At 53.2% G+C, this 134,226-nt stretch overlaps 9 protein-coding genes and 1 long non-coding RNA gene across 81 annotated transcripts; 3 read left to right on the top strand and 7 right to left on the bottom strand.

Annotated features, from left to right (window-relative positions):
* Positions 1–15,554: 15,554 nt before the first annotated feature.
* Positions 15,555–21,810, bottom strand: LAT (linker for activation of T cells). 12 transcript variants are annotated; one of them, XM_067706295.1, is made up of 11 exons: positions 20,967–21,810; positions 20,763–20,790; positions 20,603–20,637; positions 20,250–20,334; positions 20,052–20,116; positions 19,782–19,959; positions 19,616–19,710; positions 17,925–17,987; positions 17,645–17,723; positions 17,489–17,563; positions 15,555–17,336 (listed from the first exon to the last, which is right to left on the bottom strand). In XM_067706295.1, the coding sequence occupies exons 1-10, from the start codon at positions 21,067–21,069 to the stop codon at positions 17,533–17,535; spliced, it is 762 nt and encodes a 253-aa protein (XP_067562396.1). In that variant the 5' UTR covers positions 21,070–21,810; the 3' UTR covers positions 15,555–17,336; positions 17,489–17,532. The 12 variants fall into 12 exon arrangements, 7 of the variants coding, with proteins under 7 accessions (XP_067562396.1, XP_067562397.1, XP_067562393.1 ...); XM_067706296.1 differs by having other exon boundaries at positions 15,555–16,206; XM_067706292.1 differs by having other exon boundaries at positions 17,661–17,723.
* A 138-nt stretch (positions 21,811–21,948) lies between these two features.
* Positions 21,949–29,868, bottom strand: SPNS1 (SPNS lysolipid transporter 1, lysophospholipid). Of its 7 annotated transcripts, none has more exons than XM_067706286.1 (13): positions 29,525–29,868; positions 29,234–29,442; positions 29,070–29,135; positions 27,156–27,292; positions 25,841–25,992; positions 25,678–25,744; positions 24,747–24,892; positions 24,285–24,440; positions 23,808–23,997; positions 23,382–23,447; positions 23,025–23,123; positions 22,560–22,731; positions 21,949–22,286 (listed from the first exon to the last, which is right to left on the bottom strand). In XM_067706286.1, exons 2-13 carry the CDS (start codon positions 29,382–29,384, stop codon positions 22,192–22,194), a joined length of 1,497 nt encoding a protein of 498 aa, XP_067562387.1. In that variant the 5' UTR covers positions 29,385–29,442; positions 29,525–29,868; the 3' UTR covers positions 21,949–22,191. The 7 variants fall into 7 exon arrangements, with proteins under 7 accessions (XP_067562387.1, XP_067562388.1, XP_067562389.1 ...); XM_067706287.1 differs by having other exon boundaries at positions 29,234–29,438; XM_067706288.1 differs by having other exon boundaries at positions 29,234–29,438; positions 29,674–29,868.
* Positions 29,869–35,839: 5,971 nt separating this feature from the next.
* On the bottom strand, positions 35,840–46,588 carry NFATC2IP (nuclear factor of activated T cells 2 interacting protein). The gene is made up of 8 exons (XM_067706283.1): positions 46,164–46,588; positions 44,801–44,873; positions 42,376–42,490; positions 41,591–41,671; positions 41,314–41,500; positions 39,928–40,072; positions 39,693–39,802; positions 35,840–38,092 (listed from the first exon to the last, which is right to left on the bottom strand). Exons 1-8 carry the CDS (start codon positions 46,548–46,550, stop codon positions 37,934–37,936), a joined length of 1,257 nt encoding a protein of 418 aa, XP_067562384.1. The 5' UTR covers positions 46,551–46,588; the 3' UTR covers positions 35,840–37,933.
* A 2,797-nt stretch (positions 46,589–49,385) lies between these two features.
* On the bottom strand, positions 49,386–69,039 carry CD19 (CD19 molecule). Of its 8 annotated transcripts, XM_067706281.1 has the most exons (17): positions 68,816–69,039; positions 59,708–60,944; positions 59,171–59,458; positions 58,645–58,848; positions 58,242–58,535; positions 57,103–57,210; positions 56,784–56,832; positions 56,372–56,460; positions 55,871–55,984; positions 55,644–55,748; positions 55,493–55,561; positions 55,329–55,385; positions 55,173–55,229; positions 54,502–54,594; positions 54,297–54,399; positions 53,335–53,450; positions 49,386–49,702 (listed from the first exon to the last, which is right to left on the bottom strand). In XM_067706281.1, the coding sequence occupies exons 2-15, from the start codon at positions 59,931–59,933 to the stop codon at positions 54,311–54,313; spliced, it is 1,842 nt and encodes a 613-aa protein (XP_067562382.1). In that variant the 5' UTR covers positions 59,934–60,944; positions 68,816–69,039; the 3' UTR covers positions 49,386–49,702; positions 53,335–53,450; positions 54,297–54,310. The 8 variants fall into 8 exon arrangements, with proteins under 8 accessions (XP_067562382.1, XP_067562379.1, XP_067562376.1 ...); XM_067706278.1 differs by lacking the exon at positions 59,708–60,944 and having other exon boundaries at positions 53,335–53,444; positions 55,329–55,388; positions 58,645–59,458; positions 68,816–69,038; XM_067706275.1 differs by lacking the exon at positions 59,708–60,944 and having other exon boundaries at positions 53,091–53,450; positions 55,329–55,388; positions 58,645–59,458; positions 68,816–69,037.
* Positions 64,562–76,513, top strand: RABEP2 (rabaptin, RAB GTPase binding effector protein 2). Of its 7 annotated transcripts, none has more exons than XM_067706269.1 (14): positions 64,570–65,004; positions 65,508–65,717; positions 67,767–67,924; positions 70,428–70,538; positions 70,839–71,186; positions 72,119–72,214; positions 72,299–72,397; positions 73,462–73,746; positions 74,564–74,741; positions 74,892–74,903; positions 74,996–75,051; positions 75,148–75,201; positions 75,324–75,410; positions 75,852–76,513. In XM_067706269.1, exons 1-14 carry the CDS (start codon positions 64,944–64,946, stop codon positions 75,951–75,953), a joined length of 1,857 nt encoding a protein of 618 aa, XP_067562370.1. In that variant the 5' UTR covers positions 64,570–64,943; the 3' UTR covers positions 75,954–76,513. The 7 variants fall into 7 exon arrangements, 6 of the variants coding, with proteins under 6 accessions (XP_067562374.1, XP_067562370.1, XP_067562371.1 ...); XM_067706268.1 differs by having other exon boundaries at positions 64,578–65,004; positions 75,294–75,410; XM_067706271.1 differs by having other exon boundaries at positions 64,587–65,004; positions 73,591–73,746; positions 75,294–75,410.
* Positions 76,468–92,860, bottom strand: ATP2A1 (ATPase sarcoplasmic/endoplasmic reticulum Ca2+ transporting 1). Of its 2 annotated transcripts, XM_067706257.1 has the most exons (23): positions 92,549–92,860; positions 92,222–92,239; positions 91,803–91,885; positions 90,306–90,410; positions 89,476–89,614; positions 87,445–87,525; positions 86,475–86,560; positions 86,026–86,323; positions 85,666–85,832; positions 82,757–82,845; positions 82,385–82,487; positions 82,005–82,136; positions 80,593–80,715; positions 80,249–80,467; positions 79,258–79,593; positions 78,840–79,060; positions 78,541–78,743; positions 78,263–78,348; positions 78,031–78,164; positions 77,800–77,917; positions 77,519–77,636; positions 77,188–77,232; positions 76,468–76,760 (listed from the first exon to the last, which is right to left on the bottom strand). In XM_067706257.1, exons 1-22 carry the CDS (start codon positions 92,664–92,666, stop codon positions 77,228–77,230), a joined length of 2,982 nt encoding a protein of 993 aa, XP_067562358.1. In that variant the 5' UTR covers positions 92,667–92,860; the 3' UTR covers positions 76,468–76,760; positions 77,188–77,227. The 2 variants fall into 2 exon arrangements, with proteins under 2 accessions (XP_067562358.1, XP_067562357.1); XM_067706256.1 differs by lacking the exon at positions 77,188–77,232.
* LOC137206990 (uncharacterized) lies at positions 90,913–96,988 on the top strand. 4 transcript variants are annotated; one of them, XR_010934898.1, is made up of 3 exons: positions 90,913–91,118; positions 91,684–92,321; positions 96,637–96,988. It is a non-coding gene; the product is annotated as an uncharacterized lncRNA (long non-coding RNA). The 4 variants fall into 4 exon arrangements; XR_010934897.1 differs by lacking the exon at positions 90,913–91,118 and adding an exon at positions 91,451–91,516; XR_010934896.1 differs by lacking the exon at positions 90,913–91,118 and having other exon boundaries at positions 91,476–92,321; positions 96,726–96,988.
* On the bottom strand, positions 96,966–105,528 carry SH2B1 (SH2B adaptor protein 1). 7 transcript variants are annotated; one of them, XM_067706263.1, is made up of 10 exons: positions 105,395–105,528; positions 105,203–105,287; positions 102,030–103,057; positions 101,673–101,774; positions 101,354–101,445; positions 101,066–101,241; positions 99,216–99,419; positions 98,794–99,005; positions 98,490–98,661; positions 96,966–97,747 (listed from the first exon to the last, which is right to left on the bottom strand). In XM_067706263.1, the coding sequence occupies exons 3-10, from the start codon at positions 102,966–102,968 to the stop codon at positions 97,371–97,373; spliced, it is 2,274 nt and encodes a 757-aa protein (XP_067562364.1). In that variant the 5' UTR covers positions 102,969–103,057; positions 105,203–105,287; positions 105,395–105,528; the 3' UTR covers positions 96,966–97,370. The 7 variants fall into 7 exon arrangements, with proteins under 7 accessions (XP_067562364.1, XP_067562363.1, XP_067562365.1 ...); XM_067706262.1 differs by lacking the exons at positions 105,203–105,287; positions 105,395–105,528 and adding an exon at positions 105,018–105,112; XM_067706264.1 differs by lacking the exons at positions 105,203–105,287; positions 105,395–105,528 and adding an exon at positions 103,404–103,543.
* Positions 105,529–115,192: 9,664 nt separating this feature from the next.
* Positions 115,193–118,631, top strand: TUFM (Tu translation elongation factor, mitochondrial). The gene is made up of 10 exons (XM_067706282.1): positions 115,193–115,349; positions 115,452–115,646; positions 116,119–116,285; positions 116,502–116,606; positions 116,698–116,862; positions 117,010–117,142; positions 117,226–117,330; positions 117,430–117,581; positions 117,671–117,790; positions 118,269–118,631. The coding sequence occupies exons 1-10, from the start codon at positions 115,307–115,309 to the stop codon at positions 118,440–118,442; spliced, it is 1,359 nt and encodes a 452-aa protein (XP_067562383.1). The 5' UTR covers positions 115,193–115,306; the 3' UTR covers positions 118,443–118,631.
* A 2,683-nt stretch (positions 118,632–121,314) lies between these two features.
* On the bottom strand, positions 121,315–132,534 carry ATXN2L (ataxin 2 like). 32 transcript variants are annotated; one of them, XM_067706240.1, is made up of 24 exons: positions 132,082–132,532; positions 130,548–130,584; positions 130,274–130,330; positions 130,116–130,187; positions 129,566–129,716; positions 129,041–129,165; positions 128,100–128,191; positions 127,452–127,652; positions 126,668–126,843; positions 126,388–126,498; positions 125,638–125,832; positions 125,478–125,549; positions 125,157–125,227; positions 124,687–124,982; positions 124,539–124,608; positions 124,011–124,157; positions 123,814–123,886; positions 123,533–123,720; positions 123,052–123,181; positions 122,840–122,961; positions 122,462–122,674; positions 122,092–122,335; positions 121,783–121,819; positions 121,401–121,541 (listed from the first exon to the last, which is right to left on the bottom strand). In XM_067706240.1, the coding sequence occupies exons 1-23, from the start codon at positions 132,375–132,377 to the stop codon at positions 121,788–121,790; spliced, it is 3,171 nt and encodes a 1,056-aa protein (XP_067562341.1). In that variant the 5' UTR covers positions 132,378–132,532; the 3' UTR covers positions 121,401–121,541; positions 121,783–121,787. The 32 variants fall into 32 exon arrangements, 19 of the variants coding, with proteins under 19 accessions (XP_067562352.1, XP_067562339.1, XP_067562346.1 ...); XM_067706247.1 differs by having other exon boundaries at positions 122,146–122,335; XM_067706241.1 differs by having other exon boundaries at positions 121,530–121,670.
* Positions 132,535–134,226: the final 1,692 nt, after the last annotated feature.

The following is a 134,226-nucleotide window of genomic DNA, read 5'->3' as shown; positions in this document are numbered from 1 at the left end:
TTGTTTGTGTCTGTCTCTCCCACTGGACTGAGTGCGCTACAAGAGAAGAAATCCCAGAGCCCAGCACGGAGCCCACCCTGAAGGACATCTCAACACATATCTGATTTATTGGATGAACGACCACAGTCCAGCTCCCTGGCGGTGGGCTGGGGCCCAGCACTGGCTGAACAGGAGGGCAGGGCTCACCCTGCGGGGGGCGGGGGACTGCCTCTTCCTGGTTGCGTGACCTCGTGCAAGTCACTTAAATTAACCTTTCTGCAACTCAGTGCCTCCAGGCCAAGTGGGGATAACAGTCGTCCTACCTCTAAGGACTCTTAGGAGGATTAACCGAATGACTATTTATAAAGCACTTAAGGAGAGCTGGCCACGGCCACGCTGTATGAGGGCTGTTGGAATAAAATAAGCAGCTGCACCCCCTTCAAGTGTCCACATTTGGCCGGCTCCACCCCCTGCCCCAGCCACCTCAAGGTCTAGGTCACAGGGAGCACTTCCCTGGCCACCTCGTCCTTCATGCCACTCCCTGGTTGTCCCATCGCCCTCAAGGCCCCGCTCCCAGCTGAGCCTCTGTCCAGATCCGGGGCTGGGTGTCCCTCTCCATGCCAGGCACTCCGTGCAGGAGAAAACCACAGAATCCAGAAGCAGAGGAGAACAGTATAAACTTGTTTTCCGAACCTAATTTTCTTGACTCTGAGCCCCCGAACCCCATTAGCTCTGATGATATAATTGAGAGGAGTTCAGGGTTCAGGGTTCAGGTCCACGCTGGTGATTTTTAGTCACGGTGAAGACTCTGAGTCCCAGCCGTTTTACGACAGTGGTCACGAGATTCTTCCCCCATCACCTGCCTCTAGGCTGGGCCGTGGACCCCAGGCCACAGGGCCACCGAGGGGCGGCTAGGAGCCCGATGACACGGGGGGAGAGGACAGGTCGGACTGCGCCGGGGCCGGCTGGTGCTTCTGCCCCGCCCCCTCCCATCTGCCCTGGGGCGAGGATGAGTGGGAGCGTTGTGGTTTCCCCTGCAGCTTCAAGGCTGTCTTCTCCGTGTTCACTGTTGCTGAGGCTTCTGAAGTCTCTGCTCGACGCCCGGTTGGCAGCAGCCCTCAGCTACAAGGTCGCATCACCCCTAGGCATAGGCCTGGGATACCCCTGCCCCTTCCCCCAGAAACGCCCTCCCCTCCCCTCTCTGCCCCATCCGTTTCACACCCACGGGCAGGCTTGTCGGATAAAATACAGGACACCCAGTTAAATTCGAAGTTCAGAAAACCAACAAGTAATGTTTTAGTGTAAGTCTGGCCCAAATGTTATATTTTTATTTGCCAAACCTGGCAGGGCAGCTAGTGGGGCTGGATTTGTAGGGACCTGGCCCAGCAAACCCAGCCAAGGAAGGCGTTGTTGGTCTCCCTGTCTCTCAAAGACCCCACACTCCTTGAGGGACTCTTTCTGTGGTTCCTTCCCTTCCCTCCGCCCTCTTCCCACCCCATCCTTGCCCCTGGATGCCCTGAGGGGAGGGAGGGAAGAAAAACTCCACCGGCTCCTCAGCATCTCAAACTCCCCCTCCGCAGCCCCTTTCCGGATGGGGTACGTTTGCCCTCTTGCTGGCAGGAGAAACCCTGTTCTCCCACTTGGCCTCCCCTCCCTGGTCCCCTCTGTGGCACACCTGGCACAGGCTTTTGAACTGGCAGTTTGGCTCTTTGTCTCCATTTCCAGCTGCCTTTGGGGGAGGTGGTAGAAAACAACACGTTGTTTGATGTCTCACATTAACAGGCCGCCACAGATCAGCCCCTCCATGCCATCCCGCTCTGCACACGTCCTCCCCTTAGAGTCTCCCTACAACCTGCCATTTGATAGATGAGGACACTGAGGCTCAGAGAGGTCAGGGCCTCGCCCCAGGTCACACAGCTGGTGAGTGGTGGGCTGGGAGTCTCTTTCAAGGACTTGGGGCTGCCCGGAGAAAACTCCCGTCTCTGCGGAGACTGGGTTCCCCGCAGAGACTAGCAGGCCCTGCAGGGAGGGGCTGAGCTGCTGAGGAGGCTCCAGGCCCCTCAGCCCACGAGGTTTGTTCACACAGGAGCTGGTGCTGCAGCCGCCTGGGTGAAGCCTCATCCCACCCCCCGCAGCTGGGCCGCGTGTGACATTTCCTCTCTGAGGATCAGCCACAGCCTCGGGGCTGGGGGAGAGGGAGGAAGAGGGGGCCCCATCCACCCATGGGAACTCAGAGAAATCTGTCTGCTTGAGGCGGCTAGGCCCCTGCGTGTGGGGCTCAGGAGCGGGCAGGGCCCCTTCTAGAACGAGTGCCGCCACTCAGCAAGGTCCCGGGAAAGTCATTTCGTGGCTCCAAGTCTCAGCTTCCTCATCCCCAATAGGATTAAACATGGCCTTAAATAATAAAAATAGGGACTTCCCTGGCGGTCCAGTGGTTAAGACTCTGAGCTTCCAATGCAGGGGGCTCGGGTTCGATCCCTGGTCAGGGAACTAAGGTCCTACATGCCCACGGCACAGCCCCCCACCAAAAAAAAAAAGGTTCACACTTAGTATTATATGCCCTAGACTGCTCTAGGCACTTTACATAATATATTAAGTTATTTAATCCTCCCAACCAACCCATGAGGTCAGTCGTATTATTATCCCGACCTTGTAGATGAAGAAACTGAGGCAGAGGGAATTCCCTGGCGGTCCAGTGATTAGGACTCCACACTCTCACTGCCGAGGGCCCAGGTTCAATCCTTGGTCAGGGAGCTCAGATCCTGCAAGCCGTGCAGCTCGGCACCCCCCAAAAAAAGAAACAAACTGCGGCAGAGAGATGAAGTCGCTCGTTCAAGGTCACGGAGGTCACAGTAATTCTGAGGGCTCAAGGCTCTTATGTGTAAACCACATGGCACAGAAGTGCTCAAAAACCCTCCACATCAGGAATCAACAACTGAAATGGCCCAGGAAGAGACAGATGTTATCAAATGGACCAAAAATCCAGAACCAGTCCCGGGGAATTTAGTTCAAGATATGGCAGCATTTCAGAGTATATGATTATATACATAATCCATAGGCAGAAAACACGGACTGTTTCATAAATGGCATTGGGACACGGTTTAGCCAACCTAGAAAAAAAATAATGACTGCTCCATAGATCATACCTTACACCAGCACAAATTACACTAAAGATTTAAGTGGAAACAATAAAACAGCAACAATGCTAAAATAAAGTCAGGAAAATGTTTTTATCTCAGTGTGGGAAAGGCCTAACTACGACAACAGAACCTAGAAGTCATAAAATAGGAGATTGATACACTCAACTGTGTAAAAATATGAAACTGCTCACAGCAAAGCCTAGGATAAATGATGATAAACGTGAGAAACAACAGGGGACACAGGTGGGTCCACTTTGTGAAGATTCCTCAAGCTACACGCTTCTGATCTAATAGTTTGCCGTGTATGTTGTACTTCAGAAAGTTTTTGTTTTTAAAGAGAAGTGACAAACTGGGAAAATATGTTTGCTCCTCATGTCATAGATGAAGAGTTCCTTTTCCTAATATATAAAATGTTCCTAGAAATAATAAGAAAAAGACTACTCAGAAAAATGGTGATGGACACAGACAGGTCACAGAAAAGAGAATACAGATGACCCTTAAACACATGAAAAGATGCTCATCTTTTCTTATAATAAGAGAAATGCAAATTAAAACTACAGTTAGATGTCAATTTTTAACTGACAATCTGGCAAGAGATTAAAGAGTTATATAGCACTGAGTTGGCAAGGATGTGGGGAGACAGGCACTGTGGGATATTGCTTGTGGGAGTGTCAATTGCCCTCCTCCGCCGAAGGGGAATTTGGCAATATCTATCAAAATCACACTTGCTCGTTCATTTCGATCAAATGACTCGACTTCTAGGGATTCGTTATACAGAGATACTCCCACGTATAAAATCGTTACCGCAACTCGATGTGTGCAAAGTAAATTATTGGAAACAATCTAAATGTCTGTCACTAAAGAACTAGGTAAGGTACATCCATATAATGTCAAACTACAAATCTGCAAAAAAAAAAAAAAAAAAAGAACGAGCAAAGTTTTGGGATATGCACAGAATAATCTTCAATACATTGTTACATGAAAAAAACAACATACAAAGATCATGTAGAATTATACCGTTTACGTAAAAAAGGAGGGGTGGAGGATATGCACATTCATGTATTTGCTTATATGTGTGAGAAAAATCTCTGGGTAACATAACACCCACCGTGCCTTGGGTCAGGAACTTAGTGGCAGGGGATGAGGTAAGAGGTGAAATTTTCCACTGTATACCCTTTAGTACCTTTGGGATTTTGAAGCACAGGAATGCAATACCTATTTTAAAAAACATATTACATTTTCATTTTAAAACTTTGAAAATAAAATAGAACAGGGCAAGACCTACACAGCTCTGGCCAGTGGTTGCCACGTGGTAATGCAGAGCCAGCCTTGCCAGACATGTCACATCTTCAGGAGAAGCTGGAACTGAATTTCATATGGAAATTACCTGTGTTCTTCATGTTGGCAACAGTGGGGAACCCATAGTGGCCCTCTCGTTACTTGGTTCTTCCTTAGTTACAGAACTCTGATTTGAAGATATGATCACGTTAAAAAAATGCATTTCCTGGCCTCCCCTGAAGTTAGGATTGGCTAGTGAAATAGAAGCTGTGGTCTCCCTGAGTGGAGATGCATAAAATCTGGAATGGGGGCTTGGAGTTGGTGGGAGAGGCACCCAGTTTGCCCCTCCCAGCTCTACTTTTTCCTGCTGGAACACAGATGTGAGCACTGGCAGCCATCTTGTGACTCTGAGGATGGAGGTAAGAGTTGAAGATGGTGACTAGGAAATGTAGAAGGAAGCTGGGTCCTCGGTGATGCTGTGGAGCTGGCACACCTCCCTGGACCAGGGGCTGCTTGCCTCACAGGACATATTCACATGGTGGACATGGCAGATTTATATGTGCATGTGACCATTTTCTGGAATACAATAATGGAATGTCTTATTTGAACAAAATCAGCATATCACAACAATTTTCCAACAGGGGGAAATAAAGTCTGTGGAGAAAAGGGTATCTTTCTCTAATTTGCACAAAGAATTAGACTATTATTTGCCTGATCTATTATAGTCAGGTCTCAGTCAAATCTAACTAATACAGCAACTAATTTTTAAAAATTAAATAGAAAAAAATCCATCCTAAAATTCATGTGGAATCTCAAGGGACCCTGAATAGCCAAAATAATCTTTTCTTTTTAAATATAAATTTATTTATTTTTATTTTATTTAGTTTTGGCTGCATTGGGTCTTCATTGCTGCATTCAGGCTTTCTCTAGTTGCAGCGAGCGGGGGCTACTCTCCATTGCAGTGTGTGGGTTTCTCATTGCAATAGCTTCTCTTGTTGCAGAGCATGGGCTCTAGGCATGTGGGCTTCAGTAGTTGTGGCACACAGGCTTAGTTGCTCCAAGGCATGTGGGATCTTCCCGGACCAGGGATCGAACCCATGTCCCCTGCATTGGCAGGAGGATTCTTAACCACGGCGCCACCAGGGAAGTCCCCCAAAACAATCTTGATAAAGAAGAACAAATTTTAGAAGACTCATACTTTCTGATTTCAAAACTTACTACAAAGCTACAGTCATCAAAACAGTGTGATACTGACATAAAGACAGACAGACAGATAGACCAATGGAATAAAATAGAGAGTCCACAAAGAAGCCCTCACTTATATGGTCAAATGATTTCCAACAAGGGTGCTAAGACCATTCAATGAAGAATGGATAGTCTTTTCAACAAATGGTGTTGGTAAAACTGAATATCCACTTGCAAAAGAATGAAGTTGGACCCTTACCTAACACCATATACAAAAATTAATTCAAAATAGATTAAACACCTAACACTATAAAACTCCCAGAAAAAAAAAACATAAGGGGAAAAGCTTCGTGACATTGGATTTGGCAATGATTTCTTGAATATCACACCCAAAAGCACAGCAACAAAAGCAAAAATAGATAAAAGGGACTACATCAAACTTAAAAGTTTCTGTGCCTCAAAGGACACAATCAGCAGAGTGAAAAGACAACCTACAGAATGGGAGAAAATATTTGCAAATCATATATCTGATAAGGAGTTAATATCTAGAATATATAAAGAATCCTACAACTCAACAACAAAAAACCAAACAACTGAATTAAGAAATGGACAAAAGACTTGGATAGACATTTCAACAGAGGAAGGGATAAACAAAATGTTATGTATACATAGAATGGAATATTATTCAGCCTTAAAAATGAAGGAAATCGTGTCACATGCTACAACATGGATGAACCTTGAGGACATGAGGCTGAGTAAAATAAGCCTGTCACAGAAGGACAAATACTGTACGACTCCACTTGTATGAGGTAGCTAAAGTCAAACGCATAGAAACAAAAAGTAGACTGGTGGCTGCCAGGGGCTGGGGGAAAGGGAATGGGGAGTTGTTTCAGTTTTGTAAGGTGAAAATGTTCAGGAGATCTGTTGTACAACAAGGTGAATATACTTAATACTACTCAACTGTACACTTAGAAATGGTTAAGATGGTGAACTTTCTGTTACATGTTTTTTTTTTTTAACCACAATTAAAAAAAAATTAAACACTGCAGTGGGCCACCAGATTGCAACCCTTCTCTTAGACAGTGCTTCCCTCAGACTGGATGTGTGACCACGTGTTAGGACTGCAAGGGCCACGGGGAACTTTTCACTTCGGGGCTCACATGCTTGTCGTCAGCTCTCTTTTAATTCATTCATTCAACAATACTTACCGAGCACTTACTCTGTGCCAAGATCAATGCCAGGCCCTGGAGGGAGAGAGATGAAGGGGGAACTAGCTCACGATCTAGAGGAGAGACAAACGATAAACACCAAATGCATAAAAATCAGTGTTATGATGACCGGTGACCGGATTCAGGGTGACTGGGAGCGGGACAAGATTACTTGAGGAGCTGAATGACAAAAGGAGAGGGCCATGTGAGGACATGGGAGAAGGGCTCCAAGCAGATGGAAAGGCAAGTGCAAAGACCCATGGGCAGAAATGAGCCTGGCCTGTTTGGGGAGGACGGGGCAGGAAGGTCAGCATGACTGGCTCAGAGAGCAAGGGGGAGGTAAATGGTTGAAATTCTGCCAGCAGGCCCACATACATGAAACAGATAAAAAGCAACCTTTTATCAGCATAAACATTTTTTTTCAATCAGCATAAACTTGATTTGTGAGTTCAGATATACCATTATCTTTCATGGTAAAAATAAATTATAACAATTATTTTGTCCAAGAGAAAGGCTGGGTCAACAGACGCCCCTCAAAATCTCCTATTTGCCTCAACACATCCACTGTCTGCCAAATCTCTGAATTAGTTCCTTGGGGTAATTTAAAAACCACTGATCTGCTTGGGCCCCATCACCCCCACTCAGCAGATGAGTGGACTGAGGCCCAGAGCAGAGAAGGAGCTCCAAGTAAGGCCAGGGCAGAGCAGGAGTTAGGCCTGGCGATGAGGGATGCCTGGCTGCCCGGTCAGGGGTGGGGAGGCCTGGGAGAGGGGGCAGTCCACAGCCCGTGACCCTTACTCACATGGGAGGAGCCATGAGCGACGGGACACTGGAGGGCCCTGGCCCTGCTTCCCGTATAGGGAGAACCCTCTCCCCAACACCCAGGTAGCCTGGGCGTGGGTGTGGGGCCTAGGAGGGACAGTTGAGGGTCAAGCCAGTGGCCTGATGGCAGGGCTGGGAATGTCTGAGCACGGCCACCTGTGCTCAGACCTTCTCCTCACTTCCTGCTGGTTTTCCAAACCCGCCTCAGCCCTCTCCTGTGATCCTCTGGGCCTGGCTCCCCCTCTGGTGAATCTCTTTGAAGCAAACAGTCTCAGCTGGTTTCTGTTGCTTGCTACCAGGAGCTCTGCAGGATCTGGAGGGTCTCCCAGGCTGCAGTGCCTCCGCCACCACCCATCCAGACCCTCCGATGGCTGCTAGGGTCTCACCTCTGTTACTGACTGGCCACGAGGTCTGGGAGAAGTAATGGCGGGCTCGGCCAGGCTGGGAGGGACATTGGCAGAGCAAGTAAAGGGCTCTCAGTTACCGACCGGCTCTGGGTTTCCTAACATTCAATTCTGAATCCACATTCAGGACTTTTACCATATCCATAACTGCCTGTACTCAATCTTATTATTTTTCTTTAAAATGACTTCCTTTAAAAACTCAAATTCAGGGACTTCCCTGGTGGTCCAGTGGTTAGGACACGGGCTTTCACGGCAGGGGTCCCAGGTTCAATCCCTCATCAGGGAACTAAGATCCCACAAGCCATGCGGTGAGACCAAAACAAAAACAAACAAAACAAAACAAAAAACCTCAAATTCATTTAATAGGCAACTACATGCCACATTCCTAAATGGAAATCCTGTATTTCTTTCCTTAAATAAAAGGAAACCCTAAAAAACAAATCCAGCAAAATCAAAATGGTTAAATTCCATCCACTGCCTGCTCAGGGCACTGAGCTTGAGGCTTCCTCTCTGTGCACAAAGGGAGATTAGCAAGTGTCGAAGGACAGTTAATAGCACCCAAAGAGCCTTTCTCCATAACCATAATCAGAATTGAGAAGAAAATTACTTTCTCTCCCCAAGATTTAAGGTGAGTTAATGCTGCCACTGTTTAAAACCGGCACGTATACAATGTACCCAGACATTGGCAATGATCAGACTAATTCAGCCAGAGTCCTGTCACGTCGAGGGTTCCAGCTGTGTGACCTTGGGCAGGTCACTCAACTTCTCTGTGCCTCGGTTTCCCCATCTCTAAAATAGAATAAATAACAGAACCCACTTCCTCAGGGTATTGTGAGGATTAAAGCAATGAATAGCAGACAGGAGTGCCAAACATCTGTTAAATAAATAAGCCCACCGTGGTACAGGTGGAAGCCCTGAGGTGCAGGGAGGGGGAGGGATGGGCTCAGAGCACCTGGAAGCCTCCCTTCCCTCAGCCCCTTAACAACCCCAGCCAGCCTCGCCCTTGGGCACCCCGCCCTGCCCCCTCCCTGCTGCTCCTCACTCGCCCCATCTTCCTGGGCTCCCGCTCCGGCTGGGCTACTTGATTTAATTCTCACAGGAACCTCGAGATGGAGGCGGGCTCATCAGGCCCAGTCCACGGAGGGTCGGCCTGAGCCCCAAAGGGGTGACATAATTCCTGTCTGTCTCTGCGTGCACCAGGGCTGGGAGGAAGACGCAGCGGATTCTGGGCTCCCCCCACATCCAACCCAGGCACCCCCCCACCAATTATCTTTAGGCGGCAGCAGCTGAGCCTCCTGGTATCTCTCTGATCCCCCAAATTTCCGGTTCCCCAAAGACAACTCAGGATGTGGGGAGGGTGGGGCAGGGAGAGGAGGAGGGAGACAGAGAACGAGAGAGAGATCACAGAGAGACAGAGGGCCACAGAGACAGAGAGAGACAGGGCAGAGAGACAGATGAGAGATACGGCTTCCAAGACAGAGACTGTGAAACAGATTGAGGCCCACAGAGAGGGAGAAAAAGAGTCAGGAAGGGAACGGGTGATCCAGAGACACACAGAGACGAGGGGCGAGGGAAGGGAGAGGCCAAGAGAATATGGTGGAGGCAAAAGTGAAAGTGGCGAGTGGGATGGGGAGAGAGGGGGCCCGGAGTCGGAGCTTGGTGTGCGGGGTGCCGCAGGGTACCCGGAAACAGAAAGACAAGTGGCGAGCCTGAGAGCCAGGTGGGAGAGGGAGAGAGAGCTCAGAGGCCCAGCCGAGGCATACAAGGAGGCAGACGGGGACGGGGACCCCGAGCGTGGAGGCAGGAGGGGCCCCAGGTCCCCATCTTTCTCGGAGCTCAGGGGGCTCCCAGCCCCCACAGGGCCACAGATGCTCCAAGCGTCCACCCCTCAGGCTCACGTAGCCCGTGTGTCCCCAAGAAGAGGGACTTGGCTCAGGTCCAGCTGCCCACAGCCCAGAGCCTGCAGCCCCTTTGAAGTCCGGCGGGGGAGTGAGCCCTGAATGGCCTTGGCCACCCGCCCCACTGGGGGACAGAGGTGGACAGAGAGGCCTGAGGGGGGACTTGGTGGGTACAGATAGAGGGATGCACTTGGGAACAGGGGTTGCTTAGACCACTTGGGGAGGGGAAGCCAGTACCCTGCTTGGTCTGGCCACCTGCCCTCTCTGAGCCTCAGTTTCCTCATTTGTAAAAGGGTGATAATGAGAAGAACTTACTCAGGGTCACGGTAGCGACCAAACACATGTGAACCGTGTGACATCTCGCATGGCCTATGTCACTGCCTGAAAGTGGGCCTCGTTGAAGGTCGAAGACCCACGGCATCCTGTCCAGATGAGTCAGGGCCCTTTCATTTGCAAACGACAGAAACCCATGGAGCAGAGCCAAGTGAAGGGTGTTAATTAACTCATGTAACTGAGCAGTTCATGGGTGGTGCCAGTTTCAGGAATGTATGGATCCAGGACCTCAACCCATGTTCTCAGGAACCATTTTCCCCTACCTGGCGCTGCTCACCTCTGTGCTATCTTCCCCCTCACAGGTGCCCTTCACATGGTGGCCCCTGGCAGCTCCAGGCCCATGTGTCCTCCCTGTTGAGGGGTCCCAGCAGAGAGAGAGAGCCTTATTCCCAAAAGTTTTAGCAAAAATGCCTATGCAAAAAAAAAAAAAAAATGCCTGTGCAAAGCAGAATTGGCTCTCTGTGGAATTTCTCCTTGGGTCTGCTTCCTTGTTTTCTCCTTTTGCACCAACTTTTAACATAGTCTCCCTCCCTTCACTCCAAAGTAGACTGCATTTCCATAAACAACTCTGGCATTTGCTGTGTGACTTTAAGCAAATCACTTAACCTCCCTGAGCCTGTTCGCGTCTCTAAAAAAGGGGCTCCTTATACCTTGTAGACCAGAGTGTTGTGAGACTCCGTGAAATCATGAGTGCGGCACACAATAAATGTGGAATAAATGCATCCCAACAGCCATCCTCCCTTCTACCAGCAATAGCCCCTAATTTTCTCTGGGTGTCTTCCATTTCCGGTGCCTTCCCCATTTCCACTCCCTCAGAGTGGAGCATATGACCCAGGCCTAAGTCAGTCAGCACATGGCATTCTCCTGGCCAGTGATTGGTTAGGGGAGTCTTGGGACCCAAGCTAAGACAATTAGAGTAAGTTTAGGGCTTTTGCTGGCGGTGCTGGGACATTTTGCTCCCCCCACCCCCCAGGATAGGAACTGGAAGGACATGGTTGCTGCAGCTGCCAGAACCATCACCTGACCACAAGGAAGAGGCTGTGAAAATGGAATCAGTGGAGAAATTAGAAGTTGGTAGTGATACTTAAGCCTCCAGCCATACCTGAGTCCCAACTACTTTCTCAGCAACAAGGGATCCCATTCTTATACTTCCAGGGGCAGCTTTTGGGGCTAGGGACCTCACAATGAGAAGGTTTTAAAACTTAAGTTCAACATCCTCAAAGGTTCCCAAAGTCCAGAAATCTAGTGGCAGAGCTGGGACTGAAACTTAAGCCTCCTCACCTGTATCCCAGTGCTCTTGCCACCAAACTCAGTCCCCTCTCTAGAATTATTGCTCATCAGCTCCAAGACTAATAATACCAAGTAAATAAAGCAAAAGTAAGGAAAACCCAGAAAGATTTCCCTGGGCAGGTGGGTGTTGAGGAGGAAAGTGGGACACTGGGAGGGGATTAGGTAGGAGGGCAGACCCATGTGTCCAGGACAGATGGGTTACCAGCCATAAAGTGTGCACCCAGGTATCTCTGAGGAGCAGTTAGAAGAGGTGGAGGGTGAGGAAAAAGGTGAGTTTCACACATTGGTCACCAGGGGCTCATCACCAGCCTGGGTTGGCCTGATTGTGGTTGGGATTTGGTGGAAACGATAGGCGCCGTGGTTATCCACTAGGAATTTTTTGTGGCAAGTAGAAGAAAGCCTGGCTCGAATGGACCTCACCAATTGGCCTGCTGAGATTGACTCATCAGGGAGTAATGTCTTCAGGCATGTTGGATCATGGGATCTGGGTGCTTATACAGCTATCAGGACTCAGTTTTCCGATTTCCATTTCTGTTGACTCTGCTTTCCTCTCTGGAGCCTTCATTCTCAGGCAGCCTCCCTCTAAGTGGAAGTCTGCAAAAGCTCCAGGCCTACGTCTTATGGGCTTGACACCACAGTGGACAAAGAGCTTCTCTTTCCTATTAGTTCCACTGAAAGTCTCAGGAATGTGTCTCATTGGCCTAAATTGGGTCATGTGCCCCTCTATCAACCAATGACTGTAGCCAGGGGGATGGGATATAATGATTGGTCAATCCTGGGTCACATGCACATCTAAGACTTCCTAAGTCCCACCTGAGCCACATAGACATTTCAAATCCAGGTGCCGTCACTGGAAGAAGAAGGCATGGATACTGGCAAGGAAAAACAAAAGAAGTCCTCTATAGATGTTAGAAGGTGGCCGGCAAAATGCTAATAACATTTTTTAAAGTTCTAAAGTCAGGGCTTCCCTGGTGGCACAGTGGTTGGGAGTCCGCCTGCCAGTGCAGGGGACATGGGTTCGAGCCCTGGTCTTGGAAGATCCCACATGCCAGGGAGCGGCTAGGTCCGTGCGCCACAACTACTGAGCCCATGAGCCACAACTACTGAGGCCCGTGCGCCTGGAGCCCGTGCTCCGCAACGGGAGAAGTCACCGCGATGAGAAGCCCGCGCACCGCAACAAAGACCCAATGCAGCCAAAAATAAATAAATTAATAAATTTATTTTTTTTAAAAAAAGTTCTAAAGTCAAATACATTTGGGGAATACTAGATTAGGCAAAGAGAAACAAAGGTTTCTCACGGGATCCCTCAGAGCCATGAACTCAGCAAAGTGCACTTGACTCTGTCCGGAGGATTTAAAGAATGCACTTTTCCCAAACTCTCCTGAAAGCAGAAGGCTTCCTTGAGAAGCTTCTCTCGGGACTCATGCGTCACACAGTGCATTCTGGAAAACAATGGCACTGAATACCACAAACGGCCCGAGCTCTTGCAACAGGCACTGTCGATGTCTTGTCCGTGGCCCTCCTCACCATTTCAGGGCTCACTGGCCCACGCATCTGCCGGCACCTGCCTTCCTCTGCTCCAGGCTTGCTGGGGCCACTGGTGCCCACTGTGCCCACATGAGTGGCAGGCCAGAAGTTCTGGAGAATTAACAGCCCCCCTTTCCCTGGAGCCACCCTCAGTTGGTGAGTAATGGGCGAGGTTGTACAAATACCCCAGCTCCCTCCCCAGGATGGCTCATACCCACCCACTCCACAAGGCCCCCAGACTGCCCTGGCAGGGCTGTGCCCCAGTTGCCCACATGGGTAACTGGCTCTATAATGCATCCTTTGTTGGCTGCCTTCTCTTTCCTGTCGCACTCCCCTGTCAGTGTTTTTGGGACCACCTCCCAGATAAACTATTTGCACTGGGACCCTTATCTCAAGGACCGCTTCTGAGAGACCCCAAATCAATAGAGCTGTTACCTTCTGATGGCCTTTACAAGCACCCAATTTTCTCCCCAGCAATTCCAGTAAACATTGTCTCTCACTTATCACTAAATCCACCTTTCCTCCAGCAACGGACTTCAAGAAAAAATCCGTTTCCGCTCCCCAGCTGCAGGGATTCTGCCCACTGACCGCCCCGCTATGCTAAGAACCCCAGCCCAGCCCCGTAGACCTCGTTGCCTTGACTATCTGTCCCTCCTGGCTCATCCGCTGGTGGAAGCAAAGCCACATTCTCTTGCTGATCCAAGAAACACCAGTGGGAAGCTGCTTCGTGCCTCAGGGCACACCCCGCCCCAATCCACCAAGGCAAGGACCCAGAGTCACCTTGGACTTCCCCAAGCCTCGCGGCCCACGGCCAACCCATCACCACGTCCTTGGCTTCTGCCTCCAACATCCCTTTCTACCACCTCGCTCCACGGCCACCGCCACGTCTTCAGCTAGCCCACCACGTCTCCTGTGGACCTCTCTGGGAGCCGCCTCACGGATCCCACCTCAGGGCCCTTGCCTACGTTGCTCCTAAAGCCTGGAGCGCCATGTGCAACTCACCTACTGGGCGCAGACGGACCGGCCCCTCTCAGCCTCCTGTTTACTGCCTCCTAAAGCTGCCCTACTTTTCTGCCTCCATCCACTGCCCCCTTAGGTCTTGGCCTCTCTTCTTATTACAAAATCATTCAGATTTGCAAACACTTGAGAGACACGTAACATACACCTCTGTATCCAACCCTGCTTAATACGAACAAGACATTACACATATCATGGAGGCCCTTCCTGAACTCCTTCCCAGGTATCCTCCCCCTCTGGCCCATGGTAGCCACCCTCCAGAGTTTGATATTCCTCATTCCTTTGCCTATCTTTTTTTTTCTTTTCTTTTTCTTTTTTTTTGGCCGCGACTCACGGCTTGTGGGATCTTAGCTCCCTGACCAGGGATGGAACACATGGCCCATGGCAGTGAAAGCACAGAGTCGCAACCACTGGACTGACTGGGAATTCCGTCCTTTGCCTATCTTACTATCCTTGCATATATGTGTATCCCTGGACAACATGTACAGGTTTTTCATGTATTTAGGTTTATATAAATAAAACACTTGCTTTCCTTTTCTCACTCCACCTTCTGCTGGTGATATTTATCGGAGGTGACGTGTTGCTCCAGTCCACTGATCTTTCTCTGCTGGTGGGTCTCCACGGTGTCACTGGACTGCAGGCCCTCCGTCCACTCTCCCAGTGACGGTGTCGGCTGTGTCCCGCTGTCAGCCATTACAGTTTGCCCTGAGCCCCCTGGACCTACCCCTTAGCCCACGTGCTGCTTTGTCCAGGTTTACACCCAGGGATATGCTAGGCAAAGGGACACACCATCTTCAGCTTGGCTGATGTCGCTAGGTTATTCTCAGGGTGGTGGCACCAACATGACCTTGTTGGTAAACTGTTTCTGTCCCTCAGCCCAGGCATAAAGGTGCCTCTGCCCTTTTCTATTTCCTCCCAATAAAATGACTTGGACTTCCCTGGTGGTCCAGTGGTTAGGACTCCGCGCTTCCACTGCAGGGGGCGTGGGTTCGATCCCTGGTTGGGGAACTAAGATCCCACATGCCACACATCGGCCAAAAAAAACCAAAAAAAAAGACCATGCCACCTGTTGATGTCCAGCTTGTCCAAACACTTCCCCAGACCTCCCTCCCCCACTTCTCCAACAGGCCTCTCACAACCTCCCCGCCTAGCGCAGCGGCACCTAATACAACACCCAGAGCAAGGGTGCTGGCGGCAATGACTCTGGAGGCCAACAGGCCCAGATCTCAGCCCAGATTTGCCACTGCAAATCACTTTTCCTCTCTGAGCCTGTGTTTCCTCACCTGCAAAATGGGGATACGCACAGTAACTGACAACAGGGGCGTGACAATGATGAAATAAGCACGGAAATGTGGCAGGCACTATATAGAGGAGCTGTTGCTATTACCTTTGGAAGCCAGAGGACACCAATAACTTTGCATCCCGCTCAGGACTACTCTAGTTGTATGTGACAGAAACCCCAAATCAAGCTGGTTGAAGAAAACTGGTCATTTATTGGCCCAAGTAACCAGAGTCTGAGGGGATGTCTCGCTTCAGGTGTGACTAGATCCAGGCATTCTGACACCACCAGGAAGCCAGCCCTGCCCACCTCCAGGCCTTCTCTCTTCCATACTGGCTTCATTCTTGGGATGCTCTCCAGGTGGGGGCTCCAGGACCACGTTCTCCCAGCTTCACAACTGCCATGAACAAAAAGCTTCTCCTGGGCTTCCCTGGTGGCACAGTGGTTGAGAGTCCGCCTGCCGATGCAGGGGACACGGGTTCGTGCCCCAGTCCGGGAAGATCCCACATGCTGCGGAGCGGCTGGGTCCGTTAGCCATGGCCGCTGAGCCTGCGCGTCCGGAGCCTGTGCTCCGCAACGGGAGAGGCCACAACAGTGAGAGGCCCGCGTACCGCAAAAAAAAAAAAAAAAAAGCTTCTTCCTGACACTTCCTGCTCATGTCCAGCGCTGGGCCTCACTCTGGCCAGGTTGTCACACGCCCGCACGGGGGCCAGTCCCAACGACCAGGGTATCCACCAGACCCTCGTACTCAGGGGGGGGGTCTTGGAGCAGCAGCAGTAGAACCACTTGGGAGCTCGTTAGGAATGCAGAGTCTCAGGCTACATCCCAGATGGACTGAATCAGAATCTGCATTTTCGCAAAACCCCCAGGTAAGTCATCTCTAAGTCAAGTCTGAAGAGGACTGTGCTGCCCGTTAACTTTTTCAGTTGCTTAGACAATTTTTAAAGTTCTGTTTTATTAAGAACCACAAAAAGTAAGAATTAAGAAAGCCATTTGAGAGACTTCCCTGGTGGCACTGTGGTTAAAAATCTGCCTGCCAATGCAGGGGACACAAGTTCAAGCCCTGGTCTGGGAGGATCCCACATGCCACGGAGCAACCGGGCCTATGCGCCACAACTACTGAGCCTGCGCTCTAGAGCCGATGCTCCGCAATGAGAAGCCACCGCAATGAGTAACCCCTGCTCTCTGCAACTAGAGAAAGCCCGTGCGCAGCAACAAAGACTCAATGCAGCCAAAAACTAATTAATTTTTTTTAAAAAAGCAAGCCCTTTGAGGTCATCAAGTCCACCCCCTTGTTTTAAAGATGGAGAAACCAGGGGCCGGTGGGGAAGGGTATTGCTCTAGACGCCCACCCAGCGCTTCCCCACGCCCTGTTCTCCCATCACCTCGGCCATCGTCTGCCACTTCCAAGGACTAACTCATGAGGAGATGCACCTGAGCCCCAGGAGTGCCAGCTGGGCTCAGAACTGCCTCACTCAGAAGGTGACGTGTCCCAGGCTTCGTTCAGTCACTCACACATACCTGGTCAGGACCCTCGGGAGCACAGAGGGTCTGCAAGGATGGAGACCCACAAACACACACATACACACACACACACACACACACACACGTGCGCGCACACACACGCGCACACACACACACACACTCAGGACCTCAGACACAGCCCACCCTCACCCTGACTCCGACCCACTGGGCCCCCCAAAGCTAAGAGCACTACAGACCACAGCAGCCTTTATTCTGTTACAGAGCAGGGCTGGGGCCAGGGTGGCTTGTTCTCAGGCTGCATCAGAAGGTGCAGGGTACTGGGGCCACACGGACGGGACCCCGAAGTGACAATAAGTTAGGGGGAAAGTTCTCAGGCTGTCGTCAGGCTGGAGGCGGGGCGGGATGCCGAGTGGGGGCCCACAGAGCCGCTGCCGGCTGCTCAGCTCAGCACTCCCAGGCAAGGCTGGCTCCAGACCCCACGCGGCCTCCCACTGAAACACAGCGGGCCAGGGACAGAGGGAGGGGCACAGGGTCAGGAGGTCGGGGGCGGCCACAGGGGCCCCAGACTCAGAGAGGAGAGGGCGGGGAGGGCCCGCAGGCCCGGGGCAGGGCCGGGCAGGGCCGGGCCGGGCGGGCCTCTCACCGGGCCTTCAGTGGATCTGCAGATTCTCGTAATCTGGAGCTTCCTCACCCTCCACCTCCTGGGAACTCCGGCCGGCTGCGAGGGAAGGGAGGTTGGTCTTCAGCTGACAGGCCATCCCGCTCTCCTCCAAGGCAGCTCCCCCAGCGTCTGCCCTACCTCCCCCGACACACACCAGGCTCGGTCCTCGCCACGGGCGGCAGCTCCTGGGACACGTTCACGTACTCCCGGCTCCCATCTGTGGGGACAGGTCAGAAGGAGGGACGGCCATACCGAAAGGGGGGCAGGCCACACTGAGGGTGAGAGAGGAGGCGGACACCCAGGCAGAGGGTGAGGAAGCCAGAGAGGGGGCGGTGGGCACCCTCAAGGCCGGAATGAGAGTGAGGATGGGGTGGGGGGGTGCGAGAGTGAGGAGGGAAGGCAGACCCCAGCCACTCACCCAGAGACGCATCCGCGCTCTCCTCACTCTCAGGGACATTCACGTAATCTTCCCCCGACTCCACTGCAGGAAAAGCATTGGCGCCCACGCACTGTTACCCAGACCCCCCGAGGCAGACACCCAGAGGCTCCCAACCGCAGCCCCCAAAGACTTTCGACATAACCAGCCTGAGACTCCTACACGCAGACCCCCAGAGACCATCCCCACTGTCAGCCCCAGAGGGAGGCAGGGAGGGCGGTCCGGACCTGCCACGCGGGTGGCGATGGAGAGAAGTAGGACGACTTGACCAGAATTGATTAGGGGAAACGGAATTGTGGGAGGAGAGACAGCAGACCCCAGCGTGTCCCCCAGGCCAGGGAGCAGGGACGGGGAGCGGCTCGGGGTGGTGGGGCTGGGCGACACGTGTGCGGAAGGAAACAACACGCGGGGCTGGGCCGAGTCAGAGGCGCCATCAGCCCCGCTGGCCCCTCCTCCTCAGCCAGGCCTGCCCTGACCCCCCTCTCCTGTCCTTGTCCCTTCCTAGCGCCTAGCGCCATTGACGACATCTTATTCTTTCATGTGTTGACTTATTTCTCCCTGAGGATGTGGACAAGGCAGGCTTCGGAGTCAGACTGCCCAGGTTCAAGTCCAGCTCCAGCATTAACTAACTGTGCAACCTCAGGCAAGCTACCTAACCGCTCTGGGCCTCAGTTTTCTCATCTGTAAAATAGGGTGAGGAACGGTACCCACCACACAGGGGTGTTGTGAAAACGGTGAATTAAAATAAGGCCTGTCATACCGTCAGTGCCGCCAAGTTTCTGTTAAATAAACAAATCTTTGTACAGATGGGACAAGTGTGGGGCAGGAGGGGAAGGGACAGGCTCAAAAGCCCCTGGGAATTGTGACGTTTAATATTAATAAGTTAATACACATAAAACTCTTAGTAGGGCATGTAGTAGGCCTTCAATAATGTCAGTTGTTTTAATCACAACTCTGCCTCATTAGATGTGACTATATCAGGGGCACCCAGTAAATATGATGGATGACTGAATGAGTGAATGAATGAATGAAAATAAGCACTTGGACAGATGGTCTGGGGCTCAAGAGAGAGGCCGTGAGTTGAGAATCAGGATGGCACATGAAGCCAGGGTGTGGAAGTCAAGACCCAGAGCAAGTGTAGAGAGGAAGGAGAGGAATGGAACACTGAAGATCACAAGACACTTAGAAAAGCCTCCAACAGGCAGGACGGAACCAAAACGAAGAGAGAAAAGCAGCCCAAAGGAAACAGAAACAACACAGAAAGCAGACGAAAACTTCCCAAAGAAACCCCCAAAAAGACGACCTATAACCTACTTCTCCTTAGAGATTTACGAGATGATACTGCCTTTGTGAGACAAGATAGGAGGCTATGAAAAAGGAACATTCAGAGATGAAGAAAGGGCTTTTGGACAAGAAAGACAAAAGCATAGACTCAAAAGAAGAATAAAGTCAAGGAAATCTTGCAGACAATAAAAGCAAAAGACAAGGAGGGAAGAGAAGAGAAAAGGTAAGGAAATCAGACGATCGGAGCCGGAAGTGCCCCTATCTAAAGGACAGAAGTGCTAGAAAGAGAGAAGAGAGAAAATGGAGGGGGAGCAAACATCCAGGAGGAGAGGGAAGAGCCGAGGGGCCGCAGCACAGAGGGGCGGGGAGTGGTCAGAAGGCCGACTCACTGGAGAAGGCGCTATCTCGGAGGCCAGGGTTGCTGGATGCAGGAGCTGGTGGGACGGCGGCGCCAGTGGCCGGGACGTTGTCAGGAAGCACGACCCTGAGGGGAGCCAAGGAGCGGGTGAGCAAGGAGCCCCGGCCTCAGCTCCCACCTCCCGCCTGGCCACTCACAAGTAGCCCTCGGGATAGTCTTCCTCATCTTCATCTTCGTCCGCATCCTCACAGACTGCCTCTGGGGTGGGTAACGACACAGGGTCAGCGGAGCCCAGGACAGGCCCCAGCCTCCTCCCAACCAGGGCCGCCGGGGCCCCTGACGCACCCTCGTTCTCATAGCTGGCCACACTGTTGGCTGCAGAGAGAGCAGGAGAGGGAGACTGAGCTAGCTCGGAGGGGCCTGTCCTCTGCCTGGCCCCAGCCCCACGGGCCCGGCTCCACACTTACCACCATCTGAGTCCTGCTGGGAAGACGGCATGCGGGGGGAGCCTCCGGGGGCCTGTGGGGATCTCCTGGGAATCAAAGGTCAGAGGGCAGGCTGGGGTGGGGCTCTGGGGCAAGAGGGATTGCAACAGGGAAAGAGGCCCCCAATCCAAGCAGGTGAGGGGGTAAAAAGGGGGATTTGGAGGGGAAGCGGCCACTTACGGGATGCGGAGCAGGTCTGGCTGGCTCTGGAGCAGGTAGGTCACAGGCGGGTAGGAAGTGGCTGGTGGCCAGGAGGCGGCTGTGGCTGAGAAGACAGGACCAAGCTGAAGGAATGACTCCAAAGCTCACGCCCCTACCCTGGACGAGGCCTCAAAGGGCAGACTAACCCACGACACCCCTGTGCCCTGGACAGGCCTGGTGGGGGGGGGCACCCATCTCCCTCCCCACCCCCAGCTCAGGTCAAGGCCATGTGGGCAGCCACAGGGGGAAACTGAACAAAGGCACACACTCTCCCACCCACGCCAGGAGATGCTCCCCCTGCGTCCAAGGAAGGTGACCCTCCATGTACTCACGAGGCGGTTTGATCACGATGCTACTTGGGGTCAAACTAGCAGGAGAGACACAGTTTGGGTAAACAGCTGGGAGAGGCCCCAGACCCCATCTCAGTCCCCTGGGGCCCAGCCCTGCACGGGGTATTGAGGGAGACACCCAGGGTGGACGGGGCAGACTCACCCATCGGAGGCAGCAGTGTCATATGAGCCTGGGGAAGAGAGGGCCCGTGAGGCAGGAAAAGGGGGTGACGAGGGCAGAGGGTGATGGAGTATGGGGCTCTCAGCGACTCGAAAGAGTTAAAGAGGGACAAAGGAGTTGGGGCGTGGGGTGAGGATCCCTGTCGGTGTGTCTGAGTACCTGGACACCCCACCAGTACCCACTCACCTGGCAGCTCTCGGCAACGCACACACAATGCCATCAGCAGCACAGCCAAGAGAGGCAGCAGCAGGAGGCCCAGCACAAAGAGGACCAGGCTGCCTGCCTCCATCTGCAGGGGAGAGCGTGGACCGGGCCTAGCTGCTCGCCGCACACCCCTTGGGGACAGAGCAGCAGCGGGGCAAGGGCCAGGCCACAAAGGGTACAGGGGCTGAGCGGGCACGAGGCTGGGAGCCTGGTGGGGGGCAGCTGCGCCCTCCTCGGGGGCTCCCTGGGTCTCCTCCCCTCAGCGGGCGTCAGCGCAGGCTCTGGAAGACCCTTGAACCCAGGGCGGTCAGGCCCTGACCTGGAGTCTGGCGCCAGCCACCCCTACACAGACCCTGTGCCCCAGCCCTACCTGCCCCTGGACTCTGCGCCTGCCTCTCCTCAGTGCCTGCCTGCCTGTGGCAGGAAGCTGTGGTGAGCGCCGGGTGAGGGCAGGAAATCATCAGGGCTCAGCTGGCTGCACCCTCCCCCTTCCCACCCCCACCCAGCCAGTGGGGAGGGGGAGGAGGCGGCCTCAGGAGCCGGCCTGGGCCCTCAGGGTCTGCTGGTCCCCGGGACAAGGGGCAACTCAGACCAGTGGGAGGAGGAAAAGATACTTGCAGGCCAGCCAGCTGCTGTGCCCTCCACAGCGCGGCTCAAGGAGGCGGCAGGGAGGGAGGCCCTGACACCAGGAATTCTGAGGGGCCCAGGGCGTGCCCACCACACCTCACCCTGGCCGGCCTGCCAAGAAGGGCGGGCTCTCGGGGAGACATGGGCGTAAGCGACTCCTGGTCACACCGAGCCAGCTCACTCCGCCCCCTCATTCACTGGCCCAGAAGGGCAGGGATTTGCCCAAGGGCCCGCAGGAGTGACCCAACAGCCCCTGGGAACCTGGGACTAGAGAGGGGGCGTCCCCTGCAATCCAGGGGTCACTAGCACCCAGAGAGACTCCAGCAGGCACTTGGGGTCTGGCTACAAACTTTATTCAGTTACAAATAGCACCGAGCCCCTGGGGCTGCTCCAGTGGCAGGGGATCCCCCTCCCGGACCCCCAGAATCCCCTCTTGGCCACCTGTGTAGTGTGTAGGAGCTGGAACATGGCCCAAGGCCCCTCCTAGAAAATGGGCCAGCCGAGGATTTGGGCCCGGGCACCTCCTGGGGTGGGCCCAGGGCCAGCTGTGGTAGATGTGCAGGTAGCAAGCGGCGACCCCTCAGATGAGCACACTGGACACGGGGACCCGGGTGGAGCGTCCTCTCTGGGGCACCACAATGCGGTCATCAGCCGGCCCGGCCTCACGCAACAGACCTGTCAGGGAGGGATCAGAGCCAGGGCTGGATGGACAGACAGACACAGGGCCAGGGAGGGGACAAACAGGCACTAGCAAATGGATGGGGCAGCAGAGCCACACAGTGGGGCATCAGCTCGTGGGACAGGGAGACCTGAGGCCGAGGGAGGGGAGGGCTGTGGACTGAGGGCTGCCAGGGACATGGGGCTGGGTGGGCGGATGGATGGACAAGCAGGCAGCATCATGAAGTTAGGCAAGGAGCTGTGGACGGACAGCGGGGAGGCCTGACCGACCCTGCACGTGCAGCTGGGCCCGCCGGCGGTCGCCCTCAATGAAGATGGCAGCGCCCAGGAAGGCCGCGCCGCCCAGCGCCCCCATGAAGGCACAGAGCATGAGCGAGAACTGCAGGGCCCGGAACTCAGACAAGAAGGAGGGGGGCCAGCCCTGGCGGAGGCGGTCGGAGATCTGCAGGTAGACAAGGAAAGAAAAGTCAGGAGAATGGAGAGGAAGCCCCTGAACTCCAGGAGAATGAAGAAGACTTAGGCCTGGACCTTACCGGTAGAAATCTGACAAGACAAAATCGTGCCCACCCAGCTGAGCCTCCGAGGTGAAGGGTGCCTGGCACAGGGGACTCGGATGCCTCACTAGGGTGAGACCCTCTAATCTGGCCTGTGCTCAGGCCACTGGCCGCCAGCCGGTACTGGGAATGTGGGGTCCCCCGAGCCCCATCCCAGGCCCAGCCAAGGGACCGTGCTCACCAAGCCAATCAGGTAAGGGCTCCCAGCGTCACCCAACAGGTGGGACAGCACGATCTGAAAGGCTTCAGCAGTGGAGCGGCGTGTGGGGATCACCACGTACTGGGAGGAAAGAGGGGCAGGAGACAGGGCCAAGGCTCAGCCTAGGCTAAGGTCAGGTGAACCCCAGCTCAGAGGTGTGGCTGGGGTGAAGGGCAGGGCAGGCCCGGGCTACAGGCCCACCTGGGGTTGGACTCTGAAGTCAGTCCAGGGCTGGGTTTTGAAGAAGGGGTGAAGGTCACAGTTCAAGGCAAGTGAGGTCCCCTGCCCCAACTCCCTGCTCCCATCAGCCTCTGGGGTAACCCTGGGCCACCTACTCACCAGCAGAATGTCAGCCACAATGGCCCAGTTCATGGACAGCAGTGTCTCTCCAATAAAAATGAAAATCTGGGGGATGGGAGGTAGGCGGTGAAGGAGGGGGAACAGGGGTGGGGCGTTGGTCTCATCACAAGAAGAGCAAACACATGGAGGGTTCACTAGGTACCAGGCCCATCTATTAACTCATTTAACCCTCACAACACCCCTAGGAGACAGTTGCTACTTTTATTCCCACTTTACAGAAGATGAAACTGAGCACAGAGAGGTTAAGTCACTTGCCCAATGTCACACAGCTAAGAATGGCCAGAGCTGAGATTCAAACCCAGGCATTCCCACTCCAGAGTTGGCTCTGACCCTAGTCCTGCCCCAGTGCACCATTCCTCCAACCTGGACCCAGAACACCCCCTTAGACACCTGCTGGCTACTCACATAGGTGGCCACGATGCTACCACGGGCACAGGCGAGGGACAGGAAGAGGAAGGGTGAAGAGCCCAGGAGGCCAGCAGCACAAACCAGCGGGTCAGCCCGGGGGTTGGAGCGGCGGAGTCGGCGGCTGATCTCCACGCCCAGGCCCACACCCAGGACCCCGGTGAGGCAGGTGATGAGCCCAAAGATGAGGCTGGGGGGGAAGGGGAGGGGCAAGGGGGCTAGCCTCACCCCCATGGCCCAGAGAGAACGATCGTCCATCCCGGCCACCCTCACAACCCAGGTCTATCCAGGCACAGCACCCCATGGTTCACAAGAGGAAGGCACCTATTCCCAGACTAGGAAACTGAGACTCTGGGAGAGGAAGTAGCTTGTGGAGTCAGGATTCACACTCTCCTTGCCTGAGTCTGAATCACAGACTCTCTCCACTTCATCCCCTGCCACCTGCAGGGCTACCCAGACCAGACCCCATCTGGGTACCTGTCAGAGGAAGAGCAGGAGTCTCCAGGAAGGCAGGGGGGGGTCTCCCCCAAGACCACACGGGAACGCAGCAAGAAAGCAGGAGCCCAAAGAGCCAGGGAGCCCGTGACAAAGGCCACAGCAGTGAAACCAAGGGAAGACAGGATGAAACTAGGACTGCAGACAATTAGGAGGGAGGAAGTTAGACTCCACTGAGGTATCGGTGTCAGAGACCTCTCTTCTCCCTCCCTGGCTTATTTTAATAGTCAGGGCACTGAGTCTGGAGGCTGTACTGGCCTCCAGGATCTGGGCCTGTAATTCAAGCAGTTGCCATAAGGGGGCAGTGGCGACAGAATTCCTGGCCTTAGGGTAGGGCCAGCTGACAGAAAGCAGAACAAAGACCACACCCATGTAAATCTCAAACTAGACCTCAGGGCCTCCCTGGGGGCCTCAGATGTTGGGTTAGGATGGAACTGAACTCACTTTCTTGCCAGAGCCCTCAGATCTTCCCACCACGAGGTGGGGTTCAGGGGTGGTGAGTGTGAGTGGCGCTCCACAGCTCCCCTTGGTGGCTCCCGTACTACCAGGAACAGCAGCACAACAGCCAGCACTCCTAGACCTGGTGTCACCTGGGGAAAGAGTGGGCTTCAAGAAAGGCACAGACGGGGAGACACTCAACCCTGGGGGCTGAGAGAAAGTGAGGGTGTATAAAAGCAACTCAGGCCCCAAGACCTCAAACACCCAGTGAGTGCCTGCTCAAGGAAGCTGAACCTGTGGTTGAGGGGAGGGGGTGACTGCCACTAGGAAGTGTTTCTGTTTCTGCAAGCCTAACTGCTCCCTCTTTAGCAACAGCACCCTAATTTTCTTTTGGGAAACGACTCCCCCATTTCTCAACCCATGTGGTTCAAATAGGGTGGGGCTTGTAACCCAGACTTTGCCAAGAGTAATGTTAAACCTCCCAGGCCTCAGTGATTGAGTCAGTGCCAGCATGTGACCCGCGTTCATCTAATCAGACACCGCCCAGGACTACTGCTCAAGGATCCAGGGCGCTGAAGTTTCTAAACGGGAAGATAAACACGTGGAGCTTTCACTTGCTTGAGAAGGAAGATAACAGAGGAGAGTAGAGCTGAGAAAAGGATGATCAAATTCCTGTGACACTGCGGGAGTCCTGCATCCAGCTTTACCTGAAGCTCACCCTGGGACTTTCCATTATGAGAGCCAATACAGTCCCATTTGGGGGTTTACAGTCGTACAATGGGCTTCTATCACCTGCAATCACGAGTTTTACCTAGCACGTGGCCTCGCAGTGAGGGCAGCTAGGCTGCCTGTAGGCTTGGCAGAGTGAGCACTGCCTTCAAAAGGGGGAGTCAGTGAGTGCACTGCTAACTTTTCCCCAGGCCGTGACACGACTCACCCGCAGAGCCCAGTGCCAGTCCCCGGCCACATCCTTCACTTTGGAGCCTGCAATGTAACCCAGACCACTGTGGGAAGGGGGTGGGGGAGGAGAAGAGACGGCTGGTCAGTCCCGTTCCAGGCAAGGCCCTTCTGCCTCCCCACCAGGCCCGAGGTCCACTCACCTGCCCACAGGGATGGCAAAGTAGAACACGCTGAGCATCCGACTCCGCTGGTCTGCCACGAAGAGGTCAGCGATGAGGGTGGGCGCGATGGTGGAGTAACTGGCCTCCCCGACCCCCACCAGGCCCCGGGTCAGGAGGAGCAGCCAGAATCGCTGGGGAACGAGATATGGGGCAGGTGGCACCCCGCCCTGCAGCCAGCCTCCCAGCCTCCCTCACCAGCCAGCTCTGGAGAGGTGGCAGGGATGGCAGGAGAGGCCTGGGTTTTAGAACCAAACCAAACTGAGCTTGAATCGTGGCTCCACTACTTACTAGCTGTGACTCTGAGAAAACAACTTAACCTCTCTGAGCCTCAGTTTCCTTATCTGCAAAAGGGGGATAATAACAACTTGTTCCCATACCTATTGTGAGAACTGGACAACAAAAGGTCTGTTCATTACCTTGCACCCAGTAGGTACGAAATAAATCTTTATTTCTATCTTGTTCAAACCACCCAAGACACCCCAACAGTGAATAGTGATCTTAGGCGGGGGGTTATTTGTCTACCAGGGACACCAAAGCTAATAGCAAGGCACAATCACCCAAGGAGAGTGTGTAGTGTCCAGGGCTGAGGAGACAGAGTCCCAGGTCAGAAAGTGAGAACAGACAGAGGTGATTTCAAAGGAGCAAAGAAGCAACAGCCAGGAAGGCAGGACGGAAACCAGAAGAGGGGGTCACAGAAGTTAGAAGAGAGTTTTCGGAAGGAAGAAGTAGGTCAACAGAGCCAGAGCCTCCCAGGAGATCCAGCGAGAACAGGACTAGGAAGTAGGAGCTACAGCTAGCAACTGACAGGGCACTGCTGGCTTTGGCAACGGAGGGACGGGGGCAGGTTAGCCAGCAGTGCTCAAGCGGGGAGTGGGAGGAGAGGAAGTGCAGGCAAAATGAGAGCCTCGCCCCAGCTGCTCCTTCACCCAGACTGGAGCTCCCCTCTGTGGAAGTCTGACTAGGAAGAGGAAGACGGACAGAGGGCAGTCCTGGTAAGGTCTTTCCTGTGATAGAGAAATGTGTGTGTTTAGGTGTGCAGTGGAAGGAGGAGATGATGGACAGAAGAAGGTTCTGGAAGAAAAGGGGAGAGGATGGGGTGGGCAGATAACTCAGGCAAACAGGGAACAGAAGACAGCATGGACCAAGGGAACGGCCCAGTCTGCAATGACAAGTTCCCCGGGCCCAGTCTGCAATGACTCCAAAGAGCAGCAGCAAAGACTGATGGGGGAGTCAGGGTTGGGGGGAGGAGAGGGCGGGGGGGAGGGCAGAAGCAGGAGCCAGTGTGGGACCTCACCTCTCTGGGGATGAAGGACGACCCCAGTGTCACCAGGGACCAGAAGGCAATGCCCCCGCACATGAGGTACTTCCGATTGTACCTGTCACCCAGGTAGCCAAACACAGGTGCCAACACCATGTAACTGGAGATGAACACTGGGGGGAAGCAGAGAGTCACAGCCCAGCCCCAGTACCCCTAGCCCACCCCCAAACCAGCTCAGGGAGGGCGAAGGGGGGCAGGAATAACTCCCAACCCTGAAACTATCAGAGCTTCCTGCAAGCGGGAGTGGGGGGAGGTAGTAGTTGTCCAGCTCCACCTCCAATGCTCTTCAAATCTTCCATCGTAGAATGGATGGCCCAGCTGACTCATGCCTTCCTCCTACCCTGGTCTGCAACGCACTTATCTGATCTAGCCTCTCCCTACCCCTCCAACTTCATGCTTATCCACTTTCCCTCTCTGTACCCCAATGGCCCAACTGCCAAGTTCAATACCACCTTAAGGCTTTGGGCACCTGCTGTCCTCTCTGGAATTGTCTCTCCTCTCCCCTGAACTCCACAACCTTGGCTCCTTCACCCTCAGCTCAGAAACCTTCCCAACCACCACATATCCAGTCTCTCTCTATCACAGCTACTCTGTCTTCTTTTACATAACAGTTATTTCTATAGAAAATTATCTCATTATTAGTTTAGGTTTTCAGGGACTGTTGCCCCCCTCATGCACAGCAAAATGTTGGCTCCAGGAAGACAGGACTGTATTGGCCATGACTGTGTCTCCATCACTTAACACACTGCCGAGCACAAAACAGGTGCTCAACAAACATGTGTTGAATGAAAACGTGAACAGGTTGCCGAGAAAGACCTGGGGTTTTTTTTGTTCTTTTCTTTTTGCTGAGCCACGGGGCATGTGGGATCTCAGTTACAGGACCAGGGATTGAACCCCCGCCCCCTGCATTGGGCGCACAGAGTCTTAATCACTGGACTGCCAGGGAAGGCCCAGACCTATTTCTTCTCTAACTCAACAACTCTTTAGAGATTTGCAGACCTGGACCTATGATCCCATTCTCATTCCATTAAACTTTGGCTTAAATAACTCCAGTTCCTTGGTGGCCTGGAGTGGAGCAAAGAACACTGCAAGACCTGGTTTCAAACTCCTCTTCTGCCTCGAACTTGTTGTGTGACCCTAGGCAAGTCTTAACTCCTCTCCAAGCCTCACTTTCTTTATAAAATGTAGATGATACTACCTACTTTCTTTATAAAACAAGAATAATAACTCCTTGGCTGATAAAGGATTAGAAGACAATGGGGGTAAAACGTCTTGCGAAATTCTTTGGATGTTATCAGTACTTCCTCCAGGGCCTGGCACATGGTAGGTGCTCAGAAATGAAGGAAGGAGGGAAGGAGGGAAGGAAGGACAATAGGACTTGGCCTTGGCTTTGCCTTTCCCATAAATCCCAAAGTTCTGAACAAGTAAAACTCACCTCCTCCCCTTCTAGACACCCTCTTCTTCCATTATTTACTGGGCGCCTACCATTTTCCAATACTGTACTATGCACGTCACAGACATTATCTCATTTAATCCTCACATCAGCCCTATGAGGTGAGCCGGGGTTATTACTAGCTCCAGCTCACAGACAAGGAAAGTGAGGCTTAGAGAGGTTGAGGGCCTTGCCTACCATCACATTAAGTGAAAAGCTGGTATATAAACCCAGGTCTGTCTTAACTGTTATACAAAACCGACTCCCTCTTTAAATCTCTTTAAATGTGGTGTCCTAATCGAACAGGACAGCCTCAGGGCAGAGCCATGGCCATCTCCTCCCCTAGCTCAGACACCAGACCTCCCAAAAATAAGGCCCCAGGCACGCCAGCGTGTGGTCCCAACTGGGGTAGAACAGAAAGAAGAGGTGCGGTGTGCCCAGGAGGGGCCTCCACTCACCCGTCTGGATAAGGCCAGAGCTACTGTCTCCGATGTCGAAAAACTGCTCAATGTCCGGAAGGACGCCTGGGAAGGAGAAGACTCAGGATGGGCTGGCCGAGGCAGCCCCACCTTCGGGACCCCGCTCCCATCCCCCTTTCTAACTTGCTCCCAGAAGTCAGTACCAGCCACGGTGAAGCGGTCCATGTAGTTCAGGAGGTTGATGTAGCACAGCACGGCCACTATGAGAGCCGAACGGCCCGAAGACAAGCCCGTGATGCGCTGCAGTCCCTCCCGGTCTGGGACTTCGGGATCCTCGGACTTCGGGTTCCCCATGGACCCAGGCAACCCCGGGGTGCCGGGCGCAGGCCCGTCGTCCGTGTCATCCGCCTGGCTGAGGAAGGGCGCGGTGTCGGACCCGGACATGGTCCCGGGGGCCGCGCCCGCCCGCGCTACGGTCCCACCGACGATCCCACCTGCGAGGGGAGGAGGCTGGAGAAAGGAGGATGGAGGGAACCCAGGCGAGGGAAGTGCGCTCGGACACCGAGAGGAGCTTGCCCCGAAGCACAGATCACGGGGGATGGAACCCGGGCTCTATCATGCGTCCCCGCCCCGGCAGACACACCGCGCGGAGGGACGAGTGGAACTCCGGTGAGATCAGAGACAGGAACGGGTTGAGGAGAGTCCGATCCCCCGCCCCCTCCCGGTTGAGGTCACCCCTCACCCCGGGTAGGAGCCCACCGCATTCGCGGTTGGTCAGCCCCAGCGCCGCACCACCGCCACCGCCATGTTGTCTAAGAGCCGGTCATGTGACACTGGAGCAGGGGCGGGGGCGGTGGACGCCACTGCGGGCCGGCCCCTGACGCGACTACGGAGGCCGCGCGCGCCCCTGCGGTTTGGCCGACGTTCCCGCGTCACGTGACTGTGGCCGGTCGCCACGGTCCTCGGCTGCGTTCCCGCCGTGACAGCCGACCTAAAGGTGTCTGGGTGAGCTGTTACAGTCCCTCCCACTCTGAATCTCGGCTTCCTTATCTGCGACGCTGCTTGGCAGACTTCTTACTGAACGAGATCAAACGAGATAATGGAACCTTAAAAGATTCTGGAAATACAGTAGTACTGTAAATATCTCTAAACGTGCCAACAAACAGTTGTGTTTTTAAAAATTTCTTTATATGTATTTTTTGGCTGTGTTGGGTCTTGGTTGCTGCGCGCAGGCTTTCTCTAGTTGCAGCGAGCGGGGGCCCCTGTTCATTGCGGTGCGCGAGCTTCTCATTGCAGTGGCTTCTCTTGTTCAGGAGCACTGGCTCAGTAGTTGTGGCTCGCAGGCTCTAGAACGCAGGCTCAGTAGTTGTGGCGCACGGGCTTAGTTGCTCCATGACATGTGGGATCCTCCCAGACCAGGGATCAAACCCGTGTGCCCTGCATTGGCAGGCAGATTCTTAACCACTGCGCCATCAGGGAAGTCCCAACAGACAGTTCTTACTCTCTTCCCCACGGTGTCCGGTTGGGGCTTCATACGTGCTCAGTAAGTGTTGGATGAATGAATGAATGGTGAACAGTGGCCCCCGTCCCTACCCTTCGGATTCCCCAATCCAGCTGAGCTTTCCCTGCAGACGTTTAAGAAAGTGTCCCCAGACCCCACCGGCCGCGTCTGGAGCCAGTTTTTCCTCACCTCCAACTTGCGCCCTCTGATGGTCTCACTTGGAACAGCCAGGGGCTAAGGAGACTCCTAGCCATGGACGGGGCTCGACCACAGAGCCCTGGCACCAAAACAGCTTTGTTCCTGAGTGCCTCGCCGCCCCAATCGCCAAGCTACAGCTAATAAACATACACTCTAAGTAAAGTTAGTGTAGTTCTATGCAAAGGCAGCTTCAAGACCCCTCTTCCAACCAGACCTCTTAAGTCCCCCTGCCGAAATTCTAGAGTCTCATGTTCTTGGGACCCCTGCAAGAGGCCTTATCAGAAACTCTTGAGTCACTGTCCTGCTTGGCGTTGCCCCAGGAGTACTTCACGTTTCAGAACCTTAAGCCTGGTCTCCCTTTAGGGTCTAAAGGAAAGAGATGGAGAGGAATTTCAGATTGTAGTCACTGAATTTCCTCAGTACTATTGAGCAGCTACTATATGCCTGACATTGTGCTGGGTGTCAGGCAACTGCAGATTTACCTACCCTCATAGAGCTTAGCTGAAGGAGCTTTTGCATGCAAAAGGTGCACCTGTGAAATGAAAAGGCAAGCCACTGATTGGAAGGAAGCATTTGCAAAGCATGTATCTGACAAAGGACTTCTATCCAGATGTATAAAGAACTCTTAAAACTCAGTAAGACAAAAACACAATTTTTTAAGTGGGCAAAAGATTTGAACAGACATCTCACAAAAAAAGATATACGCATAGCACAGGGAGATCAGCTCGGTGCTTTGCGACCACCTAGAGGGGGGATGAGGAAGGTGGGAGGAAGATGCAAGAGGGAGGGGATATGGGGATATACGTATGCATATAGCTGATTCAGTTTGTTATACAGCAGAAACTAACACGACACTGTAAAGGAATTATACTCCAATAAAGATGTTAAAAAAAAGATATATGAATGGCCAACAAGTATATGACACCATTGGTCATTATGGAAGATAGAATTAAAAACACATTAAGATACAACTATACTAGAATAGCTTAAAAAAATAAACGCACTGGGACTTCCCTGGCAGTCCGGTGGTTAAGACCCTGCACTTCCACTGCAGCGGGCATGTGTTCGATCCCTGGGTGGGAAATAAGATCCTGCATGCCGCAAGGCGTGGCCTAAATAAAGAAATAAATACCCTGATAAAGTACCGGAAATGATATGAATGTTTGTGGGAATGCAAAGAGTACAGCTACTTTGAGAAACAATTAGGCAGTTTCTTTAAAAATTAAACATACAGGGCTTCCCTGGTGGCACAATGATTAAGAATCCGCCTGCCAATGCAGGGAACATGAGTTTGAGCCCTGGTCCGGGAAGATCCCACATGCTGCGGAGCAACTAAGCCCGTGCACCAAAACTACTGAGCCTGCGTGCCACAACTACTGAAGCCTGTGTGCCTAGAGCCCATGCTCCACAACAAGAGAAGCCACTGCAATGAGAAGCCTGTGCACAGCAACGAAGAGTAGCCCCCGCTCGCCACAACTAGAGAAAGCCCGCACGCAGCAACGAAGACCCAACGCAGCCAAAAATAAATAAATTTAATAAATTAAAAAAAAAATTAAACATACACTTCCCATATGACCCAGCAACTCCACTACTAGGTATCTATCAACAAAAAATGAAAACATATCCAAACAAAAGCCTGTATGTGAATGTCCATAGAAGCATTATTCATCATAGCCAAAAAATTTGAAAAAAACCCATGTATCCATCGACAGGTGAATAGTATATTCATACAGTGGAACACTGCTCAATGATACATACAGTATGGGTAAATCTCATAAACACTATGCTAAGTGAGAGACCCCAGACACAAAAGACTGCATACTGTATTATTCCATTCATATAAAATACAGAAAAGGCAAAACTAATGTGACAGAAAGCAGATTAGTGGTTGCCTGGGGCCAGGGGGAGGAGGAGGTACAAAGAGGCACCAGGAAACGTCTGCAGGACTGTGGACATTTACTAAAACTCATTGAACTGTAGACTTAAAATGAGTGACTGCTGAGGCATGTAAATTAAATTCCATTAAGCTAAAAAAAAATTAAAAATCTGTAGTCCAAACACAGTACCTCTGGATATTAATGAAAATAAAACTTTCTGGTTATAAAGACAAATATTTTGATGCTAATTGGTTTTGGCAAATGGGAAAAATATTTGGTCCTTCCCCAAGTATAGGTGACAGACATTTATTTATTTATTTATTTATTTATTTATTTATTTATTTATGGCCACGCCTGCATGTCATGCAGGATCTTAGTTCCCCCACCAGGGATCGAACCTGTGCCCCCTGCAGTGAAAGTGCTGAGTCCTAACCACTGGACCACCAGGGAATTCCCCCAGGTGGCTTTTTTTTTTTTTTTTGAGTCAGGTCTTAGTTGTGGTCCACGGGATCTTTATTGAGGCATGCAGGATCTTTTCGTTATGGCACGCAGTCTGGGTTTCTCTCTAGTTGTGGCGCTCGGGCTTCTCTCTAGTTGTGGCGTGCGGGTTTTCTCTCTTTCACCCATGCGCGTGGGTTCCAGGGCACATGGGCTCTGTAGTTTGTGGCATGTGGGCTCTCCCCGTTGAGGCACGCAAGCTCAATAGTTGTGGTGCGAGGACCTAGTTGCGCCACGGCATATGGGATCTTAGTTCCCTGACCAGGGATCGTACCAGCGTTCCCCTGCATTGAAAGGTGGATTCTTTACCACTGGACCATCAGGGAAGTCCCCCCCACCCCACCCCCTGCCCAAGGTGCCTTTTAATTTTATGGATCTCTCGATTAAAATTCCTTTAAGTTCAGATAAATAAATATGTCTGTACAGTTCTCTTGGTTTCAACTGGAGCCCAACTTTTGCTCTATTAGCTTTGGAAATTGTGGTTTGTGAAATATAAGTACATGTGGAATTTCTTGGAAAAAAAAGTTCATCCATGACAAGTGCCACAAAAAAGTCTGGCATATGGGTATTATAAGGACCTGATAGCAGGGGCATTTGACCTGGTCAGGGAGGTCTGAGAGCCTCTCTGAAGAAATGGTCCCTGAGCTCTGCAAACAAAAGAAAAGCAAAGAGCATTTTGCTCAACATCCAAGTCTACAAAGATTAACCTGCTGCAGCAGCTGACCAACAGCGCACTCGGTGCTTCAGATGCAGAGATTAAGCAGATAACGGGATGAAGCACTCTGCTCCAGACGGAGGAAATTAAGGAGAACAGGATGCTTGTGCTCTGGATAAACAGGCTTTTAGGTAGCTAATATGCATTTCAGGAAGAATTCTAACGAACCCAGCTTCTTGGATCTTCCCATACATAGAAAAGCACTATAATCATTAACTTGAGAAAAACGCTCTTTGTGACCGGCAGTAATCTTTTACCAAAATGTATATCGATTGCTTGTACTCCCTGACCAAAATATTTACATGTAAACTGGTCTCACCCCCTACCTCTTTGGAGCAGTTTTTCAGAGCTATCTGAGAGGCTGTCTCCCAGGCTATAGTCCCCAGTAAGTCCCTGAATAAAACCTCAGATGTGGGGGAGGGGCGGTCATTGACTTTCCAGGAGGGAAAGAAGAGCAGTCCAAGCAGCAGAAAGCATGTGCAAAGGTCCTGCCACAGAAGGCAGCCTAATGAACACCAGGGTCTGAAAGCAGTGCAGTGTGGAGAGCAGTGAGAGAGGGAGGCTGGCTGGGGAGCGGGCGGGGAGCGGGCAGGGAGCAGTCTTCAACAGGCCCACCTGGTTTTCCATCTGGCTCTGCATTCCGTGGCCGTGTGGTCTGGGACAGGTTAATTCATCTTAGCTTGTTTCTCTTCTGTAAAATGGGAATAATAACACCTGCCTCCCAGGATTGCTCTGAGGATGAATGAGAGTAGGAAAAGTGCCAAGCTGTGGCACCAGATCAGGGCTCCTTAAAGTTTTTATTTTTTTTTTTTTTGCGGTACGCGGGCTTCTCACTGTTGTGGCCTCTCCCGTTGCGGAGCACAGGCTCCGGACGCGCAGGCTCAGCGGCCATGGCTCACGGGCCCAGCCGCTCCGCGGCATGTGGGATCTTCCCGGACCGGGGCACGAACCCGTGTCCCCTGTATCGGCAGGCGGACTCTCAACCACTGCGCCACCAGGGAAGCCCTCCTTAAAGTTTTGAATGTTTCTAATCAGGGGAGTTTTAGAAAGATTCCCTGACGAGTGATCAATCTCTTTGATCAAAAGGATGAATAATCACTCTCATCATCGAAGAAATGCAAATCCTTTTACAATGAGTAGTCTTTCCGTATCTTCCCCAGATTAAGCACTGGGGAAGAAAAGAGGAAACTGGAACCTTCTAGCACTTGCTAATGGATTTATAAAGAGGTCCAGTTAATTGTACTCAAGAGAAAATGGGTAGGTGCACATCCAATGATCTGTGATTCCATTCCTGGATATAAACCTGAGAAAAATCCCACTCGGGGTCACCACAATATTGCCTGTGATAGCAACATACTGGGGGGCTAGAACGGGGTTTGGTTACAAGTGACAGAAATCCTCCAATAGCAGTGATTTTTTTTTTTTTTTTTTTTTTGGCCACACGGCTTGCAGGATCTTAGTCCTTGGCTAGGTTTTGAACCCGGGCCCCAGCAGTAAAAGTGCCAAGTCCTAACCACTGGACCACCAGGGAATTACCACCCGATAGCAGTGATTTAAACAAGACAGGAAGTTCCCCTTCTCGCCAAAGCCCAGAGGTCAGTAGTGCAGGGATGGTAAGACGCTGCATGGAAGCTCAGACCCAGGCGCCTTCTCTCCTTGTCCTGCCCTGCATGGCTTCCTTCCCCAAGGTCACCTTGTGTCAGTAGGGATGCTCCACTTCCAGTGAGCAGCAGGAAGAAAGCCAAAGAGAGGGGCACACACTGCCCGCTTAGGGACGTGTCCTGGAAGTCGCACACCTTCGTCTGAATTGGCATTTGGCCACACTTGGCTACAGTGGAGGCTGGCAAGCACTGTCTTCATTCTGAATTCTCTGTGCTTTCCTAAAAACCAGGGGTTCTGTTACCCTGGGAGGAGGAAGAATAGGTGTGAGCGGACAACAAATGGTCTGAGCCACAGGGGTCATGGGGAGGGCGTGGTCACGGGAAGGACAGAGAGACAGAAATCCTCAAATATACACAAGTTGAATGTATTCCCGTTTATTCTGTTGAGATTGAACATATTTTAATTTTAATGTGTTCAGACTTATTAATGGACATAAAATATCTGAAAAAAAATGAGTTATACCATATCACGGATTATTTAAATGTTAAAAAATTTTCTTTCTATATTTCCCACATTGTAAGTTCAAAGGAATACCACATTCCAACAAAAAACTCTTTAAAGAGAGTGATATGTTTTTGCCAAAATTATACCACCTATCAGTGGAAAATTCATGGCTTTATTAGTAGACGGTGCTGAGAAAACTGGCTCATTATATGGTGAAACTAAAACTTGGATCTCATAGACAAAGGTGAATTTCAAATAGTTTAAAAGTAGTATTCAACATTTCAGCAGCCAGTACAGCCTGGCATTAACCAATGAGAACAAATATTTGACCATGCAAAGCAGATGCCAGTACATACCAGTGTGTACTGGCTGGACTTCAGCCCGATATTAGTGGCCTAAATGTGAAAGAAAAGCTAATAAACTAACAGAGGAAAAATGTAAAATATCTTAACTACTTTTAAATAAGAAATCAAAAAGCAACAAAATAGTTAATTCATCTACATTAAAATTAAGAATTTCTGTTCAGTGAAGGACACCCCTCAATATACAAACACAAGTGCCGTTTTGAGAGTTTTTTGCAACTGCCCAGGAATATACGAAGAACTTTTGAGAGTAAACAAACAAAAAAAAGATAGGAAGCCCCCATGAGAAAATGAGCAATTCACACAAAGGGAAACCAGAAAAGCTGACAGGTATATAAAGAAATTCCCCAAATTACTGGTGATCAGATGAATGTACATTAAAATACAGCACCACTTTACACCCAGCAGACCAGCAAAAATTAGAAAGTTGGGCAGTAGCAAGTGCTGGTGAGGATGAGGAGAAATAGGAAGCTTTAAGTGGGAGAGTCAATGACCATTCTGAAAACAAATAGAGAAATTAACCTGTCCGACCCATATTCCCGTCCTGGGTACCTCTGCCAGAGAACTTTTCACAAAATATGGAAGGGGACACATAAAAAGATGTTCATGCTGAGGAGTTGGAGGCACCCAGGTGTCCACCACTTAGCAAACGTGTAAACAAAATGCAGTTGACACCCACCATGGAATACCTCAGAGCAGTTCAAAGAAATAAAGCTGATGTAGCATAAGCAACACAGGTTGAGTGAAAAAAGCTACAAGATCTACAGCATGATACTACATGTGGAAAAAGTCTATGCACACGTACAACATGGCATTTTTCGAGGATACATTCACATTCAAAAACATGTAATCAACACATTAAAATGGACGCTTACGGGAGAGGATGGAGTGAAGGGGAAAAGCCATAAAACCAGAGAAGCCTTGCGTGGACTGGAATCCTGAGATCCAAAACCAAAAGGCTCAAGGTGCTCAATTATGCCTTAAATAATGTGTGTGCATCAGGAAGGTGGCTTGAAAGGGTCCTGGGGTGAGGAAGACACCCAAGCCTGAGAATTTACTATATTCTTCAAAAGAATAACCCATCGTCTGCCTCTGCTGAAGCTAATACATGTGTGAGCTCGATCCTCTAGTTTCCTGCAGGCTGAGGAGCCACACCCCTGTATGTGCTTCAAGCAAACTTCACCCCCACCCCCCAATGACACTGAGGCCACTGCTGGTCCTGGACGTGGCATAAATGCCAGGCCTGGAATCCCATACCAGGGATTTCATGTTGATTTCAACTCACTCTTTCAATAGGAGCAGTCTCATAACGAGACATTTCGATAAAGGAAAGGGTGATGGTGGAGGAAAGGGTGAGGGTAAGGGATACCTTCTCCATGTCCCAGGGGACTGCAAAACTCAGCACACCCTGTGGATGGAGCCACAGTCCTCCCAGGGCAGCAAGGACCACCACACAACTAATCAGGTAGCTAACGGCTGGAAACCAGGGTCGACGGGGCGGGGCGGGGGTGGTCCAAGCTCACCCCTTGATTTTGCTTCCGCTTGAGGATACGTTCTACCTCAATTTCAGCGAGCCCTTATGGGGCCAAAAGGGGGCAGCCGCTCTCCCCAAGTCCAAGCTGGGCCTTTAAACAGGGAGTGGGGTTTCAGCTCCAGACCTCGATGAGGTCCCCGGATTCCATGCCCAGATCAGCCGGCAGCTCCTTGCCTGAAAGCTTTGTCCCATCGAAGAAGAAGGAGAGCTTGCGGCCCGAGAGTCCCATGGCCTCCTCGTAGCGGGACATGAGGGTCTTGAGAGGAGAATCCTGGATGGAGAGGAAAAACTGGATGTAAGAATTTGAAAAGAGGGGCTGAGGAGAACTTGTAGGGACAGACAGAGGACTTGCGACAGGGAGGACAAGGGGCAAGTCAAGTCAGAGCCCACGGAGGGAAAGGCAACTGGCTGAAGAGGCCAGCGGCAAGCTGGTTCCTCTCTAGGGAGCTGGGCCACAGAGCCCAGGACTGGGATGTCGGCTGTGGGTCAGGCAGGTTCTCCAAAGCCGGTCTCCTCACCTACGATGGAGGCATGAATCACAAGGAGGAAGCCAGCCGGGCTCTGGCTTCTGACCCAAGCTGGGGGCCAGGCGCTCCCACTGAAATGGATGTATAACCCTAGCCAAGTGCTATGGGTTGATTGTGTCCCCCAAAAAAGATACCTTGTGGTCTTAACCCCTGGTAAATGTGCATGTGACCTCATTTGGAAGATGTTATCAAGATAAGATGAGGTCATACTCGATTACAGTGGGCACTAAGGCAACAGGACTGGTGTGCTTATAAGAGAAAACAGACACACAGAGAGACACACAGGGAGAACGTCATGTGAGGAAAGAGGCAGAGACTGGAGTGATGCAGCTGTGAGCCAAGGACTGCCAGCCACCACCAGAAGCTAGGAGGAAGCAAGGAAGGATTCTACCTAGAGTCTCTGAAGGAGCATGACCCTGCTGACAACTTTTCTTTTTTTATAGTTGATTTACAATATTTTATTAGTTACAGGTTTACAACATCATGATTCAATATTTTTATAGATTATACTCTATTTAAAATTATTATAAAATAATGGCTATATTCCCCTCTTCTGTCCAATATATCTTTTTTTTTAACATCTCTATTGGAGTATAATTTCTTTACAATGGTGTGTTAGTTTCTACTTTATAACAAAGTGAATCAGCTATACATAAACATATATCCCCATATCTCCTCCTTCTTGCATCTCCCTCCCACTCTCCCTATCCCACCCCTCTAGGTGGACACAAAGCACCGAGCTGATCTCCCCGTGCTATGCAGCTGCTTCCCACTAGCTATCTATTTTATATTTGGTAGTGTATATATGTCATTGCCACTCTCTCACTTCGTCCCACCTGCTGACAACTTGATTTCGAACCTGTAGCCTCCAGAACTGTGAAAGAATACATTTCTATTGTTTTAAGCCACCCAGTTTGTTGTATTTTGTTATAGCAGCTCTCAGAAACTAATATGGCCAAGTTACTCCACCTCTATAGAGGTTGGCTTCCGTATTTGTTAGATGAGGGTAACAACAGTGCTTTCCCATATAAGATTGTTGTGAAATTCAATAATATCCTGAATGTGAAGTAAATATCCTTAGCACAGGGACTGTCACTTCTTTTGTAATTACGATGGGTTTTATTGGTTACTGTCCAAGGGTGATTTTGACTTCAACCAGGAGTTAGGAGACCAGAGCCAGGCTCCCAGCAGAAGGGGGAGGGAAATTGAACACTGGGCTTTTTCCACTATCTAGGATGGGTGGGGACCCAAGACCACAGAGGGCAGTGACTCCATCCTCCACCCACTGACACGAGACCACAGAGCACGGGGCAAGGGGCACAGAGAGCCAACTCCCCCACTCACTCGAGGCAGCGAGACTTCCAGCAGCTGGTGCTTCTCCTTCCCCTGCACCCGCAGCTGGAGCAGGTGGGACTTCTCTGTGACATCCGGAGAACTTGCTAGCACCACGCAGTCTGTGGGGGGCAGGATCGGGAAGCCAGGCCTAAGCGGGGGTTGGAAGCAGGGTCCCCTCTGGGCCTCTTCCCATATCCCCTCCCTGTGGCAAAAGCCTCCTCAAGCCTCCCTGCCTTCCTCTCACCAATGATGTCAGCCACTCCAAGCTTTAGGGTCCTGGGGGTGGCGGTAGGGGACAGCTCTGTCTCTCCGAAGAGCAAGAGGATCCTGCTTGGGGACACCCCAAGATGGCCGGCCATGTGGTCCACCACGCTCTGGAGGGGCTCCGACTGGGAGGGGGACAAGAAGTGAAGGAGGCCTTCCTGCCTTGATGTGCTTCCCCCCACCCACCCCCAGTTTCTGGCCTTAACTACTTGCTGAATTCCTCATCTGTGAGTTCCACCATATTTACCTGGCAAGGCATAAAATAAAATCATGTTAACAAGGGGTTCAGGCAAGTGACACAAAGACACGAAGCAGCCATGAGTTAGGAGAGAAAAGGGAGTGGTGGGGATTGCGGCCAACCAGAACCAGATACGCCCCATCTAAACAGGCCAGCTGTTCCGCAGTTCCAGCTGATTGGTACCATGTAGGAATATGGGCCAGGTACTGTATCTTCCTATTTAAGAGAAACCAGAAATCTGGACCCTGGTACAAAATCACCCATTGCAAAGGTTGGCGATGAACTCATATGTTCATGTGAGTCATACATGGGACTTCCCTGGGGGTCCAGTGGTTAAGACTCCACGCTTCCACTGCAGGGGGTGCGGGATCGATCCCTGGTTGGGGAAGTTCTGCATGCCGTGAAGTGCAGCCAAAAAAATAAATAAATAAAAGCACCGTACAGCACAAAAGAAGAAGAAGCATGGGACTTCCCTAATGGTCCAGTGGCTAAGATTCTGCGTTCCCAATGCAGGGGGTTCGATCCCTGGTCAGGGAACTAAGATCTCGCATGCCACACAGCAGGGGCAAAAAAAAAAAAGAAGAAGAAGAAGAAGAAGCACAGTTGATAAGGCCATGGGCTGCCAGTTCACAAGCCCTAGCTTAGTTGCTTGCCTGATGCATGGTTACTGCTGGATAAATGGTCACTTCTGTTATCATTCTTGTTTTGGAATTGGAGTCATCCCTACAAAAAGAGTAGCCTTCATCAGGAAGCTAGCGGGGATCGGAATGACCAAGTGACATCTGGGTGTCCAAGGCAGTAAGAGCAAGCACAAGAGGGAAGCACAGGGTCCGAGGGAAGGAAAGAGGGAGGGATGCACCCTGGGGAGGGGCTACCAAGCAAAGCTGCTTAGGATGTTTTAGTGGAGCCTTGAAAACGGGTGGGAAGTTTGCCAGAAAGAGAGGGGAGAGGGAGGAAAAAAATCTCCCAAGGGGAAGAGTGAGCACAAAGGCGCACAGGGCTGAACAAGCGCTGGGCAGCTCCAGACAGCAGGATGGGCAAAGGAAGCCACGGTCCCTCTGCCCAGACACCACAGTCTCTCCACAGACAGTTCCTGGGACCCTTCTCCCAGGCTCTTCAGGCACTTACCATTCTGACGGGCAATCTGATCAGGTCAGCCCGGCACTGGATTTTGAGCGGCAAGAGCCGAGGGTTCTCTGGGAGAGTGGGCCCCTCCAGTAGGACCACCTCATCCTCTTGGCTCAGGTGGTCCTGGCCCTGGGGCTGCTTGGGACTCAGGCAGGAACGGAGATCTTGGAGGCGCTTGTTCACCTCTCTGGGGTGCAGAAGGAACTGTGGGTCAGTCAGGGTGGGCCCCTCCACCCTGCCCCTCTCCACCCCGCCCAGAGCCCCCTGCCCCTGGCACCTTAACTTCTGGAGTGCCCGAGCATGCTTCCTGCTGTTGGTCCGGGGCAGACGTGGAGGCAAAGGTGAGGTGTCCTGAACCCTGTAGAGATAAAAGAGGGACAGGATGGAGAAAGAGGTGAGACCCCAGCCCCACACCTCTCCTCATGGGACCCCTGGGGACCAGAGGGGTACCTGCAGAATCAAGAGAGAGCATCTTCCGGTGACATCCATCTTATGGGAAGACAGGGGGAGGTAAGGACAGGGAAAACCTGAGTCATAATTTTTATATTTATATGACCCAAATATGAGGGAGGAGAATGCCTAACTTTTAAGATAAGTTACTTCCCAGGTAAATGTCTGATAACATCCAAATGACACCAAGCACTTACTATCGGCCAAGGGTTAACTCTTAATTTACCCCAAAATTCTGACCCAGGTACCACTATTATCCCCATTTTACAGAAGAGAAAATTGAAGCACAGAGAGGCTGGCTAAGAGACAGCTGCCGGATTTGAACCACAGGGCAGTGTGCAGAGCCACACCCTTCACCCCTGCATCACTACTTTCTTAGACACAAAGCTGAAATCTCCACTTCCTGGCGGGTCCTGAGGGCCCGCTGTCATCCTCTGATGCGGCTCACCTCTTCTTTCCCCCAAGAAGAGCTTCATTCCTCACCTGAGCCTCAAGACTCCTTCCGTCCTTCTCCTTACCCTTTGAGGAGCCAGCCAAGGTTCTGCCTGCCTCAGCCTAGCCCCCCCAACTCCCTTTCTGCTCCAGCGGCCCCAGGACCCTCGCCTCACTCACAGTAACATCTCTTTCTTCTCTTCTCCGTCCCTACTCCTCAGCTTCTTCTTCCAGGGAGAATTGGGACGTGGGGAATCCTCAGCGTGGAGACTGCTGGAATCTGCCATGTCTGCCTCTGGGAACAGAGCAGGAGGAAGTGGAAAGGGTTAGCCAAGAGAGGGCAGCGGGAGGCCAAGGAGAGACAAGTCAGAGGCTTCAGAAGGTTCTGAGAAAGGAGGAGACTAAGGGAGCCCCAGACACACACAATCACTGGGGAAGGGCTCAAGGGGTGTGAGTCAAAAGGGAAAAGCCTACCTCAGAGAGAAGAATGAACTGGAGCCTGACAGATTAGAGCAAGAGAGTGTCAGAACTTCGTGCTAAGGCATGAGACAGTGGTGAGTGTGGACAGTCGGAAAGTGGCTCACCCCAACTGAAGCATGCTCTTCTCACTTTTGATCACATGCACCCCACAAATGAAGAACACTGAGCACACAACCCGGAAGACAGGTATTTACTTAATACACATATACTACGTACTATACAGGGACATACTATTATATATGTTATGAAACATACACTAAAACAAATGTCAAAGGATGGGGTTTTTTCCTGATATTTCTCTTATTTTCTTCCCATACTCAGTTTGGTGGGCACAGAGAGACTGTGACTCAGGTGGAGGAGGGGGTGTGGGGCAGGGAGGGAATGAGGTAAAGAGGTAAGTATAGGCCTTCTGAGCCTACGTTTCTCAAATTTCATCCGTGTGTCATTGCCATATTTTGCCATATCTCTGTATTATTTAATATCTTTCTTTCTTTCTTAAGTTAATTTATTTATTTTCAGCTGCGTTGGGTCTTCGTTGCTGCGTGTGGGCTTTCTCTAGTTGCGGCGAGTGGGGGTACTCTTCGTTGCGTGCGCGGGCTTCTCATTGTGGTGGCTTCTCTTGCTGTGGAGCTCAGGCTCTAGGCGCGCAGGCTTCAGTAGCTGTGGCATGTGGGCTCAGCAGTTGTGGCTCGCAGCCTCTAGACTGCAGGCTCAGTAGCTGCGGCGCACGGGCTTAGTTGCTCCGCGGCATGTGGGATCTTCCTGGACCAGGGCTCAAACCCGTGTCCCCTGCATTGGCAGGCGGATTCTTAACTACTGTGCCACCAGGGAAGTCCTAATATCTTTCTTTAAATCACTCATTTTAACTTGAATATCTTATAAAAGGAAATCAGGTATAATATTCTAAACTACAGAAGCTCTTTTCCATTTGCTTGCCACACGATCATCATTAACCATAAGATAATTACTGTGAATACAAAACAGTGATAATGAATCCTAGATCAGTGGTTCTCAGAGGCAATTTTGCCTCCTGGGGGACATGTGGCAATGTCTGTAGACAATTTTGGTTGTCACAATGAGGGGAGGAAGGGGTTGGGGTATGATACTGGGATCTGGTGGGTAGAGGTCAGGATGTTGCTAAACATCCCACAGGGCACAGGACAGCCCCAAACAAAGAATGATCCAGTCCAAATGTCAGTAGCACCGAGGTTGTGAAATCCTGTCCTAGTAGCTGCCAGAGGCCTGAGATTCTGCGTTTCTGACAAACGCCTGGAAGATACCCAACATTCCTGGGTCCACATTTTGAGTGGCAAGGACAGAGGTGCCTTTGTACTTCTCTGTTCCAGGTACCATATATGCAAACCATATATGTAGCCCAAGAGGGGGCTTTCTATATATTCTCTTTAATTAAGTCTCACCAGAATCCTTTGACATAGGTCCATTTTTTATCCCCATTTTGCTGATGAGGAAATTGAAGCATTGAGAGATTAACTCGCCCAAGGTCACACAGCTACTAAGGGGTAGAACTGGCATTCAAACCAGGCCTGCTGGTTCCCAAATCAGCTCTTAATCACCCTGCCATACTCCCTCATGGTGCAAAAGTCTTAGTCCAAGGTCTGCATTTGCCCACTGGATCGCTTCCCTATTAGACTTGATTCCTACTCACTGCCCTTGAGTGGTTTGCAAAAATCACATCACTGAGGGAGAATAAAGGCTGGGCAGCCCTGAAAAGATTCAAATAACACCCTGCTGGCTCCAGAGTGTTCCCAAGACACTTGTTGAAGACGTAACAAGATGTTACAGATTCTTAACACTTCCCCCTCCCCTGTTCCCAGGATTACAGAATCAGAATCTCTGGGGCTGGCACCTGGAAATCTGTATATTAGCTCACTCTTATGCCTATTAGAGTTGGCAGAAGGGTGTTTTGACAGCATTTTCTGTGCCTTCTGGTTAACAATCCAGCTCCTTTCAGGATTGGAGCTTTTTCTGGCTAGGATGCAGGAGTCACCTCTCCCATGTCCTTCCCCTGAGCCTCAGGAAACAACTAACTGCAGGGATGTAAACTCCAGAAAGTCTCCTCAAAGAGGCCAGCTCTGGGCACCTCTCCCTAGAAGCCCTCCCTTACCTTCCTCAGTCTCTGGGGGGCAGAATTTCAGGAGGGACTTGTGGTCTGGGATGAGGTGGAGGCTGCTTTTCACCTGCAAAGAAAAAGTAGATCAGTCCCAAATCCTCCCTCCACTTAAAGAGAAAACTGGGGTCGATTCTTCCCTCACACCCAGGCCTCCTCCAGCTCCCAAGTCCTCCCTAAGGATGTAGACATTACAGCCCTCCCACAGGGACTCTGGAGCTCAGCTTCCCCAGGATCCAAAATTGGAGTACCCTACCGTACAGTATCACTTATATGTGGAATCTAAAATATGACACAAACGAACATATCTACAAAGCAGAAACAGACTCACAGACATAGAGAACACACTTGTGGTTGCCAAGGGGAAGGGGGGAGGGATGGACTGGGAGTTTGGGGTTAGTAGATGCAAACCATTACATATAGAATGGATGGACAAGGTCCTACTGGATAGCACAGGGAACTATATTCAATGTCCTGGGATAAGCCATAATGGAAAAGAATATAAAAAAGAATGTGTAGGGCTTCCCTGGTGGCGCAGTGGTTGAGAGTCCGCCTGCCAATGCAGGGGACACGGGTTCATGCCTCAGTCCGGGAAGATCCCACGTGCCGCGGAGCGGCTGGGCCCGTGAGCCATGGCCGCTGGGCCTGCGCGTCCGGAGCCTGTGCTCCGCAACGGGAGAGGTCGCGGCAGTGAGAGGCCCGCGCACCGCAAAAAAAAAAAAAAAAAAAAAAAAGAATGTGTATACATACATGTATAACTGAATCACTTTGCTATACAGCAGAAATTAACACAACATTGTAAATCAACTACACTTCAATTTAAAAAGATAAGTACTCTGACTCCGACACCCCTTTCCCTAATGCACTGTAAGGATGCAAGGTTAGTTCCCCTTTTTTACGAAGCTGCTAGCCATCCTGCTATCTTAGAATCCTTGGGAATCTCAGCCCCCTAGCTCACCCTACCACGTGGGGACTCCAGCCTCCTGGAGCCCCCAGTTCTCTCTGAACTTCCATGGACCCCAGTCCCCATCTTCCTGGATCTTTAGCAGTGGGCCCCAACCTTAAAACCCAGTATGCCCCAAATCCCAGCCCTAGGAGCCTCAACTCTTCTCTGAACCATCAGGGATCCCAAACCCTTAGGCTCTCTATACCCCCGACACTCCAGCTCCTGGGAATCCCAAACTCCCAGCACACTCCAAACCCCTTCACCTCCCCAATTTACAGAAACCCCAGGAACCCTGCCCCCAAGGCTCCTAGCCCCTGCTTCCGTTTAGTCTCCCAAGACCAATCCTAGAACCCTACCCTCAACATTTCTAAACCCAGCCCTTCCGCGCTAGCCCTCTCGGGGACCCGCGTGCACCTTCTCGGAGTACACTGGAACCGCCGGTGCCTCCTCGGGATCCAGCAGCAACTGCCGCCGCCGCCTGACCAAGACCCGAGGGGTTTCAGCCGGCCGTGCGTCCGCCCCTTCGCTGTCACTGTCGCTGTCGTCCCGGGGCGCGGCCGGCACGGGGGGTTCCGGGAGCGGGACCTCGGCCGGGTCCGCAGTGCCCCGCGCCGTTGCGACCTCCAAGACATCCTCATCGCTGTCGCTGACCAAGTCCACAAGCACCGAGTCCAGGGTGCGCCGGGCTGGCGATCGTTGAGCGCCAGGACGCCGGCCACGGCCGCCCCGGGATCTCCGAGCCCCTCGGCCGACACCGCCGCCTCTGGGCCGCCGGCCCTTTTTCCTCACCGGCTCCGCCATGGCACACACCCGGCTGCCACAGTCGCCCGCCTCTAGCCAACTCGCCTGGCCCCCTCCAGCGGCTTCCGCCCTTCATTGGGTGAACTGCCTGCTAGTCAGCACCTCTCCCCGCCCACACCCTCTGGATCCACCTCTCCGCCTTTTCACTGGTCGCTGCACCCGCCCATCACACATTCACCACTGAAACCAAGGCGCCAAAGATTCCAATCAGCCTCGGCGCAATCGGCGTAGGTTTCGACTCGTCCCGGCTCACCCATTGGCCTGACCATCCTTCTACAAAGCCCCGCCCACTGAAGAGAGTCTTTTTGCTGGTTGGTGGAGGAGCGGGGCATCCTGGGAATTGTAGTCTGCAAGCCCTCAGGCTAGAGTGGAAGGAGTCCGGCTGGGAATTGCTTTTAGAAACTGCAGACCTCACGGGTGTCCCGTTTATTCTTTCCCCCAACCGCTTGGTGGGCTGAGTAATTCCGCTCGACGCCGACCCCTCGCACACGACCCCTCCTCACGTACAGAATCCGCACAATACGACCCTGGACCAACACTTCAATACCGCGCAACTCTTCGCATAACCTTCGACAGCATACATACCTTCCCTCACACTGGAGGTCCCGACAGACACTTTTCACGGGCAAAGTCAACCCAACATACACTCTTGCAACACCCTCCCACAACGTACACCTAAGCACAACCCGCCTCACAAACACCTGGAAGGGCAAATACAAGTGAAAAGTAAGAGGCTTAATTCTCCCTGTTGAAAATAAGGGACGTGACTTCTCCCCCTTCTCCCTTTTCTTTCAGAATTTCTTTCTTGGAACTTTTCAAAATGTATGTAAATCTTTGTAATGGCTAACTAAGCCTCTTGCCAGTCTCATAACTCAGAACTCCAGGACCTGGGAGACATTTTCTTTTTAATTTAAGTTTAGTTGATTTACAATGTTGTGTTTCTGGTGTACAGCAAAGTGATTCAGTTTTCCATATATTTTCTTTCTCAGATTCTTTTCCATTATAGTTTATTACAAGATATTGAATATAGTTCCCTGTGCTATGCAATAGGACCTTGTTGTTTATCTATTTTATATTTAGTAGTTTGTATCTGCTAATCCCAAACTCCTAATTTATTCCACCCCCCACCCCACTCCCTTTCCCCTTTGGTAACCATAAGTTTGTTTTCTATGTCTGTGAGTCTGTTCCTCTTTTGTAAATAAGTTCTGGAGCCATCTTTTTGAAATGCAAGCATCAGGGGAAATAGCTCCCAATCTCCCCATCTCCCAGCTCCAGCGGGAGAATAACAGCCTAACTTCATGGAGGCTCTGCTGCAATATACAAAACCACCTCCCATCAAAAATACTGTAAACAACTACACTCCAATAAAAATTTTTCAAAAAAGAAAAGAAACGAAACTAGATAAATCAGACTCTAGAAAAAAAAAAAGATGTCATAAGTTTGTCTTGCTCTTGGATAAAAGCCAATCACCATGATAAAGTTAGGATGATCTACGTGTGCCTAAAGGTAGTGTCAAGTCTTCTTACTTGAGGCCTAGTCATTGTTTATCTTGAAAACAAGACATGGGTTTTGAAAACTTATCTTGAAAACAGGATAATGGGTGGTACCTGCTTGGCTATATAAAATGGTGAGATTTCTTTCTGCTTTTGCAATCCATCTCTCAGAGGATTGCCTGTAACGTGCCTGGCATTCTGTTTAATGCTTATTCAATAATAAAACTGTTTTCTCAAACGTATGGACACCAAGGGGGCAAAGTGGCGGTGGAGGGTGGTGGTGGGGTGGGGTGGCGGTGGGATGAAGTGGGAGATTGGGATTGACACATATACATTAATATGTATAAAATAGATAACGAATAAGAACGTGCGGTATAAAAGATAAATTAAATAAAATTCAAATATTCAAAAAAATAATAATAAAACTGTTTTCTGTCTCTACTACCTCTGTGTAGAAGTTTTCTGGGTGGGAAGAAGGTTTTGTTTTTTTCATTTCATTTCCCCAACACACCCACCAACGACATTGCATACCTCAGAGGCTACATATCCTCCACACATCTACTGTATCCACAACTCCTGTACAACATGCACCCCAACGCAGCACAGATGTAACCGATCAGGACCCCATGGGGCCTTCCTGGGACAGGCCCTCCCCCCCATATCTTCTGCTTTAGCTCCTCTCTGAAGTATTGATACCTAGATAACAATATTTGATGCACACTTCCTAAGTTGTTTTACAGATGTGAAAACCCCCCACCAGGACTTGGGGCAGTGGTTAAGAATCTGCCTGCCAATGCAGGGGACACAGGTTCGAGCCCTGGTCTGGGAAGATCCCACATGCCGTGGAGCAACTAAGCCCGTGTGCCACAACTACTGAGCCTGCGCTCTAGAGCCTGCGAACCACAACTACTGAGCCCACGCGCCTAGAGCCCTGCTCCGCAACAGGAGAAGCCACAGCAATGAGAAGCCCACGCACCTCAACAAAGAGTAGCCCCTGCTCAGCCCCCGCTTGCTGCAACTAAAGAAAGCCCGTGTGCGGCAACGAAGACCCAACGCAGCCATAAATAAATAAATAAAATTTTAAAACTATGCTTTGCCAAAACCATTTGGGGAGCTCCAGGCTTTTTAGGGCAGGAGCCACCTGTCTCCTTGCAGGGCCCTGAATAAACTTTTCTCTGCTCCAAACCTCGATGTTTTGGTTTGTTTGGCCTCACTGTGCATTGGGCACACGAACTTGCACGCTAACACAGACACACCCCTCCTACACTTCACACCTCCCATATTGCCTCCAACTGCATGACCCTCGTTGGCCTTAGAAATAAAAGTCAGTTATTCTACCAGCAAGAATGTGTTTATTCAGGAATAGCAGAGGAATTGCAATTTGGGACAAGGAAGCTTTGGCGAAAGCCATAGGCAAGTCCAACAAAGAAGGTTATTTTATAGAGAAAAGGGAGGACATTGGGAGGGGTCGTTTTGAAGGAAAGTCCATTGGAGAAACGTGAAAGTTCAGGGTGATGATGGTTTCTCATTGCCTGAGTTGCTCGGGTAGTGGATTTCTTCTAGGAGATTTAATGTACATCTTTTCCTGTTGGGACCTGTAATTGATAATTCTTTCCTGTCCATGATTCTTCTGTTGGGGTCTTTAACTGACAGTTCTTCCTGTAATTGATGACAAGTGGTACAGCATGAAAGCTCCCCCTTCAGACTCCATTTTAGTGAGGTTTCCTTTTATTAATTTTCACTCCCCTGACACCTCACACTATACACGCCACACTATACTTCACACATAACATCCACACAGCATACACTCAATACCACCTGTCTCTCACACACTTAACGTTCACATAACTTGTACTTCACACATCCATCCAGTACAGCATCTTTTTTTTTTTTACAAATTAATTAATTTATTTATCTATTTTTGGCTGTGTTGGGTCTTCATTGCTGCGCGCGGGCTTTCTCTAGTTGTGACGCGTGGGGGCTACTCTTCGTTGCAGTGCGCGGGCTTCTCCTTGCGGTGGCTTCTCTTGTTGCGGAGCATGGGCTCTAGGCGTGCGGGCTTCAGTAGTTGTGGCTCATGGGCTCTAGAGCGCAGGCTCAGTACTTGCAGTGCACAGGCTTAGTTGCTCTGCGGCATGTAGAATCTTCCCGGACCAGGGCTCAAAGCCGTGTTCCCTACATTGGCAGGCAGATTCTTAACCACTGCGCCACCAGGGAAGTCCCAGTACAGCATCTTTTTTTTTTTTTTTTTTTTTTGGCTGCGTTGGGTCTTTGTTGCTGCACGCGGGATTTCTCTAGTTGCGACGCGTGGGGGCTACTCTTCGTTGCAGTGCGCGGGCTTCTCATTGTGGTGGCTTCTCTTGTTGCGGAGCACAGGCTCTAGGCGCTCAGGCTTCAGTAGTTGTGGCACGCGGGCTCAGTAGTTGTGGCACACAGGCTTAGTTGCTCGCGGCATGTGGGATCTTCCCAGACCAGGGCTCAAACCCGTGTCCCCTGCATTGGCAGGCGGGTTCTTCACCACTGCGCCACCAGGGAAGTTCCCCCAGTACAGCATCTTGATGACCACCCACATCCCATCCCATCCCCCTCCTCTGCTACACTGATATCCCCCAAACACACACCCCAACTCAGCCCACACTTCAAGTGCTCCATGTAGACTCAGCCAAGGTCAAGACTGAAAGCACACAATCCCAGCAGGTGAGGCTGTTCCCCAAGGAACAAAGACTCTGGACCTGGCAGAGTGGACTCCAAGGACCTCCTAGCCCTGGGAACTCTTCATCCACTCTTTATAGTAAGGCTGGAAGCATAGAGATTACACCAAAAGCCCTTCTGCAGCCTCGGTCCCTACCTGGGAGGCCCCTGCAAACTAGGGGTGACCCTGAGGGCCTGAAACCTCTCTCAAGCCTCCTTCTCCCTAAATCTTGTTCAGGAACTCTAAGTGATCCAGTCCCTGCCAAAGAAACAGGTCATGGGGTGGGAATCTGTGAAGCTTTGGAGTGTGGCTTTCTTCTGAGCAGGTCCCTGCACTGGAGGAGTTCCTAATCCAAATATTCTGTGTGCCCTCTGGCTCCTGGGACACAGTAGGCCCTTAATAAATGCCAAATAATAATAATAGCTAATGTTCGAGTGCCTACTATGCTACTGTCATGTGCTTTACATCTCATTTAAGATTCACTAAGGTAGCTATCATTATTATCCCTGTTCTACAGACCAGGAAACTGCAGCACAGAGAGTTTGAGTCACACAGCCAGAAAGGGTTGGAGCTGGGATTCAAACTCATGTAGTCTAATTCCAGAGCACTGGGCTGGAGTTAGCACACCTCTGTTCCTCATCTTCTCCCAAGACTTCACTGGGTAGCAGAGCTCACAGGAGTAGCTCCAGCCTCTGGCCCCTGAATCTCAGGACTTGGCACAGTCCTTCATTCACTCCTCCTTCCCCACTCATTTCCTGAGCTCCTGATCTTTGCCATCCCCTGGCTGGGTACCAGGGGCACAGAGAAGACCCAGACATGGATTCACCCTTGAGAAGGTAGGATGTTTTCACCAGGAGTGTCATGTTCAAATGATTCAGGCACAGGCAGGAGACCTACATGAATGAAGCAGACTGGGTGAAAGGCAATAGGGAATGGTGGGGACTTTGGCAATATGGAAAGCTTACATTAGCTGAAGGGTAAGGTCAGGTCAGGGTGTGAATCCTGAGCTAGATCTGGGATATTTATTATTATTTTTTTAATTTTGTTTCTGCCACATGGACTGTGTCCAAGAGGGAAGGCCAAGGAAATGCTGAAGTTTCATTTCCCATCCCCTGCATTCCAAACGTACACTATGCAAATATAACAAGAGGCATTGCTTTCCTTCTTTTCTTTTTCTTAATAGATACCTGAGCTCAAAAGCAGGACAGAATCTCCCTGGTTCTAGAAATAACGAAGGAAATCAAAGCTACAACATTGAGAGGGCAGCGCATGGGAATGCTGGGATCCCTGGGATTGGAGTTTTAATGTCCCCATGGGGACAGAGGTTAAGGCTGCGGCCCCAGGAAGAGCAGAGATGGAATCCAGAAATCTGGCTGCTGAAACTAAGCCCCATGTGCAAAGCTGGGAGCTGAGAAAGGCCTGTCTCTCCTGGGCACAGAAGACAGAGGGGAAAACAATCCATCCACAGGCCTTGGGATGCAGTTTGGAAAAAGTCACGGCAGGAAATCAGAATCCCCAGAGTCACCAGAGTATGGGCTTCGAGTCAGACCAAACCCCTAGGGCAAAAGCCTGCTCTAAATAAAATGGTCAGAAACCTGTGCAGCCTGTAAGACTGTGGCAGAAGCCAAAGCAAGCTGGCCCCAGAAGATGTGAGTGAGGCAAAGGACTCCTGCAGGAGAAACACGAAGAACGCTTCCATGGTGACACACCGTGGGAGGCTTCACCCCATTGCACAGATGGCGATAATCGCCTCCTCCCTAATGCTACTTTATGCCTGGGAACACTGAGGGCCATTGAGCTTGAGTAAGGTGCCTAAAGTGAGCTAGCAGCTGAAGTATTTAATTTCTCTGTGCCGCAGTCTTCTCAGCTCTAAGGTGACAATAATTTTAGCGTACCTTCCCCATGGAATTGTCATGAAGATAAAATGGGCTGCTACTTGTAAAGCATTTATTAGAACAATGCCTGGCACATCATGATGGCGTTAATACAGTTAAAGTAAGTTTTAAAGGTTCCGAGATAAAGAAGGAATAGAGTCTCAAAAACGAACACAGGACATTATGAAGAAAGAACAGGTACATTAAGAAAAGGAATTCTAGGGCTTCCCTGGTGGCGCAGTGGTTGAGAGTCCGCCTGCCGATGCAGGGGACACGGCTTCATGTCCCGGTCCAGGAGGATCCCACGTGCCGCGGAGTGGCTGGGCCCGTGAGCCACGGCCGCTGGGCCTGCGCGTCCGGAGCCTGTGCTCCGCAACGGGAGAAGCCACAACAGTGAGAGGCCCGCGTACCGCAAAAAAAAAAAAAAAAAGGGATTCTAGAAATAAAAATATAGGTACTGAAAAAGTCTAGACCATCTTACAGAGAGCGTTGAAACTTCTGGAGGAGAGGGACTAGGTTTCAGATGCCAGTCCTGGGTTTCAGAAGAGCACTGGAGCTGGGGAGACCAGGCAGAAGACACCAAGACTATCAATGACTGAGTCCACCTTTGCCTGAGACAGGCAGGAATTTGGGAGTGGTAGAGCTTGCTACATAATGGTTTCAGGGCCTGGAGACTTTTAGCTCTGAAGTCTTTGTGTTTGTGGTTTATATCATAGGCAGTTTACCAGGCAGTAGGCACCATGGCTAGAACAGCAGCCAGATTTCTGGATTCAGCTCTGTGAAGTGCTACTCGCATGACTTGGCCTCTCTAACCCTCAGTTTTCCATCTACACAACTGCACCTAGGAAGAGAGAGTGTCAAGAATGATATAGGGTCTGGAATTAGATGGCCAGAGTTCAAGTCCTGACCCCAACATTTATTAACTAGGTAAGTCTTGGGCATGTAATTTAGGGTCTCTGCCTCAGTCTCCTCATCTATGAAACAGGGTTGTTTGTGAAGATAAAATGAGCTAATATATATAAACATACACACACTTAAAATATACATAAAATACTTTGATACAATCCTGGCACATAACAGATGATTAATGCCTTCATTGATGTTAGAACATAGTAGATGCTCAATAAATGGCAGTGATGACTGCCAATTCCTGGATTGCTTCGTCTTCACTGGGCGCCACAAATACAACTGCTGAATGAACAATGACCGAATGACTGGCTGGCGGGAATGGCAGGCAAGTGAGGGAGATGAGTGCAGGTCAATCCCCAGGTGGGAAAAGGCCCTGTGGTTCCGGAGATGCAGTTCTCCCTCCTCCGCTGGATTCAAGAAGGGATGGGAATACACGCATCCTCACCTTCCCTTCCCCTCCCACACAAGGGCACTATGTCACAGGATTGGAAGAGCTCACTGAGTTTATTTGGGGAGTGCAAAGGGGGCCGAAGTTTCGCTTGTGTACACTGTGTGTGTACACAGATACACGCGTCCTGAGTAACACTGCTCCAGAGGCTGGCGCCATCTGCTGGGGGCCCCAGATTTCAGAGTCAGGTGTGGATCTCAGGGGCCTGAGGAGGCCCATGCTACGCAGAAGAAATGGTAATGGGGAGCAGTCCAGGAGCCAGCACCCCACTTCCATCCCTATTCATCTCCCTCCTTCTTTCCCATCCTTGGAGGGCAGTTCCCAGCTCACCTGAAGGGAATCACCTAGTTGCTCCAGGTGCCCATGTGGCCCCCTCCTCCCCATGCTGGTTCTGGTCCATCGGGATTATCCATATTCTCATAAGAGTCTGCATCTGGTCAGGACCAGGAAGGAGTAAGATATAAGTGGAGCTGAAAGTCAGCTGGGAGGGAGGAAGCCTCAGAGGACAATGGGAGACAGCAGGAGAAGCACCCACCTTCTTCATGACTGGGACCAGGCTGGGCTTGAACAAAGCGGAGCTGGGGGACTGCATACAGGATCCCTCTCATATCCTCATAGGACTGGGACCCTGCTTGGCCAGGGGATGGAGAGTTGGAAGCCTGGGAGCCATGCTGGGGGCTTGGGGAAGGGAAGTGCAGCCTAAGATACTGAGGGAGTCTTAGGGGCAGAGGAAAGTGGAAGGCTTGAACAATATTGTACTAAGAAGGAGTGACAGGGTTAGCATCAGATTCCAGGCCCTTGTTTGTTGTAGGGTTTGATCACGTGTGGTTAGATTATGGTAGTGGTCAGAGAAAAAGTGAAGAACGGAATTGGAAGGAGTCAAAGTCAGAGTTGTGAGGAGGTTGTAGAGAGAGCTCGGGTCAAAGGTGAGGCCTGCATTGTGGCTGAGGTGAGCTGGAGGTCAAAGTCCAGGCTGGAACTGGATTGGGGTTGGGGCTGACGTTGATGATGAGGGACGGGGTGAATACTGGGCGTCAGGATGGACATTGGGGTCAGTGTTGAGGTTAGAGTTAAGAGTCAAATCTAAGGTCAGGATTGGGCTTGGGTTTGGGGTCAGAACCAAGGTCAAGGTCGGGCCTGACATTAGAGCTGAGGCCACATCAACCCAATCTGGACAAAGACAGGCAGGTCCCAAGCACTTCTCACCAAGGGAGGTTGCCTCCCTGCTGGGGTCCCAGGCTGACCCATGGGGGCTCAGGAAGTCTGGAGAAGGAAGAGGGAAGTCACTCCCGGCCTTCGCGTCACACACACCACCACCACCACCCATCCACCCCGCAGGAATGTGACCATCCTCACACACACCTGTTGTCCTGGCAACTGGCTGGGCCAGTTCTTCATCCTCATTCTCGTAAGATTCAGCTGCTGCCAAAAAAAGAGAACTCCAGGGACCACTCCGGCCCTGTAGGGGATCCACAGCCCTGTGGGTTCTCCCAAGTCTGTGAGGCCCCACGAGTACGCCAGATTACCGTTGGAGAAGGAGTCTTCATCCTCAGGACCCAGGACCCCTTCCTCAGGGTTCTCATAGCCGCTGCCATCTGGTGGAGAAGGAGGGGGATCCAGGGAGGGCTCACAGCCCTCCCCAGCTGAGAAGGTGAGGATGAGGGAGGGCAGTCTTACCCTGGGAGAGCTGGTCCTGCCCAAGGTTGGAGTCGTTCTCGTAGAACTCGGAGCCCTCCTCACTGTCCGGCTCCTCATAGGCCTCCCCTTCCTCTTCTTCTGGGCCTGGGGTTTGGGGATGGGGGTGGGAACCGGGTCACGGGCCCCCTCCTCCAGGCCCCAGTCCACTATTCCTGCCACAGACCGCTCCAACACCTCCCACGTGAGTAACCATCCCCCTCAATCACCGGTCCCTGGTGGGCTCCGGGACTCCGAGGCTCTGGCCTCCTGGACGTCGCTGCGCGGATTTCCGTAGGGCGGCACGGTGGCTCCCAGGCCCGCAGCCCACCGCAGGGCGCGTCCTGGCGGGTGAGAGGAGACGGGGGCGGTCAGGGCTACGGGCAGAGGATGCTTCAGGGCCTGCTGGAGGACTCCGGGTCTAGGTACCCAGCCTTGAGCCAGCAGGGCGGGATCTAAATCTAGAGGCGTGGCCTGAAGTCTCGGGCGAGGTTCTGGGGTCAGAACCGGACTTCAGGTGCCGAGTCTGGGGACGGGGATACGAGTTCTGGGGGCGGGCCTTGGTCCTGGGGGCGGGGCTCAAGTCTGGGCGGGACTCCGCACCTCGGGGCGGGCTCTTTTCTGAAGGCGGAGCTCCGAGCTCGGGAAGGCTAGGAGCTCAGGGGTCTAGAAGGATGAGGAAAGTGGGTGGGGCTCTAGCTCTGGGTCAGGGACCTGGCGGTGCCTCCTACCCGTGCCCGAGTGGGGAGTGGAGAGGGAGAGCATGTTCCCGTACTGGTTCTGGGCCCCGTTTCCCGGGGGAGGCGTCACTTTGAAGAACCTGGCGGAGGAAGGGGAATTGCACTGTGAGGCCAGGTCTGGAGGGGACTGGAGGGGACACTCAAGATTCAGGCTAGACCCTCAGAGGTTAAAATGTGGTCACTTGTTATGAGCACCTCTGTTCTGCCACAGCCTACAGAGGGGTCTGCGCTCACTCGAAGGGGGACTTCACAGAGGAGGTAGCTTTGGTGCTGGGCTTTGAAGGTTGGGCAGTATTTCAACCATAGAGATGGAGAAAAAACACCCCGAGCAGAGGAAACAGCAAGTGCAAAGCATAAGGTGAAAGTGCAGGAGTGGGAGCCTGGAGAGCACTGGCATCATTACCTTCTAGTGGGATCTGTCATTTGCTTTCTTTTCCTCCTCAGGATCAGGGCTGGGGGGAGTTAAGGGGAATGATCAGAGGAGGGACTCAAGAGTGAAGATTTGGGGGATGCTGGGGAAGTCACTTGGAGGAGATGGGATTTCAAATTCCAAAGAGCTCGGGTAGTTTGGGGGAGGGGGTAGAAAAGGAGTGGGGGCAGGATTCTGAGGTCTGTGGGGGAGGTGTGGGATGAGAAACAGATGGTTGTCAGACTGGCCAGTGTGGCCTCTCCTGAGGAGGGAGGGGTAAGTTTGGGAAGACCAGCTGGGGGACATGACTCACCTCTTCGAAGATGAAGAAAGCCCACCAGGGAAGCCAGGCAGAAGATCAGATAAACTAAAGTCACAACAGGGACTATCCAGCCACCAGTCTCCAGTAGCCAATGCCATACTGCTAGGGGGAAGGAGCTATGAGATGAAGACCCCGGGCTGGCATCTTGCTGTCCAGCCTCAATACCTCAAAGGGCCCTAAGTCTGGGGGGCCGGGGCAAGACACAGATCCTCAACGTCCCAAGCTACAGGGAGGGCTCTCCTCCCTCCCTCTGAGGACCCGGAGCCTGGCACGGAGCCTGGAGTGGCATCTGTTAAGCAAACCATGAACAAACTATGACTATAGTCAGACACAATGTTAGGATTAAGGGGAGCATAATTATCAGCTTCCTGCTGCAGTTAAGGACAGCCATGGTCAACGTAAAGGGCAAAGTCAAGTTCACAAGGTTAGAGGTGAGATGCGGCAATGTGCTGCCGAGGTCGAGTTTGGAGGGAAAGTTCAGGATGAGTTTGAGAACTGTGGTTGCAGTAGCATGGTAGGATTGAAAGAAGGGAGACAGAATGGGCAGAACATTACGGCCAATTTGGTGGACAGGGGAGGAAAAGGAAGGATGCCCAGGTTGCTGGCTTGGGCACACGGGCAGGTGGTAGTGTCCTTCACTTCTAGGGCCACCTAGAAGACTGTGCTTGAGGAAGATATCGAGTTTGATTTTGTACATGTTGCAATGTCCATGGACATCAAATGGCAATGCCACGAGTTGGCTGGCTGTGGGGTGTATGGAGCTGAGTCACCAAGGCATGGTGGCCTAAGGAGCCATGGGAGTAAAGGAGGTCAAACAAGAAGAGTGTGTAATCAAGGGCGAGAAAGTGTAGACAGGGATAAGAAGAGGGCTCAAGGCTCCAACAGTGAGGAATGAGGGAGGAAGGAAGCCTCTCCCAAAGTTGATGGGAAGAAACAACCAGTGGCAAAAGACCCAGAAAAGTAGTGTCTTGGAAGCAAGGGAGGAAAAAGTTGGGGTCAGTGTTCAGTGTAGAGGTTGGGGCTCGGGATGAGGCTGCTACTAGCCCTCAGGTTGGGGAACCAAGGTTGCCGGGCTTCCGGTTCTTCCCAGTAGCCCCACTCAGATGCCCCACAATTGGGAGAAACTCTACCTGACTGGGCAGTGACCTTCAGCTGCATCTGGGTGGTCACGTTGCCATGGTTACAGTGATAGATGCCAGCATCTTGAGCTGTGGTCTCGGGCAGCAACAGAACAGCCTTTCCCCCGAGGGTGCCCATGACCCACATCTCTCTGAGTTGGGCATCCTCACTCAGGTTTAGGCTCAGCAATTTGATCCTAGGCTTCTTGGGACGCACATGGATCCAGGAGATGGGGCCTCTGGCCAGTGAGGTACGGGATGCCCCACAGGACAGCGAGAGTGTGGAGCCAGGGGCCACCGTGAGGTCTGGGGCAAGGAGAGCCAAGGCTAGGGAAGTGTAGTCCTTGGGGTCTCCTCCCCTGCACACCATCCAGTTCCCATCCCACCACTTCCTGGCATCTCCCCAGCACCTTACCATGGTTGTTGCTCTGGTTCAAAGTGCCGTTAGGTGGGGCACAGGCAGAGTCTGTGTGTAAGATCTTAGGGTTGTTCTTGGCCCACACATAGACCTGGGACCTTGTGGGGTGACCAGAAGAGGGCCTGGGGCCCTTTGAGGACCTGTTCCGCAGGCCACAGCTTGGGTCATTTAGGTCTGAAGCATTCCACCGGAACAGTTCTCCTGGGAAGATACCCAGAACCAGATACAGAGACATCTAGGAGAGGCAGAGAGATACGGAGACCCAGAAAGGCAGAGGCAAAGACCCAGAGAGAGACAGAGAAACAGCGACTCAGAGAAAAGAGTGAAAGACAAATACAGAGCGCACAGTGCTGACGTCACGAAGCCACAGCAGTTTTTAGAAGCCACCTAAAACTGGCTCCCAGCTTGTCCCTCGGACCCTCCAGCCCCTCCCTCCAGATCCATTTCAGCTGCTGGACCTCCTCCATCTACGGTGGGCCTCCCTCTTCTCATCCAGCCCTCCCTGCCCCAGCCCGGACCTCACCGCTGCCCTTCACGCTGACCGTCCAGCCAGGCTGCCAGGCTTGCTCAGAAAAGGGGCCTCGCTGGCACAGGTAGAAGCCCCCCATCTGGTCGGAGACATTGAAGATGAACAGCAAGGTTCCCTGGGGCTCCTTCAGGGTGCCCAGGGGCCCCACATGGATGCCCAGGCCTGGTAACCCTAGGCTCAGCTCTAAGAAGGGTGTTGATTGGGAGCCCCGAAACCAGGCCAGTTGCTCAGGGGGACCATCTGAGAGACCGTCAAGGCATGGCAGCACAGCATTGCCTCCCTCTGTGGAGAGAGAGAAGGATGGGGGTGGGGAGTGAGGAGCCCCTAGCCCCCTTCACTCCTCACACTGGGTTATAAAGCCAACGACCCCACCAGCTGGGAGTGGAAGAGTCCTCAGAGTCCTTGCAGTCGTCCCCTGAATTTTACAAGTAACAAAATGGAGGCTCAGAGAGGGTAAGTGACTTGGCCAAGGGCACCCAACCGGAACCCAGGTTTCCAGCCCTTCCATCCACCTCTGCCCTCCGGACATACCTTTAGCCTCCAGTAGGTGTGTTTCCTGGGGCCTGACTCCCATGGGGGTAAGGAACAGGTGGAGGAAGAAGAGGAGGAGAGGAGGTGGCATGGTGGCCAGACTCCCCGGGGCACCCAGCTTCGCCGCGCGGGGGATGCTGGGGCAGGCGGGGACCTGGTGGGCACTGAACCATGGGCGTCTGTGGGGGAGGACAGGCAGTCCCCCCGGAGAGGAAGGGGTGGTCATGCCTCAGGCCCTTTCTCCATGCACCCCTCCAGAGCCACAAAACTCGCCTCCTCCCTGCTACCGTGTTTTATTTTCATCACAGCACTTACCACCATGTGAGGTGATCTTATTTGCGTGTCTCCTTTCTTGGTGGATTTCTGTTTCCCCACTAGAAAGCCCCTTGTGGCAGAGACTTTGTCCTGTTCACAACTGTACACGCAGTGCCCCGGAACAGTGCTTGGCACGTTATTGTGTAGGCACCCAAGGAATATTTATTGAATGAGTGGGTCCAGGCTCCCTCCTTCTCCCCCTCCTCCCTCCTTCAACCTCAGGCTCTTAGTTCATTTCCCTTCACACACACACCCCCTTCATTCATTCAACCAACGTCTCTTGGGCCTTTCTCCACCTCCGTACAAGCAGCCCATCACACATACGGTGGGATCTGGCAGACCTGAGTGTGAATCCTCCACCTCCGCCACTTGGCTAAATGTCTTCATCTTTCTAAGCCTTAGTTTCTTTCTCTGTAAACTGGGGATAATAACCGTAGTCTCAAAATATTGTTTGTGCTTTCAGGTCCCTGGGGCCAGGATGACACCTCCACACTGTGGCAGTGTATGGCCTGTTCTTAATTGCTGCTAATTCGATGATGACCCCTGTCCCCGTTTCCCCAAAGCATCAGCTGGGCCAGAGTGACGTGTTACAGATGAGTGAAAGAGGAGTCCCTGCTTCCCTCAGAGATAAAGGGAGCCGAGCTGCAGTGCTGCATTGGGCTTCTCGGCCTCCAAGATCTCCTCCCACTTCCAGAATCCAGACATAACTTTGCATGTTCCCCTTCCCGGGAGAAAACCAACTGTCAGAAAGGGAGACACATTGCCCCCTCGCCCTTCTTCCCCTGAGATGGATCCTGGCTTTTCCTCATCCTGCTCTACAGTGCCCGGTAGACAAGTGCTATGTTGAATACAGACCTTGTTAAGACTTGTCCTGTAGCTTGGTATTACAGATGTGCTATTCGTGCAGTAAGGTGAAGGCTGTCTGCCCAGAGAAATTCATAATTTATATAAGAAAATAAATTTCATAAATTAAAAAATGTATATATATTGTTTGTGGAGATTAAACAGGATGATATACATACGGCACTTGTAGCTTAGCACAGCACATAGCAAGCACTCTCAGTTCGTGAGAGACAGTGTCCATTAATAGCTAAGGATTCAAGCCATTCTGCTACTGGGGCTCCTTTGCAGCGGTGCTGAGGAATGACTGACGCTTAATGCCCCTTTGTCTCCCAGTTCTTCCCCAGGAAGCCCCTGCTTCAGTTATGGAAGGAACCCATTTAGAAGTGGGAAAATTGAGCCCCCCCCACACACACAAAGGCAGGGTGTTGCCTGAGATCACACATTGGGCTGGTGGTACAACTGGGCACCAGAACCCAGGCGTCCTGACTCTTAAATCTGTTCTTCTGACACACACCCCTCCATGTCTCTCTCTCTCTCTCTCTCTCTCTCCCCCCCCCACCCCACCCCACCCCACCCCGTCCATGTGAATCTCTGTGTCTGTCACTGCTGTAGTCACCGAGGGAAAAGGGCCAGGGACCCAGGAGACCTGCTTTCTCAGTTGCTGGTTCCCAGGCCTGTCTCACTGGGCTGTGGCTTCCTGTTTGCCTTAGGCAAACCCCAGGGGACCCTCCAGCTGGCAGGGCCCCCACCTCCCTTTGGGGGGGTTGGGGTGGCTGGGGAGGGGGGAAGAACATGGAGCCAGTGAGGGGGCAGGACCCCATCTGCCTTTCCTTCAACAGAATCTCTCTCATCCCTTCACTAGCTTCCCAGCTGCCTCACACGTAGTCTTCTTGCTAGAGCATGCCAGCTCCCTGCTTAGAAGGTTCCAGAGACTGTTATCTGCCTAAAATAAATATTCCAAAGGCCTGAGGGAGGCTGCCCGTGACTACATTTCCTACCTCAACTCTCCGCCACTCTGCCCCTGACTCAGGGCCTTTGCACTTGCTGCCCTTCTTCCTGGATCTACTCTCTGCTCTTCACTCCACTGGCTCCTTTCCATTGCTCAACTCTCAGTTCAAACATTCCTTCCTCAGAGAGGCCTTTCCTGACACCCCAGGTACTTTGAAATTAACCTCACACGCCTGTTTTATTTCCTTCCCAGCATTTGCCCCAGTCCCAAAGTTCGATTGTTTATTTTTTAGTCTTCTCATTAGCCACCTGCCCTAGATTATTCATTGTGCTACAACAGGGCTCTTTACTGCCTGGTTCACTGGCATCCAGTAGGTGCTCAATAAGTGTTTGTTGTATAAAGGAAGGAAGTTAGTTATGGTTTCCGAAGGGGAAATGAACGGGGGGGGGGGGAATAAATTAGGAGTATGCGATTAACAGATACAAATTACTATACATAAAATAGATAAGCAACAAGGATTTAGTGTATAACACAGGAAACTATCTTCAATATCTTGTAATAACCTATAATGGAAAAAAATCTGAAAAAAATATATATATACACAACCGAATCACTCTGCTGTACCCTGAAACTAACATAATATTGTAAATCAACTAAAATAAATAAATAAATAAAAAGGGGAAGGAAGTTAGGAAGAGTGACAGGAAACTTTTTCTCTTTCCCCCATGTACTCAGTCACCAAAGCTAGTTCATTTTCTATCCTCAATATTTCTAGAGTCAATTTTCTCCTATTTTGGACTCTTCTCAACCAGAACCATTTCAACAGCTTCTTTTGTGGGCTCTCTGTCCTCTACTTCCTTTACTTCCCACCCACATTCCTCACATTCCTCACAGAGAGTGTTTCCTTGGAATTAGCCCTGTGCTTCCCCTGCTCAACAGCCTTCAATGACTCCCAGGGTCTCGGGTTAAAATCCAAGCCTGATAGTTGACCGGAACCTTATTTACAGGCATCATTTCATGCCCTTCCCAAGAAACCCTGCCACATATACAGGGAGTCTGGACTCTATTCTGAGGGCAAGAAGCTCTTGGGGATTTATAATCTAGGAGTTGACCTGGTCAGATTTGCATTTTCTAAAACTACCCAGGCTGCAGTGGGGTGGGGGAGGGGAGGGGGTTGGAGGGAGGCCAGAGAGATCAGTAAGGAAAGTGTTCATTCACTCATTCACCAAATATTTATTTATTACTGTTTATTTACCCGGCACTGTGCTAGGTGCTGGGAAAATAACAGGGTACAAGAAAGACAATGTTCCTAATCTCATGGAGCTCTGATTCAAGTCTTGGGGGCCACAGAAGGCTAAAGGGGGTAATAAACATGTTAACCAGTAAACAATTGGTTAACCAATTGTTAATAAATAATAAATAAGTTAACCAATAAACAATTTCAGGTGGTGAGAAGTCTCTAACGCGATCTAATGGTGGACAGGTGATAGAAGTGGCTACTTTAGATAGGGTGGTCAGGGAAGGCATCACTGAGAAGGTGACTTCGGAGCCAAGACCTGGGGTGGGGAAAAGCTTGATGTGTTCAGGTAAGGTCATGTTTAGTTTTCAGCGGCCATGGCTCACGGGCCCAGCCGCTCTGCGGCATGTGCGATCCTCCCGGACCGGGGCACGAACCCGCGTCCCCTGCATCGGCAGACGGACTCCCAACCACTGCACCACCAGGGAAGCCCGGTCATGTTTAGTTTCGTAAGAAATTGTCGTACCCTTTTCCACAGTAGCTATACCGTTTTACATTCCCATCCGGAATATATGAGAAACTCAGTTTCTCCATCTATTCACCAGCATTTGGTATTATCACTCTTTAAATTTTAGCTGTCCTGGTAGGTGTGCAAGTAGGAAATCTGCACTTCCCTAATGGCTAATGATGTTGAATATCTTCTTTCATGCACATATTTGCCATCTGCGACATCAATGAAATGTCTATTCCTGTCCTTCGCCCATTTTTAAATGAGACATGACCTGTTTTACAAAGATCACTCTTAATTGCTTTGAGAATTAACTAAAGGGGCCAAATGGCAACACAGGGGGAGCCTCTGGCTGCGTGGAAGTTCAGGAAAGAGATGATGGGGACTGGGGCTGGGTGGGGCTAGTGATGGTGGGACTGGGGCTAGGTGTCAGAGCTGAAGATGAAGAAAAAGGGACCCGTTCTGGAATATTCAGTCTTTTGGAGGTAGAGCTTACAGGACTTGCAGGAGGACACGAAGAACCAAGGACTTGCAGGCTCCTGGAATGTACTTTCCAGAGGGAGAAACGGGTTTGGGAGAAAGGCAATCAAGGCTCTAGACTGAAGTTTGAGTTACCTGTCACCGTCCAAGGGGAGAAATCAGGTCGGCTGTTGGAGGGGAGAGGTCACAGATAATGAGAGCTTGACCTAGGGCAGCGGCCAACAGAGGAAAGGAGGGATTTGAGAGGCACTGGGAGGTGGAGGGAGGATTAGCAGGAAGCGGTGACCGGCTGAATATCAAAGTGGGGATGGGGACTTGGAAGTTTCTGACTTCTACGACTGATTACGCGGGGACCCAGGCGCCCAGAAAAGTGAAGTCGACCCATTAGCCCTGCCCCGAGGACGCTCCACGAAAGCGGAGGTGCAAGGAGGCCAGACCACAATTCGCTGTAACGTGAGCCTAGCTCAGGCGGAAGGGCGGCCAGGAACCGATCAAAGGGGTCAGCTCCGAGGCTTGGGAGAGACCGCGAGAGCTTCGCCCTCCGTAGGCTGAGGCAGTGGGCGTCCCGGAGGACGTGTAATTTGAGCAAAGCTTCCAAGGTCACGCGGAGACGCCCAAAGGCCTTTGACGAAAGAACTACTTCGTGGTTTGAACGGCAGGCGTCCTTCTCGAGCATCGCTGCCCAACAAAGAAGGCGGGGAGGGGCGGGACCTGGGGCCGCGGCCGGGAGTCCACTCGGAAGTCTTCGGCCGAGTCTCGGCCACCCCTCCCCAACTCCGGCCTCAGCCTCGAGCCCAGGGCCGATCCGGAAACAGCCGAGCGGATCCGGAAACAGCCGAGAGGACCCGGAAGCGGTGAGCGCGGTCACCAGGGAGTGCGGGAACCCGCCGTTTGAGCGGAGGCGATGGCGGCACCTGCGCCGGCGGCCGCGGGCGAGGATGCCCGGCGGCGGCAGCCGGAGGCCGGTATGTGAGGATGCGTCCGTGCACGCGAGGGGCGGCGAGGCCGGAGGCGGGGCCGAGCTTGGCGTCGGTGGGTGGGGGGTGGTGCGGGGAGCCTGGAGAAAGGGGCGGGACCACGCCGCCGGTGTGTGTGGGGGGGAGACGGAGGGGGCGTGGTCTAGCGATTCAAGGGAGAGGGCCAGTGGCAGGTTAGAGGTGGGGCCCAGTGTGGGAGGGGAGGAGCCAGGTGGACAAGGGGCGAGCCACTAAAAGGGAGGGGTCGTGTCAGAGAAAAGAGGGGATTGGGTGAACCGAGGGAGGAAGAGGCGGGGCTCTAGGCAACACTAGGCAGAGCTAGGTGAGGAGGAGTCGGGGAAGGCGAGGGGCCAGGTGAGGGGGGCGGGGCTAGGTAAAGGTGCAGGGACCTTGGCTGCTGTACTAAGTTGCAGAAGTTGAGGATTTGATGCCCTGGGAATATTGGGAATCCGAGAGTGATGAGAAAAGAGGCTGATCCCTGTCCTTCACAGCGCTGGACCCCCAGACTCCGGAGGGGACAAAAGTTGAGGCCGAGTCAGGGGAGCTCGACCGGCTTCGGGCTGAGCTGGCAGGCGCCCTGGCAGAAATGGAAACCATGAAGGCTGTGGCCGAGGTGAGCGAGAGCACGAAGGCCGAGGCTGTGGCTGCAGTGCAGCGGCAATGCCAAGAGGAGGTGGCCTCGCTGCAGGCCATCCTGAAAGGTGAGGCAGGCACTCCTCCCAGACTCCCTCAGCCCCATAAGGGGGAGTACATGACAAGAAAGGGGTCAGCGGGCATAACCTACACCTATGGGGTAGGTTAGCAGGGCTGCCTAGCGCAGGGCAGACCCAGGGGCTCAGAGGGAGACGCGCCCTTTTCTAATTTGCATAGCGGCGTTGCCTGCGCTAGCAGCAGCTCTGTCAGTTCCAGCTAAGTTTAGCTCGGAGCTGCTACCTGTTCCCTGGCCCCATGTCGTGTCATTTCTTGTCCCTCACTGATGACTGATCAACCCTGAAAGTGAGCAGCTTCTCAGTTCCCTGAGAACTCGTTTGAGCCTCTGGCCTTCAGACTCGGCCCTGGGCCTAGTCTCTGTAAGTCTCATCATCTGGTTTCCCTTCTTCCCCAAACACCCCTGCATCTGCGCACAACCTCCCCGCAACCCCGCCCCACATGCACCGACTTCTTCCCCTCTCATCCTCTGTACTTGGGACGCATCAGCTCCCCTTATCCCAGATCCCCCAGCTTCTTTTCCTCCATTCCCCTTCTCCTGTAGTCCAAGGCCAGAGTCTCTGCAATAGCTCCCAGTTGCATCCCACCCCTTTGCTTCCACGGCCACTGCTGTAGCAAAGCTCTCGTCAACTTCCCCGGACTGTTGTCCCAGCCTTCTTACAAGTCTCCCTCTATAATCTGGCCTTGACATTGACTTCCAGAGTAAACTTCCTACAGTTCCCGTCCCACCATGTCATTTCCCTTTCTAACAGCTGCTCCTGGCTCCAGACTTCTCTGGGGCCATGGTTCCCCACATTTCAGGCATCCATGTACCATCTGTGCAACATGGTTGTCCTTGTATGACTTACCCTGTCATCTACTTAATATTGTTCTTTAAATAGATCCACTTTTTAAAAACCTATATACATTTATTTTAAAGGGAACTTCCTGTCCCTGTAAGAAACTGTGTCCTAAATAATAATAATAGTAATAATAATTACAATAACTAACATTTATTGAGTGCCAGGCACTGAGCTAAATGCTTTATGAGTATTTAATCTTCATAATAATCTCTATGAGTAAGGAACTATTATCCATCTCCATTTTACAGAGGAAGCTCTGAGGCCCAGAGAGGTTAGATAACTTGCCTAAGGTCATACAGATAGAAAGGAGATTTGAACCCAGGCAGTCTGGCAACAGAACCCTTACTTCTAATGTTAGTATGTGTTAAAATAAATAACTATGCAAATGAAAAATGACCATGTTCCGCCCAGCATCCGCTTACCTCCCACTGACATGTAGGATAAATCCCAAACTCCTTGGCATGGCATTCAAGGCCTTAGGAGCCATTCACGGCCACCCTCTTCACCCTTCCCAGCATCTCCTCCTACATCTTCACTCCAGTTTTTCCAATGTGTCCACCATGCCCCAGCCACACCATCCACCTTCCCACCTGTGAGCCTTTGCTCCTGTTACTTAATGTGTCCTTTCCATCCTTTACCACTTGCTGGTGTCTCTCCTGGCCTGGCAGGTAGAGTGAGGGGCTCTTTCCTCTGGGATCCGCAAGCCCAGGAGTGGTCCTTTCATGAGCTCTCCTCACACTGCTTTGTAACTATTTCCACGGCTGTCTTCCTCACTGGACTGTGGGCTCCTGGTGTCAGGGTTTGTGTTTGATTAATTTCTCTATTTCCAGAGCCCAGCTCAGAGTCTGGTCCAGAGTGAATATTTAAGACTCTTACTAGATTTTGATTGTTATCGGTATGTATTAATAGCAACAGATAGCCTATCTTTAGCATTTATTATGTACCAGGAAGAGGGCTGAACCCCTTCCAGATATCACGTCATTTGATCCTGTAACAAGCCAGTGGGATAATCATTGGCCGAGGACATTATACAGAGAGGCGAACTGATTGCCCAGGACCATCCCACCACAAAGTCCACTGTCATCACTGCTATGGTAAATTGCCTTGCAGAGAGCGGCAGTGATGGAGCGCCCCCCGCTCGCCCCGAGGTATGGCTAGTGCACTGACCCTCCCTCTCCTCTGCCCTTCCTGTCTCGCCAGACTCCATCAGCAGCTATGAAGCCCAGATCACGTCTCTGAAGCAGGAGCGGCAGCAGCAGCAGCAGGACTGTGAGGAGAAGGAGCGGGAGCTGGGGCGCCTGAAGCAGCTGCTGTCCAGGGCTCACCCCCTGGACTCCTTGGAGAAGCAGATGGAAAAGGTTGGGGTTGGGATAGCCTACCCGCCCCCTCCTCAGGGATTTGGAAATATGTTGAAGCAGCCAAAGGTGACCGTGGGGCAGAGGGATTATCTGTGTCCCACTGCCACATCACTGGGAGCAGGGCACCCAGTAATAATTCTAGGTATAACATACACGAGCCCTGTACTCAGCACGGTCCTGGCTTGCCACTTACTAGTGGGATGGCCAGGTGTGTTTACCCCTCAAATTAAGAAAAGTCATGTAGGGAATTCCCTGGCGGTCCAGTGGTTGGGACTTGTGCTTTCACTGCAGGGGCCCGGGTTCGATCCCTGGTCGGGGAACTAAAATCCCGCAAGCCACGTGGCGCAGCCAAAAAAAAGAAAAAAGTCATGTCGTGTAGAGGGGAGGGAGCTAGCATTTAAGGATACCTCTCATGCACTCGGCATTGCAATACCTGCTTGACGGATTCAAGTCTCCCCAGTCTTTCCCCTAAAAGAGGGACCCATTAGATCCATTTAACAGATGAGTAAGGTGAGGCTCAGAGAAGTTTAGTAATTCTCCCCAGGTTATGCACATAAAAAGGAGCAGATCTGGGATTTTAAAATCTAGGCAGTCTGGTTCTAAAGCTTTGCTCTTAATCTCTGTGGTATATTGCCTCCATTATTCTTGTCATGAACAATTGTAGGAAGCACATATTACCAAACTCTTCATCTTTCAGAGCAAATTCACATCTTCCCTCATTTGATTCACACAGCTGCCCTGTGAGGTAGGTACTTACCTCACTTTATACGTGAGGAAACTGCGACTCAGGCAGATGGAGTAAGTTGCCTGGTTAGAAGGACACAGATCAAAATAGGAGCCCAAGAAAGGAAGGTTCCAACCCACAGTTTGCCAGCAGAGGCTGCTACTTACTTGCATTCAGAGTGTTCCTCCGGGAGCGGTTACACAGGGTGGTGAAGGAGAGGACTCCGGTGAATTAAGGCTACCTGGTACGGCGCAAGGAGCCACAGGGCCAGAGTCGGGAAGTTCCAGTCCTGGCCTTGCATCCATCTACGGCGTGGGCATCTGCAGAGCATGCAGGCTTACCCTACCTGTTGCCACTGTGCACACAAGAGATTTGGAGGGTTAGACTGAACTTGTCTGAGACGGGTTTTTGAGTGATTCACGAGGTAGAAATGGCATGACTTGGAAGAGGATGGATGACTGGCAGATTTCTGCCTTGGATAGCTGGGTGGATAGCAGTGTCATTCTCGCCAATCTAGCGCTTATGGGAGGAGAAACGGCATCATGAGTTGGTTCAGATTTGGCTGTACTTGGACAGAGGAGCCTGTGCAACATCCAAGTGGAGGTGTCCAGAGGCTGTTGGCTGTGCAAGTTCGACAGGATCCCAAACCTGAAAAGACTGAAAAGAAGTGGCCAGAAATATGCCAGTAATGGGAATATGGGAAGACATATTGATTAGGACAAAGTTTGAAAGCCCAAATAACAGTGGCTTAAATAAGATAGAAATCTGTTTTTCTTAGAACCAGAGGTAGACATTCCAGGACTTATGTGGCAGCTCAACAAGTCAATAGGAACCCAGGCTTCTCCTATGTTGCTCTTTTGCCATAGGTAGCTTACTGCCTCATGGTCCAAGATGACTGCTTGAGCACCAGCCATCACATCCACATTTTAGCCAGCAAGAAGGAGGAGGAGTAAAGAAAAGCATACCCTCTCCCTTTGAGGAGTTGTCCTGGAAGTTGCACCTGACACATATGCCTACATCTCATAGCTGGAACTTAATCATATGGCCATGCTTAGTTATAGGGAAGCTGAGAAATGTAGATGGTATTCTAGAATTTAGGTCATGAGCCCAACTAAAAATGTGACGTTCTATGATAAAACGGGATACATGATGTTGGGAAAGAAATGTATGTCACTCTACAAGTGGGCAACAGGAAGGTAGTTGTGACTTTGGCTCTGTACCATGTGACCTGGGGCAAGTCATGTAAGCTCTCAGAGCCTCTGTGTTCCTCTCTCTAAAATGGGGGTGGGGATTTCCCTGGTGGCGCAGTGGTTAAGAATCCGCCTGCCAATGCAGGGGACACGGGTTTGAGCCCCGGTCCAGGAGGATCCCACATGCTGCAGAGCATTGAAGCCCGTGCTCCACAACTACTGAGTCTGCGCCCTAGAGCCCGCGAGCCACAATTACTGAGCCCACGTGCCGCAACTGCTGAAGCCTGCGCGCCTAGAGCCCGTGCTCCACAGCAAGAGAAGCCACTGCAATAAGAAGCCTGTGCACCACAACAAAGAGTAGCCCCCGCTCGCCGCAACAAGAGAAAGCCTGCGCGCAGCAACGAAGACCCAACACAGCCAAAAATAAATAAATAAAATATTTAAAAAGTAAATAAATAAAGTGGGGGTGGACGGTGCCTGCTTGGGAGAATTAGAAGAGCTGATGTGCTTGGAGGGAAAGCTCTGAACAGTCCTGAGGGTCCTGCAGTCGGGAGAGGGGGACAGTCACTGCCCAACCCCCCTTCCTCAGGCCCACGAGGACTCGGAGAAGCTGCGGGAGATCGTGTTGCCCATGGAGCAGGAGATTGAGGAGCTGAAGGCGAAATTGCTGAGGGCAGAGGAGCTGATCCAAGAGATCCAGGTGGGGCTTCCCTGGTGGTGCAGTGGTTGAGAGTCCGCCTGCCGATGCAGGGGACACGGGTTCGTGCCCCGGTCCAGGAGGATCCCACATGCCGCGGAGCGGCTGGGCCCGTGAGCCGTGGCCGCTGAGCCTGTGCTCGGCAATGGGAGAGGCCACAACAATGAGAGGCCCACATACCGCAAAAAAAAAAAAAAAAAAAAAAATGAGATCCAGGTGAGGGGTTGGCCAGGGGGCGCTGAGAGAAGAAGCGGCGCCGTAGGATCCTGGCCCCCCAGCCTCTTCCCTGCCCCCTCTCCCTAGAGACGTCCCCGGCATCCCCCTTCCCTGCACGGCTCCGCGGAGTTCCTCCTGTCCCGGGACCCATCTCCACCACTGGAGCCTCTTGAGGAGCTGAGTGGAGACGGGGGTGCGGCGGCCGAGGCCTTCGCCCACAACTGTGATGACAGCGCCTCCATCTCCTCCTTCTCCCTTGGCGGTGGAGCCAGCGGCAGTGCCTCCCTGCCCCGCACCCGCCATGGCCTGAGCCCCGAGCAGGAGGAGACAGCCTCTCTGGTGTCCACGGGCACCCTGGTCCCTGAGGGCATCTACCTGCCCCCTCCTGGTTACCAGCTCGTCCCAGACAACCAGTGGGAGCAGCTGCAGGTGGAGGTGAGTGGAGTGGGTGGAGTGGGCAGCCGATGTGCACGCATCCGTTTCTTGCTTCAGGTACTTACTGAGCACCTACTATGTCCAGGCCCTGAGCTAGAGCTGGGGATCCTGCAGTGAAGAAGAAACTTCCCACCCTCTTGGAGCTTCCTCTAGTGAGGGAGCCAGGCCCAAACATGCACATGGGCACATGAGGAAGACAGTGTCACTGGGTGAGACACCCAGAACAAGACTTAATAGGGTAATGGGGTAGAGACTGGCAATGCAGGAGACCATCCTGGCTGGAAAGTGAGGTGCTTTTTGAAGATTGGGGACCTAAGGAACTGCAGTTTCCAAGGCCCAGAGGACGGACAGACCACGGTGTGTCTGAGGAGCAGGAAGGCCACAGAGGAGGGGAAGAGAGATGAGGTCAGAAAGGCAGGCAGGGGTCACAGGAGGTCGGCCTTGGCCTTGGGGCCAGCCATGGAGTTTGCATCTTAGAGGAGAAGCTGCAGGAAGCCTCTGTGGTGTGTCAGGCAGGGAGAAGCCTTCTCTGCTCCAGGCCTTTATCAGGTCACTGGGGCCTCTGGGTGGGAATGGACTGCAGTTGGGGGAGGGGGCAACAGGAGAAGCAGGGTAGTGACCGGTTGGGAGGGCGATGCTTGACATAGTTTAGAGAAAGGTGGTGACTGGGACCAGGAGATGGCAGCAGAGGTGGAGAGAAATGGGTGGATTTGGAATCCACTTTGGAGGCCACCGGGCAGGGACTGCTGGTGGGTTGGACCTGGGGAGTGGAGGACTTAGAAGAGTCAGCATCCGTTCCTGGGCCTTTGCCTTGAACGACTGGGTGAAAGATGGCACTGCCCACCGAGGTGCAGGGAGCAAGGCGTGAGAGGTCTGGCGAGGAGGGAAGGCCTCCCCTTGGCAGCTGGGGCTGAGGCCGGCGTCTGTGGCAGGGGCGGCAGCTGCAGAAGGACCTGGAGAGCATCAGCCGGGAGCGGGATGAGCTGCAAGAGGGCCTGAGACGGAGTAACGAGGACTGCGCTAAGCAGGTGGGTTCAGCCTCTGCTCCGCAGAGCCTCCGCTCCCTGCCTCCTCCTGGCCTGGCCTCACCCTTGCCCTCCTTCCACCCACAGATGCAGGTGCTCCTGGCCCAGGTCCAGAACTCAGAGCAGCTGCTGCGGACCTTGCAGGGGACCGTGAGCCAGGCCCAGGAGCGGGTTCAGCTGCAGATGGTGAGGGCTGGGGGCCGGGACGGGAGGGAGAGGAGTGGGACGGGAATTGGTTGAGGGAGCCACGTGGAAGGTTGAGGCACCTGTCCTTCCTCGCCCCCTGCCCCCCCCCCCCACCAGCCGCTCTGGCTTTGCCCTGGAGTTGGTGCCAGGAGGGTAAAAGGGTTTCAAGGGCACCTGGTACTGATTCAGAAGAACCCACCACGCCCTCACTGTGATCTTGAGCTAATCCCACAAGCCCAGAGCCTCAGCCTTGAAGCCTTGAAATTGAGATAATGGGTCCTAGCTTACAGAGTTGTGAGAATGAAAAGCAGGGATTGCAAAATCAGATACTTCCTGAGACCAGAGAGGCAGATGATTGAACGTGTGAGGCAGGAAGGAGTAGCAGGGCAAACCAAGAGACCCTGTAAAGGGAGCTAGTGCCCCTTGACTTGCTGCCCATGGTGCGTGGGAGTGCAGGCTTGATGCTGCCTGGTTTTCTCATTTGTTGGGAGAAGCCAGAGATCCGGATGTTTGTGTGTAGTCTCCCAGTTTTTAATGTTGTACTTGTTGAAGGTTTTTTTGTTTGTTTGTTTGTTTTGTGATACACGGGCCTCTCACTGTTGTGGCCTCTCCTGTTCTCCCGTTACGGAGCACAGGCTCCGGACGTGCAGGCTCAGCGGCCATGGCTCACGGGCCCAGCCACTCTGCGGCATGTGGGATCCTCCCGGACCAAGGCACGAACTCGCGTTCCCTGCATCGGCAGGCGGACTCTCAACCCCTGCGCCACCAGGGAAGCCCCTTGTTTAAGGTTTAAAAACACCCATATGGACCAAATAAAACACCCGATGTGGCCTGTGGCTGCCACTGTGTGACCTCCAAGTCATTGAGGACGGTGTAGAAAGAGCTTGAGGGAGTTCCCTGGCGGTCCATTGGTTAAGACTCCACGCTTCCACTGCAGGGGGCCCAGGTTCGATCCCTGGTCAGGGAACTAAGATCTCGTGAGCCACGTGGTGTGGCCAGGAAAAAAAAAAAAAAGAGCTTGGGAGCCAAAGACGCTTACTAAAGGGTGTTTCTTTCTTTCTCAGCCTAGAAGGAGGGCGTGGGCTTCCTGGCTCTCATTCCTGACCACTGGGAGGAGTGTTCAGGCTTTGGCCTCACGGGAGACTGGAGACCCCCTGTCCCCTCATCGCCTCGTCCTAACTGTCCATCCCCAGGCAGAGCTGGCTACCTCGCACAAGTGCCTGAGCCACGAGGTAAAGCGACTGACTGAGGAAAACCAAGGGCTCCGGGCTGAGCAGCCGCCGTCTTCAGTCCCCCGGGGCCTGGAGCAGGATGAGGGCCAGGAGGAGTCGCTGCCCGGCTCGCTGCTGGTAAGGCGGGGGACAGGCCCTTCCTCTCCACGCACAGCAAAGCATTGGCCTGGGGCCACGGGAGTCGGGGACGCACCCAGGCTGCTGTGTATTAGCTGCGTCACCACGGCCAACTCACTCAGCTTTTCTAAGGCTCAGTTTCCTCCTCTGCCAAATGGGACCACACCCCCCTCCCAGCATCAGCACAGAGAGAAAACGAGTTAACAGAATGCTTGATGCAAAGGAAGCAGTAATTTGGCTTGTTATTTTTAAGTGACATGAGATCCACAAAATTGAATTCATCATCATCTTTGGTTCATAACAAGCTGTCATCATTGATCTGTGTGTGGCCTCTGCTGATTGAATTTATTAAAAATATGAACGTCAGCCGGAACCCTTGCCCACCTTGAGAACTGTAACTGACATCGCCTTACGTGCGCCCCGCCCCGTGGTCCTTGGCTCTGTTCCTGCCGTCCTGAGCTTTATCATTCCCTTGCCCTTCTCTGGGATCCTTTTTATTACATATACACGTCTGCCTAGACCGTGGAGTGCTAATTTTAGTTGTTTTTAGTTATAAAAACTCAGAATCTTGCTCTGGGTAGTCTCCTGGAGCTTTCACTCAGCACCGCTCCTGAGGTCCTCCACCCCGGGTTGTGCTGTGGGAAAACATTCACTGCCGTCCCAGGGTATTTGTCCACTCTCCCCGTGATGGGTGTTCGGGTTGTTTCCTCTGTTATGTTTTCTTCCTTCTTTCCTTCCTTTCCCCTCCCCACAATCCCCTTCTAGCCGCTGGCCCCCGGCCGGCCCCGCACCCAGCCCGTGACTTGCATCCTTCCAGGAGCTGCGGCAGCTGGTGCGCCGCACTCAGCAGGAGGCGCGGGCCCACCAGCAGGCCCAGGAGCACGAGGCCGAGCGGCTGCGGATTGAGATCGTGACCCTGCGGGAGGCGCTGGAGGAAGAGACGGCGGCGAGGGCCAGCCTGGAGGGGCAGCTGAGGGGGCAGCGGGAGGAGACAGGTGAGGGAGGAGGCAGCGAGCCACCCCACCCTCGCTCCCCAGGAGGCTGAGTCCCCACCCCCTCGGGGACTGCCTGGGCACCAGGAGGGGAGAGAGGATGCAGTGCGAGAATGATGAGCTTTGACCTCTCTTTCTTTCCTTCCCGCACAGAGGTGTTAGAGGGTGAGTATGGGCTGGAACCTGTGCTGGGCCGGGCGGGGCGGGGAAGGAGAGAGGTTGTGGGCCTGACGCCTTGGCCCTGCCTGACTTCCCAGCCTCCCTGTGCAGCCTGAGGATGGAGATGGAGCGGGTCCAGCAGGAGCAGAGCAAGGTGAGGCAGGACCCGGGCCAGGCCGGGATGGCGGAGGAGGGTGGCAGCGTGGAGAGGACCCTCACCAGCCCCTGCTGCCCTTTATGTCTCCCTTAGGCCAGGCAGCAGGAAGTCCTGAGGCAGCCACTGGGCTCGGGCCGCACAGAAGAGGTGAGGATCGGGGGCGATATTGAAGGGGTTACCCTGTCCAGACATCCTGTTTCTTCAGCCCAGGGCCCTAGCTCTGCGTCCTGTGCCCCTAGGCCCAGCTCACAGACCTCCTCTCGGAACAGAGGGCAAAGATGCTGCGGCTGCAGGCTGAGCTGGAGACCAGTGAGCAAGTGCAGAGGGATTTCGTACGACTGTCCCAGGCCTTGCAGGTACGGCGTGCCCCCTCCCCACCAGACTGGCATGACTCCAGGTGACTTGTCCTCCGTCTTGCAAGGATAGTCTCCCAGTTAGAAGAGTCCTCTCCCTCCCTCTGGGGCTGGCATGGTCCTTTCCTCTGAGCTAGTGCTCAAAAAACGTTGAAGATCTTGTGCTTCCATCTTTGTCGGTGGTGCGAAGCCTGTGGCCCAGGGCCTGGCACGCCGACGTGCCCCGTGCTCATCACGTCACTTCCACCTGCCCCTGCCAACCCTTCCTCAGGCTGCTCTCTTAGGATCCATTTCTTCCCTTGAACCATTTTCACTGGGGGTTGGGAGAGGTGAGGTACACGGGTACACTGGTCCCGTGCTCTTGCCCCTCAGGGGGCTGGCCGATGGGGTGGAGGCTGCATTTTCCCACCAAGGGCCCTCTGCCTCCCTCGCCGGCCCCCACAGGTGCGCCTGGAACGGATCCGCCAGGCAGAGAGTCTGGAGCAGGTGCGCAGCATCATGGACGAGGCGCCCCTCAGGGACGTCGGGGACATCAAGGACACCTGAGGGGCCAGCACCACCCACCCTGGGGGGAGACCGTCTTTCTCCACTCCTGAACCGTGAGGCCGAGGCTTTGGGGGGGTCTCAGGATGGAGTCTTCACCCTCTCCAAGCCTGGGGTTGAGGTGACGGGGCCACCGCTGCCCTGTCCCTCCAGCGCCTCCTCCCAGGGGCGGCTGGGTCTTCTGCTTCCAAAGATGACACCTGGGTGAGGGTCCCAACCCCCTCTGGAAACCAGAGGGGCAGGCTCAGCCCTGTGGCTTTCTGGCTGCCATGCTGCCTCCTGGGCTCCAAGCCTCCTGCCCCCGCCCCCACCCAGCCTAACAGCCATGCCTGTTACCTCCGTCCCCTTCCCCAGGCACAGCCGAGCTGTGAGTGGTGGCCGGGAGCCCTGGGTTGTGTCCCCGGGTCCCTCCACACACGCGCCCTGGGACAGGTGGCTGCTTCCTGGACTGCATGACACTAAGATGCTTGTCCCCAGGGGCCCGAACCAGGCCCCAAGGTGTGCACAGAGACAAGGCCAGATTTTTCTGTCATTTATTTTCAATAAATAAGCAGCTCAGCTCAGTCGGTCGCCTTGTCCCTGCAAGCCCCACGGGGTCGGGGAGGGGAGGTTTTACAAGGGCAAAAGGGGGGGGGCGGTTGCTGAGGGGGGAGGAGACGTGAAGGGGACATTATGTTTATAAACAAGAATGTCGGGCTGGGGGGCACGTGGTGGCGGCCTGTGCCACAGCTCTGGCTGAAGACGTGTCACTATCAGGGTGGGGAAGGGAGGGCAAAAGGACTGGTTACTTCCTTCTTTCATCTTCTGGATCTGGAAGAAAAAGGGGGAGGATGAGACTGGTGGCAGGGCGGCACAGGAGAGGAGAAGTCCCTCTCAGCTCCCTACCTGTCCCAGTCCCCCAGCACACTCACCTGGAGGCCCCCCGCCACCCCCCCACTCACCTGTGTCCCCAGCCCCCACTCCCCCCAGCCACTGCAGCCCCAGCGGCACACGGCTCAGCGGCCAGCCAGCGCGACGCAGCGCAGCCCAGCAGACAGTGGTGCCCGGGGCCGGGCAGTGCCACCCCCGCAGAGTAGAGGCAGCAGCCCAGCCCCACTTGGAAGCACGGCAGTGGCGGCGGCGGCGGTGGCTCCAGGTGGAGCTGTGAGGGCACGTGACCCCGGCGCCGCCTGAGGGGGAGAGGGGGTGGGCAGAGGGGGCACAGCAGCTAGGGCACGGGCAAGAAGGGGGTTGATACCTGTGACACGGCTCAGAGAGATGGAGGAGGGGGAAACGAGTTATCCTATGGCCAGAGAGGACAGAGAGACAGCCGTTATCGAGGGAGGGAGGTGGGCGCAGGGGACCAAGAGGGCTGAGGAGGCTTTGGGGCGCCAAGGAGACGGGCTCGGAGGAGCGGGCAAAGGCGGGGCAGGGGCTGGGTGCGCCCCTCGGCGGAGGACACGGGGCCTGCTGGGGCTCTGGGAACTCACCCACCTGACAAGGAAGCGGGGCAGGCGCCTTCACGGCCTGGAGGGAGGGGCTGTGTCAGGGGCCAGGGGCTGACAGGGCTGGGGGCGGCGCGCTCTTACCCTCCAGGTAGTTCCGAGCAATGAACTTGAGGAGTTCATCTAGCCCGATGACTGGTAACGAGATCTTGAAGACCATGAGCCAGTGGGGCAGGTCCAGGGCCTGCAGCTTGAAGATCATCTGGGAGGAGGCGGGAAGGGCAGTGAGAAGGAGCCCAGGAGCTGCCACTGCGCCAGCCTGACCCCGCCCTCCTCCCTCTGGCAGGGGTTGTGGTCGCGGACCCCTGCAGAGGCCCCCTGTGGGTGGGGGGGGGCAGGCAGCCCCTGGCCAGAAGAAGGCTCACCGGCAGAGGGTCCACGTAGAGGATGAGGAAATGGAGGGACATGGAGAGGCAGATGGAGCCCACCAGCCAGATGTTCACCCAGGGCGGCATCCGCAGGAGGGACTGGTTCTCAGACAGGCTGCAAGGGGGCGGCCGGGCGGAGCCAGGGGTGGAGGCACAAGGGGAGAGAAGCGGTAAGCAGGGGGAGGGTGGCCTCCAGAGGGCCGCAGAGGGAGGGAGCGCGGACCCCACCTGTTGAGAGCATTGCACATCTCGATGGTAACCAGCACGGACAAGGCCATGGTCATGGGCTCGGGGGCCTCGAAGACCTCGCAATCCACACCCTCAAAGTCAGGGTTGTGCTCCGCACACTTCATGTAGTGAGTCTGCAGGAGGAGAGGGGAGAAGCCGGGGTTCCGAAAAAGCCTCCACGGCACCCTCCTGCTCCCCTCGCCTCCTCCCGCCTCCCTCCGTGCTGCCCTACCAGCTGGCTGTAGGTGATGTGAGGCCCGTCCTCAGCGTATAGGAACCACCAGGCTGCTGCTCCCACCGTGGCTGCACCCACATAGCCTGTGGTGGAGAGAAGATGGGAGTTGGGGGCCCAGGGCTGGGGAGACGGGAGGAGCTGAGAGGGCCTCCTGGCCATGAACAGCAGCTGGAGGAAGAGGGCCCGCCGCAGTGGCTGCTGTGGGGAAGCTGGTGTCCCAGAGAGGGGATCAGCCCTGAGGGTCGGGAAGGGGTGTGGAGTCTCATCCTGCTCACCCCCAATTGCCATGTAGCGGAAGAAGAGCCAGCCACTGATGAGGGGCTCCTTGGGGCTCCGGGGGGGCCGGTCCATGATGTCCAGGTCGGGGGGGTTGAAGCCCAGGGCTGTGGCCGGGAGCCCGTCTGTCACCAGGTTCACCCACAGCAGCTGCACGGGGATCAGGGCCTCAGGCAGCCCCAGGGCAGCTGTCAGGAAGATGCTGCCAGAAGGAGGAGGTCACACGTCTGTCTTGCCTCCCAGGCCTGTGGTCACCCCCCACCAGCCCCGAGCTCCTCCTAGATGCCCTTCTGCTCACCAGACCACCTCTCCCACATTGGAGGAGATGAGGTAGCGGATGAACTGCTTCATGTTGTTGTAGATGGCGCGGCCCTCCTCCACGGCAGCCACGATGGTGGAGAAGTTGTCGTCGGCCAGTACCATCTCGGAGGCCGACTTGGCCACGGCGGTGCCGGATCCCATGGCAATGCCGATCTCCGCCTTCTTCAGGGCAGGGGCGTCGTTGACGCCATCACCTGTCTGTGGGGAGGGAGAGAAGGTGGGCACCAGCCCCTTCCTCGTACCCTCCTTGAGACTCTTCCATCGGGGCCCGAATCCCTCCCCTCCGTGCATCTCGCCAGGGCCCCTGCTCAGCCCCGTCCTCCCTCGGTCCCCAGCTCCCCAGGACGGTCATGTCAATAGACACCAAGCAGACCGCCCCACGCCAGTCGTCTCACCATCGCTGTGATCTCGTCGTAGGACTGCAGATACTCCACGATCTTCGACTTGTGCGAGGGCTCCACGCGGGCAAAGCAGCAGGCGCGTTTGCAGGCCTCCCGCTGCGTGGTCAGGGGCAGGTCATCAAACTCCCGGCCAGTGTAGGCTCGGTCAGCCACATCCTCGTTCTCCCCGAAGATGCCAATTCGTCGGCAGATGGCAATGGCTGTGCCCTTGTTGTCCCCAGTGATCATGATCACTCGGATGCCAGCATCACGGCACAGGAGGATAGAGTCTGTGACCTCCTTGCGGGGTGGGTCCAGCATGCCCACCACGCCAACGAATGTCAGGTCCGTCTGGGGAGACAGAGAAGAGAGCGACAGGGTCAAGGAGGAAGCCTGGGGGGAGCTGAGGGGAGAGCTGTCCCTGGGCCTGGTGTTTAAACCTCAGTGGGGCCTCAAAGCTCAGGGGTGGGAAATGTTCACATGTGTGTCTGCAGGCCTGGCGGTGCCAGGCCCATTGTAGGTGGCAGAGCGTGTCTTTCATAGAAAGAACTTGAACTGGAAGTGAGGCAGGTGGTTTCTGCTTTCAGCAGGGCTGCTCACTTGATCTACAACTTGGAGCAAATCTGTGTTACCTGCCAGGCCACGCTGTTCCCTCTGTAAGATGGAGTGGGCTTTGGTGCTGTTCAGAGAGCAGGTCCACTACGAGATAAAGCGCTAGTGCCAGAATGGAGGCTGATGCACGTCCTTAGAAAACCTCACTGTGGAAACACATCAGCTAAACCCGAGTGGACCTGGCTGGCTTCTGTTCTGGAGCAAGCACCTCACCTCATCTCAGATGGGTCCACGGACCACATGCCAAGTAGCCCTGGGCTGGATTATTCCTAAGGTTCTCTCAAACTCTAACGTCCTGTGATTCTAGGCCCCGTGACGAAGTAGGAAATGACAAGGGTGGCGGAAGGGGTGAGGCAGGTGACTCTGGGACAACGGGATGCTTCCGTCTGCTCACCTCGTACTCCATGAACCTGGAAGAGTCATCCAGGACCATCTCCTCTCGCTTTGGGGGGGTGTCCCGGGTGGCCAGGGCCAGGCAGCGCAGGGTGTCCCGGCCAGTGCCCCACTCCTTGATTACCGACAGAATCGTCTCCTTCACCGGCCCTGTCATGGGCACCCGAGTGGTGCCGACTCGCACGTAGTTACAGCGATCGATGACCCCCTCTGGGGCACCCTAGGAGAACAGAACAGTATTCAGAGACCACTGTTCCTTCCAGTGCACGGTGAGCGGGGCAGGGAGAAGAGAGGAGGGTTCAGGACTGGGAAGAAGCGGGGCTGAGGCGCACTCGGATTCCTGACCTTGACAAACATTTTGTTGCCCACAGCAGCCCGGGATTTTGCTGGAGAGCAATAGACAGACATGGACTTTCTGTCCCGGGAGAACTCCAGGGTGAATTCCTTCTTCATTAGCTGGCGGATCACCTGAGAGAGAGGAGACAGGGAGGGAGAGGCCAGATATGAGACCAGTGGAGAAAGAGTGATGATGCTATGCTAGAAGGGAAGAGTCCCAGACCCTTTAAAACATAGTCGAAAAGGATCTGGAGGTCAGAGCAGACCCCAAGCTGAGTCTGAGATAAAGCTAAGTCTGCTGCCTACAGCAGAAATGGAGAGAATTCCAAGGCTAGTGCTGCCACTGTCTTCCTATGTTCAGGTTAAAGCACAATAGAAACAGGATGGCGTAGTGTGGCACTGCCCGATAGAACCTTCCGTGATGATGGGAATGTTTAATAATCTGGATGGTTCAATACAGTGCAATCGAACAACGGCTACTGAGCCTGGGGAATGTGATGAGTGCAGCTGAAGAACTGAGTTTCTACTTTTATGTAATCATTTAAATGTAGACAACCACCTGTGTGAGTCTACAGACGTACGTTGCTAGACAATGGAGAGCTGGTACCTGGCACGTAGTACTAAGCACTCCCTAAAAGTGAATGTGCCAAATGCATTCTAGATGTTTCTCCACAAAACAAAAATAAAAACGATAAATAAAATTAAAAATAATTTGATGTTTTTATTATCATTTGTAAATTTTTAAAATGAATCCTGTATTGATAAATACTTAGGTTGTTTGCATTATTTTTGTCATATTAAATAAAGCAGCCATGAGCATCTTGCCTATATAAAAAAAAAGGAATGAGTGGTGGGGGGAATATAATATAATACCCCAGAGGAATTCAATAGAGACATTCAGTAAATATTAATAGCAAGAACTTGGAGTGACAGTCACAGAATTGGGCTTGTTCACCTGGACACGGGGAAGCAGAGGCATATGAGGCAGTCATATTTCCCAAATCCTAAATCAGGCATTGTGATCTGATAAAAACAAGTGTGTTTCTAGAGACAATGGGAAATAGTTGAAATTGGGGCTGTCCCAGGATGGGTCACTTGTGGTTTCTGTGTCCAGCTCTGTCCCTTTCAACTAGGGACACGACAGGAAAAGTGATCTTAAATTCTTCCAGGGATGCTGCAACCGGGCACCAGGAAGAGCAGTGTAAGTGCAGGTGCAGTAGGTCCTACCCCAAGTCAGCCTTGCCAAGGAAAGCTGCGGAGAGGCTCTCTGCCTGTGCCGGCTGGGTCCCAGCATGGGGCACAAGGCCCTGACCAGCCTGACCTGGGTGGGGGTGGGGGGCCCTGTCTCCTGAGGTTCCTTAGGTCCTGGCCTGTACAGTATGGGCTGGAGAAGGACCGTGGGAGGGAGTGCCTAGACTCACCAAGTTGCAGGCGTTGGCCCTCTCCACCTTTGAGAGGTTTCTCAGTTCAGTGTTGAATACATTCATCTTCTCCACCAGGGTGGTGAGTGCAGTCTCGGTGGCCTCGCCCACCTTCTCATAAGCACCTTTGGCCTGAGAGGGCAGAGGAGGAAGAGGAAGTAGGTGCCCTGGGCTCCCAGCCCCGTGCTCCCATCTATCATGCCCACCTTCCACCTAGAACAGGAAGGGAGCAAGCCACTCCCTTCCCCTTACACCCAGGAGAGGGCTTGGTACAAGGGACCCCCTTCCCCCGAGCCCTTCCTTGCAGCCTGTCGAGGAGGCCTGGACTCTGAGGCAGCTGGAGGGGGAAGGAGGGGCGGCTTCAGGAGTGGAGAGGTTACCTCATTGAAGTCCAAGGAGGAGTCATTGCAGAGGGCACAAATGGTGGCTAGCTCTACCAGCCCATCATACTGCCCTGTCCGGACTGGCTTATCATTCTTCAAGCTGGCGGCCGGGTGGGGAGGAAGGAAGGGAAAGAGACAGGTAGAGAAGATAGGGAATGAGATGCAGAGAGAGCACAGGGAATGCAGCAAGGAGATGGCAACCAACTTGGAGATCAGGTGGGAGAGAGAATAAGGTTGGGGAAGGAACAAGAGAGAAACAGGAAGACAAAACTAGAGGGAGGCCCCAGGGAGAGAGGATATGTGTGTGTGTGTGTGTGTGTGGTGGGGAGGGGCACGAGGAACTGGGAAGACGACTTTGGGGGAACTTACATCTCTCCTTCTGGAGCGTAAGTGGAGCCAGTGATAGAGAACTTGTTCAGAAGGCAGATGTCCCCGTCCACCTTTTCGATGATGAACATCTGCAGAGGACAAGGGCATGCACACAGATGTTTAACTCTCCCCATCCCCGAAGGCAGTCTGCACTGAGGGGGCCCGTGCCCCAAGTGTCCCTCTACCCGGCCATCTGCTAGGACTTACCCAACTTCCCACCATCATCCCCTGATTCGTCCTTCCCTTTTCCTCCCTTTTCCTCCCCTCTCACACCACTCCCTTGCAAATCATTCTCTAAGTTCTGTGTTCATGGCCTTAAAACAAAAGGCCATGCTGGAGGTTCTTCCAGATCAATTAGTAAAATAAGACGTGCATCACAAGGTGTGGTGGCCACCAGTCTACCTGTCAGTACATGGCCCATCTACAGCTCCAGCCTCTTGTGGCCAGATCTTCCAGTTTTGCAGGAAGAATTAGAAATTCAGGTTATTTTCCTATGATATCCCTTGACTTTTCAAATGTGGGCAATTAATTCATTTTTATGAAACATGACAGAAGACCAGTGGTCTGGCTTTGAAGCCTGTGCTTTGGAGGGATGGAGATCACACAGAGCAGAGGGGAGCAGCCCACTCTGAGCCAGAGCACGCGTGGAAGGGATGGGGCTTAAGATGTGCTCCAGGATAAAATGGTTCTGTGGCCAGGTAAGTTTGGCAAACTCGTTTAAACTGAGCGAAATCCACCCTCTCTATGGTCAGCCTTCTCCGAGGCTTTCAAATGCCAACAGGCATGTGGTACAGCCTTTCTCGGCCTGGTCTGACCACACAACCCTTGATCCTTAGGACACCAATTTCTGTTTCACAAACATGCTATTCCAGAAAACTCTGTTTAGGTCAGGGGTTCTTTGCCTGGGGTCCATGGATGACACCCCGGACCAAGGGTGTCTGTGAACTTTGATGGCGAAACAAAAATTACATCTTTTATTTTCTCTCTGACATTTAGCATTTCCATCCAATTATGAATGGGGGCAATGGACCACATTAATATTAGCAAAACCTGTGACTTGGCCACCAATATAATCACAAATACTCTCTTGTCACATTGTATTGTTGCAGGGCTCTCAAAACAGCATTTACGCTCATCACTGCTTCAGCGTTATGGCAATTGTGAGACCCACTGCTGGACTTGCTACTTAATACATTAATAAAGAAGCATACGTTTTACCAAATCACAAATCTGTGTTTTTTTTTTAACATCTTTATTGGAGTATAATTGCTTTACAATGTTGTGTTAGTTTCTGCTGTATAACAAAGTGAATCAGCTATACGTACAAATCTGTTTTTAAAATACTTTGACTACTGTATTTCAATCATTGGCTTCCTCTGTAATCCAATGTATTTTTTTTTAATAGAGACACTCTATTTATTTATTTTTTAAATGCGTAGTTTTTTAAAATTTATTTATTTTATTATCTATTTTTATTTTTTTTGGTTGCGTTGGGTCTTCATTGCTGCGCTCGGGCTTCTCTCTAGTTGCGGAGAGCGGGGTCTACTCTTCATTGTGGTGCGTGGGCTTCTCATTGCAGTGGCTTCTCTTGTTGAGGAGCACGGGCTCTGGGGCGTGGGCTTCAGTAGTTGCGGCACGTGTGCTCAGTAGTTGTGGTTCGTGGGCTGTAGAGTGCAGACTCAGTAGTTGTGGCGCACTGGCTTAGCTGCTCAGCGGCATGTGGGATCTTCCCGGACCAGGGCTTGAACCCATGTCCCCTGCATTGGCAGGCGGATTCTTAACCACTGCGCCACCAGGGAAGCCCAGTCCAAAGTATTTTATTTAATTTATGTTTTTGGCCGCGCTGTGTGGCTAGCAGGATCTTAGTTCCCTGACCAGGGATCGAACCCGGGCTCACTGCAGTGAAAGCACCAAGTCCTAACCACTGGACCACCAGGGAATTCCCAATCCGATGTATTTTAGAAACAGAATCCTGTGCGTTTTATTTTATACATTGAAAATATTAAATGTAGAGATCCAGACTGCCAAAGAGTCCAAGGCGGGACTTCCCTGGTGGCGCAGTGGTTAAGAATCTGCCTGCCAATGCAGGGGACATGGATTACCGCCCTGGCCTGGGAAGATCCCACATACCGCAGAGCAACTAAGCCCATGTGCCACAACTACTGAGCCTGCGCTCTAGAGCCCACGAGCCACAACTACTGAGCCTGCGTGCCACAACTACTGAAGCCCGTGAGCCGAGAGCCCGTGCTCCGCAACAAGAGAAGCCACTGCAACAAGAAGCCCACGCACCGCAAGGAAGAGTAGCCCCTGCTCTCCGCAACTAGAGAAAGCCCACGCACAGCAATGAAGACCCAATGCAACCAAAAATAAATAAACAAATAAATAAATTTATATATATATAAAAAAGAGTCCAAGGCACGGAAAAGATCAAGGGCCCTGGTTCAGGAAATGCTGTTCAAGATTCGTGTGGCTGGGCTCCCCGGGCCCTGTCATGGATGACCACTCTGGAGGGTAGCCTGGTGCACAGGCAGGCACTCTAGGGCCAGACAGACTTGGGTTTGAAACTCAATTCTGCTCCTTATTAACTGTGCACTGAATCTCCTAGAGCCTCAGTTCCCTCTTTGGGAAAACTGGGTAAACAAGACCTTCCCCTGAAGGGCTGCTCTGGGGGATTAGAGATAACACAGGGCAGCACCTAGCACACGGACGGAGGCTGCAGGGAGCTGCCTGCCTGGGCCAGGGGGGCTTCTCTGCTCCCTCTCCTAGCTGGCAGGATGGCACTCTCTGTGCCATCTAAGCATTTCTTTCTCAGGCCAAAATGAAAAGCTACCCATGATGAAGGGGTAACCACAACTTTGGAGGGCTCGTTTCACCTCCCATCTAAGTGGGAGTTGCCACCCTTCCCTGACCTTGCAGACAGACATCTGGTTCGTGGTGAGGGTGCCTGTCTTGTCGGAACAGATGACAGAGGTGCAGCCCAGCGTCTCCACGGAGGGCAAGCTCCTCACAATTGCGTTCTTCTTTGCCATCCGGCGGGTGCCCAGGGCCAGGCAGGTGGTGATGACTGCAGGAAGGCCTGTGGCGAGGAAGGAGAGGGGGTGAGGGAACGACACTGGGGGAGGGAGGGAGAGGCCTAGTGGGGCAGGCTGAAGAGCAGCTCCCAAAGGTATCGGTCCCGATCCCTGGAACGCGTAACTGTTACGTTATTTGGGTAAAGGATCTCTGCAGATGAGATCAGCGAATGGGAGGAAAGAGAGAGGGGGCCCTACCTTCTGGGATTGCAGCCACAGCGAGGGCCACGGCAATCTTAAAGTAGTAGATGGCACCACGGATCCAGGAGCCCCCGTGGATGGGATCGTTGAAGTGGCCAATATTGATGAGCCACACGGCCACGCAGATGAGGGAGATGACCTTGGAGAGCTGCTCCCCAAACTCATCCAGCTTCTGCTGCAGAGGGGTCTTGTCCTGCTCCGTCGCGGCCATTTGGTCACGGATCTTCCCAATCTCAGTGTTCACACCGGTAGAGGCCACGATGCCTATGGCCTTACCGGCTGCAATGTTGGTGCCCTTGGAGGGGGAAGAAGAGGCAGGGAGTCAGGTGACGCCCCTCGTGCCGCATCCCCCCAGCTGTGGGTCTCATCTCTTCCCACACCGCCATGTCTCTCCCAGACCAGGGCCCCCGGCTTGAGCGCACGACAGCTGGCCCTGGAAGCCTCACCGAGAAGAGCATGTTCTTCTTATCCTGGTTGACAGCTCGGGGGTCGGGAACAGGTTCTGTGTGCTTGATGACAGAGACAGACTCGCCTGTGGAGAAGGGGCAGAGGGGTTTTCAGATGACATCATGTCGTTCTCCCATACTTCCCCCCCCTAACTCTCTGCTTGGCGGGACAGGGCCTGGTAAGGACCAAGCAACAATCCTGGAGGAAGTCTGGACTCTGGAGGAAGGCCCTGGAGGCAGATGGGAAACCCACTGCACTTAGAGTGAAAAGACCTTGATCCCAGTCCCAGCCTGACCACTCACAAGCAGCATGGCTTTGGATCACTTAGCCTTGGTTTGCTCTTCTGTAAAATGGGGACAAGGATGTGTACACTTCAGAGCAAGGTCTTGGTGAAAGTCAAACAAGCTGACGTATGTGGAAGTGCGCAGTCAACTGGAGAGCACGTTCCTGGGAGGGAGAGGCCCCCACCCTTGGGACCTTGCCTCCTTCACCTGATGGCAGGAGCTCAGGCAATCACCCTGGGCCAGCCCACCCTGCCTCCTTGGACCATGGAGCATGCGCACTGGCTCTTCACCCTCTCTCTCCCAGGACAAAAGGAGAAGCAGCTGAGGTTTTAAGTGTATCTGAATCCTGCATCCTATCCCAGAATCTCTGCTTCCTCAGTTGGGGGCTTCTGAGGAGGCAGGATAGTTCTCTGGGTGAGCGTGTCCGTATGTCCGTGTGGAAGGGATGGGTTGATGGCCATCTGGAAATGGGGACAAACATCCCGCCATTTCCCATGACCCCTTGTGTTCCAGGCTTAGGCAGTGGGCAAAGCTGAGCAGGGTTGATGTCGCTGCCACTACGGGGCCAGGAGGGGGCCCTACTGCTGAGGGTCCCCTTTCATCCCTGTCTGTCCACTCAGCTCTTCCCTCATCAAATCCTCATCACCCTCCCCTTTGATGCATCCCCTGACCCTGGCCAGCAGACCTGTCAGGATGGACTGGTCGACCCGGAGGGTGGTGGACTTGATGGTGAGGATTCGGATATCTGCAGGGACTTTGTCCCCCACTGTGGAGAGATGAGAGGAGAGTGAAGTCAGCTGAGATGGGAGTTTTCTTTCTTCCTAAGAAAAACCCAGTCTTTGATGATCTCACCTCATCCTTCAGGTCTCAGGGAGGTCACCCGGGTTGTGCTCCTGTCACCCAAGCAAGCATCCCCCTCCAACACTCACTCCAATTGTCCCCCCTGCTGAATGTTTTTCTCCCTACCAGGCTGTGAGCCTGGCGAGTGGAGGTCTGGGCACACAGTATGTGCTCACTAAATGTACCCTGAATGACACAGGGAAAATCAGGGCCAATCCTGTCATCTAACGAGAAACTAAAACTGAGGCCGGGAGAGAGCAAAACAGAGAGGGAAACACGAGGGAGAAAGGTGAGGAGGGACAGGCAAGAAAAGAACTAGAGAAAACAGGGTAAGTCTCACAGACCTGCGTCCGTGGCGGAGAACAAAGTGGAACAGCCGGAGAAGGCAGCAAGAAACAGGAGGAAAATATGGGAATTGAGAAAATCAGTGTCAACCCAGACAAAATGTGGAGTGAGAAGCAGGAGAGGGAAGTGTGAGAAGGACAGATGCAGGCGGAGAGGGCGGAGCAGCGGAGGCAGAGGGTGCAGGCCTGGCAGGTCCACACGGCGTGGATGGGATGCACATCAGAAGCCTGCCGGGCCCTGGTCTGAGTATCTGGGGAAGGCAGGAAGCCACGGTGAGCGAGCTGGGGAGACGGCAGCAGAGAAGGGGAGTCTGCAGGAAACAAGGCTCTGGGGGGGGTGGGGGGCGGTGGGGGGGGGTGGGGGGCGGTGGGGGGGGAAGCCATACACAACAGAGAGCTGAGAAAACAGGGAGGGGGAGGGCAAGGGATGTGCACAGAAGGAGGGGGTCCACAAAGGAAACTTGCTGGGGAACACGGCAGATGCCCCACCAGACTTCGAGGCCTCCAAGGAAGCCAACTGCCTCCCAGCCTCATCCCGCCTGGTCCCAAGGATGGTCCTGGGGGTGGGGTTTGACTGCTTTCCTTTCCCCGTCCCCAAGGTTCCTCCTCCGGTGCCAGAGGAAGCTGATGGAGGAGGGAGGAGGTCGGCAATGGAGTTGGGCGGGACACCCTGTCACCCAAACTGAAGCGATATTTATAGACATTCATGGCGCTGACTCCAAACTGTCACCGTGGCAGAACGGCCCTGTGATGGGGCACCGGAGTCTTCAGCCCACCCGCCCTCTCTGTCACCAAGCTTCCCAGGGTGGGGACTTGGGTATCTGGTGGAGGGAAGTAGGCCTAGAAAGACACATCTTCCTATGCCAGGGGCCTGGAGCCGTGGGAAGGCTTGCACAGGGCAAATATAAAAACCGCTGAAGGGGGCAGAATTCCAGTAATCTTAGCCTCCCGGCCCCCACCCCTCCCTGGTCAGGCATTAAGTGTCCCTCACCGGAGAGGCGGGGCCCTCCTTGAGCTCCCCTCCTCCCAGTCCCGTGCTCTCTGCTGGGGCCTGAGTTTCCCTTACATGGTCGGGGGCTTGAGCCTCCGGCCCCCCTCCTCCCTTCTACCCTTGCTCCTTCCCCTTTGAGAAGCCTCAAGGGTACGGAGAGGTCAAGATTTAAAGCTGACCAAGCTTGGGGGTGGGTGGAAGGAGAGGGAAGCCAGGCCTCAGGATGGGGGTGGAGACAGGGCCATTGGCAGGGACTGGGTTCCACCTGTTACTTGCAAGTGCTGGGTGAGAGGAGGGGGAGCAGGGGTCTGCCTGCAGCGTCAGGGACAGGACTGGCTGTTCCTGCTGAGACTCTGATGGAGAGGGGGTGCTGCGGCCACAGTGCCCTGGGGTGACCTCCTGAGGAGTCTGGGAAGGAGAAGCAGAGACTCTACCATCCTGGCTACCTCCTGGACAGTGGGGATCAGGGCCCAACCAGCCCCCAACATGCACATCTTCTTGGCCTCGAACCCATCCTGGACCACTCGTCCCCATCACTCACCAGCCACCTCCACGATGTCTCCGGGGACAATGTCCCGAGCCTTGATCCTTTGCACCGACTTGCGGTCAGCCCGGTAGACCTTCCCCATCTCCGGTTCATATTCCTTCAGAGCCTCAATGGCATTCTCTGCATTCCTTTCCTGGGGGGACAGGGTTGGGGAGGGGAGGGTCAGCAGAGGGAGGAAGGTTGTGGAATGACAGAAGACTGGTCAGGGAGGATGGGGAGGTGTAGGGATGCAGGAGCAGGGGCCAGAGTCTCAGGGGAAGTAGGGGCATCACAGAGAAGGAGGCAGGTTATGCAGTTCTGGCTCCTGGCCCAGGGGAGCAGACAAACCCCACATGACGGTTAAGGAAACCATCACCCACAGCTGAGAACAGGTAAGGGGGTTTCGGGGAGAGAAGGAAGGAGAAACAAAGAAAACCAGAAAGCAGGAGACAGGAGAAGCAGAGGATGGTATAAGGTAAGAGAAAGAAGGACATCAAACTAGCATTTCCTGAGATCCTCCTTTATGCCAGACACAGGGCTGGGCACTTTCACACTCATCATCTTGTTAAATTTCACCACAACTCTGAGGGATAGGATTATGAGCCCCATTTTATGGATGAGGAAACTGAGACTCAGAGAGATGAAGGAACCTGCCCAGGGTTGTACAACCAGCAAGTGAGAGTGGGAACACCAGTCTCCTGCCTCTTTCCAACATTCTGGTCCTTTTGCCCAATTCAGAACAAGGCAAGCCCAGGGTAAGTGATGGAGGAGAAGGAGACAGGGAGGGAGGCTGGCCTCATGTCCAGTGTCAGGATGTGAAGGAACGAGGCGGGGTCAAAGCTAACCTGCCAAACCCCCACGATGGCATTGGCAATGAGGATCAAGAGGATGACAAAGGGTTCAACAAAGGCGGTGATGGTCTCTTCGCCTTCCTCGAACCAGGCCAGCACCTGGGGAGCAAGGGAAGGGAGAATAACAGGTTCTAAAGCCCCTCACGTGAGGAAGGAGAGGAAATGGAGGTGAGAACATGTGCAGGAGCAAACGGGGCAGGGCACCACGGGGGCACTGCAGCCCCACATCCCTTTAAGGGTCTACGTGCTCCACAGCTCGAACTCACGTAAGCGTGGCCACTACTGTTATTCAGCGGGTGCAGGCCGGCACAGACATGCGCAGCTAGGGGATTAACTGGGAATGCTTTCAGGTTTCCCTGACCAAGTTACTGGCTTGTAAACGAAGCTCAGGGGACACCCAGGCCAACTACCCCCGCAGCCACATCCATCCCCCGGGAGCCAAAACTCAGTAGGAAAAACCCTGTGGTCCTCGCAGGCGCCCGGCCCACGCACGGCCCTCCCCCAACAGCCCAAGGCAGGGGAGCTCCAATTTCATGAGGGAGCAGAAGTGGGGGATAGTGTTACGGGGCCTCCTGTGCACACCCCACCCCAGCTGTTGCCTCTGCCAGGCAACAGCCTCAGGCAAATGTCAAGGAGCAAATCTGAGGAGGGAGAAGTGAGGCCCTGCCAGCTACACTCAGGGGCCCAGGGGCCTCCACTAAAGACACCAGGGGACAGGGAGACTTCTTTGCCTCCAGAGTCTTGTCTTCCAGGACCATTAAGATGTTAAGGAAGAAACTCCAAAAGGCAGGCCGGCCTGCTAGGATGGTGGGTGCGGAGGGGAGCTCCAGGGCAGGAGAGGTGGCAGGGCCTTGAGACCCGGCGTGGGGCAGCCCTGAGGCTGTGAGGAGGAAGGGGAGGGTCAGGCCAGGTAGGTGACGAGGGGGATCCTGGGAGTTCTAGCCCTGATGGGGTGAGTAGGGAGGTGAGGCCCAGAGACAGGAGAGGCTCTGGTTCTTTGGAGTCACCCTCGCACCAGCAGCTCTTTCCCGCCTCTACGAGGGGAGTCTCTGCCTCGACCAATCAGTGTCAGGAGGGCGGGGCAGGGGCGCCAGGATGCCGCGGGATTGGTGGAGCAGTGCATGTGCCCCCGGGGCATGCTGGGAGCAGCGGTGGCCTGGGAACAGCAGCAGCGTTGGAGCCGCGGAGCCCAGCGCTTCGCGGGGGTAACCCGAGCCCTCGGAGCCCTTGAAGCTCCGGGGGCGGCTTAACTTCAGTGTTTTGGCTGAGAACACCCTTAAAGCTTAAAATAAAACCTGCCTGCGGGGTGTGGGGGAGGACAGAGGAGTATACAAATCAGCGTCACCCCACCTCCCTCATTTCTGGTCTGTAGGAAAGGATGCTGAATGCTTGGTCTACAGGAGCCGATGATTTGGAGCTGCCCGCCAGCAGACTCTCCAGATCCCCCAACCCACGCTCCCAGCCTGCCCCCAGATGCCCTCCCACACTTACAAAGGAAATGCAGGCGGCCAGGAGAAGGATCCGCACCAGGAGGTCTTCAAACTGCTCTACCACCAACTCCCACAGGGACTTCCCTGAGGGAAGAGGCAAGGGGAGGGGGCCCCCGGGGTTAAGGTCTAAAAGATGAACGGCTGGGACTCCAGGGGCCGGCAGGCCATTTGGTACTGAGAAAAGGGCTGAGAGGAGCTGGCCCGGAGTCCAGAAACAGGCTCCTTAAAGTGGTGGGCAGTTGTTCAAGGACTGGATGCCTCAAGGAGAAAGTGCCTGGAAACTTCTGACCCCAGCCAGACTCTAACCTTTGGGGAGGAACGATTGCCCCAGGAGTTGGAAGGAAAGGGCAGGGAGAAGGGAGTGGGGCACAGAGGGGAGGAGGTGTCACTTATGAGAGCTCAGGGCTTCCAGTAACTTACCTTCCTCGGCAGGGAGCTCTGCCCAGGGAAAAAGAAGAAAAGGACATATTCATTTGGAGTTCAGTCTAATGCCGCCCACACCCAGGACTTTGTGGCTAAGGTAAGAGAATCAGGCCACCAAAAGTTTTTTATCCCATAAAACTTCCCAAAAATCAGGGTCTCAGGGACCCTGTTTTCTTAGTATCCTCCCCTCCGTTGCAGTCCTTGGACCATGTCCTGCCTCTTCCCTAAGATACCCTGGAGGGAGAGGCTCCAGTGTGTTTGAGTGTGAGTGTGTGTGTGTGTGTGTGTGTGTGTGTGTGTGTGTGTCCATCAAGGGACACTTACCATTGTGGCCGTATTTCTCCAGATGCCGCTTAACTTGGTCCGGGGTAAGGCCTGTAGTTTCGCTCACCCCAAAATAGGCCAAACACTCTTCTGTGGTCTTGGAGTGTGCAGCCTCCATTGTGCTCCCTTCCTGGGGGCCAGGGGGCGGTGTGTTCCTTCTGGGGGGTTCTCACACGTCAGGGGCCTTCTTCAGTGTGTCCACCTGCCTGTTTGTCTGGGTTTCTTCCTTTTTCTCTTCTGCCCCCCCCCAAGTTATTCTTCCCTCCACGAAGCTCTGAGCCCCGGCCCCGTTCCACTTGCAGCAGCCAGCCACCCGCCCCAGCCCCCAGCTGGTCCTTATGAGGGAGTGGGGGGGGCCAGGCTCCCCCCTCCCCCAGATCAGGGATTGGCCGGCTGAGACTCTAGCAGGAGGGGTCAGAAGAGAGAGATATTTCTGCTGACAGAGGGGGAACAGTGGGGCTGCAGCCTGAGATGTCACTCATGAGGGAAGCTAAGGTGGCCCCAGCCCCAGGGAAGGGGGGGCAGAGAGAGACTTCACTTTCTGTCTTCTGCTACTGAGCCCTCCCCCAACTGCCTCGACTTCTTCAGCTGCACTGAATTTCCTGTTCCAACCTCACCCCTTCCAGTTCTTCCCTTAAACCCACTTCTCCTCTCAGGCCTTCACCGTTCCCTTTCCTCGTGTCCCCTTCCCATCTCATCTCCCTGAACCTGCCTGTTTCTACTGCCCCAGTCTCCTCCTTTCTCACTTACCTTGTTGAAAGGGCAGCAGATATACTCCAACCCTCAGGGGATTGAAAAGGGGGAGAACATCCCTTGGGGGCGAGAGGAAGTGGCTCTAGAGGGACAAGGGGAAGTAGGGAGGGGAGAGGGTCAAGGGGACAGGGCAGAAGATGGTAACCCTACCCTAGGGAGGGGATGCCGCAGCCATCAACAAGGGATTTAGTGTCCAGGCCCTGGTGAGCAAAGCCAGGACTGCCTGTCTCTCCCCTACCCACCCCTCCCCATCACTCTAACTCAGCCACTGGGAACAGAGCCTTCAGGGCCTCGCATCCCTGACAGGGAATCCCCTCCACCAAGAAAATGGGATACCCAGGCAGCCGGGTAACCCAAGAGCCTACAGAATGTGCTGATGGCAGGGGGAGAGGGATCAATGTTTCAGAATGGGGGCAGGGGTCACCCCAAGTCATGGAATAAGGGTCACCTCATCCCACACTGTGCTCTCTTTAACCCACAGGGTTTACATGGCAGACCCCACGTGGCGTGTGGTTGCACTCCGCCCTGGCCCTGAAGTAGCTGTCCTCAAAGGGAGTGAAGATCAGAGCTGTGTGCTCAGGCATACCCTGGGCACATACCCTGTCGGCAGAGGGCTGAGGGAAGGGACGTTAAGGGAAGGGGCTCGGGGAAGCCGGATAGAGCAGAGGCTCTGGACCAAAGGAATGGACGGCGGGCAGATTGATGGGGACAGGTCTAGGGGAAATAAGGACAGTCATAGCTGGGGGAATAGAGACAGGGCTGCCAGGGTCAGAGGGAAGTCTGAGGAGCAGTGGGGAAAAGGGACAGCAGGGAGCTGGCACGCGGCAGCCAGGTGGGTGGGGGCCCAGGGCTGGGTGCAAAGCCACAAGCTGTCGCTGAGCGGCTGGCCTCAGTATCAGCTTCCTCAGAGAAGCAGCTGCTCTGAACACCCCACCCCCATCCCTGCTCTGGGATAGGGGCGTCTCTTGATTACTACCAGCTGCGGGAGGAACAGACAAGAGGGTAGCATGGGGTGTAGGCAGGGGAAGAAAGAAGGGCAGAGAGGAGAAAGGCTGAATGAGAGAATGGTGAGAGGTCAGTGAGGGGAAGCAGGCTTATGGCCTTGGCCTCAAGTCCTTCCTCCATCTAGGCCTCAGTTTCCTGAAATGAACAGTGAGGGGTATAGGCTACTCAAAGTGTTCTCAAGGTCGCTTCGCTGTCTGGCACTCAAGTTCCTAAGCAGACAATGGCACAGGAGACAGCGGGGCAAAGGAAAGGGAAGCCCCACTTTTGAGGGGTGGGTAGGCCAGCAGGGATGGATGGCACTGAAGGATTTAGCCCCCCATACCCATCCTTTCCTCTGCCTGGACCTGGGGGAGGGCAGCCTCTCGGGTGAGTTGAGGACACGGCGCTCCTTCCCTCTCCCTTTTCATGGGTCCAACAAACCCCTCCCTGAAGCAGAATCCTGCTGCGATGTGCGGGTGTGAGGGCTCAGACCATGGCGTGAGGTGTTGGGGGTCACACCCTCCACCTGGCCCAGCACCCACCTTCTCAGGCCAGAGTCAGGCTCAGCATCTAGCCAAGCCTTTTGGTGCCGGCTGGCTTCTCCCCGCCACCACCTAGAGGAGTGCCAGGGGCACTGTCTTAAAGGAGCAGGAGTGCCCAACACGGAGAAGGGGGAGAAGACTGGACAGATCTCGTCTTCAAGGGACTGGAGAGCATGAGGCCGAGGAAAGGAGGCAGGCTTTACAGGGCACTGCTGCCAACAGGGCCCTGTAAGGTTATTCATCTCTGCCTCCCCCAGCTTCCCAGAGGGGAAGCGAGCCAGAGAGGGAAAGCCACCAGCCGAGAGCTGCCAGGGATCACCGTCAGGGAGGCTGGGCGTGAACCGGGACGCAGGCGCGTGCTGTCTTGGAGCCCTCACCTAGGGTCTCCAGGCCCAGAGGTGCAAGGTCTTCATCCCCTCCTGAGCACTGAAGCCGAGAATGGGAGAGGCGTAGTTCTGAAGGACACAGAGACAGAGCCTGCTCAATCCCCGACCAGTTCCGAACTTCAGCTGAACCATCCATAGACGGGCTTAGAGGGAAAGTGTCTTAGGCTCCTCCAGCCAAGACATGCAAATCTTGGGGGTTCGGGCGGGGGCGGTGAGGAGGCTCTTGTGCCCTCCCCCCCCCCCCCCGGCACATCTTCAGAAGGCAAGTCCCTGAGGGCTGGCAGGATTTAGGGGGAGGGGGGAGCCTCGCAGCACCAGTTGCTGCTAGATTAGGAGAGGATCAGGTCCTGCTTACCCTGGGGCGCCACAGCCTTCACTCGCCATCTCACTTTGAGAACACAGCATCCAGGTCCACGAACCATCCCCCTCCCTCTGCAAGGCCAATCCTATCCCCAGTCTCCTGAGGCCAAGGTTTGGGGTAGCCCCAGGGATTAGACAAAACCAGGAGAGACAGCAGGCTTCCCCCATCTAGCCCCCAGGATGGGTGGCCTGTGAGCCCAGCTGTCTCCTGTCCATCTCCCAATAGGACGCAAGGCCCAGAATAGCAAGGTCATACGCGCGGTCATAGGGCCTCCTGGAGGTGGGGGCAGAGGCTGAGGGGCGTGGAAGTGTAGACTCCACACTGCCCGGGAAGGAAAGTGAGGCAGAATGGTTAAGAGGCGGAGCTGGATGGAGGTGGGGAAGGGAGAGGGCCAACAAGACAGGTGGGATTCTTCAGAACCCGGCCCCTCCTTGTTGGCACCCACAGAGCTGGGAAGTCCAGGGGTGCCCTCGGTTGGAGGAGGGCACAGCCGCAATTCAGTCCAGAGAGGAGAGCCTGGGTTTAATGGTGGGGGAGGGGGCGCAGGGATGAGGAGATGTTGCAAACTCAAATGCTCACAGGCCTAGCTAGGCACATCATGTGAGTGAAGTGGGCTGGTGGGGATGGAGCAGATGTGGAAGGTGGATACCACGTGAGGCTGGATCTTCTAATTTTCAAGAGGAACCAGTAATCTGAACTTTTATGTGAAATTCCAATGGAAACATTGTCCACGCCAAGCAAATCATGTCAGCAGCTCCAACCTAGATGAAACAGTTTCATCCAACCTAGATGAAACTTCCCATTTTACAGATAAGGGTATTGAGGCCTGGAGAGGCTATACCTTGCCCAGGCCACACAGCAAACGAGAAGCAAAGGCAGGAGTGGAAGCCAGCACTCTTTATCAACTATCTGGCAGCTTCCCAGCTTGGCTCTGAGAAGGGGGGCAGTCAGCCTGCCCTTGGGTCCCTCTGGCTGCCACATTAAATCTCTCCCAACACAGCCACTGTGCCCCCAGCCCAGCCCCCCTACAATCTCTCTCGGCCTGCTTTCTCCCGAGGGTAGGAAGCCTTAACTTCTTAACTGAAGAATTCAGAGCAGGAAGGCTCCTTGGAGGTCATCAATCCTGCCGTTCACTGTCCTGTCCCATTAAGAGAACCTGGCTGGAGACCCCGAGAAGCACCGTTTGGCTCTGCACTTACCGCTCAAGAAACAGGACAGCCACCCGAGGAGTGATGGGCCGAAAGCACAGGTCTGGAGAGCAACAGGGACTCAACCTGACCCAGCCCTCCAGTCTCTCAGCTCTGGTGCTTGCAACACTGAGTGGGCTGCCTTCCTGACCCACCTGTCCCAGTCCCCACTGCAAAAACTGGTCAGAGCCATCACGATGGAACTGAGATAAACCCTTTTATTTATTTATGCTTCTCCATTTTGTTTAAAACAACAAGAACAACCACCTTAATATAACTGACAGCCCTTCCCCCTCACCCTTCCTTGGGCTGAGGAGTGGTTAATGGGGAAATGGCCCCCAGGGATGGGGCTGACCATAAGAGCCCCTTGGGGAGGTAATGGAGCCTGAATCCCCTGCCCAGGGGACGGGGCACCTGTAGTGTATGAACTGGGGAGTTAGCAGGGCTCTTGAACCTTTTTGTACCAACATGTATGCCCTTAGCCGTCAAGGGTCACGAAGCATGTGGGGAGGGGATTCCCACTGCTCCTCTATGTCCCTGCCCAGCCCCAATCCCACGAACTGAGGGCTGGGGAGCAAGAAGAGTGGAGAAAGGGTGGGGTAGGGTATCTCACACGAAGGAGTACTGGTTATTTATGGCTCTGGGATGGCCCCCTTCTTCTCCATCGCCCCCTAGTGGTAACTGCTGGAGCTGCAGCATCAGGGTTACCCCGGGGGCCCCACCAGATCCAGCGCCTCCCTGGGCCTCCGTGCCTGGTGCTATGGCCTCTTCCATTTCAACCACGGGGACCAGCTCAACCACGGGGACCAGCTCTTCCTGGACCCCTCCACTGCCCGCTTTCTCTTTCTCTTGCCTCTCTTTGGCTGCTGCGGCTGTTGCTGCCGCCACTTCTGGCGCCCCCGACGCCTCTTCTGCCCCAGGATGTGGGGGATCTGTCCATGAAGGGGGTTCAGGGGGCTGGGGTGGGTCATGGGAGGTGCTCGGTTCTGGATAGGAATGGTAAGAAGACAGACTGATTGTGGAGGGAGGCGAGCTCTTGTAGCAGCCCCCCCTTCACTCATCCCCCCAGGAGCCATGTGCTGTCTCCCCCGTATCCCATCTCCTGAGCAACCCCCATCCATGGAAGATGGATCATGGGCGGCGGTGAGAGGAGGACCACACTTACACACAGTCACTCGCTCCGAAGGGCATGAGGGTGGAGGAGGCATCGGGGTAGCATCGATCTCCCTCGCACACCCCTGCATGGCTCCCGGCCTGCTCCCGGCCTGGGGGGGGGGAGGGGCAACGTGGGGACAGATGGGACGTTGGGGTGGGGAAAAGGGAGAGATCAGACAGGGACATCAGACATCAAGGGAGGAGGGAGGGGGATCAGACCGAGCACCCCCAAGAAGGGCAGGCCCAAGGCAAGGTTGTGATGAAAGGCAAAGACAAGGCCAGGGAGGATGGATCTAGGAGACAGACAAACGATGGAACAGACGGTCCGATGGAATGGGAATGCGCCAACCCAGCTCTCCACTTCCTCCCGGCTCCAGCACGGAGCGCCCTGCCTTCCTACATCCCCGTGTACTCCTTTCCCCAAGAAACCCAGCACACAGGAAGCTTCTCTACCCCTCTCTCCCTGACAAAGCCTCTCCTCCTCAAGCCCCCCGCCCCGTCTTTCTGGCACACACACCTCCTCACTTCTTGGGTGCACGGGCACCTCCTCCCCTGCAGACCTGCTCTGCTCACCCTGCTGTCGCTGGGAGGACACGACATAGCTGACAAGGACAACGTCACTGGAGCCTCCGGACTCCAGAGGGATGGGGTGCATCCGGAAATGCTCGAGCATATCAAAAATGGACTGGAACCACAGGTGCTGAACCCGGCACTGACCTTCCTCATTCAGCGAGAGACGCAGGTGCTGAGGGCAGGATGAGTGGGGTAAAGCAGGAGCCCGAACCCCGCCAGTCACAGAACCCTTCTCCCCTGATGGCAGCGCTCCCCACTCTACCCGCAGGCCCACTGCCTACAGCGGAGCCTTCTCCTCACTCACCTTGGCCTTGCCCTGGAAGTTGAAAGTGAGGACATATTCACCCCGTCTCGTTTCACTCTGACGTACCAGGAAAACGCCATGGGAGCCGGTACCTCCAGCCAGCACTAACTGGGCGGCCTTGAGTCGAGAGAGCATCCCGTGGAACCAAGGATACCCTGAGAGGGGCTGATCCCCCTCACCTCCCTCTGGCTCTCCCTGGAACAGTAACGACCCTTCAGGAAAGAGAGAGGGAAGGAGACTGAGGTGTCAGGGAAGCCTCCCTCATCCTGGGAAATGACAAGCCTTGCTTTCCCCTCATATGTCACTCCCCATCTGTTCCCCCACCAGCCCCCCAGGTCAGATCCCTCAGGATCCCAAGATAAGAGTTTCAGGCAGGTGGTCAACCAGGCTTGGAGGCAGACACACACTCACACCTCTGGTACCTGTGGCTGTTTCCGGAGTGTCCAGGGGTGGGTAGGGGGCCGAGAGGGGATGAACTGTCCCTGCCGGGGGTCCCTCTTCAATGGGGATACGGGGGGGCAACTCTGGGGGAAGCAGTTCCATTGAGTCAAAATGGGAGGCGGCAATGGAGGCGGAACTGGGGGAGATGGACGCCGAGGGGCGGTCTGAGAGGCCCCCATATGCCCCTGGAAAAAAAAAAAAAAAGAGGAGGGCAAAATTGAGCTCGAGAAGCTACTCTTTGGGAGGATTGGTCTGCTTGGCCCACTTCCCCACCAGCCAGGTTACCCTGGGTACACTGGTGGTCAGCTGGCTGAAATGCTGAATCTTTCTTCAGGCACTGAGCCCTGATTGTTATCAATGACTCCTAACTTATGCTTCACGCATTGCTGAAGGACTGCAGTTATTCCAACAAGGTCCTAGAATCCTAATGTGCCTACATCTCTTCTGAATCAACAGCTGAAATTACAGCTATAGTTGCAGAGGTGGGGATGGGGGTGGGTAGAATCCCTCAAATATTTTCACATTAAAAAGGGGTCCTTTTTTTGCCTGCAGGACAAAACCCCCAACTCTGAGAGGCATCAAAGATTCTCCTTCTGTGAATCCTCCCAACCTAACCAACCTGATCTTCAGATTAACTTGTATTCTCGTGTCCTCCGCTTTAACCCAATTATCCCGTCTAATTTTTCCAGCTCTCCGGGGCTCTCCCCATCTCAGGTCTCTGCTCTCCTAGCTTCTCCAAGCCACGTTCTTTTCTCACCTCGCCTGTGTAGAATTCCCCATCTATCCCACCTCCCATGATTCTCTTCCTCCTCTGAGCTCCCGAGGCTTCCCGCTGGTGCCACTCAAAGGACACTAAGCACAGGGTCTCCATTTGGGAGTCCTGCTTTTTAGAGGGAGTGATGTCTTGCCAACTCCGCTAGACTGTGAGCCCACAGGGCAGCTCTGAGCTCCTCATCCTGCCCCAGAGCCTAACAGAGGGTCGAGGATGTACTGGGGCGCTCCTCAATGTCTGCTGAGCGGCAGGCGTGAGCCTACAGGCACGTCGTACATAATCAGTGCTCCAAGGATGGGAATATGCGGAGTGCAGAGTGCCATGGTTCAGGCAACAAGCTGGCATAGCCGCTGTCTTTGTCAGTGACTCTCAGATGCCCTCAGAAATGCCATTTCTCCTCTCTGCTCTTAGCTGCCTGAGAAACGAGGAGATTGGAATGGACGACCTGTAAGGTCCATTCTGGCTCTTAAGAGTCTTTAATTCATTTGTTTACTCATTGCATACAGCCTGTGTGCTAGGACAGTGAAACTGAAGCTCGGAATGGAGGATCAGAAAAAAAGGGTGTAGTGGAGTCTAGAAAGGTGAGCTGGGGCCAGGTAGACACATCTTTGTGTGTTTATGTACGTGGGCAGCATACACGTGTGTTTAAAAGTAGGGAGTCAAAAGAAAATCTAGTACTGTCAACATGTGCACAGAGATGCAGAGTAGGAACAAAACAAAGATATGTACAAAGCGTTCTGGAAGCTCTGGAGAAGAGAACCATTACCTCTAGCCAGAGTGGTGGCTGGCATAAGGCTTCCAGAAAAGGGGACAAGGCCGGGCATAGAAGGCTGGAGAGGAGCTGGCCTGGGGTTCGTGTGGGGCTGGTGATGGTGATGGTTCTAAACTGTAAACTGTGGTCAGGCACGTTCGGGGACAAAAGTCAGACATTTGGTCGTGGCAGCTGAGGAGCAGGCATGGGGTGCACAGCAGAGCCTGGAGAGAGGGGCTGGGCCTGATGGCCAGGGCTCTTGCGTGGCGGGTCCCGAGGTTCACAGCTCTCTAAGGCTCCACCCTTACCCTGCGAAAGGCGGTCACTGCTCTCGCTGGGCCCCAGCAGCAGCCCCTGGCTGGGCAGACTCTCCGAGTGATTCAGGCAGGGCAGCTCCAGGCTGTCCGTGTTCTCCCTTGTCAGGAATGAGGTCCCAGGGGCCAGGGGGAGGGTCATGGGGCGGGGACTGGTAGCAGGGCAGGGTCTGCAGAGACAGGGAAAACGGTGCTGGGAGGAAAGTCACCAGGCGAGAGGCAAAAGGCTGCTCACCACCCTCACCTCCTGGTCCCCTCAGTGACAGAAGACGGGCTCCTCACCCTGGGCTCAGGCATTCTTGGATGTCAGACACCCAGGCCTTCACGTGTAGAGCATCAGCTGTCTCCAGGATATACTCCGAGGGGCCTTCCACCTATGGGGACAAGAGGAGGCCCACAGGCCACTTCCAGGTCTCGAGGCCTTAATTCACCCCCAACAGGAACAAGCACATCCTCCCTCTCACCCCTCGTCCCAGAAAAGCTGCCGCCCCAGGGACACACGGTCAAGGTACCTGGCATATGTGCCCCTCCTTGCATCAGTATCCCTTGCCTCAATGTGCTAAGAGTGCTCCAAGTGGACAGGGGAGCCCAGGGCTCCTACCTTAACCACAAACGTGTTCTCCCGGTCAGGCATCTCCAGGGCTGTGGTTGTCCGCACGTCGGTGATCGCAGAGCAGGGAATGCTAAGTCGAGGCCGAGACGCCTACGTCGGGGGAGAACAAGATCCAGACTTTTGGTGTGCAGAGACCAGCTTTCCTTTCCCTCGAGATTCATCTTTCCCTCCACACCCCAAGGGAGTTAGACAAATAACACTACTTTCTCTGTCCTGCCCACACTAGGAACCCAGAGTCAGGAGCTAGCTTTAAAAATCCAAGTAAGCAAAGCTAGGCATGTGGGCCACGTCCCCAGCGCTCAATCCCTCACTCCCGGTCACCCACCCTCCTCCTCTGGCCCTCACCTTGGGTGGTACAAAGAACTCCAGACGGCTTCCTCCTCCTCCTTCTCCTTCACTTCGAAGCAGCAAGCGACACTTCTGCCACTGAGGTTGCCCTCCTCCCCCTGAGGTAGGCCCCGCTGCCCCTCCTCCCCGGCCCACTCCAGCTGGGTCAGGGGCTGCCTCTTCAGCCCCCATGAAACTCAGCAGCTCTTCCCTCTGCACCACGCCTCCTCCATCCTTCAAGGTCCCCCCTCCCCGACTGAGTCTCAGCCTCTCAAAACGGTGAGTCCATCTGTCCCCAGGGGATGTTCCATCGCTAACCAGTCCCCTACCAATGGTCCCAGCCCCGCCAGAGGAGTTGGAATTGCTGTTTCCACCTAATACTGGGGGGCCCGATGAGGTCTCTAGGGGCCCCGCTGGGGAGGGAGGGTCACCAGTCCCCCGCCACTGCAGGATGCCGCGGACTGAACCACGGACCGAGCGACCCACTGAGCGGAGGGAGAAGCGTTTCTTTAGCTTCGGCTTCGAGGAGGTTGTAGAAGAGGAAGAGACTGAGGAAGGGAGGGGGCCGGCCAGGTCCTCAGATGATCGAGAAGGGCCCAGCACAGCCAGGGGCCCGCCCACCCTGCAGCTCTCAAGGGACAGGTCCTGTGGCGGGATCTCCACACCAGGACTCAGAGGAGCCAGGATGGGTGGCGAGAGGGAGCCGGAGGCCCGGGCCACCTCGGCTTCAAAGTGCTGCAGGAAGAGCTCAGCAAAACGGCGGGAGAAGGCAGCCTCGGCCCCAGGCCCTGCGTATTGGGGGTGGGAGGCCAGGTAAAGGCGAAAACGGCGGGCAAAATCCAGGGCAGCCGCCCGGGCGTGGGACTCGCAGAACTCCCGCCAACTCGGGGGAGGGGGTGGGGGCAAGGGGGGAGGGGAGGGCGAGGTCCCATCCTCCGGGGAAGGGGCACCATTCATGATGGCCCCCAGGAGGTGGAGAGGGGGAGCCTGTGGGGAGGGGCAGCAAAGAGGGAAGCAGCCAGAAGACACAGGGTGAGCGGCAGCAGCTGCAGAAGGAAGAGGCACATACATCGAGTCACTGCTGAGGTGGGACCGGGGCCAGAGCCCCACCCCGAGCCAGACTCCCTCCTCTGGTCTAGACTCCTCAAGAGAGCAACGGGGCTGAACACCACGCTGCCACCCTTCCCTTCCCCAGATCCTCGTGCCCCACCACTCCCAGGTCTAGCCTGCACCCACTCTGCTGCCTCCCCAGTCCACTCTCCCTGGCTTCAGCTCCAGGTGTGGTGGACGGCTGTGCAGCACCTTCCTCTAAAAGGTACTCGTCCACGTCACCTCCCTTCTCTAAAACCATCCTTCAATATTTATTACGTGCCTCCCATGTGCCGTTCTTACCTTTCCCCGCGAGAGGTTTTAACAACCTCTGTAATAGATGAGGAACCCGAAGCTCAGAAAAAGTTTCAGAACTCCAAGTCTACTGTTCTTCCCACCGCACAGTCCTGACTGCACCAGCCTCAGTCACCGCCCCTCACTGCCCCAGCTCTCAGGGGAGCTAGGCCTGCAGAGCTTAGAGACCCTGCCTCATGCACTCCCGAGGTCCATCTCTGAGGAGGGAGGCTGCTCATTAAGGAGGATGGATGGATGACCGATTCAAACAACTGTCTTGAAAGCCGACCCCAGGGCCCAGCACCCAAGCACTGTTGTCAAGGAGGCTTGGAATGCCCAGAGCCCACTTCTTTGGTGCCCCTCCAGGCGGGGGCCCAGAGGCAGCAGCACCAGGTGAGGACAGACTGTGGGTTGGGTCCGGGCAAGTCTCTGCTGGCCCCAAAGTAAATAAAATATAACAGGAAGCTGGGGCCTTGGATTTTTCACCTCCCTCTTCTCTCACAGGGGAGCGTGCCCTAAAGGCTGGTTAGCCTGATGGTTAAGGCCACAGGTTCTGGAGTTAGGCTTAGGATGAAATTCCATCTCTGCCACCTATTAGCTGTGTGATCGTGAACAAATTGCATGTCCTCTCCGAGCTTCAGTTTTCGTATCTATAAAACAGAGCTAATGATCTCTAACCCCTAAAATTGTTGGGAGAATTAAACAGAACATGTCCCTGCTTGACACAAAGTAAGCACACAATAAATGACTTGCCGTTATTACTATCTTTATGGGTTCCAATTTTCTCAAAGAGAAATCAGCGAAAGGAAGAGCCTTCCCAACGTCTTACAACTAGCAAGTGGCAGAGCTGGGCATGGAATTTACAACCCATGGCTCTTCTGTTAGTGTTCCTCCCCCATATTATACTGGGAGATGACTGGCACCATGAATGGGGTGAAAGCAGTTCAGGCAAATCTCCCCAAACCCCAGACTCCTGCTCAGACCCGCGGTCAGCGCCCCCTCCCCTTTCTCCTTGACCTAGACCCTACACACTCAGATGGCTCCAACCATAGGGACAATTCCAAACCAACGAGAAGACGCCAGGAGATGAAAGAGTCATGGAGCACGGGGGAACCGAGCCAAGAGGTGCAGACACAGCAGAGAGACCAATCTCCAAGCAGAGGCCACCTCAGCTCACACCGGCCGACCCAACCCTCTGCACCACAGGCAGACCCAGCCCCCTTCAGGCCCGCTGACCCTGCGGCTCCTGAGCTGGTGACTCAATTTCTCTTCTGCCAAGTAGGACTCAGGCACCTTTTCCCAGTGCACCTGCCTCTCGGCTCAGTTCTGATATTTCCCGAAGGGCGGGTGGTGGAGCGTGCAGGCTCCGCTCCTGGCTCGGACCCTCCGGACCCGGTGGTCAACCCACTCCGACCCGACCCTCCTCCCTGGACACCCTCTACCCGCCCATTCCCCGGGGCCGCAGCCTCCAGGGAAGCAGCCCGCTCTGCTGCACTCTCCGGGGCCGGGCGCCCCTCCTGCCTCTAGCCCCCCACGCCCGCCCCCACCCAAGGCTCCTCGCAGGCGCCGGGTCGCGGAGAGGGAAGAGGGACTTGAAGAGGGGGGTTCCGGTTCCGGTCCCACCTGCATCTCGGTCCCCGCGGTTAGCTCCGGCGGCGGCGGCAGCTCCCGCTCCCTGCCCCACCCCCCGCCTCCGCGACTAGCTCCCAGCCCGGTTCTGCGCAGGCGCCGGGACCCCCTTTTTCCCGTCACCGAAGGAAATGACCATAGAGAAGACCGAGGAGAAGGAAGGGCACGTTCACACTCACTTCCGCCATCCTCCCATTCCGTGCCACCCTTCCAGAGTTGAGAAGGTGGGAGTCTCGGAGTGCTCAGTGACTGCTCCAGTTGCGCCTAAAAGGGACCGCAGAAGCAGCCATAGGACGGGGTTGGGTCCCACCAGAGCGTCCTCCCAGAGGAAAGTCGGGACAGTAGGGAGCAGTCAACCATAGAGAAGGCACCTTAGGGGAATAGAATCCCGAGGCCCTGATGAAGGCTAGAGGAGCCACCGGTACCGGAAACCAGCGAGTTGAGAAGGCTTTTTGAAGGGCCTGCTGTAGCCTAGAGCGCCCAGCCGGGCTGCAGACGGGTTCGAGGACACCGCCCCCAAAGAGCTGGGGGAGGGAAGATGCGGGTGACCTTGATGAGGCCCTGCGAGGAGGCGGAGCCTGAACTTACGACCTTGGCTTCTCTGAGGAAAGTACTGGAGGTTCTAGGAGGTTCCAGCTCTGAACTGGGAAATAAAGGTTGTGGGGGCAGGAATAATGAGGTCAGTTTGGGGCATGTCTGTGGGACGTCAGGAGGCAGGTGGACATACAGTCTGGAGCTGAGGAGAGACATCAAGGCCAGATACAGAAATTGAGACTCATTAAGGTGTAGTAGAGGGCAGTCGAAATCATGAGCACGATGAGATCCTAATCGATCAGGCCTCTCACTGACCCAGCTCCAACTGGCCTAAGCAATAAGGGGGTCTTTTGGCTCAAGCCATTGAAAAGAATGGATCAAGCTTCTTCAGGAACAGCTAAATAAAAGGGCCAAAAGATATTGGGAACCTGTGCTTCACCTCTAGGCTGAGCTCTCCCCATGCCTCTCTTAGTGGCAAAATGGATTTCCATAGCTCCAAACTTAAGTCCCAGTAGCTTAGCAACTCTCGTAGGAGCATGTCTTTTTCTCTGAGATTTGCAGTAAAATTTCCAGAACTGACTTTAGCTGATTGGCTTGGATCATGTGCTTATCCTGAAACCCAAAGGCCTCGTGACCCACGAGATTGGAGATGGATAAATGCCCTGACTCACACAAGGATGTTTGAGGCTGAGGCTACTGTATGGAGTTGGAAAAAATCATTGTGGAAGGGCAAGTTCTGGCCTAACCAGCCTTTGTCCCCATCTCTACCCCAGATCTAACCAAATTAACATCAGCTCCCAGATGGCCTTTGTTAAGGTCTTCATCACCGTCTTTGTCAATTCCATCTTCCAGTTCAGAAAAAGATGTCAATGGAAAGGCCTCTAGTTCCGTGATCACCCCCCACTCCTCCCTGATACTCTTAATACCCTTTCTCTGTAGTTGGCCCATCCTTGTCCAGGAGAGAGAAAAGGTGAGGAATACAGAAAGGTAAGGGGCTGGTGATGATGGGTTTGGTTTGGAAATGTGTCTAAGCTGTCCAATAAAACTTTCTGCAATGACTGAAATGTTCTGTATTAGTACTGCCTAGTTTGGTAGGCACTAGCCACATGTAGCTTTTAAGCACTTGAAATGTGGCTAATGTGACTAAGGAACTGAAGTTTTCTTTTCTTTTTCTTTTTTTTTTTTGTGCCATGCTGCACGGCTTGCAGGATCTTAGCTCCCTGACCAGGGATTGAACCTGGGCCATGGCAGTGAAAGCGTCAACTCCTAGCCACTGGACCGCCAGGGAATTCCCGGAACCGAAGTTTTCATTTTAATTAATTAAAATAGCCACATGTGCCTAATGACTACTGTATTGGTGTAAGAGGTGCCTGTAGGCAACTAGGTGGAGCTGTCCAGCAGAGATGGCTCTACAGCCTCAGCTGCACAAGGTAGTGTGGTCGTGATCAGACATGAGGAGTGGTTAAAGCCATGGACACAAATGAGATCATCCCAGTAATATATGTAGAGAGAAGAGAGCCTGAAATCTAATTCTGGGGGGAAAGCCACATGTAACAGGCAGGCAAAGAAAGAGAAGTACAAAGTGCTGAGATGTTGTCTTGGGTAAGATTTTCCAGAAGCATACTCTGCGATGAGAATTTTTGTGCAAGTGATTTATTTAAAAAGTGCTCCCAGGAGAAACTAGTAAAGGAGTGGGAGAAGCAGGAGAGGAAACCAAGCAAACATGTGATCTCAGGAAGAGAGTAGTTCAGCTTGATTCCTCCCTCAAGGGAGCCCTGGAGGTAAGTTGTCCCTCAGATTTATCCAGAAACAAGGGAGCTGGGCCTTTCATATACCAACATCCCTCAGCTGTAGACTAGGGCTTCCCCTGGGAGATGTCAATTCTCAGGCACTTCGTCAAAGCAAAGACTCCAGTAGCCTGAGGACAGTACTCAAAAAAAAAAAAAATCTGGAAGGTCTAATTATTTGGAAGAAAAACCACACACCAAAGACCAGGGGGTGTGGGAATACAGTGTGTGTGTGTGTGTGTGTGTGTGTGTGTGTGGTGTGTGGGGGGATTGGGCAAACACTTCACACACAAATGACAAAAGAGGGATCCATGGTACTGGGCACTGTCATTGTCTCCTATAGAATACACTGACTTAGATTGCTTGGTCACTTTGTTGAGAGTATCTTTAGGGAAGTGAAAAGGAAGCAGAAGCCAATGGTAGTGGACTGAGGAATGAATGGAAGGTGAACACGTGGGAGGAGGAATGCTTAGAGCTGCCCTACAATTTGGCCAAAAAGGGAAGGAGAGAGATACAGAGGGCTGCAATTTTAGAGGGTGGAAAGGTTTGCTTGTTTGTTTCAATCCTGAGGGAAACCTGATTATGTCTGAAGTCCTAGGGGAAAGGAGCCAGTAGAAAGGATGGTAATTGAAGGAGTGAAGTTTGGGGAAGGTGGGAAGGATGGATCCAGGGCCCAGGTTAAGCCAAGGTATTAATATGAAAGGGAAAACACTTCTTCCTCCTTACGAACAGGGGATGTAATACTCAGGATTCTTTCAGTTACAAGTAATAGGAACACCCCCCCCACCCCGTTTAAGTAGTTTAAACATGAAAAGAGGGGGAGTTTATTGGTTTACAGAATTTAAAAACCAGAGGTAGAATGATGTTAGGCATGGCTGGAGCCAGCCACAGGCTCAAACGATGTCCATCTGAACTTGCTCTCTGTCTCTTAGCTCTGCTTTCCTCTGGACTGTCTTCCTCCTCAGGCAGGTTTTCCCCTCATAGATAGCAAGATGGCCACCAGAATTCCAAGCTTACACTCTACCAGCTTCATAATCCTAGCAGAAGAAGATCATAGCTTTCCCAGTAATTCCAGCGAGTGCAATAGGGTTGTGTCTCATCATCTCAGCTTAGGTCACCCAATGCCTATCTATCGTATAATAAAGAATTTGTCTGGTCTTTGTCCCATGTTCCTGGCACAGAGCTTTTAAAATACTTGGAATTTCCTCAGTGACAGATGTGCCTGTTATTCGTGAGCCCCTCAGGTCACACCCGAGTTTCTGCTGACAAGCTGACTAATGGCAAGCCCCTCATAGCTTCAGGATGGGGTCACCAGAAACACCAACTTTGTGATTAGACGGTTGGGATTTTGAGCCAGTTTGACCTCCAGGGAGGGGAGGGGACTTGGAGATTGAGTTCAGTCACATGACAGTGATTTAATCAATCATGCCTAAGTAATGAAACCCCTAATAAAAACTTTGGACACTGAAGCTCAGTGGGGCTTCCTGGTGGGTGAATACACTGACGTGTCGGGGGGGTGGGGGTGATGTGCCCAGATTCTATGTCTCTGTGGACCCTCCTGGACCTCTCCCTACGTAGCTCTTCATTTAGCTGTTCCTGACTTGTATCCTTTATTATAAAATGTAATCATAATTGTAATCGTAAGTATAGTGCCTTCCTGCATTCTGAGTTGTTCTAGTAAATTATCAAACCTGACGGGGGTCATGGGAAACTCCCAGATCCGTAGGCAGTTGACCAGAAGTAGAGATGGCTGGGGGACCCCACTTGCAGGTGGCATCTGAAGTGGGTGTGGTCTTGTGAAGGAGTGAGCCCTTAACTTGCAGGGCCTGTGCTAACTCTGGGCAGTCAGTGCCAGAACTGCACTTCAGCACACCAGTGAGGGTTGAAACAGAATACTAACGCTGAACAGACACTTGTGACTATGAGAAATAGATTATGCTGACTGGTAAACACTGGATCACGGACCTATCACCTGAGGTTGGGATGGGCTCAGCTCCAATCAAACTCCATGGACTGAGCATGGCAGAGGCTGGCTCTTCAAAGGAAAACTGGAGTCTCTGACTGAAGGGGAAGTGGTTGCTTGTGGGCTTCTTCTGGAGGTCATCTTGACCCTCCCCCACCCCAAGAGATGGAAATTTCTCTTATTTTGTCCTGTTTTCTGGGATGTCAAATTCAACCTTGGTGCTTTGACCAGAACCTCCTACCCTCCAAGCAAATCATGCTTTGCTCAATCAGGACATTCTGACAGCTGAAGAACTCCACCTTTACTCAGGTTCTGCCTCTGCTACTGCACGCACCATTTCCCCTAATTCTGCCAATCTTCCTCCCTCTGGTTTCAGGCTTCAAAGTGTAGCCTCCTCTAGGAAGCCATGCATGACTAACACACCTAGGTTGCCACTCAAGTGCCTTTTACTTAGGAGTTTTTGTGTGACATTCACAAAGTGTTTCCAACTGGAATGTCTCCAGTCACATCTGAGTGACATGAGTGTGATAAGCGTTCTGCGTTTGGAAGGGCATCCAGGGCCAGTATGGGAGGGCTAGGACTGGATGCAGAGAGGAGACGGGGGCAGTGGTCCAGGAGAGGGCTGAGGCTGACCTGGCCAAGGCAGTGCAGTGCGGTTAGTTCCAAGGAGAACGTCCAGAAAGATTTCTGAGGAGACACTGCCAGGCTGGCTGGTGGGGAAGAGTGAAGGATGCCCTTGAGCTTCCAATAAGTCTGTTGAGTGACACCAACAACAAGGCTCTGGGTCCTAGTCCCCAATTTGCCACTAAATTGTGGGTCACCCCAGAACCTATTTCAATTATAGCAGACCCCATCTCCTTTTAGAAGTTAGAGTTACAAAAGGTCTTAGAGATCATCAGGTTTAACCTCTTCACTCATCCCCACTTTACAGATAATAAAGCAGAAGCCCCAGAAGTTCCAGTGACTCACCTTTATTTTTTAAATGAACGTGAATACAGAATTTGCCTTCCATCGAAGACATCGAGAAACTTAAGCCCAACACAGTGCTTAACTGAACGCTCAACTGAAATTATTCAACAAATTCTTCTTTCAACAAATACTTCTTCACCTAAGCATTAGGCACTGTTCCTAGAGTGAAAAATAAGTTCTTACTGTCAGGAGCTGATGAGACAGAAAAAAAAAAAATCAAAAAACCAAACCCCCAAAACAAGCAAACTACTGAGATAATTTTGGATATTTATATGCTATGAAGAAAATCAAAGAGGACCATTGATAAGAGAGTGACAGAAGAGGTGACATCTGAGGTGGGAAGATGAGAAGGAACAAGCTGTGGGGAAATCTCCAGGGAAGAGCATTCCAGGGAGAGGGAAGAACATTTGCAAAGACCCTGAGGTAGAAGCAATGGTGGATGTTTGTGGAACAGAAGGATGGCCAGTGTGGCTGGGAGAGAGTGAGAGGAAAATAGTACTGAGATGGGGGTCAAAGAGGTGGGCAGAAGCCAGATCATGCATCTTGTGGGCCACAGGGAGGACTCTGGGTTTTTTTTTTTAATAGTAGGTTTATTGAGATATAATTCACCTGCCATACAGTTCAGCCATTTTAAAGCAGGAGTTTGGATTTTATTCTAAGTGTAATAAGGAGTCACTGAGGGAGGATTCATTTCTGAATCACATTTAAAGATTGATCTGGCTGCTGTGTGGAGGATGGATTTGACAGGTATTGAGAATAAGGACAGAAGCTGGGAAACCCACTGGAGAGGTCATGAGGTAACCTAGGGGAGAGGTGATCCCGGTTTGAACCACAGTATTGACAGTGGAGATAGAAGTGGCCACACTGAGCCTTATTTTGGAGACAGAACAAGTGGGACTGGGTAACGGATAGATGTCAGATAAGGGGAAAGGAGAAAGGTGGTGTCATTTATTCGGATGTGTAGGGAGACTGTGGGAGAATACAGAGAGTCCGGTTTTGGATATGTTAGGTTCATAGCATCACAGTGGTAGCACCCTTCGGTTTGGAAGGCTCATTAATATAGTTCAAGTGTAAACATGCACAGAGGCCTACTGTGGCCAGGCACAGAGTATACGGAGATAAAGGAAGCCCAGTCCTTGCCCTACTCAAGTCACTCAGTCTCAGACAAGTGAAACCAAGAAATATGTCTCAGGGTACCAAGTGCTGTAAGGCAGACTTATCTGTTAGGGTGTATTTGGCTGCAAGTAAGAGACAACTCTGACACAGTCTGGCTTAAACAATAAAGACATTTGTTATCTCACACCATGAGGAGTCCAGACTTCTAAGATCCTCTTCGCTTTGCCCTCTTCTGGATTTTGGCTTCATCATGGACTGGGAGCACGATGGGCACAGTAGTTCCAGGCTTCCCATCCAGACCCAACAACTTCCAGAATCTGAAGGATGTCCATCTCACCAGTGTCTCCTTCTTAAAAGTGAGGGATCCTCTCCTAGAAGCCCTCCCCAAGGTAGATATCCTCTTACCAATCACTAGCCCCAAAGGAATCACACACGTAACCCTAAACAAACCCCCTGGCAAGGAGAATAAGACCAGCAGAAGTGGGCTAGCCCTGTCAGGATTTATTCCTGGAACTGGGGAAAGGGCCACCTGAACAAAATCAGGGTCCTGACTGCAGGAAGATGGAAAAAATAGTTGTTAAGCGGGAGCTCAAAGTGTCTGTCATAGAGCAGAATGAATGCACTGCTGGGGAGACCAAGAAGGTCGTTTGATTTCAAGAGCATCTTTTTTAAAGAGTTCAAGATTCTGCACAAAAAACTTCTTTAACTGTAATCACATAAAAGAAATGTTTGCAAGAAAAATCTCTCCTTCTCCAAGCAAATTACAGCCTCCTAAAATCAGAATTGTTTTCCACTTTGTCCCCACTCCCACCTTGTACACGTACTATTTTTTTTTTATAGGGGCCAAACTTCTTTCATTTAACACTGCTCACAGGCATTTTCACAGGTGGCTGGCTCTTGTCTCTGCAACCCTGAGCCCAACATTTCATCTAGTGGCTAGGCCAAAATTTATGCTACTGTATCCACGTACGGGGTATTTGTATTCATTCTGCTCTTTCACTGTGGTATTGGTCATAAGCATGGCTGGACATCTGGAGAAATTCCCTGCTATCAGTCTTGTTCTTACAACAAAGTTAGAAAAATACATCCCTCAGCCTCCTCTGATACAAGAACACTGAAATATGATGATCTAAACTTCTCCAGACACATCCACGTGAGCCTTTGAATTTGCCTGGCTTTGGGGGGAGGAGAGAAGGTCACTTTCTTTCTTTTTTTTTTTGCGGTACGGGGGCCTCTCACTGTCGTGGCCTCTCCCGTTGCGGAGCACAGGCTCCGGACGTGCAGGCTCAGCGGCCATGGCTCACGGGCCCAGCCGCTCCGCGGCATGTGGGATCTTCCCAGACCGGGGCACGAACCCATGTCCCCTGCATGAGCAGGCAGACTCTCAACCACTGTGCCACCAGGGAAGCCCAGAGAGAAGGTCACTTTCTTGATGCAAAAGCGGCTTCAGTGCCATAAGCCGTCACTGTTACAGGTAAGTCTAAGTTCTGGCATTTAGTGTTTGGTGGCAGTGGCAGTAGCAGCGGTTTTCTTATCAGATCAGTTCTATGGCTTAGGAGCCATTTCTGCAGCCTGCCCCACAAGTCTATAAGCTGCCTACCACTTTTTTTTGTTATTTATTGATTTGTTTATTTGGCTGCATCGGCCTTTAGTTGCAGCATGAGGGATCTTTTGTTGTGGCAAGTGGGCTCTTCACTGCGGCACACGGGCTTCTCTCTAGGTGTGGTGCGTGGGCTCAGTAGTTGTGGCACGCGGGCTTAGTTGCCCCGTAGCATGTGTGATATTAGTTCCCTCACAAGGGATCAAACCTGCGTCCCCTGCACTGGAAGGCAGATTCTTAACCACTGGACCACCAGGGAAGTCCCAAGCTGCCTACCACTTTTAAACAAATCCCTTTCTTCTCAAACCAGCCCCTGTAAATTCTGTTATCTGTAAATCAAGACTCCTGACTATTACAGAGGATGCTACACTCAATAGCTCTACAAGAAATTCTCTCCCTTTGGACTCTTTTCCGGGCACTGTGTTTTGCAAATTTCAATCATTCATGTTCACCTCTCCCCAAATTTGCCATATATTCATACCACCCATTTTACCTACCAAGTATTGTTTTTCAAATTGATTCATTTTTTCAACTCAATATTTACAATGCCAGCCTTTCTGTCAAACTAATACACATTAAAATAAATACAGCACCACTAAAATAGTAAGCATCAGTTCAAGTACCAACCCCCAAAATCTCACATCCTGGTGGCAGACAATAGTGTCTTAGGAAATTCCCAGGAGTGACTGAGGTACAGGCTGGGGACAAAGAGAACCCTTTTATACTGTACCAACCCTTCGTAAGCAGAGCTGATGGGTTTGGAGGGCCAGGAGGACAGAATTCTTAGCAAGTTTCTCATTGTAAAATGACAGTTAAATTATAGTACAGTGCAGTGGCTAAGTGCACACTCTTTTGGAGGTTAGCTGTGTTGGGCTCCTTGGTCACCCTATGTTCAGTTTTCTCATTGTTAAAATGAGGTAAATAATGGCTCCTATTACACACGATAACACTGGGAGCATTGAACGTGAACCAATATGAAGCATTTCCACAACGTCTGTTCCATAAAAGTCTCTAATTCTGAGTTTCCCAAACTCCTCTGAGCTTAACAAGGGTGTTTGTGTGTGTTAAAAATATAGTTTCCTTGCCTATGCCCAGACACTACTGAATCATAATCTCCAAGGGAGGAATTAAGGAATCTATTTGAAACAGACACCGTCAATTGAGTCTTAGGCTCTGATGCGTTTCGGAAACATCAATCAAGGTTAAGCAGCTGCTATTATCATCCCAGGGTGATGAGATGATGGATGTGAAAGTTAAAGGTCATCCTTGCACTCATTCATTCAGTCAACAGACATTTATTGAGTACTCACTGAGTGCCCCGCCCCGTGGTAGGAGCCAGGGACGCAGCGGGAACAAGAAAGACTCAGGCTGCCCTTAAAGGCACTAGAAGTTTGTCTCTCACCTGGTCATCTATAAAATCGGGTGGGTGGAAAGACGATCGAGGGAATTACTCTCTGGGCTGCTGAGGGTACACAAGGGTGGACGGCAAACTTTGTCGCCTCAGGCTGTGAGCCAGGAGCGAGGGTATTTGAGGGTCAAAGACTGTGGGACCTGGAGGCTTCTGGAGCCCTTTTCTGTCTCTTGCCCAGCTCATTTCCTCTCAGAGCCAGATGTCAGCATCTCCTTATGAAGTAGATACTACTATTCCCATTTTACAGATAAAAAAACAAAGGCTTAGCGGAGAGATGGGTCATACTAGAGCCCCACCTCCGAAAGATTCCCAGGACGGTCTTCCTCAGCCAGGCCGCAGGGCCTGGTCCTACCTCCAGCTGCGACACACGGCCGCCAGATCTGTCGCCAAACCCGCGCAGTGGGTCGCACTCCACGGGGTTCGGGGCCAGGACGCTCCGGAGTCATCCACGCCGGGACAACCGCTTCTGCCTCAAGGACGACGGGACCGCGCCTCCAGACCTGGCCTCGCCCTCCCACGCTAAGTGTCAGCACAGCTCGCCGCCCTGGGAACTACAACGCCCATGAGCCTCCGGGGCGCAGGTGCGCTGTGGGACGCTCCACATCGCCCCCCGGTGCCACCAGAGAGAACTGCGTGGGCCCTGAGCCCACGAGGCCCGAGGGCGCCTTGGAAACCTTCTCTACCCTCACCCAGCCGAGAGCCATCAGTACCTTCCTGGACGTCTTACGTCCCGCGCCCGGAAGTTGACGGGGCCATAGAGATTGGGGGCTAGAAACTCCCAGACTTGCCCTCTCGGCCCTCACTTCCGCCGGAAGCGACTTCCATCCACAGTTGTCCTTTGCTTACTGCACGCGCCGCCGCCAGTGCCCGGTACACACTAGTCCGGGCATCAGTACGACCACAATGGCGGCCTCGACGGTGCTGCGCGCGACGCCCCTCTTCAGCGGTGAGGGGGCGGGGGGGGCGATTGCGGCCCGGGTTCACGTGGGTTCTTCGGGAGCGGCCGGGCTCAGACCAGCGCCCTGACTCCAAGCCTCTGCCCCGGCAGGTCTCGGCGCCGGCCCGACCCCACTGCTGAAGGGCCTTTTGCGGCCGCTGAAGGGCCCGGCATTGCCCCTCTTGTGCCGCGGCCTGGCTGTGGAGGCCAAGAAGATCTATGTGCGCGACAAGCCCCATGTAAACGTGGGTACCATTGGCCATGTAGACCACGGCAAGACCACACTGACCGCGGCCATCACGAAAAGTAAGCAGGGTTGGGGTGGAGGCTTCCGGCAGCGCCTGCTCTGCTGGCGGGACCTGGAGCCAGGGAGGTGGGACCCGCGGAGAGGCTGCTAGAGGTGTTTAGTGTGACCCCAGGCGCCGGAACTCGGGCGGATAGTAGGTTGCAGCATGCAGGAAACAGATTTCCCGTAGACATGAAGAAGTTTGTGATGCATAAATTGGGGGACCCCGAATGGCCTACCTCCAGCCCTGGGGACTGCCGTGTAAGCAGAGGTGTTACCCTAGAGAAGTCACAGGGATGGCCCTTGAGGCCCTATAACCTTTCTTTCTGACCTGAAGTTACCTCTGCTCCAGGAGTTGAAGGAGGGCGTCTCGGAAGCCTGCTTCTCCCAGACTGTCCTTTGTATAGGTAGGAGGGGCCCAGGGGTGTGGCCTGAGCCCCTCCTCTACCTGTGGAACTTTAGCTGAAATGTGTGTTCCCTCCCTTCCGTTAGTTTTAGCCGAGGGAGGTGGGGCCAAATTTAAGAAATACGAGGAGATTGACAACGCCCCGGAGGAGCGAGCCCGAGGTATCACAATCAATGCCGCCCATGTGGAGTACAGCACCGCTGCGCGCCACTACGCCCACACTGACTGTCCCGGTCATGCAGACTACGTTAAGGTGGGAGCTGCTGGGGACAGGGCCTGGAACTGCCCCCGCCTCGGGAAAAATGTTAGGCTTGTGGGGAGGAGGTTAAGATACTTGAGATGTATGGTTTTGAGATCATGGATCTGTGGGCCTGGCCAGTCACAGCAGGTGGTAAGGAGGTGGCTGGGGAGCTGAGGAGGTCACTGACCTACACTGAGTGTTTCCTCTCCTCTCCTCTCCTCTCCCTAGAATATGATTACAGGCACAGCCCCCCTCGACGGCTGCATCCTGGTGGTGGCAGCCAACGATGGCCCCATGCCCCAGACCCGAGAACACTTATTACTGGCCAAACAGGTACCCAGAGCCTGGGTACGGGTGGAAGGAGGAAGGGGGCGCGGCGTTGGGCCACTCGGGACACCATCTCTATGTCTTTCCCCACCTACAGATAGGAGTAGAGCGTGTGGTGGTGTATGTGAACAAGGCGGATGCTGTGCAGGACTCTGAGATGGTGGAGCTGGTGGAGCTGGAGATCAGGGAACTGCTCACTGAGTTGGGCTACAAAGGGGAGGAGACTCCGATCATCGTTGGCTCTGCCCTCTGTGCCCTTGAGGTGAGGGCGGGGTTGGGCAGGAGCTGCTGCTGGCTGGGGATGGGGCTGGATGGGTGTCAGAGCTCTACTCTGAGTCTGGAGACTGGCTCTTGGCAAGTAAGAGGAGCAGAATGGAAGTTTCAGCGTCCTGTCACCTCCCGCTCATAGCAACGTGACCCTGAGCTAGGCCTGAAGTCTGTGCAGAAGCTGCTGGATGCTGTGGACACTCACATCACAGTGCCCACCCGGGACCTGGAGAAGCCTTTCCTGCTGCCTGTAGAGTCAGTGTACTCTATCCCCGGTGAGGACCCTGCTCATTTGCACTCCCTTCCCCTCACAGAAGCTTCACCCGGGATCCCTGATATCCTGTCCTGTTTCTCCCAGGCCGGGGCACGGTGGTGACAGGCACACTAGAGCGTGGCATTTTGAAGAGGGGAGATGAGTGTGAGTTCCTGGGACATAGCAAGAATATTCGCAGTGTGGTGACAGGTACAGAAGGAAGCCTTGGGACACAGGGGCTCCAGGATTACCCCTCCCCTCGCAGACCCCTTGTGCCTTCCCTCTGCCCCACACCCTCCTCCCTCCTAGGAATCGAGATGTTCCACAAGAGCCTGGAGAGGGCAGAGGCAGGCGACAACCTTGGGGCCCTGGTCCGCGGCTTGAAGCGGGAGGACCTGAGGCGTGGCCTGGTCATGGCCAAGCCAGGTTCCATCCAGCCCCACCAGAAGGTGGAGGCACAGGTGAGGGCTCCCTGCGATGGTGGGCAGGCACTGTGGAGAGGCTCGGTGCTTCCAGCCACGCCCAGCTCCACCGTCGTTTTCTCTCACAGGTGTACATTCTCAGTAAGGAGGAGGGTGGCCGCCACAAGCCCTTTGTATCCCACTTCATGCCTGTCATGTTCTCCCTGACTTGGGACATGGCCTGTCGGGTTGTCCTGCCTCCAGGGAAGGTACGATGTATATGACGGCGTGGGGGACTTTTCCCTCCTAAAGAGAAGCTGGCTGATGATGCAGGTGGAACTGGTGACGGAAGGGCCTGGATCAGTGGATTTAGGGGGAATGAGTCCTCATCCAGTATTCCTTAGCTTTGGTAGCATTTACCCACAAAGATTTCCCAGAAAAGTTCCTGTGGTTGAGAGTTCCAGTGTATTTTACATAAGGGCTCAGAGAAGCCCTGTAACTAAGAAACTTGTATAACCCAAAATTCCCTAAACATTTTTTTCTCAAGAAAAATGTTAGCAACACTAATCACCAGTCCTTTCCTGCCTTTGCGTATGCTGTTTGCATGTGCCTAACGGCTGGGATGAAGGTATCCCCAGAAGGAATCGTCACCCTGCTTCATTTTCCCATACCTTTAACCTCGTTGGTAGCAAATAGGGAATGGAGGCACCCTGAAGAACATGAGTGGTCCTTGTCTCTGCCCTCCAGGAGCTTGCCATGCCCGGGGAGGACCTGAAGCTCACCCTAATCCTGCGGCAGCCAATGATCTTAGAAAAAGGCCACCGTTTCACCCTGCGAGATGGCAACCGGACCATCGGCACTGGCCTCGTCACTGACACGCCAGCCATGACCGAGGCGGACAAGAACATCAAGTGGAGCTGAGTCTGGACCTCTGCTGGGGCTGTCTTGTGTGGCTGCCCTGGCCAGTGTTCTTTCCTGCCTCTCGTGCCCCCTTCTCAGGGCAGAGGCTGCAGCCCAGCCGAGTTGCGGCTAGACTGACACTTCCCCTGGCCAGAGGGCCACGTGGCCGGCCAGGTGAGGTAGGTCAATAAACTGTTCTGTGAATAGAAAGCTAGTTTGTTTGCCTTGTGTCGTTTGTACACACTGGTGAGGATGAGGAATATAAAAATGGAGCTGGAGCTTCCCTGGTGGTGCAGTGGGTGAGAGTCCGCCTGCCGATGCAGAGGACGCGGGTTCGTGCCCCGGTCCGGGAAGATCCCACGTGCCGCGGAGCAGCTAGGCCCGTGTGCCATGGCCGCTGAGCCTGCGCGTCCGGAGCCTGTGCTCCGCAACGGGAGAGGCCGCAGCAGCGAGAGGCCTGCGAACCGCAAAAAAGAAAAAAAAAAAAAAAAATGGAGCTGGACACATAGCTTGGGAGATCCCTGAGCCATTTGAACTGAGATCACCTCTCTAGCCTCAAGAGTTCATCTATGGTACAGGGTGGAAAAGCTCCTGTCTTAAAGCTGTCACCACTGCCGTGACAACTTGAGAAAAGGCAGAGAAGCTGAATTAGGATTGGAAGCTATTCTGTGAGCTTTGTCTGATTGCCTAGCAAAACGCTACATATAATAGGCTATATTTTGGATATCCTACTGGGAGATACCGGGAAAGTGGTTGTAGCTTGGGCCCAGTTCAGGTGCCACACCCACCTGGTTTCCTCTGAGTAGTTAGGCTGTTAATGTCTAGCTGCCTTTATTTAAGCTTGATACTGGGAACTGCATCTTACCCAGCACATAAAATACACTTGGTAAATACATAATTTGCTTGATGGGTTACCACCACCATATCACTAATTCCAAACAGGAGTGAGAAACTATAGCATATCCTGCTGGGAACAATCAATCATAACTGAAGTTATGGTTACTGAAAGTGAATAAAATATTTCGTCCAAGTTAAAAAAAAAATTATAGCATGAAAGTTTCATTTTCAACATTTACTTATATTTAACATTAATAAGGTCTGTTTATCAAATACACAGGGAGTAAAATGCTGAGATTTGGGGGAATTCCGCGGCAGTCCAGTGGTTAGGACTCTGCTTTCACTGCCCAGGGCCAGGGTTCAATCCCTGGTCGGGGAACTGAGATACCACAAGCTGCATGGCACGGCCCAAAAGAAAAAAGTGCTGCGACTTATAAAAACTTGAAATTACCGGTCAGATGCTGACCCCCAACAAAAAAGGTAACATTCAGCAGGGATTAATGGGCACCCTTTCAAACTTGGATCCTGACAAATGAGTATATTCAGGACCGACAACCTGTTCACAAGCAGCTCAGAAGGGAGGGTGGTCTTGGGCCCAACCTGAGAGCTGTTTTGAAAAAGCCTGATCGGTGATTCCAGAACGAGGCAAACTTGAGAGGACAAAGGAACTTCATGAAAAGTACTGTCCAACAGTAAAGCGAGGTTACTTGTTTTACCCTCTTCAGTGTCCAAGGTGAGGCTGAAGGGTTTCTCAGGATTCCTGACGGAGGGGGAGGCTTAGTTCCCTTCCAACTTCAAGACTTCTGCTCTTAGGAATAAATTATAATCAGAAGGGCTACTCAGGAATGCCTGCAATTACACCTCTCCCAGGACTACAGAAACCTGTCTCCATCTGCACTGCAAACATCAGGAGCCCAATTGAAGGCTTTCCTGCTCCTGTTTCTTCCATCATGGGCTGCCTCCCAACCCCAACGGATGGCCCCAGGACAGCTCCAGTCACTTGGAACCCCACACCAGCCCGTTTCTAACAGCCAGTTAGCTGCTACAGATAACCCCTTTCTCTCCTCGCCTCTTTAAACACCTCGCCTGTCTTCCCCAGTGCCATGCCTGCCAAATACCAGGTTTCAGATACTCACACTTGGGAATTCTCCCCCAATATCTAACTTCATTCTTCCTGCCCTGGTCTCAGCCAATTTTCTCTGCCTATAACTGAACACCAGTCCCATCCTCTAACCTCTAAGGGTGAATCTTCACTTTATAGACAAGAAACCAAGGCCAGGTCCTATAGTAAGAATTCCGTCTCTGAAAGAACCCCTTCTTCTGCAGCCTGTTATTTCTCCATCCCATACTTGCCTCCCCTCTTCCTCATTTAGCTCCTGCTCCCCTCAGCCTGGCTCAGTTCAGCCCTCTCCCCACTTTCACCAGCAGCTTCATCTTACAGCTCTCACCCACACCCAAGACCTCTCAGCTGTGTACCAGTCAGGCCCTTATTTCCAGTGGCCCAAAACACTAAATGTACTTTTCAGTGTAAAGAGGTAGACATAACTCATGAAGTACTTATATCAGAAATGAAAACCTCAAACCATACCTATGAGGCCAACTTTGAGGGGAGAAAACAGCCACAGAGACTGGGTGACCTGTGCAGCACTTACAGAGCCAGAAAGGCATCTTTGGGCTGTACTGTTACACTGCCCCACCTTGGGAACCACGTAAAACGGAGCTGCGATCTCACTATTCTCCAAAGAGGAAACTATAAGCGGGTTAAGTTAGTTTAAAATTTTATTTTTTTTAATTTTTTTTAAATATTTTTATGTAATAAAAAGTAAAAGTCCTTGTCCAACCATCCTTTGTGGGGCATCTGTGTCTCTCACGCAGGTCATTCAAGTTAATGGGGAAGAAAGAACAGGGGGCCCAAGTCTGAGGTTATAAATAATAGAAAATAAAAGATCTTCGTCTCCAGCGGGGGGGGATAGATGAGAGGATGGAAGGGCAAGATGGGGTGGGGATGGGCAGGGGCAGAGCAGGAACCCCCCACCCCCGCTGGACCCCGGCCCTGCCCACTTTGAGGCCCCCCTTCCCATTCAAGGTGCTTGGCAGGAATTCCCCAGCTCCCCCCGCCCCCGGGGGGAAAGGGGGATTGGGGGGCTGGGACTGGTCCGAGCTGCTGGGGGAAGAGACATAGGTCACTCTTCCCTCCACTCATGGAGGTCTCAGGTCGCGGCCAGGACAATCTTCAGTTCCCCGGGGGGTGGAAGGGGAGCTGCTGGGAGGGATGAGATTGAACTGGTTGGAGGGGAAAGAGAAGAGAGCAGGAGCATTAGAACCCAAGCAGCTGTCCCTGCATCCAGTGCCGTCCAGTGCGGGGTGTGGGGCAGTGCTGGTAGGAGCGCCTCCTCAAGGTGTCTCATGGGGCTGTCAGAAGCACAGATCAATCGCCGTTTCCCAGTGAGCCAGAGCCCTTCCTCATGTGCCCAGCTCAGCCCCCCACACCCCAGCCTGGCCCTGTCTGCTGCGCTGACCTTACCTCGGCTAAGTCAGGAGACAGTCGGGGTCACTGAGAGCTGGGGAGGCAGTGGGGAGGGGGGCTGCTGGATCACAACTGAGCGAGGACGGAGGGAAGCAAAGGACAGAGCCAGGAGCAAGCCCCTGGCGGCGGCGACTGTGGCTTCTGCCCACCCTACATACTTCACAGACAGGTGCAGGTCGGCAGGCGCCCTGTGGGACAGCCCTGCCTCCAAGACCCCTCACTCCCCACCCAGAACCCGTGCATCCTGCCCCACCTGCAGCCCATCAGCTCTTCCATGCCAAATTCCCCCAGCTAACGAGAACTCACGAATCCTGTCATCGGCTCCTCCTGGAAATCCAGGCGCCTGGCCAGGCTGCTCACCTTGGGGGTGTCCGATGTAGGGATAGGGTGAGGGTGTGGAAGCTGAGAGTGCAGGCACCCCACTCTGGGGCACCGCGCCTTGGGGGGGGCCCCCATGGCTCTGGGGTGGGTGCAGCAGCATCACCTGGGGCGGGTGGGGAGCCCCAGGGTGAGGGGGCGGGGCTGCTGTGATTCCAGTTTGGACATGGGCCTGCAGAGAACAAAAAGCGGCACCTTTCAGACACGAGCTCTGAAAATCCCAGTGTCAGGAGCCTGAAGTGAAAGGTGCACTGAGGGTTCAGGTCCTTGTGGCAAAGCAGGTCACGTGGGCTCTTACCTGGGTAACATGGGCCATGTTGGTGAAGCCGTGGGGCAGCTGCTGGTGGGCATGGATAGCATACACAGCGGCTGGCTGGGGGAAGCTGCTCTGAGGGGACTGCGCAGAAGGTCCCGGCGGCAGAGAAGGCGGCGTGCCTGTCAGGGCCCCTGGGTGGTACAGGTTCTGCTGTGGCTGTCCACTGCCCAGGTGTGGGGCCTGCCCCGCCTGGTGCTGTCAAGGAGAAGTGGAGGGTGAGTGCCACTTCCTTCTCCGGTCCCCCGGCCTACCACTTGCTGACCCCTGGTCCTCCCTCCCCGCTGGGGAATGATCCCTACCCTATCCCTCTTGCAGCCACTCACTCCTGCCCCGCCCACTTGGATCCCCCATGGCAGGCACCTGGACGGGACTGGGGGCTGCATGCTGGGACTGCGGCTGGCTCCCAGTAGGCGTGGTGGCCGGCTGCGGCTGGTGGGCATGGAGCTGCGTGGCATGGTGTGGATAGGACTGGTGAACAGTGGCTACAGCAGGAAAGGGGGAGAGAATCAGGGCTGAGCACACTGGAGGGGGCCGAGGAGCACAGTCGGGAGGGGGGAGGGTACAGAACTCACCATAAAGGGCTTGGGGGGTGGGCTGCTCTGCAGAAGGGTACTGAGGGGTGGAGGACGACACAATGGCCTGGGGATGGCTCCCCGACGTCAGCATGCGTGGGTTGCTTTGAAGCATGGGGGCAAACACCGGCTAGAGGAGCAAGGAGAGGAGCGGTCGGCTCGGCGGAGGGCTCGGGAGGCGTAGCCTGCTGCCGAGCACCCTGGGAACAGCGCTACCCTGGTCTCATCACGACCACCCTGCTTCCCGTTCACAATAACCCTACTAAGTCTTTTTCCCTATAAAGTGTAGCACTACTAAGGCCCAGGGATCCACTGCCTTGCACAGGTCTTACCAGAGCCAGGACTGAAGCCCAAGTGGGACACCACCACCCAGAACTCTGCCTGCCTCCCTCGCCAGCTCCCAGAGTCTGGGAGATGGAGAAGACGGGATTCCTAAGAAGCGGGGGCTCTGCACCCCTCTCTCCTCCCGCGCCTCAGTCACCTGCGAGGGGTAGTGGGCCATGGGCTGCATCATGGCGGGCTGGCCTGGGAACTGCTGTGGATTGTAGGGGATGTAGGAAGAATAAGGTGTGGCAGCCACCAGAGGGGGGCCAGCAGCGGCGGCGGCCTGCATCATCGGAGGGGCTGAGGCTGGCTGGTGTTGGTCCGAGCGCTGGGGGGGCAGGGAGCCTGCCGGTGGGGGGAAAATAGTGCAGAGCTCAAGCTCCATCTGCCAGCAGGCACCAGGCAGTGCCACCGCCTGCCCCTCCTGACCCTGCTCACCTTTTGCTCCCCGGTACTTGCCCTGCTGTCCAGGCACTGAGTTGGACACAGGATATGGATACATCTGAGGTGCCTAGGGACAAGAACACAGGTGAGACTGAACGACTTGCTTATCAATGCTCAGAACAGGTGTGACTCGGTCCCTCAGGTAGCCCAGCCAAACCTCTTACCCTGGGCCACCCAGTCTCTTCTCTCACCTGAACAGCTGGTCCCATGTGGATCTGAGGTATGTAGGAAATGTACTGGGGGCTATATAGCCCACTCTGGCCTGCTGTCAGCACCGGGATGGAGGGAGTTGAATGAGTCCGGGGCCCAGGAGAAGTTGGAGTACTGGTGGATTTATTCTGTGAGAGACAAAGGAGGACACGTGTAAGATATCTTAATGACTTTCGTACCCACCCCCCCCAGTCAACAGCATCCACGGAGTGCTGTGCGCCCAACACATCCTATGCTTTTTCTTGGTTAAGCCTCACGTCAAACCCTATGAGATGAGCTTTCTCAAATTACAGGTGAGGAACCTGAGACAGAGAGGTTAAGTGGCCTGAGATCACAAAGCCTGCAGGCACAGAGGATCACGCGGAGTCAGTGGGCCCGTGTCCTAACTACCAGACTCTGTCACCTCTCGCTGCCTGACAGTCAGGTGCCCCCGCCCCGCACTGCTCTAGCACCTGCTCCCAAGTCTCCCTCACGGAACCCGAAGCCCACATGCCCCCAGCCCATCTCACCACAGACAGCAGCGGCTTAGTGGGATTGAACTCCTTGGCATTAGGGTTCAATGTTGACTTCTTCACTTGTCTATGAGAGAAAAATAAAGTAAATGCTCACGGTTTCCCCTCATCACCCGATACCCACCCAGCTCCCCACCCCACTCACTCAGCAACAGGGCCCTCATCCTTGTCATCTCCCTTGATCAGGCCCACTGGGGGGCTACTGGTTTGGCTTGGGCAAGGCGGTGGGGGCTGATCCGGCCCTTCGGCGCCTCCTGCTGGTGGCAGGGGTGGTTTGTCCTCCTTATCCGATATGGATTCTGTCTTGGAGGAAACAGGGGACCCCATGGGCTCTGAAGCCAAAAGACCATCAACCTCCTTCTCCTTCCCTTTGGCCTCCTCCTTTAGGATCCGGGGAGGAAAAGGATCCAGGCTGGTCTCAGGGGAGCTACTGGGCTGAAGCTGGAAGGAGAGAAACACATACACAACGTACAGAGTACTGTCCAGTCCAGACCCCAAGCCCACCTTCCTTCCTTCATCTTTGCTTGCTCTCACCTCTTGGTGCCACCAGTGCCTATTCCATAACCCCCTTCATCTCCATCCTAACATCCTAGCTCATTCCCACACTTTTCTCACCTTAAACTGGGCCCCAAATTTTCTCAGTTCTTCCAGTTGAAAGCGTTTCTGCTCGTTCTGAAGGCCAGGGACTATGAGAAATACCAAAAAAGGAAAAAATATACGTTTCTTTTCTCGAAGGTGGCTACACAGCACCCCAAAGGACAAAGAAACCACGGAAAACAAGAAGAAAGAGCTCTTTAGAGCCCTTTAAGTTAGGATCAGAGGGCTGATACACGTTGTCTTCTTCTGAATCCCAACAACTTTCCTAACTGAAAGTCTGTCCTAATCCAAGGGATAATAGACTCTGGCAGAAAAAAAAAAAAAAAAAAAAATCCTCACCTTTCCCTGCTATCCGGGACAGCTCCTGGGACTCCAGCGTTCTCCCAGGTTCCTTGGCTGGGAGTTCTTTTACTGAACAAGAAAGGAGAGATGCATGAAGGCCCTTCTCTCCAGAACCACACTTCCCACTGTCCACGGCCCTCAAGCAGGTGGCTCTTACCATCTGTGGGTGCCAGTGAGATCTTTGGAGAAGCTGGGGAAATGGAGCCTACTCCAGGATCCCCAACTGATGATGTCACGGGGATGGAAGCTGAAGAGGTCGGTACTGCTGAGCCGATGGGAGGCTCAGGACAGGAAGCTGAGATTGGGGCAGGGGCAGCTGACTTGGGAGAGCGTGGGGGGTACATCCGGCCTACTGGAAGAAAAGGGAGAGCGACGTGATAGTTACTGCTGGTCAATGAGCAATGGGTACCGGGGACTCACCAGAAACACCAAGAAAAGTTTATCCACAAGGTCACAAACCTAAATACTTAGAAGGGCAAGGCAGATAGGGTAAGCAGGTAAAATGGCTTCATGGCTACCATGAAAGACTGGAATGCTGAAAGGGACAGGCATGACTCAGTTCCAGCCAACCAGAGCTATGCAGCAAGACAGGTTCAGTGTTGGCAGAACTTTCTGTATTTCAAAAGAAATTAGAAATTTTCTATGTTTTCTCCTGTCTTAAAATGTTGGCAACTAATTTAAACAAAAGACATCTGCTGGCCAGACACAACCCATGGATTGCCACGCTGGGATTTCTGCACGAGGGACACTGAAAAATTATTTCCTAAAAAGCATAAATCCAAGCCTCCAAAACACCTTTCATCACATCTCGAAACTGTCTCCCATCCCAGCATTCTAACAACTGACATGCTTACATCCCTTCACAAATTTCTATCCATTTCTTCATGTAACACCACTGGAATCTTACCTGCAGGAGGAGGTGGAACAGAAGCTTCTCCAGAAGGCCTGCTGCTGGGGGAAGACAGAGTCTTGGCACCTCTCAGAGGCCGCTGTGCCTTAGGGGACATGCGGGAAGGGCCTAATTTTTTTTTTTTTTTTTTTAAAGATGGGAAAAAAGAGGCAGAGTTCTTGCTATTACATTACCATCAACACACCTTCCTTCTAACCCATCTAAATCCTTTTAATTGTCTTCCCCACCTCCTTACCTTCCTGTTCCCTGCCCCCAGCAAGTCTGCTTCATAACTCACCTCCATTGATACCGCGTGTCTCAGAACCTGGGCCAGGGCTGCTATTGTCAAGATGGTGAGGGCCACGAGGTGGCAAAGAGCTAAGGCCAGGCCGGCCACCCCGAGAACTACTGCATCGAACTCCTCCCCGGGGACCTTCCCGAACTCGTTGGGGTAGAGGGATATACTTTCCCTCCCTGGGGAGAGAGTTCAAATAACATTAAGTAGCCACAAAACACATTTTACAAAGATGAAGCCCTCCTCCTAAAGTCTACCTCCTGCCTCAACACACACACGCAACTATGCCTGGTTTCGGCTGTCTGCACTCTTGCACTCGACGAACTGTCCTGGTTATGTGTTCTGTGACTCCAGGATTATGCCCTTATGTTGCATCAACCCCTGACCAGAACAAAGCAGCCAGTACTCCACAATCCTAACCCTCCTGGCCTACAAGAAAGGTAGTTTCACACTGTGGTTTAAGGTGCAGCTTTTATAAGACACTATACACTTTGGTTTCATTTTCATAAAGGGAAGAGTAGAAAAACATATGAATGAATATGCAGAGGAAAAGAACATGTATCAAAAAGCTGAAAAAAACCTGTCCTTAATCCATAAGCTTTAGCCTTGTTACCTTGGGCAAATTACCTAATGATTCTAGACTGCAGTCTCCTAAACCTAAGAACTGGGAATAACTATGTATAAACCTATATGGCTGTGAGGCTTCAACAAGAGTATACCAAGCTCTTGGCCCAAGCCCTGGCCCAAACGGTGAGCCCCACATGGGCCAGCCACCCCTAGTAATCACCTAGATGCCAAGCTGGGGCTCTCTCGCCCTGAACCCTGTCGCTGAACTGCACTGTGCTTCTCCTCCTCGGTGCGCCCGTCATCATTCTCCATGGCGATCCGCAGGCGGTACTGAGGGCTCGATTCAATCTCTCGAGCCAACTGGGCTGCACGCAGCTCCCGCTGACGAAATTCTTCCGAGTTGTCCTTCTCTAAGGGCACCCTGAGAGGACCACGACCATCCCAGTGCCACAGGACAAGAGGGGAAAAAGGGAAGACATTTCTATCAGTCCCATCACCAGCTCAGATATGTAGGTGCTTAAACCCTTCAACAACTCAGCATGTATTGAACTGGCATTTAGGAGGGTCCCAGGCAGAGCAGCAAGGCCTATCTCTGAATCTGAGGGACACTTAGACACATATATAAATCTGTTAAGGTTTTCGAGGAAAAGTATCGACAAGAAAGCAGTTAATTCTACTCATGGAATCAAGGTTAAAAGAGAAAACCTCTGCGGGAGCAGTTCACAGGCAGATCAGGAGTGGAGAGTGGGCAACCCAGCACCCAGAAAAGCATGTACAAAAGCTATGTTCCACCTAGAGACCCACCCTCCTCTCTTGATGACCCCACACCTCAAGCTGTACCACATGAGAAGTACCAAAAGACACTCACGTGTAAGAAGAGAGACTGCTGTCATAGGTGGTCTTTATGCCGTAGTTCTCCTCATTGAACTTGAACATTTCATTGGGGTCCCATCCATTGGACTAAAGGAAAAGGGAGAATGTTTTAAAACCCAGGAAGGAAAGCAACAATAACCTGTCTTTGTCATCCATCAGGTTGAAAGATTAAAAATCTGACCAAATCAAGAGTGAAAAAAGGAACACAGCTGGTGGGAATGTCAACTAGTACTACGGACTGTAGTACAAACCGGCAATATCTAGCGAAAGAGAAGTCTTTAAGACCTAACATCCGTTTCCAGGTTTATATCCCAGGGAAATTCTGGCATACGTACATGGGGATACATGTTCTAACAATTCACTAAGGCGCTATTTTCAATACCAAAATAATGCCCAAAGAAACACCAATCAGTAAGGAAAGGGATAAATACAATTTGTTGTATATACATACATGTACATGTACATAAATAGGACACTACACAACAGTTAAGAGCAATGACTAGATCCACAGACCAACATGAAAAATTCAAAATCTATAAGAAAAGTAAATTTTAGACAAATTAATGCAGTGAAATAACAATGCGCTCACTAATGAGCAACTTTAAATGTTCACAGTAGTTGTTCTGATAAAGGAAAATGGGCCTACACAGTACTCAATCTCATCTATATATTTTTTTTTTCCAGGCTGGAAAGAAACTGACTTGAAGCAAAGGTTAACAGCTGTCAATCACAGATGATGGAAGAACAGGTATTTCTGTTTTGTTATTTTCTGTATTTTCCATTGGACTCTAACTGCCATCAACAAGCAATAGTAAAAGTGGTCCCCCCCCCACCCACCCCAGCAACGCTCGGTTCCAAGAATTATGCAGTGTCAACAACCCACATTCTGGGAGCAGAGCTCCCCAGCTCTCAGGTTCTCAGGAAAGGAGACTGTACCATGTCAGACTCCAGGTCGTAGTCATCGCTGTTGCTGTCGCCCCCCTCCCAGCGCTGAAGCACCTTCTCCTTGTGCTCCCCATTCACCTTCGAGTTCATGGCAATGGCTGAATCAGTGAACTTGTCTGTGAGAGCAGATTGAAGATCAGGAGTCAGGTGATATTTCACAGCCTTCTTTCCAACACCCCTCCCACCACGGGAGTAAAGAAAAGTTTCTGTGGCCAGAGTCTGGGGGGTGGGGGCAAGGGGGGGTACGGCATAAAAAGCCTCATTCTAAGAGTTCAGAAGGAGCAAGGAGTTGGAAACAAAGCAAGGAGACTATGAAGAACCACAACACAGGCTGGAACTCCTTCCCCTGCATCTCAGACACTAAGACATATTCTCAAGAAGAAAAATCTAGCCATCTTCCTCAGAGATAAAGGAAGATGATAAAGAGGGGGAGGGAGGAGGAGAAACAAGTCATCACGTTCTCTGCCCTCTACTCAAGAAGTGGGTCTGACATAACACCCTGGCCCAAAAATATACCTTTAGTAGCATAATTGAAGTCAACATTTCGGAAGTGGACAAGCATGACATCACTTGGCTTAAACACCATGGTGTCCACAATGTCTTCCCGACGAGGACCACCTGCTGGCTCTGATGCTTTCCGGTGCACAGCATCTACTGCCAGTTCAAACTACAAAAGTCCCATTTCCCAACACCCAAGGGTCAGGATCAAGAAATGTGAAGACAAAACTATGACTACTTTTGTTTTACCCTTTCTAAACTTTCCCCAACACCACATTCTCATGTGCACTGTCTTCTCAACACCAGCCACAGGACTTAGCCAAAGTCCCAAACTTAAAAATTCACATCTTTAAAGTTGAGCATTTTAACATCATAGTACTGAGCCCTCAAATCTCAAACCCATATCTTTTAAGTGCATGCAGCACTATTCCGGCACAGGCCTACAAAAATGAGTACAGCCACAATGCTGACCAACACCACTCAATTTATATCTGCAACTGAGCCTATTTCATTCTCCCCCTCTTCCTCCCATGTAACTCCAAAGCTAAGCTAATTTGAATACACTGACCTTTGAGCTCAGGGTCTTGAAGATACCTTCATAGGTGGTACCATTCTTTACCTTTACATCACAAGTGGAGCCCTGAAAGGGGGGCGGGGGGTAAGAAGAGTGCCTTTAGCAAACTGATGCATTACATTCCTCAACCTAGGGGTTAGGTACCCACTTACCACAACAGCTGTAAGGAAATGCAGCATCCTGGAATTGTTGTAGACACCCTCAAACACCTGTCAGTAACACAGGAGAGGGACAAATAAAGGAACAGCCAGTCACCATCTCACCTTCCTTCAAAATGTCCACATTCCATGCACACCCACCTTGTATGTGCTGTGCCCCTTGCGCTTCTGAACCCATCTGACTATTTCTGCACCTAATCTGCCCTATACCCCCACATATACATCTTTTAGGTCTCTGTACCTTAGGCAGGGGGGAAAAGGCACTCACCGGTGACTGTGGGGGTCCCTTTCCTGTGCTTTGTCCCCTGTAAGAGAAAGAAATGAGAAACTAGTTATTTAAATATGTTCAATCCCTCTTATACAACTGATTTCAAAGAACTTGGTATGCTAGAGCCAGATGCCATGTGAAGATGATCATTTAGGGTACAAACCAATTAATCAATAAGATTTTCAAATTCTCACTTTATAGAGAGAGAAACACAGGCATTAAAAGCCATTTTCTCCAAATGCCAGTCAATCATCAACAGTTGTCAATTGCTTTAAGAAGCCAATTCAACACAACCGTCTCACTTTCTGCAAGAGGGCCAGGGCTGCATGCTTCCAAAAGACAAATGCTACAATATTCGACAACAAATAACCCACCCCCGATGTAAAGGTGGAAACTCACAGAGTGCAGATTTGGAACTACCTAGCTCAGGCATATTACTTCCGAAACAGAAAAGACCATCATTTTTACGTCCTAAACCCTGGAGGATGGGGGTACTCCCTCTATAATCCACCCTTCTCGACTTCTTTACTCATTCAGCCTGTTACCCACTCTGGGAGGGGTCACCTATCGCCCGGTAACCCTGCTCCTCGCTGGGTGATGTAACCAGCGGTTGAAGAGGGCGATCAGGGGGGCCGTTGGCTGGGCTGGGGGACAGCGCAGCCGCAAAACCTATCCACCGGGAAGCCTCGCCCGGTCTGCGCCTGCGCACTAAAGCCCACGGGCCTCTTCCAACCCCCCCCCTCACGCGATCAGAACCCATTGCGCCTGCGTGTACCTCCACTCTCAATTCCATACACCCACACAAGAAGAAACCGAGTGGGGTGTCCACCACTCATCCAACAACACCAGGCGATCCCGTCCACGCACACTCCCAGCAGCTGCCCTATATGTTACCCGGGGCTGGAGAATGGCCGGGTCATAAGACACAGCATCCGCGCACACGTAGGGGAAGAGCGCGCGCGCGCGCTGGAGGTTCCCGACCCGCAGTCCTCCCAGCTTCGTCCCTCCTTCCGTCCCCCCGCCCACCCTGCTCCCCTCCTACTGGCCAGACTGGGAAGGGGGAGGTAGCAACTCGCTCCCAAGTCCCTCCCTCCCCATTGGCCAAACTGTGGGCCGCGCGCCCCCCTCCATTGGCTACGGCCAGGGACCCCTTCCCGCAGCTGACTCCCCATTGGCTGAAACCGGGGACCGCCAGACCCTTCGTGGTAATGGAGCCGGGGACCCCGATCACCTCTTCACCCCCCCCCAAACTCCTCGTTCCGACGCCGCTGGCGGGATGCGCCCTGCCTGCCCTTAAAGCCCAGGTCCCGAGCCCTGACTAGGCTCGCAGAGGTGAACACGGCCCCTAAATGCCCCGGTGGCCATCCGGGGGCCCTTTTCCTCCGACCTGTTTGGACCTGAGGAGCCCAACCCCAGCTTCCCGGGGTTTCCCCACTCCCCCTGGCGCCCCTCAAAGGTGGCCAGGCTGGAAGTCCGCCTCGCGCGGTGTCTCAGCCACCTCGGCTCCAGCGCCCGGAAACCCACCCATCCTCACCTGGCGCTGCCGATGGCCGCTGCCCCTGGCCTCTCCTGATGTTGCTGCTGCGGCGGCGGCGGCGCCAAGATGCTCTCAGCTCCCCGGCGGAGCCCGCTCCCGGCAGCGGCTGCAGGCCCCAAGCAGGGGGAAGCAGCGGCGGGAGGCCCTGGGGGAGCCGAGGTGGAGGCCAGGGGCCCCGGGAGGCCGCCGTTGGGAGGGCTGGTGCCCCCGGGAGGCCGGCGGGCCACGGCCTGTTGCGTGGGGGGCGGCTGCTGGGGCTGGGAGGTCTGTTGTGGCGGCTGAGGCTTCAACATGATGGCAGCGTCCGGAAGGGGAATTAGGGGGAAGGGAGGGAGAGAGGAAGCCGGGGCTGGGCCCCCGCCGGAGAGCGCGGGAAACGACGGGGACTGGGAAGCTGGGGACCCGCCGTTGGCGGGCGGGGGCGAGCCCCGCGGTGTCGGGGGTGGAGAGAGAAGATCGCGGTGCGAGGAAGCGCCGCGAGGCGGAAGGGGAGGGGGTCTCGCGGGCCGGAGGAAAGCAAGAGGGCGCGAGCCGGCTTGGCGCGCGTGCGCGTCGCCGGGGAAAGGGGAGGGGGAAGAGCGCCCGGGGGGGAGAGGAGGGAGCGGCGGCGCGAGCTGTCCCCGCGCACCGGGGCGTTTAGCTCCGGGCGGGAGAGGCGAGAATAAAAAAAGGTGAATCTCGCGCCCCTCGCCTTTGGAGTTGGGAAAGAGCAGCGCGGGCGCTCACGCGCGCCAAGGACTTATGGTCTCTAGGTCTCAAGGAGCCCGAAAGGCTGCCAACCGCTGTCGCTTCACAATGAGCGTCTGAAGCGCTGGGGGTGGAGCCGAAGAAGCAGAGAGGAAGGAAGAGCCGGCCGCCCCGCCTAGGCCGCCGGCGTAGCGTCGGGATACCTCCGCAGTCGTGTGAGAAGTCACGACGAAGGGTACAGTTCTTCCGCCATTTGGGGGCCCATGGGCGGAGTCTTGAGTGCAAAAAGAAATCCCGCGACTAGACCAGGGACTTATCCTAGGCTTGTGGTACGTTGCATGGGGCCCTTATCTGCTTTACATAAAAGACTGATAGGCATTAAAGTTATCAGTTTGAGTATGCTGATCGTTGGGGATAAATCTATGCCTAATTCTAAATTATTTTAATGATTTTCAACCAAATGGTTTCTCCATGCCCTAGGATGAACCCTTAAACTATAGTAACAGAGACTGAAGGCCATAGTTCCTAGGGTCTAGTTCAAAATCCTCCACCCAACTCCGCCATGAAGGCAGCCTTCATTCATTCAAATTAGTTGGGCATTAGGACATTAGGCTAGGTGCCTCGGATGTAACTAATTAAACCACTTCTTGCTCTCAAGGAGTTCAAACTAATGGTAGATTCAGAGAATTAGATGAGATCTATTAGGTGAAGCACAGGGCACTATGATAGTACAGCTAATTCAGCTTTGGGTGATGGATTTCTAGGCAGGGGAAATAGGATATGACAAGGTAAGAAAACTTCATTATGTCGAGTATAAGATAAGAGGGAGGAATTTAAAAAAAAAAAACAAAAACACAAAACTGGAAAGGTAAGTAACCAAGGACCAGAGTTTAAAAGAGATGTGGAGGGACTTCCCTGGTGGTCTAGTGGCTAAGACTCCACTCTCCCAATGCAGGGGGCCCGGGTTCGATCCCTAGTCAGGGAACTGGATCCCACACTCCACAACTAAAGATCCAGTATGCCACAACGAAGATCCTGCACGTGGCAACGAAGATCTGTGGTCCACAACAAATACGTGCTGCAGCCAAATAAATATTTTTTAAAATAAATAAAAGGCACTTCCCTGGTGGCACAGTGGTTAAGAATCTGCCTGCCAATGCAGGGGACACGGGTTTGAGCCCTGGTCTGGGAAGATCCCACATGCCGCAGAGCAACTAAGCCTGTGTGCCACAACTACTGAGCCTGCGTGCCACAACAACTGAAGCCCACATGCCTAGAGCTCGAGCTCCACAACAAGAGAAGCCACCACAATGAGAAACCCGTGCACCGCAACGAAGAGTAGGCCCTGCTTGCCGAAACTAGAGCAACTAGAGAAAGCCCGCGCACAGCAATGAAGACCCAACCCCCCCAAAATTAATTAATTAATTAATTATTTTTAAAAAAGAGACGTGGACA

Source organism: Pseudorca crassidens, chromosome 15 (assembly GCF_039906515.1).
Source record: "Pseudorca crassidens isolate mPseCra1 chromosome 15, mPseCra1.hap1, whole genome shotgun sequence".
Taxonomy (NCBI): domain Eukaryota; kingdom Metazoa; phylum Chordata; class Mammalia; order Artiodactyla; family Delphinidae; genus Pseudorca; species Pseudorca crassidens.
This window is presented reverse-complemented; position numbering and strand designations above follow the sequence as displayed.

What these genes read in the sequence shown, in the direction of transcription:
- LAT (XM_067706291.1), bottom strand. Translation starts at nt 21,069, where the DNA reads ATGGAGGCAGGCAGCCTGGTCCTCTTTGTGCTGGGCCTCCTGCTGCTG. An exon ending in GAGCGCGGATGCGTCTCTGG is followed by an intron (nt 17,724 to 17,924) that starts GTGAGTGGCTGG and finishes CTGTCCCCACAG; the next exon opens with ATGGGAGCCGGGAGTACGTG. An exon ending in CGTGGCGAGGACCGAGCCTG is followed by an intron (nt 17,564 to 17,660) that starts GTGTGTGTCGGG and finishes CTTCCCTCGCAG; the next exon opens with CCGGCCGGAGTTCCCAGGAG.
- SPNS1 (XM_067706284.1), bottom strand. Translation starts at nt 29,794, where the DNA reads ATGCGGTGGGCTCCTACCCGGG. An exon ending in TTTGCCATCCCTGTGGGCAG is followed by an intron (nt 25,745 to 25,840) that starts GTGAGTGGACCT and finishes CCCTTCCCACAG; the next exon opens with TGGTCTGGGTTACATTGCAG. An exon ending in GTAGCATCGTGGCCACCTAT is followed by an intron (nt 23,448 to 23,807) that starts GTGAGTAGCCAG and finishes CCCATCCCCCAG; the next exon opens with ATTTTCATTTTTATTGGAGA.
- NFATC2IP (XM_067706283.1), bottom strand. Translation starts at nt 46,550, where the DNA reads ATGGCGGAGCCGGTGAGGAAAAAGGGCCGGCGGCCCAGAGGCGGCGGT. An exon ending in TTCCAGTGTACTCCGAGAAG is followed by an intron (nt 44,874 to 46,163) that starts GTGCACGCGGGT and finishes TTTTCTTTGCAG; the next exon opens with GTGAAAAGCAGCCTCCACCT. An exon ending in TGGAGTGGCTGACATCATTG is followed by an intron (nt 39,803 to 39,927) that starts GTGAGAGGAAGG and finishes TGCCCCCCACAG; the next exon opens with ACTGCGTGGTGCTAGCAAGT.
- CD19 (XM_067706281.1), bottom strand. Translation starts at nt 59,933, where the DNA reads ATGACCACCCCTTCCTCTCCGGGGGGACTGCCTGTCCTCCCCCACAGA. An exon ending in GGTCAGCGTGAAGGGCAGCG is followed by an intron (nt 58,849 to 59,170) that starts GTGAGGTCCGGG and finishes GTATCTTCCCAG; the next exon opens with GAGAACTGTTCCGGTGGAAT. An exon ending in CCGGAGCCCACCAGGGACCG is followed by an intron (nt 55,749 to 55,870) that starts GTGATTGAGGGG and finishes CCCAAACCCCAG; the next exon opens with GCCCAGAAGAAGAGGAAGGG.
- RABEP2 (XM_067706268.1), top strand. Translation starts at nt 64,944, where the DNA reads ATGGCGGCACCTGCGCCGGCGGCCGCGGGCGAGGATGCCCGGCGGCGG. An exon ending in TGGAGAAGCAGATGGAAAAG is followed by an intron (nt 67,925 to 70,427) that starts GTTGGGGTTGGG and finishes CCCCTTCCTCAG; the next exon opens with GCCCACGAGGACTCGGAGAA. An exon ending in GACTGTCCCAGGCCTTGCAG is followed by an intron (nt 75,411 to 75,851) that starts GTACGGCGTGCC and finishes CGGCCCCCACAG; the next exon opens with GTGCGCCTGGAACGGATCCG.
- ATP2A1 (XM_067706256.1), bottom strand. Translation starts at nt 92,666, where the DNA reads ATGGAGGCTGCACACTCCAAGACCACAGAAGAGTGTTTGGCCTATTTT. An exon ending in CCAGGTTCATGGAGTACGAG is followed by an intron (nt 79,594 to 80,248) that starts GTGAGCAGACGG and finishes CTGTCTCCCCAG; the next exon opens with ACGGACCTGACATTCGTTGG. An exon ending in ACATCACCTACAGCCAGCTG is followed by an intron (nt 78,165 to 78,262) that starts GTAGGGCAGCAC and finishes CTCCTCCTGCAG; the next exon opens with ACTCACTACATGAAGTGTGC.
- SH2B1 (XM_067706260.1), bottom strand. Translation starts at nt 103,082, where the DNA reads ATGTATGTGCCTCTTCCTTCTGCAGCTGCTGCCGCTCACCCTGTGTCT. An exon ending in AGAACACGTTTGTGGTTAAG is followed by an intron (nt 101,446 to 101,672) that starts GTAGGAGCCCTG and finishes TTGTCCCCATAG; the next exon opens with GTGGAAGGCCCCTCGGAGTA. An exon ending in CAGTGACCGCCTTTCGCAGG is followed by an intron (nt 99,420 to 101,065) that starts GTAAGGGTGGAG and finishes TTTTTTTTCCAG; the next exon opens with GGGCATATGGGGGCCTCTCA.
- TUFM (XM_067706282.1), top strand. Translation starts at nt 115,307, where the DNA reads ATGGCGGCCTCGACGGTGCTGCGCGCGACGCCCCTCTTCAGCG. An exon ending in GTCATGCAGACTACGTTAAG is followed by an intron (nt 116,286 to 116,501) that starts GTGGGAGCTGCT and finishes TCCTCTCCCTAG; the next exon opens with AATATGATTACAGGCACAGC. An exon ending in TATTCGCAGTGTGGTGACAG is followed by an intron (nt 117,331 to 117,429) that starts GTACAGAAGGAA and finishes CCTCCCTCCTAG; the next exon opens with GAATCGAGATGTTCCACAAG.
- ATXN2L (XM_067706254.1), bottom strand. Translation starts at nt 132,377, where the DNA reads ATGTTGAAGCCTCAGCCGCCACAACAGACCTCCCAGCCCCAGCAGCCG. An exon ending in GTCCCGGATAGCAGGGAAAG is followed by an intron (nt 125,228 to 125,477) that starts GTGAGGATTTTT and finishes TATTTCTCATAG; the next exon opens with TCCCTGGCCTTCAGAACGAG. An exon ending in CACCCCCCAAGCCCTTTATG is followed by an intron (nt 122,962 to 123,051) that starts GTGAGTTCTGTA and finishes TTCCTGCTGTAG; the next exon opens with CCACTGTTCACCAGTCCTAT.